Raw genomic sequence first — 121,896 nt, 5'->3', positions numbered from 1 at the left:
TCAGTGTAGCTTTCACGAGCCTGGCTGTGAGGTGCCCTGGGGCCTTCCATCCAACTCCTGACCACCTGGCGCACACAGTTCTCCGACTGGTCACTTAGAGTTGAGTGTGGTGGTGAGGCAGACGAATCACATGCAGAACTGGCATGGGGTACATTCTAGGTTCAAGACCGGCGTGGTTCAATCATGAGCTGTGGGCTATCCACAACTACAAAACAGGACCCTGTCCCAGGAAACCCAAAAGGGAGGCTCTTTATGAACATCTCAGATCCTATCAGGGATACTGCTGACTGACCAGCTTTGGGACCGGTGTGGTCCACGGCTGTTGCACATGAGAGTTAGGAATGGCCGCTAGAAATCTTCTTTGCCTGGACGAGGTACATTTGAAAGCTAATGGCAGAAGTTTAACTGACCTGCTCTCAATCCCAGCAAAGAAGTTGTCTCCCCCACCCTTCTCTGAGAGTGGTCTGGCCCCATTCCTAGGGGACTAAAAGCGTGGTGTCAAGCTGAAGCAGTCCTTGGAATGTCTTGCATGGTTAACTGTGCCAGAGAAAACCGGTGCTGAGTTTGCCAATCAAGCCCAGAAAACACGAGTGAATGGTAGACAGGCTTACCACAGGCATTTAACAAAATTGCTTTCTGTTATCACAAAGGGAAATAATAACTTTCAAGGCTCATTGGTAGAGCATGCTGGGGTATGAACAGAGCTGTGCTCCTTCATGTGGTGTATATACACTGACACAGTAGCTACAGAAAGTGTGGTGGAGCTGAGATTCTCCTGAGCTATTCTCCACCTGGTCCTCCATCAGCCAGGCCTTACAGATTCCCCAGTCACCAGGAGTGCCCCAGGCACTTGTCTGTGTCCCTTTGTCTGGCATGCTATTCTGTCCTTGACCAGTGGGCAAACCCACTCATTGTCACCTCCTCTACAAAGCTTCCCTCCCCACTCCTGGAACACATTCTCTCTCTCTCTCTCTCTCTCTCTCTCTCTCTCTCTCCCTCTCTCTCTCTCTCTCTCTCTCTCTCTCTCTCTCTCTCTCTCCTTCCCCTTCTCCCTCTGACAGCAGACCTATCTATCCCAGCCATCTAAATGCCAGAAAAGGTCATCAGGTCATCTCTTCAAGGAATTTAACCAAGAAATGCACAAATGCAAAACTGGAAAAGGACTAGGAAGGGAGCAGGTACATAGGACCCTCGAGCCAGGCAGAAATGGAGGAAAACCAGGACAACTGTGGAGGTTACTTAACATGGTTCCTAAAAACTAGGCATGGAAAACAGACATGTAATCCCAGCACTTAGAGGCTAAGGCAGGAGGATCTCAAGGTAACGTAAACTTGGGCTACATATGGACACTTTAAAAAAAAATTAGAAGACCTCCTCCCCTCCAAAAAACACACCTTGGAGCCTAAGAGATGAGTACAAGTTATTCATACATGACAGAAAGCACATGTGTGAATTTGCAAACAGAGTCAAATGGAGGCTGTACCACCCAGTCTCAAGGGCCTAGCAAGGCAGTATGAAGCAGGGGGCAGACCTCAAAGGTACCAAGCATGCAAAATCAAAGCCCTGTGTTTTACACACACACACACACACACACACACACACACACACACACACCACCTGCTCAGAAGAGTCAAAATACAACTTTCTTCCTCTCCCTGTATCTAAGCAATAGGACCTCCCCAGTGCACAGGTATACACCAGGTATAGACGAACTGTATGGTTCCCAGAGACCTCTGCCCCTGCACATGCCCACCCTTCCAGCAAGTCCCCAGTTGGTTTGCCTAACTGAAGCACCCAGGGACCGGTTAACCACAAACCCAGTGATTAAAAACCAAGGCTGCAATGACAGCAGCTGCAAGAGCTACAGTTACATCCTTGACAAATGTCACCAACAACTCCACTGGCAGATATGACCACATGGTTCTTAGATACCAAATTCTCAGAGAAAACGTCAATCAAATGGCAACCGTAGTCTGAAAGGGCCTGCCAAAATCACAGGCCCCAAGACTAAATCATCAGTGTGAAGTGCAAAGTCTCCATGATTTAGTATTTTCTCAATTTTTTAAAACAATACCAAAGATGAAAATACAGTTAAATGGAGCTGGGCAGCAGTAGCACACACCTTTAATCTCAGCCCATGGGAGGAAGACGCAGGTGGACCTGTGTGCATTCAAGGCCAGTCCAGTCAACAGAGTTCCAGGACATCCAAGGCTGTCAGACAGAGAAACCCTGTCTCAAAAGGCCAAAAGAAGAGGAAGTGGAGGGGGGCAGATTAAGATGGAGATGAAAAAGGAGAAGAAAGACAACTAAATTGGCAGGAATATCCAAGTCACTTGGGTGCCCTGTTCTGGATCTATTTTCTTTTTGATAGTCCCTGGACAACCCAGAGGTCTAAAACATTTTAACAACACAAGATTCAAATCACCCTTTACTTGATTTCTTGTTAATGGAGTCTGACTATTCTCCACTGCTACTTACTAAACCAAGGAAGGCTTTGTGTTTTCGTTATGGAACAGGATGGGAGTAAAAACATACGACACATAATTTGAGCCTATTTTATGAAGATAAATGGCCCAAGTCACATAAGTCACTGTCTCAGTGCTGTGTGAATTTTGTATTTACTTAGGCCAATAGGCGTTTCACCTGCATGTATGTCTGTGTGCCTGGTGCCCATGGACGCCACAAGAGGGCATCAGATCCCCCAGAACTGGAGTTAGGAGTTCTGAGTCACCATTTGCCTGGTGGGAATCAGACTCAGGTCCTCTGAAAGAGAGACAGTGTTCTCAGTTGTTGAGCATCTCCCCAGCTGATGTGTGAATTTCTCCCTGGTATTTTAGATATCCTAGGCTACATCACTTTGTACAGAAGTTCTGCACACTTTGCTGCAGGGAGGGGTTGGGGACAGCAGGAGTGCACACAAGCCTCAGCACTGTCCTCTACCACAAAGTCTTCACAAGTGCTGTTCCCACCTTGTCACAAACTTTCCTTCTGTGGTCCAGCTCACTTCTCTTCTCTCGGCCTCACAGTCAGTGCAGTTTCTTCAAAGGCCCTTTAGTTACTAACCCTGGTCTCCTTACCATGCTACTTCATGTAATTTATGAAAACTCTATCTATATACTTTGGGTTTTATTGTTTTTGAGACAGGATCTCTCTAATGTAACCTTCGCTGGCCTAGAACTTGCTATGTAGACCAACCTGGCCTTGAACTCAGAAATCCACCTGCTTTTGCCCCTTGAGTAGTGGGATTAAATCCTATACTTCTATGTTTTTGGTTAATGCTTCCCCTTTTGAAGTGCATGCACGATCCCTTTTCCATGTGCTACATCTCAGTCTGGCTACACTAGTATTTGAATGGCTTAGTACACAGTAGTTACTTGATAATTGCTAAATGGTTAGCTGCTTTTCTAGAGTCTGCTAAAAACAGCTTCTGAGCCTTTTGTCTAATACCACATGCAAAGCTAGAATGCTCAGTTCTGACTACTGGTTTCATGTGACACAGAGTGTTCAGCAAATCTTCAGCACACAGCCTAAGCTAGCAATGGTCACCGTAGACTGTTGCTCCAGGGCACACACTGTGCAGGTTGCTTTCATTATATTGCTAGTCACCTGAAGAGCCCCAAAGGTTCTTCTTACCCCACCCGACAGGGAAGGGCTCCAAAAGCTACAGAAGTAAATTAAGTTCCGTATATTCAAAGAGGTAGAGAGCAACGTCAATGGTAGAACTCAAACCTAGCTCAGAGTCCAATGTTTCTGGTAGTTTAAATGCGAGCCATCCCCTTTGGTGCATGAATTTAAAACTCAGGCCCCAGTTGGCAGCTCTTTAGGGAGGCTGTGGAACTCTGAGGAGGCTGAAAGAAGTAAGACACTGAGGGTGGGTGCTCAATTCAATTCTTCCTGCGCTGCCTGTGTGGCTGAGACATGATCTTGCTGCTTGCTGCCATGCCTCCCTGCCATGAGGGACTCTAGCCCTCTGAAACTGTGTGCCAAAATAAACGCTTTCTTCTATGAGCTGCATTTGGCCACTGGACTTTATCACAGCATCAGAGTAGAACTAACATACGCTTCTTCCTGCTGCTCCCATTTCTCTGAGGAGGTGCATGGCCTGCCGAGGTTCACCCAGCACGCCTGGGAATGCAAGGCTTTACAAGGCCTGACGCCCATTTCTAATATTTCGGTTTCCTGTAAATAAATTTTCCTGTTAATAAATTTTGTTTTTTTTTTAAAGATATGGGTATATTTTAAAGTAAATTGCATAATATATAGTACCTTTAAGAGAACTTTAAAAAGCAAAATACAAAGTTGAAAATTTGCACGCCTCTTGCCCAGGCCCAAGTACCTCAGGTCAGGAACTACTACAAAAACATGACACACAGTTTCTGTCTGTCCTTCCTTCCTTTTGGTGATGATGCCTTGCACACGTTAGGAGAAGTTCTACCTCTAAGCCACACCTGGGCCCTGCCCCATGTCACTTTCCGAGTTGTATTTTTATATGTCCATATTATAATTCAATGCTGATGGTCTCCTATTCTGTAATTAGAACAGTTTAAACATTAAAAGGAAATCACAGCCATCGGCAAATCATTTTATAAGGTAATCATTTACAAGGACACCTTTTTGTACATACAATAAATCTGATTGATTTTATTACACATTTTAGTTTAGAATCACTTTTACATCGCTAGACAAAGAGATAATACAAATAAATATCAATTGTAAAACTTAAGTCCCAAGTACTGGCATAGCCTTTATCTAAAGACAGCCGAAGAGGTCAAGATCAATAGTAACTCCAAAGAGCCATCGCGCCCCCCTCCTGCTATCACGCCCCCCTCCTGCCTGCCCACATCACTCCTTCCATAAGAACCTCAGAAGTGTTTCATTCACGAGATGGGCAGAGGAAGGTGCTAGAGTCTGAGCATACCAGGCCAAGACTTTCACGGTAACTGTCGGGCACACTGCTCTGACCTAGTTCCCGCTGAGATTTTCATTATGGCAATTTCATTGGAGTGCCTTGGTGGCCCCATTTCATTCACAGATGGTGTCTGGATGGTCTACGATGACCATAGTACCCCCCAAACTCAAGAGGCAAAGTGAGGCAGAACTGATAGTCTGTGTTAGCAGGGGACTGGCGCTTCTCAGAAACTTGGCAGTCTACATTCGGTGAAGGAGGACTTAGCGAGAGCTGGGGAGAGCAGACGAGCGGCCCGTGCCTGAGCTGCACTGCACCCTGGCACCCTTGGTCATGGAGATGTAGGTGGACAATTCAAGCAGCATGCAGGCATCAGACAGGGAGCAATTCAACGTAGGTCAGTCTTAAGAAAGTGCTTCATGCCTATGGTTTGGGGACTCTGACTCTGACTGTAAGGATCTGGAAATTGTGTCATCTGACACAATGTCAGATACATTCTACCGAGCAGAGGAAAAGAGTCCAAAGAGGATTGTATGTGCAGCCTCAAACTCCTCCCAGATGGTCTTCTTAGATCCTTTTAAAGACTTGCTTCTAAACTACAATGGCTACTGTAGGCTGTGGCCTTCCAGCATCCCAGACAGATGACAGCATAAAGCTCTGGTCCCTCAGTGAGCTTCATGCATCCTCTATAGTCTTGGCTCAACTCAGAACTCAAAGCAGCAGCATTCTGGGAGCAGCAAGACATTTTTACCATCTGCTCTCTTCAGTATCGGATCCGTATTGAGAAAAGAGAAGCACCAGAGGCTGCCCGGGAAGGGACAGCTTCATCACCACATGGGTGGCCTTCTACTTGGTGTCCACAGACCACCGTAAGAACCCAGCTGAGGACAGGGCAAGCTTGCTTTAATAATCATGTCTTCCAGATTTTTTTTCCTTTGTCTTCTTGGAAAAGTTCTATGTGTCACTTAACCCCCGCTACTATCACATTAACCACTTCAAGACACCAGTATTAAGGTATGATATTACCTGAAGTTTGCAATCCTTTGTTTTGGTACACAAATGTCGTCAGCCTACAGAATTTAGACTAGCTGTGAGGAAATGTAAGAGAGACAAGTATCACCAGCAAACAGCCATCTTAGAGCACATATCTCCTTATTTGGATCCTAGTCAAACAAGCAAGTTCTTAGGACATAAGGAAGAAGCAGGGTTTGAGACCAAGAAAAGATGAGACAGGTTCCATTCCATCCTAGGAACTGCTCAATAGGGCTCTGGACTCAGAAAGGAAGCTGACAAGAAGATCCACGGATCTCCATGATACAGAATGTCAAGACATTATACTCCACTCCTCCTTCCCACGGGCTCTGATCCAGAAATATCCCCGGAGACCAAGCAGCTGAGTGAAAAGATGTCTCGGGGCCCACCTGAGCTGCCATCTTCCTGAGGCACCATGCCAGCAAGGTACCCCAGTGTGGCAGACTTGAGGACTCACTGTCCCCTCAGGGTTGGATCATGGACTCAAGACACTTCGTGGGGCGTGCTTCCAGCCTGGATTAGTCATTCTGTGGGCCTTTAATGCAAACAAAGGCAAACACTGCACGCTGGAGTATTTCTAAAGCTGGGCAGGTTTTCAGTGTCTCTTAGAGACACACCCAGAGCACAGAGACTACTGTGCACACACAGCCCCACACACTCATGCATTTCTCTTGGGGAAAATGAGTAACTGTCACCTAATGACGAACTTAAAGCAAAGCTCGAGGCGCCATAACATGAAGAACTAAAACTTATAAACCAAACTAGTCTATGTAAACAGGAAGTGTGGACTCCGCTCCGAGCCTGCTCACTCAGAGCTTCTTCTTGCCAGCACCTAGGGCTCCTCCCTCCCCAGGGGAGCCACACTTGTCAGTGGGTTTCTGCTCCAGGCAGACACAATTCCTTTGCTTCCATTTCTATCTCCCCTCCCCCCTGCTCTGAGTCTCCTGCCCCTAGTCTGCATCTGCCTATTCACTCTTCTGCTCCCAGGATGGTAAGGACCCAAATGGGGAATTCAGAAGTGCCTGTTCCTAATGCCTTCCCAACTCTACTCCCATCAGAGAAGGCAGAGCCAGCTTCCCTTCTCCCACCTCAAAGCACACTGTATAGGCGTGCTCTGCTGGTGGGTCTTCACGCGCCCACTCACACAGCATGTGTACTTGGGGAAGACCGTGACAAATGAAGAGTAAAGTGACATGGGAGATGAACATGGCACTGGTTTATAGACTTAGATCTTTAACAGGATGGTCGTGGTTTTGAGATTTTAAAAAAAGCTATTTCCCCAAACTCTCCCAGGAGGCAGAGAAAATGTCTCTTCTATTGCTTCCAACACGAAGTCCTTCTGGAGCAGAAACTGGAAGTCACCCTCCCACCCCCATTCAATGGATTCCAGGCAGATCTACTCCTACTGAGGGCCCAGAAGCTGGATCGCTCGCCCATGGTGCCATCCTGGGCTTGGTTCCAAGTGAGATCTCTCATTTCACCTGACAGAAGCAGGTACCTATTCAAGTTCATTTGTCAGCCCTAATATCACTTTAGGCCGAGGCTCCACACACAGTCCTAAGGAGGCCTCGACTCCTACTGTTTAACAAGGAGGGAGGCTGGTGTGTAGAGGGGGCTAGAGAATAGGAAAGGGAGGGAAGTGGGGAGGGGAGAAAGAAGGAAAGCAAGGTCGTGGTCATTCTTGCTGTCCACTTGGACTTTGCATTTTACCTTACCCATGCATTCTGAGATGCTAATTAAAGGACACTTCCCAGAGGAACTGAGTGCCAGATCAGGACCAGCATGTTCGGGAAGATTAAGTTGGCTAATCTGCAAAGAGGCCATCACTCCTCCTCAGGGGAATGGTTCTGTGTTTAGGCTCAAGTCATCTCTGCAGTATTGTGCTCGCTCTTCTCTCAGAAGACAATGCTGTTCCCACCCTGGGAGGGGTGCTGGGTTACTTGGGAACCAGCCCCCGAGACTGTGGGTAAAACTGAGATGCAGGGTTTCCTGAGGAGGAAGAGGAGGCTCCTGATTTCCTGCCACTCTTAGGCCTGCAAAAGTCAAACACATGTGGACATTACCAACTAACATGCAACATTCCAAGGTGGTCTTTCCTCAATGGCCTGAAAACCAGGTTTCTTTGAACTATACTAAACCACTAAACTAACATGGCCCTCGGGCCTGGCCAACCCACCTATCAGGAGAAGTATGAAACCTGGAAGGAGGGACTTGGGGTGCTCAGCAAGTGCAAGCCAAAATAAACAGGGAATAGGACCATGCCCTCCTGGGTGCTAGGATTAAAGTATTCACTATTATACCTAGCTCAAATGTCCTTCCAAACACAGGTCACTAGAAGCTACTCACCTGGCCTTGGCTTTTCTATTTGCAGTACTTTCAAAGGAAGAGGCATCCACCTGTATCTCATCTTCATCTTGCAGAGCTGCATCCAGTGCAGCCTGAACCTTGGGAGAAATGGCTGGGCCCTCATAGTCTCTGGTTGTCCGGCTGGGCATATCTAACTCCAAGAGCATGATGTTCTCTGCCTGCGGAAGCATAGTAGTCATCAGCAGGTGCAAGAGAGCCAGACATCCTCTGAAACAGAATTGCAAGCTATTTGCCATTAAGAGCCTCCCAGAAGAGATGGCAAGATGGCTCACAGTTAAAGGTAGATAAGGCCTACTACCAAGCCTTATCGCCTGAGTTCAGTCCTTGGAGCCCACAGAGTAGAGAGAGAAACTTGACTCCCACAGGTATTTTTTCTTTTTTCTTTTCTTTTCTTTTTTTTTTTAAAGATTTATTCATTTATTATATATAAGTACACTGTAGCTGTCTTCAGATACACCAGAAGAGGGTATCAGATCTCTCTACAGATGGTTGTGAGCCACCATGTGGTTGCTGGGAATTGAACTCAGGACCTCTGGAAGAGCAGTCGGGTGCTCTTAACCACTGAGCCATCTCTCCAGCCCCACAGGTATTTTTTTTGATCTGCACACACATGTCATGACACACATGCACCCAAAATCACACAAATAAATATAATAGAAAAAATGTTTAAAAAGAGCCTGTCTAGAATGACAGAGTTGTGTGTATATACATTTGTGTTTGTACACATGTGTATGGAAGCCAAATATCAGGTGACTTCTAATGTTCATTTTTTTTTTTTACTTACTTAATTAATGTGTATTGAATGTGTCCTGCCTGCATGTATAACTGTGTGAGGGTGTCAGATCCCCTGGAATTGGACTTACAAGCAGGTATGAACTGCCCCATGAGTGCTGGGAATTGAACCCAGATCTTCTAGAAGAGCATCATTGCTCTTAATCACTGAACTATCTCTTCAGCCCTTGTTTTGTTTTGGTTTTTTTTTTTCACACAGGGTCTCACTATAGAGCACCAGCTGTGCTGAAACTCATGTAGACCAGGCTGACCTCAAACTCACTTCAACTCCCTGTGCCCCCCAGAAGCTGGGGTCAGAGGAATGCATCAGCACATCCTTATTTTTTGAGACAGGATATCTATGTGAACCTGAAGTTACCAAGTAAGCTAGACTGGCTGGCCAGCAAGCCCTGAAGATCCTCTTGCCTAACTCAGCACCAGGACTGCAGCTCCCAGCTTCTTGTATGGGTAAGTCCTTGAACTTAAGCCCTCATAGCTGTATGGATAGCACTTTACCAACTGAACCATCTTTGTAAACCCAGAAAATATATGTCTTATAACTTTTTTCCTGGTAGGACTAAAGTGATTTGTTTTTTATTTTGGGTATTTTGTTTTGTTTTGTTTTGTTTCATGGTTTCTCTGTGTAGACCTGGCTGTCCTGAAACTCACTTTGTAGACAAGGCTAGCTACCCTCAAACTCAGAGCTCTCACTTCATGAGTCACCTTATTGCAATCCAAGTCAATGCTTCATTCATTCCCTTTGTTATGGCCATAAAAGTTACTGCATAAACATCCCAAGTCATGTACATCACCAGGTGACAGACATTTGATTGCTTCTGACTTTAAATAATGAACAAAAAACTGCACTGATAATACATCATATCCAAGTTTTTGTGTGAACATATGTCATGGTTTCTTTTCTATTATTTTGACAAATGCCATAACTAAAAAATAACCTGGATGGGAGGGGGCAGGATTTATGTAAAATTCTTTAGTAGTATTTAGTATTATAATGAATTTTAGGCCACCTTTTATACATAGGATAGAAGGAGATTACACACACACACACACACACACACACACACACACACACACACACACACACACAGAGAGAGACAGAGACAGAGACCCACAGTGGGACAGAGACAAAGAGGAGAGACATATTACACTTCAAGATCATAGCCCATCACTGAAGGAAGTCAGGGCAGAAAGTTGATGCAGGAACCTGAATTCAGGCCTGCTTGCTCTTCCACGATTTACTAATCAGGGGGCACAGCATTTGAAGACAGTGGGAACCATGGAGAAATGCTGCTGGCCAGCTACTCACTCACTGGGTCCTACTTGTATAGCTTTCTTGTATAGCCTAGAAATACTGACCTAGGGATCATGGCAACCACAGTGGGCTGGGCCCTCCCTATCAACTGATAATCAAGGAACTCCTGATAGACATGCCCACAGGCCAATCTGATCTAGATAGCTTTTCAATCTAAACTCTTCTCTCAGATGGCTCTAAGCTTTGTCAGGTTGACAATTAAAGCTGAATAGGACAACATGTGCACTGAATTCTTTGGTGTAAACACAACATCTGGTGTGTACTTAAGATAATTCATGTTTTGAATTACTTGGGGAGTGAAGAAGTCAAGTGTTTTACAGATTGTTAGGTTTAATTTGCCTTTAATATTGTTGAAATCTCCTGTTTCCTTGTTACTGTTCTATCCATTACTGAAAATGTAGCAGTGAAGTTGCCAACAATTATAACTAACCTGTCCATTTCTCCCTTCAGTTCATCCAGCCTGGCTTCATGTTTCTGGGCTTTGCAGCTTGTAAGTAAGTACTAGTATCTTCTTGGATTATATAATGCTCATCTTAGTCACCAAACAATTTTGCCTTGTTTCTATGCTATTTATAGATTATTCTAGGTGTCTTTCTGTCTCTCTCCGTGTGTGTGTGTGTGTGTGTGTGTGTGTGTGTGTGTGTGTGTGCGTGATCTCTTTCTATCCTATGTATACGAGGTGGCCGTCCTCCTGCCTCATCCTTCCAGTCGTGATTCATCATACTTAAGTTAGATGGTTTTAATTTTCTACCCTGATTTTCTGCTTTTGTTTTTTGCAATAAATATGTCTCATACAAGATGTGAAAAGGTGCGAAGAAGAAAATAGTCATCACTAATAGCTTACACAGATGTTCCAGCTGTTTGTAGGCACAGCATCTGTGTGTCCCTGGAAGTGGGTGCAGGGCAAGACAGGGGCTTGAGCTTGAAGGACTAGTTTTGGGCTCTGCTTCATAATCAGTTTGTGAATTGCCTCCACCACAGAGCAGCATTTGGTGGATGCGCTCTGTCTAACTCTTGAGGACAACTCAGTACAGAGAGCAGCTGCTGCCGACTGCCTCCAGGAAGTTAGCCCTGGGGCTCCAGAGAGGCAGGGGGCCTTCATCAGCTTTTACCATCCAGGCAGAGCACAGAATTTCTCCAATGACGCAAGCTGATTACTAGCATCAGTTACTGCTTTCAACCCCACTTTTGGTCATGCCTGTCCCCTGGAAAGACACACATTTCTCTTGTACACTTTAAAAACATTTTCTTGACTCACTTACCAAAACTGGCACATTTTGCATCATCTGAAATAGCTAGAAACATGCTTCTGAGGCTTCTGCCTGACCCTGCCCTTCTTCCTCCCTATAAAATCCCACACAATAAGCAGTTTTTGCTTTTCTTTCTCTATTTTAAATGACTAAGCACCAGGAGGAACAGCACCCAGTTCATCTGGTTCTGGTTTGAAAGGAGAGAACTTCTGTTTTTGTTTTTGTTTTTGTTTGTTTGGTTTGGTTTTTTTTTTCCTTTTAAAGTGAAGCCAGTTATGATGGCTCACACCGTAATCTCTGTGCTTGGGAGACTCAAGCAGGAGGACTGCCTAGTTTGACGTTATTCTGAGCTACATAGAGGTTCTAGGCTAGGTTAAGCTACAGAATGTGATCCTGTAAAAATCTTCATTACAAAAATAATACAGGTTGCAAAATACAATTAAGTAAAATGAAGGAACTTTAAATTGACTGCACTTTCAACAATCACAGGCAAGCAGTTCACATGCTCATGTATTTCACACACCAGACTTTTACCATTCAAATTTTTTTCTTAGCGCTGTTGTTGAGATAAGGTTTTTATAAGTAAACTTGGATGGCCTGGATCATGTTATACAAACCAGGCTGGCCTTCAAATACTTTCTGAATGCTGGATTGCATATGTGTGCCACCATGAAGAGTAACACTGTTTATAACTTAGTCAGGCACAGTGCTCCCAGGCCATCACTTACCACCTACCTTCCAAACAACAGGGCTGGCTACACAGAGTTCAATCAGAGAGGGCAATCAGACATCAGGTATAGGACCAGCACATAGAAAGTATTTGCAAATAGAAAATCTGAAGCATTTTATTGTAATGTATTTTGGGGTTGTTAAACAGTGCTCAATTATGTCACTTTAAGTGACTATGCAAGTGACACACACGTTAAATGAAAGTAGCAGTTTCCTAGCAAAGGCCCACGGCCCACCACTAAACGTCTATCTTTCTAAGTTCCACACACTTGCCTGCAGATCCCTCACTGTTCATCTCTCCTTGCCTCTGAGGACAGGGTACCTGTTCCCCACTCCTCCTTTGTCCTGAGGTTCTAACTCTCACTCGGCCTCACCTCTTGTTTTAACTGTGTGTGAAAATGCAGATGCAGGGATATGCACATGCCTGTGGAGGCCAGAGAACCGCCTCAGGCCTCACCCTCAGGAAAGCGCTTACCTCCTTTAAGACATGGTCTCTCAGTGCCTGGCACTCACCAATTATGCTAAATTGGCTGGCTAGTAAGACCCAGGGATGCCCTTGTCTCTACTTCCCCAGTATTGGAGTTACAAAGACATACCACCAGAGCTGGCAAGATGGCTTGTAAGGAAAAGTGTGTGCTGCCAAGTCTTTCAATGTACTAGTTTAGTGCACACACACCCACCCCCACACACCCCACCCCACCCCCACACACACCACTAAAATGCAATGAGAATGTGTCTATCACCACACCTGGCATTTTTATGTGGATTCTGGGGCTTGAACCCAGGTCTTCCTGCTCGAAAGACAAGCACTTTATGGAGTAAACCCCAAACCCCTGCCATTCCCATTAGTTTGCTGCCAAGCCTGGCAACCTGAGTTTGAACTTTGGGACCCACATGGTGAAAAAAAGAAGATTAATGGCCACAAGTTGTCTTCTGACACCTGCTGTGGCATGTGCATGTGTGTCACCCTGCCCCCCAAAACATACATGCACACGTTAAAATAATGAATGTAATTGCACTAGTTTTTAAAATCCACGAGCAGTCTCCTCACCCTGTACCGTGGCTCTGGCCGAATCATCATGGACATCCGTGCATGCTGGCTCAGTGGTCTCTTGTATCCTACGGCAGAGACTGGCCTCTTCATCATCTGCTGGTTCCTGAAAACAGATGACAATGTTAAGCTAAGGCCCTGCTGGAATATGCCCCACAGCCCAAGATGAGGCCAATGGGATACGTACTCAGTGAGTACTCTGGTAAGTACTCCAAGCCAGAGCAAGAACTCAAAGCAGGAACTCCTGAGACCAAGGCTTGACAGAAGCCTGATAACTGCTTAGCTTTTTGCTTGAGGCGCCATCTGATTCAGATGTGGGCTTCATGTTTCTTTCTAACTGGAAGGGACCCCAGTCACTGTCTTGTTCGTAGACAGCAGAAAAGTATAGCTACCAATACTACTACTCCTGCTTCGTGACAGAGAGCTGGGCCCCAGAAGAGCCCAGGTGTAGGCTAACATACAAAATAATGCCTCTGTCCTGTGGCTTAGCACACTTGGTTTGACAGGGGAAAGGAAAATTTGAGATAATGGGAAACGCTATACCTAACTAGTTCATGGGTGACAAAGCCTCCCAGTTTCTAATACAATTAGTACCAGCTTGTACCTCCTGGGCCCGTGGTTGCCACAACATCAGCAGGCAGGCTCCAAGTTTCAGTGCACACTCCCCACATCCTAGCACCCCAGTCCACCTTGCAACATTCTTTGTTTTCCCACAGGCAAGCCTACTTCAGGTCAACAGTGACTTACTCCAGTCTTGTTATAGGATGTAATTTCCAATGGTCTTCTTCATCATCAAAAAAGGATCTATTCATAATTTTATTCTTCTCTTCCAAGGGAATAAAGTTTTCTATAATAAGATGCCTGTAAGAATACACATAGGTGAATGCAGAAGAAGACTGCACGTAGAGCCAGGAAATGCACACACCTATATAGTCTCAGCTACCTGGGAAGCTGAGGTAGGAGGTTCCTTTGAGTCTCTGATGCCATACTAGACTACAGTGAAAGTCTTTCTCCAGAAACAACAACAAAATAAATCACAGTGTTCGCTATCTGTGCACATGAATATATGGAGCAATGAGGTACGAGTCAAGTCACTCAGCAAACATCTACTGAGCAAGTACTACAGGCCAATATCATACGCAGAGCTGAAATCCAAACATGGAAGACACCCGGTCCTCACCTGATGCGAGAGATAGCAGTACAGAAGTGACAGGTGCTAAGAGTGGCCGGTCCAGGAATATGGAAAGGTCATCCTAGCCAGGCACAAACAGAGTAAGGATGTGAGTGGACAAAGAGAGTATGTGTGTGTGTATTTGGGGGAGGGGGGTGACATAGAAGCCATCCTAGGGCAAACATTTGCTTCCCAAAGCAGATGGGCTTCCACAGTGCTGAATGCAGGTTAGGGATGAAAGCTCTCCCACCCCTGTGACTGGCTGTTCAAGCTGGAACACTGTCCATTCTAATTCTAATCATCCAAGGTAGTAAGAATTGAATGCAAAAAATAAAGATGATTCCTGAGAAAAGCCTCTACCTGACCAGTGACCAGGAAAGCCTCAAACAACCTGGCAGGGAGATATACACTGCAGTCCTTGCAATTGGAGGCTGAAGCAGGAAGATGATGAATTCAAGATCACCCTGGGCTACAAGGTGAGTTATAGGCCAACCTAGGCTACTAAGCAAGAATAATAAAAAAAATATTGAACAGGAAATAGGAACCTACGAGGTTATCTCTATGGTTGTGATTGGCCTATATTTGCCTCCATTATTTCAAAACCTCAGAACAAACAATGCCAAGGGTGATACTATATGACAGACACAGGATAAGTGCCTCAGCATCACAGGGTGCTAAGGAACAGACTATTTAAGATGTTTAAAAAGAGATTATAACAGAGAAAATGGTTTCCTCAAACAGTTTGAGGATGTGACATTTTCTCTTTCTGTTGTTTGGTGTTTTTTGTTTTGTTTTGTTTTGGTTTTGGTTTTTTCCTTTTCTTTTTATCGGAGCTGGGGACCGAACCCAGGGATGTTTGGTGTTTTAAAACTTATTTTTCACAATATGATTACAAAGGTTCTATTTATGTATTAGAAAATATAATTTTTCATAATTCCAGTATCCAGTGATGACTAGTACTAGTATTTTGACAGTTCTTATTCTGATCGTTTGTTTTGAGAAGTACATGCTTACAAAGAGAACTGCTAGAGCGAAATTTATATTGTTTATTATTGTGTGCCTGTGTGTGTGTGTGTCTGTGTGTGTGTGTGTGTGTCTGTGTGTGTGTGTGTGTGTGTCTGTGTGTGTGTGTGTGTGTAAGCATGTGTGGAGGTCAGAGGACAACTCTGTGAGATAAACTCTCCTTCCACCTTGATGTGCACCCTGAGGATCAAGCACAGTCGCTCGGGCTGCACTGAGCACCTTTACCTGCCGAGCTATCTCTCAGCCCCATGCACACTGAGATTTTTCATTTTATGTGCATGAGGTTTGTTTGTTTGTTTGTGTGTTTGTGTGTTTGTTTTGCCTGTATACATGCCTGGGCACCACTGTGTTGCCCACAGAAACCAGAAGAGGGTGTCAGATTTCCTGGAACTGAAGTTACAGATGGTTGTAAACAACTACGTGTATGCTGGGAATGGAACCAAGGTCTGGTTGTTTATTTTTAAGATAAGATCTCCCTGTGTAGTCTGGGCTGAGCTTGTGATCCTCCTGCCTCAACCTTGCAAGCGCTCAATGACAGACATGCTATGACACTCTATCCGCTATAGAGCATTAAAACACATTGCTCAGGGGTCTGGGCTCACAGCTCCATAGGAGCACTTGCATGGGGCCTTGGGTTTGATTTCCAGCACTAGGGTGATGGTACATAGCATCCAGAGTTCAAGGCCAGCCTTGGCTACAGAGCAAATCTGAGACCACACTGAGCTACATAAAACCCTGTCTAAAAAGCCCAGATTTCGGGATTGGGGATTTAGCTCAGTGGTAGAGCGCTTGCCTAGGAAGCGCAAGGTCCTGGGTTCAGTCCCCAGCTCGAAAAAAAAAAAAAAGAACCAAAAAAAAAAAAAAAAAAGCCCAGATTTCATGAGAACAATGAATGGTCTTAAAGTACTCTGGTTGAAGAATACTCTGGTGTCCATTAGCTCAATTAAATAAATAAATAAATAAATAAATAAATAAATAAATTTTACAATAAAGGGGCAAGAAAATAACAGAGAAGAAATGGGGAGATTGTATGGTGACCTGGAAGAAATAGGCTGAAATGAAGTGACCTTGTCAGGACCAAGCAGGTGACAGTGAACTGGTGAGAGGGTGAACAGAGGGTGAACTGGCAAGCAGGTAGGCTGTCCTCTGGACAGTCATTCCCAGACCCAGTCATTGCAGGAACCTGCCAGGTACTTACTTGAGCTTTAGCTCTCTGGTGAGCTCATTCTGCGTCTGCTCCAGCTCCTGGCGCTCTTTGATGTGTTCTTCTTGGAGGTCATGGATCTCAGCCTTCACAGCCTGAAGCTTGGAAAATAGCTATAGAGCCGGGGGAGACACAGATGAGGAAAGGCTGTTCAAAGATGGTGTAGCCCTTCCCCCAGGGCTCCCAGCACCCCTGTCTCCTACCTTTTTGAGTTTTTTGGTCTTGATGTCTACCTCTTGCTGCAATGAGGTATACGTCTCTTTCAGTTCCAAGGTCTCCTCATCTCGACTCTCCATCTGCTGCTGGATTTCTCTTTCTCGACGTTTCTGAGCAATATCACAAAATCCATCAGCTTGCCCTAGTGACCATGTCTAGACAATGCGGGCTGGATGCTCCTAGTCAGTCTCTGGCTAGCATGGGCTGACAGCTTAGCTCCTGTCCGTTCCCTCTGGAGCTGATCTCATCCCACAGGCTCTGTGGCCTGATGTCAGTGCATGCCTTCCTCCCCATACAAGAACGCAAGGTTACCTGCTCTGCGATCTCCTGGCGCTTCTGTTCCAAGATCTTCTGCTGCTCGTTTGTATGATCTACTATATTTTTTCCTCCAACAAGCAGCTTACTCTCCATGGCCTGAGTGAGGAACAAAGGAAAATCCACCCTGTGGTCTCTCCCAGAACATAGCCCCTCACAGGACAGACAGGCTCATGACTGGCTAAGCATAATGGTCCATGCCTGTGGTCCCAACCTTCATAAGACTAAGGCTAGGGGATTTTAAGTTACAGGCCAGCCTGAGGTACATATTGAGACCCTGTCCAAAAACAAAACAAAACAAAACAAAACAAAACAAAACAAAACAATAACAACAACAAAAACAACTCCCCCAAAACAAGCAAGCAAAAAGCCAGTCTGGGGAATATCAATGCGCCCTGCCCATAGCTGGATAACACTGAAGGTCCAGTTGCTTGAAACATTTGTGTTTTTCAGGGTTTGAGGATTTTTTATTTTTTAACCAAGTCGTTTATTGGGTTATTTATCCACAGCACTGACCCACTCTACACATATCTGGTGTACTACAGACCAGAGGCTCAGAGTTCACCTAGGGACATAGACAAGTAAACCAGATGTATGGGATGCTATCAGGAAGAAAGTTTGAGTAATTAATGGGAGAGGCACACTGGAGGGAGAGGAGTCAAGCTTTCAGAGGAAGTTGGGGACAGTTTCCTGTCTGAAGGGACAGCTACACAAAAAGCTGAAGTAAAAATAAAGATCTACTAAGAAAAAAGTCCTACCCCCATTTTTAGCACAGGAGTAGGATAAGGAAGTTGATGCAGCCAATGGAGGTTGGAGCAAAAGCCGCAGATCCCTGTTAGGAAGCCAGGCTTGGTCCTGAGAGCCTCAGGGAGCACGGACAGGCATGCCCAGCAAGAGTGCGCAGCCAGACTGCTTAAGACCACACCCCCGAAACAGGAGGAGGAAGAGGGCAGCTATGGAGCCCTGGCAGGAGGCTGCTGAGCGGGGGGCATGGGCGAGGGAGCCTGATGAGGCAAGAGCAAGAGGCCCTGGGACCAAGGAGACCAAAAGAGAGGGAAGAAGAGCGAGCAGGGACAACTGAGGTAAGGAAGGTGGACACCAGTGCTGATGGCTGTGGGAGATGAAAAGCTACGAAGACAGCTCTGGGCAGGCTACACAGACTGAGAGCCTTCAATATGTAGATGGTGTCGAGGCCAGGGGAACACAAGTCCAGAGACCAAAAGGTCCACAGCCTTGCTCTTAAGAAACTTCAACTGGGACCTTTAATCACAGTACTCAGGGCAGAGGCAAGCAGATTTCTATGAGTTCAAGGGCAGCCTGATCCACATAACTCCATGACAACCACAGCTACACGGCAAGACCACATCTCAAGGTGGGAGGGGGGAGAAAATGTGGCTATATTTTAGGAAAGAAATTAAGGTTTCTTTAAATTCAGTAAGAATCCAATACTTCAGAGGAATTCCGGATTGAGCTCATTTGGTGGCCATCTCAGCCCTCTGGAACCACCTTTGTAGTCTCCCTGGCCGTTAGAGCCCACTGATAGCCCAAAGCTGGACACCCAAGGGAACAGAACACTGCGCTAGATGGAAAACACAAAGCTAAGGGGTCTTCACACTCAAGATAATCACCCAGCCTCTAAGGAAAAGCAAGCAGATGTCAGGAGCCTCTCCACACATTGGGTTCAGAGGCCCCTGTAACAGAACAGCACAGAGAAATGGTGGTAGGGCGCGGATTGGGGGTTGAGTTTCAACTTTTTGGTAGAACTAACCGGAAGTACTGTACAGTATAACCTGAGTATACAGCCAGGGTACTGGGCTAAAATCTCACAGGCACTGCTTTACGGCCACAAATGTATCAAAGTTAGTCAGACAATCACCACTGTTAGGAGGAGGAGGAGTAAAGCAGGTGGGTGCTTCAAAAGATTCACTCTAGGGCTGGAGAGACGGCTCAGTGGTTAAGAGCACTGACTGCTCTTCCAGAGGTCCTGAGTTCAATTCCCAGCAACCACATGGTGGCTCACAACCATCTGTAGTGGGATCCGATGCACTAAGTGTGTGTCTGAAGACAGCTGCAGTGTACTCGCATAAAATAAATCTTGTTTTAAAAAATGAATCACTGCAGTATATAAGAGTGGTTTCAAACATGGAAATGGCCCACATTAAGAGGAAAGTGGAGCACCACAGAATATTTGGAACAGTGACAGTGCTGGACACAACCACACCACCACAGGTGTCAGTGCAGGTTCTTAGGGACAGAGCGCTGGCAAGTAAAAGCGAACCGTGCTAGCACCTAAGCAGCAGCCCATGTGAACTGGACAGATGAGCTAAAACAAAGACAAGCCAGAGAAGAACAAACGCTGGCTTCCAGACGACAACCCTGGGGGAGAGCATCTAAGGAGATGGCAGCTGAGGCTGTGGCTCAGTGGGCAGTGTTTGTGCCACAGGCACTCAAGGCTGTGATTCCCAGCACCACATGAAGCATGCACGGTGCACATGCCTGTGCTCGTTCTGGCTACTATCAAGTTCAAGGCTATCCTGGGCTATACGTATGACACCCTGCCTTAGAAAAAAATGCTGGGCATAGCACTCTATTATTGAGTAAGCTGAAGCAGGAGGATTGCTGTGACTCAGGGCCAGACTGGACTACATAGAAAAACCCTGATTCAAAAATATAAACAGAAATATTAAATAATTTAAAAATACACGTTCTTTAAGGGGAGGAGAAGAGGAGGAGACGTGGTGGGAGGAGAGATGTCCTATTCCGTACTAGAAGCAGCAATGTCTGGGTACTGGTTTTATTGCTGGTCCTCATAAAGTGCACACACTTGATCATTATTATTCATGTAACATGATTTCAACTATTATTGGGGGAAGAGGGTCTCACTCTGTAGCTGGCCATCCTGAACTTACTATACAGGCCTCACAAGAGATCCACCTGCCTCTGCCTCCTGGGTGTAGGGATTAAAGGCATTTGTCACCATGCCAAGGCCCTAACTGAATAAATTTTTTGACCTAAGAAAAGGAGCTGAAAGGGAAAGGGACAGTACAGCACGGAAGCGTACGTTACCTTGATTTTGGCACCCAGCATCTCAGCAGCATCCTTCTCCCGCCGCAGGTCCTCCATCTTTTTCTCCTTCTCCTTCAGCAGCCTCATCTTCTCCTCTGCAACCAAGCTGTGGTCCTCTACAATGGCCCGCTTCTCAATCTCCAGTTTTTCTTGCTGTTCCCGCCAGTAATCATCCTTATCATCCCCTTCCTCCTCACCCTCTTCTCCCTCCTCCTCCTCCTCTTCCCCACCCCCACCACTGCCACCACCTTCCCTCCGCTTCTCTCGCCTCTTCCTCCTGCCAATGGAACGTTTTTCCAGCTGGGCCTTGAGCCGAGCAATTTCTTCTTGGAATTCACGAAGCAGAGCATCCTTTGGGTCCTCATTGACCCTTGGCTTGTTCTTAATGTTTTTGGCACGGTTGGCATATCTCAGAGTGGTCAGGGTCTCTTCTACATTGTAAGAGGCAGGCCCCACATTGGCTACCATCACAGTTTTGGCATTGCCACCAAGGGAATCCTGGAGAAGCCTGGTCAGTTTTGAGTCTCTATATGGAATATGGGTGCTTTTGCCATCTACAAGGGCAGAGATAACATTACCCAAGGCTGAAAGGGACAGGTTGATCTTGGTCGCTTCCTTCAGTCTTTCCCCTTGAGCTCCAGTCTTGGCTTGCCGCTCACTGCCAGCAAGATCTACAAGGTTCAGTTTTCCTACTCGGATGTGGTTTTCACCGTCCAGGCCCACCTCACTGCATTCAATCGTGATGACAAAGATTGCATGCGACCGCGAGCTATGCTCGTTCATGTTGGTGGCACCAACTGACCGGTTCTGGTTTCCCACATTCATCACATGCTCTATCTCCTTCACACTCTTGGTGACAAAAGATGACAAATCCTTCACGTACACTCCTGTATCTGGTCTCTCTTTGAGCTCCAGCCTTTTGGTCTGATCCTTTGAAAGCAAGTCTCGGATCTCTTCCTGATAGATCTCTAAGTAAGATGCCCTGACCAGATACTGTTGATTCTGCGATCGAGAGATGTGGGTGAAGATGTGATCAAAGGAGTTGGGGATGACCCCTCTTTTTTCAGGGTCACCACGGACTCCTTCCATGGTATAGGTTTTCCCAGTTCCTGTTTGTCCATAGGCAAAAATTGTGCCATTGAAACCCTGCAGGACAGAGTCCACAAGTGGTCGGAATGTCTCATCATAGAGTTCAAACTGCTTGGCGTTCCAATCATACACAGCATCAAAGGTGAAGGTCTTGGGCATCTCATGGGATGTGCCTTTGGGGTTCTTCACAGATACCTGCCCCAGCTTCACATCCACATCTACCACCTTGTCATAAGCAGCAGCCTTTTCCTTGCCATTCATAGGCCGACAGCGAACTACCACCCGGACTGACTCTGAGCTTTTTAACTTGGACATGATGAACTCTGACCAGCTTATCCTTGAGGGCTACAAATCCAAAATGGCTCGGGATGCTAAGGTTCTAGAAAAAAGACAAAAGTAGTAAGCATGGTACTGTTGTCACCAGGGCCTACCTGACAGCAGTAGGCACACAGTTTTTACCTGCTGACCTTCTGACAGCCATATTTAGCTACTTTACTGCACCAGGTATTTCTCCTGGGACCTTAGCCAGCTTCAGTAGTAAAAAGACTGCAGTCCACTAAGATTAATTTGTATTCACCCTCAATCAATATTTCATTTTACACTACAGAATGCATTTTATCTTCTTTTCTTTTTAGAGAAAAAAACTACATGTGGTAGGATTATAAGCATGAAGTATCACACCTTTATTTGTATTGCTATTATTGGTTTGTTTTTTGGTTTTTTTTTTTTATTTTTTTAATGTGTTTTTTGGTTTTTGTTTTTTTTTTTTTTTACTTTTGTGTGTGTTTCTGTGTGGAAAGGTGTACAAGTGCAGACACCAACGGAGGCCAGGGGAGGCTGTACGATCCCTGAAGCTGTGCTACAGATTGCTCTGAGCCATCTGACAGGGGCACTGGAAACTGAACTTTGCTTTGTTGGAAGAGCATCAAGCATTCTTATCTCTCTACCCTTATTGGAAGTCTTTTAAAAGCCTGGTGACCTTCTATTCTATGAATTACTAAACCCCTAAGGACAACAACTTGAAACTATTTTAAATGTGCAAAGGCCAGCAAGAGAGCTCACCAAGGAACCCACCACCAAACCTCAGGATCTGAGTTCAGTCCCCAAGACCCACGTGGTAGAAGTTCAATAAGGTGTTCTTTGACCTTGATATATTCCACAACTGTGCACATAGGTATACAAACAGATAAATAGAATATAATAAAAACTGTTTTCAATTTTTCAATATACAGCCCTTCTGACCAAACAATTCTAAGATTCTATCCTATGTCTTATATAGAGACATATCTCTCCTAGGAAATTAGCTATGACACTGTGATAGCCAGAGAGTGGGGACAACTCCAGTTTCCATCAAGAGGGGGTGATTAAATACGTACGAGGAATGTGGCATAGTTTTTATTGTTAAGCTAAGCAAATTCATGTCAAGATATATTAATTAAATAAGGGAAGCACAGAGTGTAGTTTACACAGTATGAGCTTAAACAGGGAACCTAAGAGTGAACCCTAATGGAAAATCCTGGCTGAGGTCTAGTTTAACAATAGAGTACATGTTAGCAAACAAAGGCTAACTCAAACCTAGCACCAAAATAAATACATGAAAAGCACACAAGAAAATGAACAGGTAAAGAACTAAACATTGTATAGATCGTTGCAGCGTATTTCGCCTCTATGCTATAGGCACACTTAGGCTGCTGGATGTGGTGGTGCATACCTGTAATCCCTGCACTTACCCAGCCACGGCAGGAAGATTATGCAGGCCAGGTTGGGCTACATAGTAAGATCCGTCTCAAACAGAAAAACAGACACACTTTACCTGTCCTTGAGAGTCCATCCTGAGAACCTAGGGCATATAATCATTCCACATACAGACAAACATATAGAAATAAATTCCTAGAAATTGAATTGCTGAGTAAAGAACGTATGTATTTGTAACTGTAGCACACAGAATAGTTGGAGTTATCCTAAAAGGATGACAATGCTCCTCCCAGAAGCCATAGTTGACAAATCAAAAAAGTCCAGTGCCACATGTGGGATGCCTCTCCTCAACTGGTTGGTCAGGGGTGTCCCAGAGACCCACAAATAATAAAGACCACTGTGAGTGCTCCTGGCTACCCACCAGAACTTAATGGTGAGAGCCTCCTGCTGAAGTCACCACACCCTTGGTCACAGAGGGTGAAGGAATCAGCTGGAGCTGATCAGGGCGCATCTTGCAGGCTGCTTTCATAGATGAAGATCAAGCCAGTCAACATTCTACAGCTCTCCCTAAGGAACTACTGACTGTTGAGGGCTCCTGGGGAGAGTGGTCGACTTTGAGTGTTGGCCCCTGTAGGTCTTCACCCTCTAGTGGATAGGCATATCCAGGAGTATATGAACAGAATTAGCTGGACTGGGTGGATTATTAAAAGACAAAAAGTAAGAGAAAAGAACCAGAACGTGAAAGGGGCCATGGAAGGGAGATGTGGGGAAAATAAAAGTTAGGGCACATATGACCAAGGTACACTGTGTGTCATTCTCAAAGAATTGGTAAAAAGTATTACACAAAAAGCAAAAATAAAAATTAGAATGAAGGGGCCGGAGAGATGGCTCAGCAGTTAAGAGCACTGGCTACTCTTCCAGAGGTCATGAGTTCAAATCCCAGCACCCACATGGTGGCTCAGAAACATCTGTAATGGGATCTGATGCTTTCTTCTGGTAAGCATGAAGACAGAGCATTCAGATACATTAAAAACATGAATAAATAAATCCTTTTTAAAAATTAGAATGAAGGGGGTTGGAGATTTAGCTCAGTGGTAGAGCGCTTGCCTAGCAAGCGCAAGGCCCTGGGTTCGGTCCCCAGCTCCGAAAAGAAAGAAAAAAAATTAGAATGAAGAACCTGAGTAGCTCTTACTCTCTGAATGTGTCTTCTGAAAGTTCTGCAAACACAGGTCCTTCGCCTTTCTTTAGGGTGACCAGCAAACCTTAAGGCACTGGCAAAGGTGCTTACAACGTCTCTACCGTGCCCATATGCTTCTATGACAATGGATCAAAATTACTATTACAGGGTTTGGGGGTGGAGGTGGAGCTAATGCCTAGAATATGGGATGCCACAGCTTCAATTCTCCGAATTTAAAAGAAAAAAGACAAAGAGAAAATCCTTCTAAAACTGTCATAAATGGTCACTGCAGAGACTACATGGCTAAACCTTAATTTTGGCTAAACAACAATTTGGCTAAACAACAATTTTCTACTAATTAGTTTGTAGTTTCCCACTTTTAAAAGATGAGATCGAATACTCACTGGCACCCAATAAGAACTAAACCCCTCGGGCTGGAGAGGTGGCTCAGTGGTTAAGAGCACTGACTGCTCTTCCAGAGGTCCTGAGTTCAAATCCCAGTAACCACATGGTGGCTCACCACCATCTGTAATGGGATGTCACACCCTCTCCTGGTCTCTCTGGGCATCAGGCATACATGTGAGCAAAACACTCATACACAGAAATAAAATAAAATATTTTACAAAGTTTAAAAAAATAAAATCAGATAGGAATGTTGTCAGGTGGGAAGAAAGAACCAGATGCTAAAGCCAGGCACAGTGGTCACACCTTTAATCCCAGCCTGGATCGCCCTGGTCCACACAGAGAGTTCCAGGTCAGCCAGGTTTACATACTGAGATCCTGTGTCAAACAAGCTGATGAATTAATTTAAAAGGTGTGAAAACAGGGAGAGCAAGCGTTGGAATGGCTCTTCCTTCTGTGGCTGTCCCAGTCACCTCTCGTTAGTTGGTTTTCATCAACTACGTCCATCTGAGGAACCGCAGCCAAGAAAAGGCCCCTCAGAGCTGCCTGAAGGCAAACCTAGGGGGCACTCACAGGACTCAGGTCTGACCTGCAAGACCACAGTGGCTGGTGCCATCACCGGCCAGGTGGCCCTGGGTTGTGTAAGAAAGCAGGCTGAGCCAGGAGGAGAAGTCAGTAAGCAGTGCTCCTCCGTAGCCTTGCATGCGGGTTCCTGCTTTGAGTTCCTGATTGGGTTTCCTTCATGATGGACTGTGACCTGCAAGCCAAACAATCCCCCTGCCTTCCCAAGTTGTGTAGGCCATGGAGTCTTACCATAGCAACACAAAGCAAACTAGGACATGCCACATCTCTCCCAATTCCAGCCGAAGCCTAGCGAGCTGGTGTGGGTACAAAGGGAAACACTGGCCTCAGAGCCTCCCTGGGGAAGGCATCAGATGCAGCACCTGGCAGCTGGACAGGGAGGGAGTCTGCCGAGTCTAAGGGGGCTGGACTGTGAGCAGACAGCATCCTGTGCATGGCGTCCTCCTGAGGCGGCAGTCTGCCTGTCCCACTCACACCTGTGAAGACATGTGGCCTGAGTCTGCTGCATAAAAATCCTATGCAAAGACGACCCGAGGGCCTGCTGACTTCATTACAGCTCCGTACATTTTTAGAGCTGTGATGTATGATGGGAAACAAGGAAGTGTTTAATGATCCACATTCATCTTCAAAACTCCTAACAAAGGAAGGAACTCCTCAAAATGAGTCCTCTCATTCAATCTCCTCAACTCTCAACACATTTCTTTTCTGAGCTCACACGGCGAGGCTGGTCGCCATGTATTATTGATGTTTTACTTCAGGAAGACTAATTCTATTTCAATTCAACTTCCTGCCCCCGGGGCTTCAAATCTTAGTCTGGGTCCTCCTCAGCACAGAGGGCAATCTTGGGATGATGCTGGACTCTCTCATTACCTTCTTTCTGCTCTCCTGCAGGTCTAATCACAGAGTGTTAAATCTTGAGAGAAATCCAGCAGTTCGGTTAGCAACCTGTCCCCTGCTTCCTGAGAACCTTTTCTGTCAGACCCTTCGTCCCTGATAAACACCCACTGGCTGACTGGCTGTGCCATGCTGTGTTCTTCAACCTTGTGGTTTGTGCTTGCTGAGAAGATCAGTTACCTGCTTCTCAGGGGACCACAGTCTTCCACACTCTTCCCTAAGTACTTCATTTTGAATTCATGTTGCCCTTGCTGGTTGTCATGGAGACTCATCTCAAAGTCTAGAATTTGGTGTGGACTACATTCTGAGCGACTATGTGCTACTAGGACAGAGGGTCACAAATGGACATTAAATGATTTTGGTTTGAGACCATAACTTTGTATATGCTACACAAGCACTATACCATGGAACCACGCTCCCAGCCCCCAGTGCACATTTTTTTGTCCAGTATGGTGTTTAAAAATAAAAAAAAACCCACAAGGGCAGCGGCCGGCACAGTGATGCACATCTTCGCACTCAGGAGATGGAGGCAGGTGGATATCTGTGAGTTTGAGGCCAGATCTACATGGTAAGTTCCAGATCAGTCAGAGCTACAGTTAGACCCTGTGTCAACCAACCAATCAGTCAGGGAGGGCCAGTGAAATGGCTCATTGGGTAGATGCTTGCTGCCAAGTCTGACAACTTTTGTCTCTGGAACCCACCTGACAGAATGAGAATGGACTCCCAAAGGTTGACTTGACTTCCACACACACAAAATGACAGGCACATGCATGCACACATTCTCACACACACACAGTCACAAACACATCCATACAAAATAAATACATCTAACTAAAAAACCAAAACAAAAACCAAAACCAAAAAAAAAAAAAAAAAAAAACCAGCCCAGCACTCAGGAGGCTGAGGTAGGCAGAGCTCTATGAGTTCAAGGGGAACCTGGTCTATATAGTGGAGGACTTGCATAAACTAGACATGGCGGTGCATGCCTGTGATCCTACCAATTGGTAGGATCTAGGCCAGCTATGGCTGGCTACATGGTGAGACCCTGACTCAAAGAAAAAAAAAAAATAGAAGGACAAGCTGCAGCTCCGTGGTACAGCTGTCCTTAAGCCATGGGAATTCCAGGCTCAGCTTGTAGCATCAAAGCCCTCAGCAACTAGAATTTCTGCGCATATTCATGTCCTGATGGAACCTTGCATGTGTGCAGAAACAGAAAGGATGCTTCTTTTTTGCTTTTGAGACAGGGTCTTATGTAGCCCAGGCTGGCCTCAAACTCACCATTTAACTAAGGCCAGCATGAACTTCTGACTCTCCTGCCTCTATCTCCCCAGTGGTAGCATCCCAGGCATGTGCCACCATGTCTAGTTTATGCGAACACTTCACCGACTGAGCTACCACTGTAGCTCAGCAGTGCTACATCAGAAAACAAAGTGGACCTCTCCAGATCCATTTACAGAAAAGTCAGAAACTAAAGTATAGTACACCCACACTGCAGCTAGTCCAATACAGCAGTCAGCAAAAGTAGTAAGTAAGAGGGCTGGAGATTGAAAACAACAAAACAAAACAAGGGGCTGGAGAGATGGCTCAGTGGTTAAGAGCACTGTCTGCTCTTCCAGAGGTCCTGAGTTCAATTAACAGCAACCACATGGTGGCTCAAAGGCATCTGTAATGAGATCTGGTGCCCTCTTCTGGTGTGTCTGAAGATGGCGACAGTGTACTCACATATAGTAAATAAATATATATATTTTTAAAAGCAATACATAAGAGGTCTGCAGAGCACAGCCCAAATCAGGTCCATGCCCATCTCTGTAACACGCGTCGCTGACACACAGCCATGACCCTGCTCTGCATGCGCCTAGCGCTACAGTGACTACAAACCAGTACAGCGCAGTGGCTTCAGCAGAGAAAATAAGCTCTCTGCTCCCACACCCACAGTATCTCCCATCTAGACTTTTACAGAAAAAGTTAGCTAATCCTTGAGTTGACAAGTTTTAGTCCAGACTGACACTGACCAAATGGGACCCGGTTCCCAAAAATACCAACCAACCCATATCAAGTTATAGAGAGTGGTTTGCACCAGATGACGGTTGTCCGCTGTCCAAACTGGACAATGGAGGAAACACATTAGAAAATGTAACCAGAGAGAGAGACAGATTCAACTTCACTTGCAACGTTTCATCATTTCTCTTTTAAAACTAAAGAGAGCAAACAAGACACCAGCTAAACATTTAACCCTAGCGCTGGAGAGGGAGTCACTGTGAGTTCCAGGCCAGGCTGATCTGCAAAGCAAGTTTCATGACAGACAGGGCTACATGGTAAAACCCATCTCAAAAAGAAAAGGGGAAGAAAAGCTCACTACACTCCCATCCTTAAAAGACACTTGGTATTGGCTGACCCCAGATGCCGACCAAGCCAGAGGCCACTTGAGCCTGACTTTAAGATCAGTCTGGGGAATACAGTGAGAGTTTATCTCCTCCTCACAAGTACCCAGTTTTACAAAAAAAAAAAAAAAAAAAGGCTCTAAAATGACTAGAAAATGGTGATAAATGAAAAAGCCATTTATAAAATTGCATGGCTTCAAGACTGAACCCCCAGTGAACGTGATTGTTGGGGGGAGGGCGGTAATGGGGGGAGGAGGGGGGAGGGGAACACCCATAGAGAAGGGGAGGGGAAGGGGTTAGGGGGATGTTGGCCCAGAAACCGGGAAAGGGAATAACAATCGAAATGTAAATAAGAAATACCCAAGTTAATAAAGATGAAAAAAATTGCATGGCTTCATGTCATCCTGACTATATAAAAATAAACATTCAACAAAGCATTAGCGGTGATGGGAATACAGATTTCCCTGTTCCTCCAACATATCTGTATCTTCCAAATCCTCCTCTCATGGTGTGCAGCCTCTCCAAATGCGGATAGAAAATGTCTGGCAGTTCTATGGGGACAGCTCTGCAAGAACAGTCGCAGACACAGAGCACACACTAGCACAGCTCTAATCAGCACACTGTAACTCAGGTCCTCTAAGAGCCCAGGAAACACCTGCCAACTAACTGGCCCGGTTCAAGGACCGAGTGTTTGAAATGCAGCACTGGATCATGTGCTCAGACAGAAAAGCACTACAGGGAGAGAAAAGCAACGCTGTCAGCCAGCCTAAGCCACCTCCACGGCCGACTTAGTTGTCGGTATCAGGACTCTGAAATCCTCCACCGCCAGCTTCGCCTAGAGGAGCGTTAGTCTCTGTATCAGGACTCTGAAATTCTGGGGCCCACCAGCTGGCAAGTACATTCTGCACCCTAGTTCCTAGAATGGCATTATCACAACAGGAATTACAATGTGTCTAGATGGGCAGTGACTCACACCTGCAACTCCAGCACAGGGAGGCTGGGCTGGGAGGATCACCAGGACCCAGGGATTTATGGCCAGTATAAGGTAATAAGACTTTGTTCACACACACACACACACACACACACACACACATGAATTTGTTCATCTCTAGTTATAAAAGATACAAAACATACCTTGCAGACTATTTAAAAGAACATAAAACTTGCATTGAGGACTAGTTTTGCATTCTCATTCTTTCTATCTATCTATCTATCTATCTATCTATCTATCTATCTATCTATCTATCTATCTACCTACCTACCTACCTACCTTCCTACCTCTGAGTTAGGGGTCCGCGTGTCTTGTGTGTGTTAGGCCAGCTTCCAGTCCTGTGTAGCTGAGGATGACTTTGAATGCTTGCCCAATCCTTGCCTCCCCCAGCCCCTGCTGCTGAGGTTGTAGCTGTGCAATACTGGCTGTCTTGGAACTTGCTCTGTAGACAAGGCTGGCCTTGAACCCACAGAGATGGCCTGCTTCTGCCTCTCAGTAGTAGGGTTAAAGGTGTGCCCCACCATCACCTGGCTAGTTCTGCATTTTCTCATAAGTGAATAAAATAAGGAAGCCAGGTGTAGTGTCACACTGTAGTCGAAGCAGTGGTGACTTGAATGCCAGTCTGAGCCACACTTGGTCATCTTGTCTCAAAATAACAACAAAATCCAACCTCTACTTGCAGGAGGGAGAACTGAGAGCCAGACAGCAGTAACGGTTGTCAGGTCAGGCTGGTTTACCTTAAATGAGCCAGGGTGCTGAGGGCCAGGGCAGGAAAAGAACTTCATTGTTTGCACTTTCATACCCACTGGATTTTGAATCATGGGGAGATGCTATCCAGTCAATCTTTTAAAATCATGGGCTAAGGATGCAGCTAGGTTGGTAGAGGCTTGCTGAGCATAAAACAAACCCTGGGTTTGATTGCCAGCACCAAATAAACCCGGACATGATGGTACACAGCTACAACCCCAGCCCCGGGAGATGGTGACAAGGAGGGCAAGCATTCAAAGTCATCGTCAGCTACACAGGGTTGGAAGCTGGCCTAAGACACACAAAACACATGAGCCCCATCTCAGAAACAAAAACATTTGTGAATAATGCTAATGGATTACCTAGTTAAAACAAATTAGGGGGCTGAGGAGAGGGTTCAGTGGTTAAGGGCACTGCTTATCTTACAGAGGACACAGGTTCAGTTCCCAGAACCCACACAGCATCTTACGATGGTCAATAACAGCAGCTTCAGGGACCTACCTCCCTCTTGTGGCCTCTTTATGCAACTAAACATACATGCCACATACTCATAAGCACACATAAATAAAAATAATACATTTTTTTTTTTTTGAGGAGACGGCTCAGCAGTTAGAGGACTCGCTTTTGCAGATAACCTGAGTTCAGTTCCCAGCCATCGGCAAACCCCATGCCAGGGGCACAAAGCCTCTGCAGGTACCAGGCATGCACACAGGATGTGGATACACATGCAGGCAAAACAAACACATAAAAATACATCTAAAAAATTGCTTAGTGTAATAAAAAAATTAGAGTTTGATAGGTGTAAAACTGAGCACGTGCTCTGGCCTCTGCCCTCGCTAGCTCTGTCTTAAGAAGCTTATGTAAAGGGCTAGGCATGGTCGCACACACCTTTAATCCCAGTAGAGGCAGAGACAGGTGAATCTCTGTGAATTTGAGGCCAGCCTGGTCTACAGAGCAAGTGACCACCCGGCCAGTCCTGCCTCTTTAAGACCCTCTCTAAAAACCAAAAGTTCTATGTCATTGTTTCTTCTGTTGGTAAGATGCCTGCCCTCAAGAATGGCGGGTGCCCATACCCATGGGTGAGGCAACAGGACTGGAAGTCATGCTGCTCTCTGGTTAGTGAGCTTGCAAGTCTTCTTTTGTCTGTCTGTCTGTCTGTCTGTCTCTTCAGACTTTCTGGTGGGTTTGTATATATAACTGAGGAGAGAGGAAGCAATAAAGCCATTTATTCCCTGCTTGAGGAAACAAGGCTAGCACCTTGATTTTGGTTTGAGCATCTGAAGACAGACACATTGTCAGAGAGTGACCTGAAAGAGCAGCCCAGTAAGATCAGCAGTGCCCGATCTTACTAATCATTCCCTCAGTGTTGCAAGTGCCATGTTCCTTTAAATAGTCTGCCCTGAATCCAAAGAGGTGCCACACACCTCTGTCACAGAAAGCATTTACCTGGGAGTAGGGCAGAAGCCCCCTCTTGTATTTAATAGTGAAACACTCATAAATTTCCTACAAGGATTCAGTCACCTTCCCTTCCCTTCTCCTTTAAGGTAAGGAAGGTCTCATATAGCCTAGGCTAGCTATCATGAGCTACGTTCCTGAGGATGGCTTTGAACTCCTGACCTTCCTGCATTCTCTTCTCAAGTGCTGAGATTCCACACGTGCACCACCACACCTGGCTTGTTCTCTACTTCGTGTGCAGTGTGTGTGTGTGTGTGTGTGTGTGTGTGTGCGGTGTGTGTGTGTGTGAGGGGGTGTGCAGGGTGGTGGGGAGTGGTGGTGCATAGGTATGGAGGTGGATATCAGAGAGCGACTCAGTCACTTCCATTTTAGGTGGCTCACAACCACCTGTAACTCCAGTTCCAGGAGATCTGACATCTGGCCTCCACAGGCACCTATATGCATGTTCTGCACATATATACATGCAGGCACACACACATACACAGAAAATAAAAAAGAATAAGTTTAACTTTTTATGATAGATACAAGAATTTTCAGGTAAAGTCATGCATCTATAATTTGTTTCAAAATAATCATGGTGCAGTAGATGAGGTTAAAATTAAAACAGTGTTCCCAACCTTCCTAATGCCATGACCCTTTAATACAGTTCCTCATCATGTGAGGACCCCAACCATGAAGTCATTTTCATTGCTGCTGTTATGAATTTGTAAATGTCTGGTTTGTGACTCCTGCGAGAGCATGAAAGGACCAGTCCACCCCGAAGGGGTCAGCCCCACGGGTGGAGAATCTTGGGCTAAGGTGAAGGAGATGACCTAACGCTCGTGTAGGCTGGGGGTGTGGGTCATGGTGCTTGGGGTTCCAAAATGGGAGGGAGGAAAAAACATTCTCTGGCTTTTCACTGAATAATTTCTTTTAATTATGGTTGAAAGTATAAATACCTACCTCCAACCATACTAGAACACACTCAGTTCCGGGGAGGCTTAGGCAAGCACACAGGAGAGTCAAGGCCAGCTTGAGTTCAAGAGTAACTCAGTGGGACCCTGTCTCACAACAAAAGTAACAAGTGGCTGGGGACGCAGATCAGGGTCCAGTACGCAAGGCACTATTTTTAGTCTCTAACACCATAACAACAATCGAACAACAAACACTCAGAAATGTGGACCACGGGCGATGTGCACGAGGACGGCACCCGGTCCTCTCCGTGGCATTGCAATCCCTCACCCTGGAAACAGCCTCACTGGCAGCAGGCAGGGCCTGCACATCTCCAAGGGAAAACACACTTCATGGCATTAGCACGCTAATGGATCATTTCTGAACCTTACTTTGATCTTCTCATGATTCCTTGATTTTTCCTGATTAGAAAGAATTCTTCTAAAAAAAAAAAAAGAAAGAAAGAAAGAATTCTTTTCTTTTTCCCCCTCCCAAGACAGATTTTCTTTGTCTAGCCTTGGCTGTCCTGGAACTCGCTCTATAGACCAAGCTGGCCTCTAACTCAGAGACCTGCCTTCCTCTGTCTCCCAAGTGCTGGAATTAAAGGTGTGTACCACCACCTCCTGAAAATTTTACTTTCTTAAAACAGGACAATTTCGGGGTTGGGGATTTAGCTCAGTGGTAGAGCGCTTGCCTAGGAAGCACAAGGCCCTGGGTTTGGTCCCCAGCTCCGAAAAAAAGAACCAAAAAAAAACAAAAAACAAAAAAAAACAGGACAATTTCCCCTTTAAAAAAGGCTGCCTGGCCAGTGAGCACCAGCAAGGGAGACACTGCCTGTCAGCTCTCCGCTCCCTTACTTCATCCTGCAAAACCAAAGACTGCCTGCTCATAGTCCTCTCAGTTACCTTGGATGACACTGTACAGTCCACAGTTTACCAACGAGCTTTGTGCTCTGAGTGATGACTGTCACCACCCCTGGGCTGCTAGAGACTGTGCTCTGAGCTCCTATTCTGCCCATCTTGTCTCCTACACAGAAGCCTACACAGCCCCTCTGAAACCAGGGCTGAAGATGCTATGACGGACCCCAGCGTGGGTAACAGTTCATTAATGTCCCAAACCTCAGCCATCTTTCTACTTCACCTGGACCACAGCCACATCTCTACTGTGCTCTAGTGTAAGGAAATCAATGTGCTGTAACACACGCCCAAACTTTAAAAGCAAATCAACCCCATTCCATTATCACTGGTGGGAGAAAGATCTCTAATGCAAATTATGATGTAACTACATCTGTACACTAAAGATAGATCTGCTGGCTGGCAGTGAGCTCAGTGTCTGCAATCAGGTGACAGAGTGAAGAGACACAATGTGTCATCAGGATTAACTGATCCTTAAACACTCCCACCTCAAGATGAAATGCAGACCCACGGTACCAACAGGAGGGCTCACTGGATGCCTGCAGAAACGCCGAGTGCCCCACCCACAAGGTCTGGGAGAAAGCCCAGCATAGAGGCACCAAGGGAGAAGATGTCCTCCTCAAGGCCCAGTCAGTCATGTTTTTGTGTATGCAGCTATAGACATACTTAAACATACAAAGAGAGAGACAGACACTTTAGTCCAGGCAGATTGACTTATTTCCCCACGTCACAATACAAGTGACAGAATTTTCTGTGATATCATAGGCTTGGCCAATAATCTTTTAAAATATTTTTTAATTTGAGAGATGAGTTTGAGATAAAATCTTACCATTTAGCCTGAATGCCCTAAAGCTTACTATGTAGACCAGGATGATTTTGAACTCACAGAGATCCACCTGCCTCAGCCTCCTGAGTGCTGGGTTAAAGGTATGAGCCACAGCCTTTTTTAAAAATATTGTTTTAATCTATTTGGTGTGTGCAGCCATGGGTGAATCACAGTGCACGTGTGGAGGACAATTTGCAGGACCTGATTCTCTCTGTCCACTGTGTGTGTCTCTGGCCTTGAACACAGGCCGTTGGGCACATTTATCAGCTAAGCCATCTTACCAGCCCTGAACCAGGAAGCTTTTCTAAAGGTACTGAATGAAGGGTTTCTGGGTCCCGCCTCCCCCCATGTACATGTAACAGGCAACTAAGTGAGCTGAGGGTTAAGCGACTCAGAAAAGAAGCTCAAGGCTCCAGCTTCAGCCAAGTGAGGCCTGCAGCTAGACTATTTCAAATAAGGCTGGCCTAATTGGCCCAAAGCTGGGTCTGTCTGTGGCCTCATCCATCAAATACTGAGAAGATTTGTCATTACTTTAAAACAGCCCAAGGGGTTTCCCATCTCCTCAAACATGCTTTGAAGTCACTCTTTGGTTGGTCTGTTTGTTGAGATGGGGTCTCTTATAATGCCTGCTAACCTCAAAGGAACTGTGTAACCCCCAAAGTCCTGCCCCTTCTGCCTCTTCCTCCTGAGTGCTAGGATTATAACCAAGGGCCACTGCACTTGGTTGCTATTAGCATTTCCAACTAGTTACCCAGAAGACAAAGTCCCTACAAATGGATGCTGTGGTCACTGCTCATCTCAAAAGCAGATGGGGTGGAGGATGTCCCTAGGTGGTGGAGCATGTGCTCAGCACACAAGAGGCTCCGGGTTCTATGGGAAGGAGGGAGGGACGGAGGGAAGGAGGGAGGGAGGGAGGGAGCAAGCAGTAGAAGGCCAGCTCAATGGTTCAGTGGATGAGGGAGTTGGACCCCTGAAACCCATATAAAGATAGGAGAGAACTGACTCTACGAAAGTCCTCTGACCTTCACAGGTGCACCGTGGCACACACGTGCACATATACACACACTATGCATAATAATAAATAAAGTTCTTAGAGGGAAGCAAATAGTAGGCAAAGCAGTGGACTTGGGATCAGCATCTTCGGGGAAGTATTCGACTCGTATGGGCTCTACTTCCCTCTTCCGGGAACTGGGAGGAACAGTTAGTTCCTGTGCAAGACTGCTGAGGACCAAATGAAAGCAGGGCCTGCAAGCTTGGTTCAGCAGACGTTAGCTTAGCTAGCTCCACGCTATCAGCTGACTGGTATTGCCAAGTCCTGGCGCGTCTTGTTTTGTTCTGAGCCAGCTTCGTGTTTTACAGTTGGGGTGACCTTAGACCTTGACTGTGTCCTCCATGCTTGTGTGCAGGCACAGCCACTCCTGCAGCTGCTACATGGTCTCCAGCTCTGTGCATAGTGAAGGGGGTGAGGGGTGTGCATATGTCTTGTCTTCTAGGCCCTGAGGTGTGGGGCTTCTTGCCCTTGCATAACCCTTGCCTTCTAGGGTCTTAGGTCAGGGCTTGTACTTCTTTTGCCTTTGTAGGGTTTTCTCTCTGAAGGTTAAGAAAGGTGACCCCAAAAGATGGATTTGACAACTCAGATCTTGGATACCCAGATGATGGTGACAACAGTTACTTGAGGGACTGTTTGTGCCACTCAAGAGAAGTGGTGGGTACCCTGCTCCATTGTGCACGGGTGAGTGTCCCCCTGAGCTAGGCAGGACCCTCCAGAGAGACAGAGTTAGTGAGTGAGTGAGTGACTGAGTGAGCGAGAGAGCGAGTGAGGGTACTGGTGCGTGAGCAATCTGTGCTGGTCAGCTTGGAGGATCGAGACTGTCACCAGGCGACGACACAGCTCCTCCAGATCATCCAGCTATGTGAACAACTCCACCCTAAATTCCCCCGCTGTTTGTGGCCCCACCCTCAGATCTTCCACATCTCCTCTTTCTTGGCCATCGCTGCACTGGGTTCAGCTTCTGTGGCCTGACTGGAGAGAAGCAGAAGCAAACCATAGTTTTGCCTCTGATCTTGATGAACGGATCATAGTGAAATCCAGACCCTGACTTCTCCAATCTAGGCCTAGACTATGCATTTTCAAGAAGTACCTCTGCCATGCGCAGCACCCTTGGACCAGCAGAAATCTACCTACCTCAACCCTTAGCAGGAACTTTAATATACTAGCACAAAGGGCTGACTTCTAGGGATCTCAGTGTCCTTACCTGAAGCCTAGGACAACCCACCCTCCCTGTGGCCACTACTGAGGATCAGCTGATGAGACCCAAGAAGGAGCAACAAAACCCACCAGAGCTCCTTGGAGCAGCCAGTGCAGTTGTGAGTCCCACAATGGTGAATGGGCCTCACTGACTGCCAAATGTACGAAGGCCTTTCCTAGTACACGTAAAAGGAGGCCTGGAGCCCTTTCTTGGACAAGCTACTACTTTCAAGAGTCCTCTAGGAATTTTGGCAGAATACAGCAGCTTTACAAAGCCTTCCCCTGTCTAAAAAGCTCTGAACCTTTAGACCTACTGTTCAGCAGCCAGGAAAGAGGCATTTTGGCAGGGAGAGCATGACCATCTGAGGTGTGGGGAGTAAGCTGTGCTAGTGAGTCTATGCTGTCCCCCAGAGCTGGCTAGGCACCTTCCAACCTCCATCAGCAAAGCTCCTCAGGTCAGGACAGAGACTAAAACAGCCAGAGATAGGTAAACAGGACCCCAGCAGAGCACCCACTTACTGCTCCACAGCTGGGCATGGAGCCAGCCTGGGAAAAGCAGGTCTGGGTGCCAAAGGTGCAATACTGTCAGGGCCTCCAGGCTGCCTTCCTTCAGCAGGAGCTGAGGGTTCCTTCTCAAGGAGCTAAGGTACTGTTAGCAACTTGGGCCTCTTGCAATAATTCAGTTGTTCCCTCAGGGCGCCTCACCAGAGACGCTAATCGTTTTAGAGGTGGATGGCACCTCTAACATCTAAACTTAATTGCTTGGGCCAAAAACCTAGGAGTCACCCTTAATCCTTCCACCTTACTGGCCAACTCCAAAATATAGCCATCTCCTGCCACCACCCTAAGGCCACCACCATCTTACTAACCTCCTACCTAGTCTTCTGGCTGGCACTTAAAGCTCTCTCAAACTCAGCATCCACAGAGGCCAGATGATTTCACTTTTTTTTGTGTTTCCTTTAGTGACACTGGTGCTGGAACGGAGGGCAAAAGCACACCTCAAGAACACTCTACCCTGAACCTCACCGTTAGCCCTCCAAGTGATTTAAAAACAAAACAGAAAACCAGGGGCCAGGGATGTGGCTCAGTAAGTAGAGACCTTATCCAGCATACACAGCTTCTGAGTTCGGTCCCTAGGCCCACGTGATCTGGTGTAGTAGCAAACACCTATAACCCCAGGACACAGGAGATAGGTAAAAGAATCAGAATTCGATTGAGGGATTGGGGATTTAGTTCAGTGGTAGAGCGCTTGCCTAGCAAGTGCAAGGCCCTGGGTTTGGTCCCTAGCTCCAAAAAAAGAACCAAAAAAAAAAAAAAAAAGTTCGATTGATCCATCCTTCATGGACTACATATAGAACTTAAGGTTAATCTAGGCTACGAGAGACCCTGTCTTAAAAATTATTTAAAACATCAACTAAGGTCTATAGAGATGACTCAGTAAGTGTTCTTCCAAAAGTCCCAGAACACACAGTGGCTCACAACCCTCTGTAATTCCAGTTTGAGGAGGTCCAACACTCCCTCTGGCCTTTGTAGGCACATGGCATTCACGCACGCAAAACACCCATACACATTAAAAAACTGACACCAACAAGAACACCTAGATCATGACACATTCTCAGAAGCCTTCAGTGGTCCCATGGCTTTTAGATGCCTCTAGTCCAAGTCTATAGTAGACCCCCCCACGCCCCGCTCTCCTAGCCACCTCTCCACTCACCCCATCACAGCTACTTTCTGCAGTTTGTGGAATCAGCAAGCTCATGTCCACTTTGGAGTCTTTTTCCTTCTGGTAAACCTTCAAACAGTAAACCCTTCCGGAGAGTAAACCTCAACAGAATGTCACCACCTCCCCCAATTAAAGCAGCAGTGTTCCTCCCCATCCCTGGAGAAGTGACTTTCTAGCCCACTACTATGCCACTGTCTCCATTGTACTTCTCCAGTTCAAATCCCCTTGTCTCTACTTTTTGGTTTTGGGGTTATACCTGCTGAATGTAACTGTGAGAACAAGGACCTTAGCCATCTCTTCGCTGTCATATCCTTGCGCTGTACAGGGCTGCCACCTACCAATTGCTCAGTCAGTGTCCCACAAATGAAGCCATATAAACACTGCAAGCAGAGCACTGTGCCTGGAGTCTGAAGACGTGGACACCAGTGTGAGGTGGGCTACTTCCCAGCAGCAATGGCTTCTCTTCCTAGGAGTTCCCCCATTGTCCACTGCAGAGTTTAATCTGCACCTCACCTTCCTCAAAGGGGACCAGTGAGACCAAATAAAGACCCATTTCGGAACTCGGAAGCACCAAGATCCATACAGACAGCAGTGTGTCAACTATCACAAGACAAGGTTCTTCCTCAGCGACCTGAAAATCCATAGGTGAAATGTGTATGAACCTGGCATGCAGGAGAGCTAGTTCAAGGCCAACCCAGGCTACATAACAGGACCGCAGAAAGACAAGAAGACACTGAAAGGGCTGGAGAGATGGCTCAGTAGTTACGAGCACTGGCTGCTCTTCCAGAGGACCTGGGTTCAATTCCCAGCACCCACATGGCAGCTCACACCGCCATGGCCCCTCACACAAACATACATGCAGGCAAACCAATGCACAGAAAATAATAAATCTTTAAAAAAAAATAGAAAAAGAAGAGAAAGGAAAAGGAGTGGGAAGGGAAAGATAACAAGGAAGGAAAAAGATGTAGGAGCAATCTATGCACAGAAAATAAAAAGAAATCTAAAAAAAAAAAAAAAAAAAAAAAGAACTAGGGGCTGGAGGGATGGCTCAGCGGTTCAGAGCACTGACTGCTCTTCCAGAGGTCCCGAGTTCAATTCCCAGCACCCACATGGTGTCTCACAACCATCTGTAATGGGATCTGATGCCCTCTTCTGGTGTCTGAAGGGATCAACAGTGTACTCACATACATTAAATAAATAAATCTTTTTTAAAAAAAGAACTAGAAAAAGAGGAGAAGGGGTTGGGGATTTAGCTCAGTGGTAGAGCGCTTGCCTAGGAAGTGCAAGGCCCTGGGTTCGGGCCCCAACTCCGAAAAAAAAAACCCAAAAAAAAAAAAAAAAAAAAAAAAAAGAGGAGAAAGGAAAAGGAGGGGGAAGGGAACGATAACAAGGAAGGAAAAAGATGTAGGAGCAATCTGAGGTTCCCTACTCCCCCCACCACTTCCTCCCCACTACTAGTTCCCACCCTGGGTGCCTAGCAGACATCTCAGGACGCAGCAGAAGACAGCAGGGCTTTACTTTACGGCCAACACAAACACAACCCATGAATCCATTGACAAGTCAAGGCAGGTGTGTTAACATACGCCTACAGTTTCATGTGCTCAGGAAGCTAAGGTGACAAGATCACTTGAGCCCGGGAATTAGAGGCTAGCCAGGGCAACCTTAAACAAAAACCAAGAGGCCAGAGATGGGGCTGGTTAGTGGAATGCTTGTACAAGGCCCCAGCAAACCTGACACCTGAAGGGTAGGAGATCAAATACTGTCAAATGACGATTATTTGCAAATTAAGCTCTGGGTTCCTTCCAGGCCATGGAGATACAACATCCTGTCCATCCCTGGGATAGAAAAATGTAATAAACATTTACTGAATTTGGTCCCAAGCAACAAAACCTCCAATTAACCAGTTTCCTCATTAAAACAAACATAAATAGGGCCTCGTGTGGCTCAGACTGACCCCACACTTTGATATATAGGCAGGGTGGCCTTGAACTTCTGATCGTCCTTCAGCACCCGAGTTCTGGGATCACAGACATGAGCCACCATGCCAGTGTCTATGTGGCACTAGAGGAGACATCCAGGGTTCATGTATGATAGGCAAGCATTTTACCAACTGAGCTACATCCCGCTGCACCAGATTTCTCCTTTCTTTGCAGTCCATCCTGGTAAGGAGGTCCTGGTTCCTGGAGAAAGCCTGCAATAATACCGACATCCACTAATGCCACGATGACAACTGCTTCATGCTTCTGAGGATCTCTGACAGACCTGAGATTATAACCACACTATGCTCACTCACCAACCACTAACAGAATATGAAGTACAGTACACGTGCTAGGTTAAGCCCCAACAATGACAGCTAACATTTACCAAATGTACCAAGCAGTTCACAGCCACAAATTATTACAGGCAAATGTTAGTGTCGGGGTGGGCTACCTCACCATGAACTGCTGGAGAATGGTGCTCTATTGGTCTGGGTTTGCTAAAGGAACAGAACGGAGGATGACAGTGTTTATTAAAAGGGGATTTATTACTAAAAGGAGATGCAGTAGTCTAGCCTTGGCTGTCACTTACTGTACAGGCCAAGAAACAGGCAGCTGTTCAATTAAGCCTGGATGTCTCAGTGGTCCCATTCACATCACCAGAGATGCCCTTGAGGTACCCAAAACAGGCTAACGCCACTGCTGCTAGTTGCCCAACATTATGAGATGTAAGACCTTGTTGCTAAAGACACTACAAGCTTTGATTTCCTGACAAAGAGAAACCAAGCCGAAACGAGCTGGATGCTTCCCTGCTGCTGGCTGTGGCTCACAGGGTTGACGATGCTATGCAGCCTGCTAGGAAAGAACTCACGTCAACAGTGTCACTCAGTTGTGGGTACTTCACGCTACAATAATGAGCTGCCCAGCAATAGTGCCACGGCAGTTACAGGGTAACCAACAGCTTACACTGCGGCCTTCTCCACAGATGGCAATTCCCATCTAGTCCGAGAGCCTGGTCAAAGCCCAGGTCTGGAGAGGACATAGGCTCTAGTGGCCGAGTCACTGCTGTTGTGCTGCTAAATGGATGTGCTGTGTCTGCCAAACCGCTTTCTAAAGATTTAGGTTCGTGCCTATAGATTAGTAGGGGGTCAGCTTTGCTCACAGATGCTTATTTTGCAGTGGGTCATGGTTACTGAGGCTCATAAATGGCCAAGGTGCTGGAGGTAAGGGACTCTTGAGTACTCAGCCTCAATGGGAGCATTTAACACCCCCACCCAAGGTTCAGAGACCATCACAGCAGAGGGGGCGGAAGAAGGGGAGTGGCGTGTGGGGAACGCTGTCTTTGGGTAGGACATGGCTGTGGCCCTGGGAGCTCCCAGCAGCTGTGCCTGTGTGTGCAGAAGGCCATCAATGTCTAGTCACAGAAGGGTTAGGGCTTCATAAGGCCCCACTCCACTAGGCATTTACAGGCAGTCGATGTTTGCTGAGAAAGAGGCACTTCTTCAGGCATGGAAACACTAGTAAGTTGCTTGTGCTCTTATAATAACCCCTCACCTATGTTTCTATAAGCGATCCTAACTAGACTGGCTGGGTCATCAGGGAAGTGGGGAGATATGAAAGGGGGACAATGTGGGAAGAGGGGGGATCAGCAGGAGTAGGAAGGTAATGGGGATGAGTATGATCAAAACATATTATAACATAGATTTAAGAGTCGCAACGGGTCAGGGGAGATGGCTCAGCAGGGAAAGCACTTGCCACACAGGCCTGACTACCCTGAGTCCATGGAGTTTGATCCCCAGGGCCCACATAAAGGTGGAAGGAATCGACTCCACAAAGCCGACTTCTTACCTCCACACACCATAGCATATGCTGGTACTCATACACAAACTACAGTAACAGTATTTTTAAAAGTCTGTCAAATTTATTAGGGGAAAATGAATATATGCTAGGAACAAACTAAAACAAGCAAAGCCTTTTGTTCTGAGAGCTTGTTTCCATGCCATTGGGAGAACAACTTCTAGCCAAAGCAATTAGAAGCAACCCAAAATACCCTTGTGGCCTTCTAGCAGTTACTGTTGAGAAACCAGAGGCATCGGGGAGTAGGGAGTAAAAGGCCCCTCCAGCTCCATCACACCGTAAGCCTCCGAGCCTTAGGCAAGCCATTTCCTTTTCTCAGGCACAGGTTCCTCATCGACAATACCGGGTGACATCACCAGCTGCCTGACACAGTCTGTGATGATTAAATGAGATAATACGCCTCAAAGAACTTCTTAATCATCGAGTTCCAAATGATCGCTACTGCTCTAAGCACTTCTCAGAAGAGAGAAATACTCCTATTCTCGTTATAAATATGTCGGGTGACAGACATGGCACAATTATTGAACGAAACCATAACCGCCCCCCCCACCTACCCCACCCCCGCCTTCTACAAAACCTTATCTCTGGGTTTCTTCTCACCAGTGCCCTTTAAGAGGTCAACAACTTCCATCCTCTGTGGGTGGGGAATGGCCAGGGTGTCTGGAATACCCGTATGCGCAAGCTACACACCTAAGTCCTTCTGGTTCCAAGTCATCCTCCCCTTCTTGGAAGGCTCCATCCCATTAGTGTCATAAGTACTAACCACGTGTTTTGTGGAGGGGGAGGGGCTCACAAGGACCCGCCCCTACTCCAGGATTTATGGGCAGTTAACGGTTGCTAGGGGGAGGGGCTCGCAACACCCCGCCCATTCCTGAGGTGTTGTGTCCCCACCACCACACCCCCACACCTGACACCTCACATGAGTTATTGGTGATTGAGGGGGTAGGAGGCATTTCCTTCTGTAGTGTCGCCACGGGTAAAACACCCATGCTCCTGAAGAGAACCCCTCACCAAGTTCTTGTAAGCTGCGCTAGGGCATGGAATTAGAAGAGACTAGAAAGTGAAGGGAAAGGGTCAGTGGGAAGGGGACACGAATAAAATAATTATACACACGAATGAAACGACATCATGAAACCCGCTATATGCAATTAACATGTTGATTTTTTTTTAAAACAAGCATCATTCCCAAGCTACTCCAGACGCCCTGCTTCCCACGGAAGGGCATTATCCCATGATCTGATTTACAGATGAGCAGAAGACAACGCCATCCTTTGCAGCCTCAAACTCAAGCACTCAGACTTCAAACAGGACTCTTGGTCCCCACGCAGAGTACCCTGGCCGTTCACCCACTTCCTACTTGGAGCCCTTTCATGTACACGTCTCCCCAGCAAGTGTCAAGACCCCAATGGACAGACAGGTCTGCTGCTGCCAGAGAGGGCAAGGGGTTTGTCCAAGGTCACACAGCGAGCCAGGCACCGCCCTGAGGCTCGGACCTCAGGTACTTGCTTCCTGAGAGGCCTTTTCAGGCAGAGCCTGGGATTACGGCCCCGGACCGGCCGTGAGGAGCGGGCAGGGGAGGCCGATACTGGGGGGTCGTGCCGGCCGCGCCCGAGAAGAAGCCGGGTGGTCAGAGATATCACTGAGGCTGGGCAAAGGATGCTGCGGCTCGCAGAGCAACGACACCGGGATTACGCTGGGCGCCCCACCGGGACCCGGCATCCCGAACTCACCTGCGGCCGCAGCCGAGAGCGGGCGGCGGCGGCGAACCCCGGGCTCAGCCATTCCCCGCTGCCCCGGATGGGGAGAGACCGCGGCCGCTCACTTCCTTAGCAACCCGGCTCGGCGACCCACTTCCTTAGCAACCGCGTCAATTTCAATAACTTTATTGGGCCTCTGAAATGAGCAGTCCGCCGATGGGGCGGAACCGAGTGTGCCAGGGCGCTTTCCAGGTTCCCAGCGTGCGCCAACCCTCTGACCCTTCTAAGGTCCCAGACTCCGTGCGTGCCTCATTTTCTTCGTTTGTGAAACTGAGCACAGTACCTTGGTCTCACACTACGCGCTTTCATCCTCCCCTTCCGAAAACTCTTTCAGGTCAGTTGTCTGATCTGGGTCTCAGATTAGTATTGAGTGGCTCCCAATTAGGGCCAACTAGGGATGAAGACAAATCCTTAAGAAAATCCCTAATGCCCTACCTGTCACTACCATTCGGCCACCGCGTCCTACAGTCTGATTTTCATATACCTGTATTTCTCCACTGTCAGGGACAGCACCACAAGCAAGGCCAGGCCACATCACCTGCATCTTTGGACTAGACTGAAATTCCTATTCTCTGTTAATATACTTTATGGCCCGAACAATAATTTAAAACCTTAAGCACGTCCCTGCATGGCGTCCTTGGAGTTTCACTACTCTTACCATCAAATCAAAAAACTTTGGTTGCACATGATGGCTTGTGCCTGTAGTCCTGCACTTCGGAAATGGAGGCCAGAGGATGAGCATCCCTTGGGTACAGAGCCAAAATAACACATAGATGTAGGAAAATGATGCTACGCTCTGATGGCTCGAAGGTAAAGGCGCTTGACAACAGTAGATTCCAGGACCCACTGGGCAAAAAAGAAACAACTTAGGTTGTCCTCTGACCTCAACACATGTATAGTGTACACACTCACAGAGAGAGAGAGAGAGAGAGAGAGAGAGAGAGAGAGAGAGAGAGAGAGAGAGAGAGAGAGAGAATGTAATAAGAAAAAGATACCTAACTAGCTGGGCTGGGGGCACATCATGGTGGGCATCTCAACTAGATGGTCTGAATAATAATTTGAAAACCTGAGGGCTGGAGAGATGGCTCAGCAGTTAAGAACACTGACTGCTCTTCCTGAGTTCAATTCCCAGCAACCACATGGTGGCTCACAACCATCTATAATGGGAACGGATGCCCTTATCTGGTCTGAAGACCGTTTCAGTGTACTCACATAAATAAAAAATAAATAACTCTTAAAAAAAAAAGAAAGAAAGAAAGAAAACCGGAAAACACATCAAGTCACCCTCACTGCATAGCATCTTTGGAGTCTGGTTATCCTTCCATCAAAGCAAAAAGGATCCCTGAGGGAGAAGTGGGTAGATCCCTGAGTTGGAGGCCAGCATGGTCTACAGAGCAAGGTCTAGGAGAGCTGGGGTGACACAGAGAAACCCTATCTAAGGAAAAAAAAGAAAGATACCTACCAAACTGACTCAAAGCTCACCAGTATTAGTTATAAGCACATTATGTGTTATTTACAAGCATGTGAAGCAATATATATGTTATGTTTGTCTCTTCTGTATCTTTTGGTATTTTCTAAGGCTAATAATTGCCTTTTTTCCCTCCTATTGGTTCTTTTAATTACTATTCCCACCCTCTCCCATTCTGGGCTGTCCCTAAATTCACTATGAAAACAAAAATAATCTGGAACTTCTGATTCATTCATGAGGTGCTGGGGATGGAACCCAGGGCCTTCCAGACCGTTTTTGGTTTGTTTGTTTGTTTGTTTGTTTGTTTTGTTGTTGTTGTTGTTAGTAGTGATGGTTTCGTTTTCTTGCTCGCTTGCTTTTCCCTGAGACAGTGTTTCTCACCGGTGTAGCCCTGGGTGTCCTGGAACTCACTCTGTAGCCCAGGCTGGCCTTGAACTCAGAGATCTGCCTGCCTCTGCCTCTTTGTATAAGTTGTTTTTCAATTGCTCTGGCAAAAACCTCATGACCAATGCAATTTATAAAAGAAAGCATTTTATTGGGATTCCGCACTCCCAACACTGGGATTACAAGTGCATGCTACCACGTGGCTTTTGGATTGTTTTTCGACTTCTTTACTGTGTTATGTATAGGAGTGTTTGCCTGCACGTATGCATGTGCAGCATCTAAGTGACTGGTTCCTGAGGCGGGAAGAAGGCATCATATTCACTGGAACTGGAGTTGCACACATCCAGTTGTGAACTGCCACTTGGGTGCTGGGAATTGAACCTTGGTCCTCTGCGAAAGCAATCACCCACTGAGCCAACTCTCTAGCCCCCAATGTGGCCTTTTAATCTGGGTGCCGGGGAGGGACCTCAGGTCCTCATGCTTGAGTAACAAACTCACTGAGCTATTATTACCCTAGACCACGATGGCTGGCTTTACTATGATTTTTGGAGACAGGGTCTCACTCTGCATGGAACTTACTATGTACACCTGGTTGTCCTCAAATTCACATAGATCAACCTGATCTATAGATCTCCTGAGTGCTGAGATTAAAGGCATGTGCCAAGGCGTCTGGCCTTGATGATGATCCTGCCTACAGGAAGGAACTTCTAATGAACTTCCTACAGGGTTGGCCGATAGCATGGCCTGGTTCCCCATGGCATGGCAAAAGCATCAAGTTTCCCTTCTTCTCCGACATTCTAGAACAGTGCTGTCTGGCAGAACTGTGGCTGTGGTAGAAATACCCTATATTGGCACCATTCAATATGGTAGCCACTGGCTACATGTGGCTGCTCTGTTTCCAAAATGATACCAGAGCTCCTGAGGAACTAAGTCGTGTTTACTGATTATGTTTGAGTTGTCACCTGTGACTATCACAGGGCACAGGACAGTTCCAGACTATCCAACAAAGACTTAAGATACAGACAATTTGGGGCCTGACTTCTAATTCCTTCCTTTATCTAGCAGGTGACCCAATGCAAGCCACTCTTTAGAACTCAATTTATCTACCTGTAAAATATATATTTGACACTTTCCAGGTTTGTCATAAAGATGAAATTAAAAAAAAAGGGGTTGGGGATTTAGCTCAGTGGTAGAGCGCTTGCCTAGGAAGCATAAAGGCCCTGGGTTGGTCCCCAGCTCGAAAAAAAAAAAAAAAAAAAAAAAAAAAAACAGAGTCAGATATGATGTAGTGTTTCTCTCATCTCAGCACTTGGGAGGTGGCAGAAGCAGAGAGATTAAAAGTTCAAGTCTAGCTTCAACTACAAAGTGAGAGTGTTGCACTTGCTAAGCATACACAGGGTCCTGGTTTCCAATCCCGAACTCACCGAAGGAAAACACCCAACTCCTACACAGGCCTGTGGTGTCCTAAGGAAGCAACAATTGTCAGTGTGGGGAGCCCTGCCAGTAAGAGGGCTTGGTGTTCTTTGAAATTTGATGCTATTTGGGGAAGAGGGCTGGAAGGGGGCTGTATAAAAAGACTAAAGGAATAGAAATTATTTATTGGATGGTAAAGAGGTGGTATTCCTGAGCCCCTTTCAAGAGGAAATAAGACGCTGAGCTTGGATGGAGGCCAAGTACATGAGACAGGCTTAATGGTTGTCACTTGGCGAGGTGCCCAGGTTCAGCATGGATGAGCCTGTGTGACCTGAGAGAGGCCCAGAAGACTGGGGATGGAGCTAATGGCTTCTAAACTCATATCTTTGATGTTTCTGAAGCAAGCCAGGCAAGGGTCGGACAGTAATTGCTTCCTCCTCAGGCACTTAACGGATATGTGACCTTGATCATGTTAGTCCACCTTTCTGGATCTCATTCCTCTCCCTCCCACCCCAACCTCCACCCCTAGTGGTGGGATGTAACCCACGGTCTTGAGCTTCTCAGGGAAGCTCTACACTGAGCTAAATCTCCAACCCCTGGACTGAAGGGTTCCTGTGAGGATTCGCTGAAAGGATTATATGCATGAAACCTAAGCGTAGGGCCCAGTAAATGACAGGGGACGGTGAGAGTAATGGTGTCAACATCACAGCCAGAGTCACAGAACCAAACCAGGACTTAAGTGTAGTTCCCATGCACGGACACTGTACATATGTCTTCTGTAGCACAGTGGCTAGCCCATAGCAGAGCATAAAGACACCTATTAAAAACATACATTAGGTTCGACCGTGGCAGCCATCTTCCAGTAACTCACCAAAATGATGAACACAAAAGGAAAGAGGAGAGGCACTCGGTTTATGTTCCCTAGGCCTTTTAGGAAACATGGAGTTGTGCCTTTGGCCACACACATGCGAATCTACAAGAAGGGTGATATTGTAGACTTCAAGGGAATGGACACTGTTCAAAAAGGAATGCCCCCTAAGTGTTACCATGGCAAAACCGGAAGTCTACAATGTCACCCAGCATGCGGTGGGCATCATTATAAACAAGCAAGTTAAAGGCAAGATTCTGGCCAAGAGGATCAATGTGTGGACTGAGCACATCAAGCATTCGAAGAGCAGAGACTGCTTCCTGAAGCGGGTGAAGGAAAACGATCAGAAGAAAAAGGAAGCCAAAGAGAAGGGCACCTAGGTTCAGCTGAAGTGCCAGCCTACGCCACCCAGAGAGGCACACTATGAGGACTTAACGGGAAGGGGCCTGAGCTGCTGGAGCCCATTCCATACAGATTCGTGGCCTAGTGTACAGAAGGAAATAAAGAACCCGGACTACAAAAAAAAAAAAAAAAAAAAAAAATTAGAAGATTTGATGCCAGCACTCAAGAGGCAGAGGCAGGTGGATCTCTATGAGGTCAAGGCTAGCCAACACTACAAAATAAGACCCTCTGTCAAAAAGAAAACAAGAAAAAGCATACATTAGGGCCAACATGGTGGGTTTGTCAGGTAAGGATGCTTACCACCAAGACTGAGAACCTGAGTTCAGTCCAGAACCTATATAGTGGAAGACAGAACCCCAAAAGTTCTCTTTCCCATTCATTCATGACATAGCACATGTGTATGCTATGCATAATAAATATATGTTAAAAACGTAAACTATGTGTCCTGGAAAGACTGCTCAGTGGTTAGTTAAGAGTGTTTACTGTGCAAACCATGATGACTTTGAATTTGGATCCCAGTACCCAGGTACCAACCAACCCAGAAAGGGTTTTGGGATAGCCTATAACCACAGTGCTGTGGGGAGCAGAAACAGGAGGATTACTTCAAAGGAATGGGACAGAGAGCCATATAGGATACCTTAATATCCTCCTCCAATTTCCCCATATGGTCGTGCACAGGCATGTGCACCCCAACACATAAATGTGCACATATACCCCATATCCTCTCGCTGCCTACCCTCATAGACAATTAAAAAAGCAGTTTCTAAAAATCAACACAAAAAGGTACACTATAGAAGGTGTGTGGGTGGCACACCCCTGCATCTCGCTCCCAGAATCCTGAGACAGGTAATTTGCAAGTTCAGGGTCTATATGCTGGTTAATTTTCCTTGTCAACCGGACTGTCTTAGAATCGTCATAGAAGTCGACCTCTGGGTATGACTATCAGGGTGCTTCCAGAAAGATTTGACTGAGCCAGGGAGACTTGGGGTTCAGGAGTGCATTAAACAGGAGAAAGCTGGGGTTGGGGATTTAGCTCAGTGGTAGAGCACTTGCCTAGCAAGCGCAAGGCCCTGGGTTTGGTCCCCAGCTCTGAAAAAAGGAAAAGAGAAAAAAAACAAAAACAAAAAACAGGAGAAAGTTAGGGGAGTGGAGTGGCAGCGTCTGTTTCTGCAGACAAGCCACCTCCTGCTGCTGCTATCACACCTGCCTACCAGGATACATTGTATCCCTTTAAACAATGAACCAGGATACTAGCAACAGTTTGGGCTACACAGCAAATCTTCAGGGAAAAGAAGAAACATTATCATTTCTTTCTCATCAACAGCTTTTTTTAAAAGCCTAATATTAGCAATGGAATGGAAGAGAGTGGAACGCTTCCATCCTCCCCCAACCTCCCCACCCACTCACCCTCTCTACCCCCACCCACTCACCCTCTACCCCCACCTCTCTACCCCCACCCACTCACCCTCCCACTCCTCTACCCCACCCACTCATACCCTCACCCCTCTACCCCCCACCCATTCACCCCCCCAACCCCCCACTCCTATACAGTAGCAGTGAGAGATTGGCACAGACAATAGGAAAATTCAGTTGTGAGAAGCCATTTGACTTGGACCATTTTACTTTTAGATACTATTTTGAGAAGTTAAGATGAAGTCCCAAATATCTAGACACAACCATGTCCATCCCAGTCCCTCCTTTCTCCCCGACTCCTTCCTTCCTTCTTCCAACTTTTCCTTTCTTTCTACCTCTCTTATCTAGCCCAGGCTAGTTGAGAACTCTGTGTATAGCCAAAGACGACGACCTTGAATTCTCGATCCTCCTACTGTCACCTCCCAAACACTAGGGTAAACATCATATACCACCATGCCTGGCTTTAACACGGTGACAAAGACCAAGGCTGCATGTGCAGTAGGTAAGCATTCTACCAACTGAGCTACATCCCGATGTCAGTTTTCAGCAAGGAAACACATTCACTGTTAGGGGATAGAGAGATGAACGGAGATGTCAGTAAAGGATTTGACATTGAGCAGAGTGGCCTTCCCCGTGTAACTCCAGCATGTAAGAGGAAAGGCAGAACTGGGAGTTCAAGGCCAACCTGGCCTATGTAGTGAGGTCCTGTCTCAAAATAACAACAACAAATTTGGGATGACTTTAATCCCAGCACTCAGGAGGTAGAGGCAGGTGGATCTCTGTGAGTTCAAGTCCAGCCTGTTCTACAAAGGAGTTCCAGGACAGCCAGGGTTCCATAATAGAGAAACTCTGTTTCAAGACAGACAACAAATGATATCCTGGACTAGAAAGAGAGCCTCCTTGTTAACAGTATTGGCTACTCTTCCAGAGGCCCCAGGTTAGGTATCCAGCACCCACGTAGCAATTCACAGCCCTCTGTAACTTCAGTTCCTTGGGATCCAATATCCTCTTCATTGGTCTCGTCTGTCTTTTGCAGGCACCAGTTGTGTGCAGACATATGTGCAGGCAAGACAGCCATACATATAAAACAATGAATGGGATGAAAGACACAGCTCAGAGGTTAGGAGCACTTGATGAAACCCAGTGGATCTGGGTTGGGTTCTCGGCCCCTACATGGGGACTAACGACCATCCATAACTAGTTTCAGAGGATCTGGAGCTTTCTTCTGACTTCTGAGGGCACCAGGCACATATGGTGCATGGATATATGTACAGGCAAAAACTGATATAATTAAAGTGTTTCTAAAAATACCGAAAATCCAAACCCACAGGATGGAGGCATAGCTCAGCAGTTAAGAACACATATAACAGCGCAAGGCCTTGGATTTGGTCCTCAGCTCCAGAAAGAAAAAAAAAGACAACTCCAGAGAACATCTCCATCAGACAGGTCACAACTGCCTAACTCCAGCTCCAGGGGGCCTGATGCCTTCTTCTGACCACCATGGGCGCCTTGTATCCATGTGCACATACTAACATGCATGCACACATGCGCCCCACATACATACATACATACATACACACACACACACACACACACACACACACACACACACACACACACACACACACTTAACATAAAAACACTAAATCTGGGGTTGGGGATTTAGCTCAGTGGTAGAGCGCTTGCCCTAGCAAACCATGAAGGCCCCTGGGTTCGGTCCCCAGCTCCGAAAAAAAAAAAAAGAAGAAGAAAAAAAAAACCACATAATCCCTAAACCTGGCCACATTGGCCCCAGGTCCTCTCCTGACAAGTATCTGGAAGGAATCACCACTAAGCAGATGTGTTCTTTCCTTTGATGGTTTCCCACTCAATCTGCCCCCTTTGTTCTCAGCACCTGCCTGTCTCTTAGTAGCATTTGACTTTGCCATTTTGGGATCCCTTTTAAGTAGTCGGAATTACCTGGTCCTGCTTCCCAGTCACTGACCTTGTATAAGCTCAGGATTATGGGTTACTTGCAAGAAGTGTTAGGGAGGAATTTCAAAAGCTAGTTCGTAAAACCTAGGGAGAGGGAGCTGGAGACATAGCTCAGTCAGTAGCGTTTCTGGCCGAGCTCGCTCAAAGCCCTAGCACTGGAGGCACAGGCCCCTAATTCTAGCTCTCAGGAGGTGGGGTTAAGCAATATCAGAGGTTCTAGATCATCTTCTCAGCTACCTGGTAAACTTGATCCCAGCCTGGGATGCATGAGACACTGTCTCAAAAACAACAACAACAGCAAACAAACAACAGAACAGCAACGACAAAACAGATGCAGTTAGAGAACCAGCTCAAACACATGTTAATTTCTTCCGGGGTGAAAACAGCAAATACTTATTTAACACTTTTCAGAGTACTTTTAAGGGATGAGGATTAAACACCACTGGTTTAAAGAGAGAAAGGAAGAGGTTTAAATTGGGAAGGGGGGCCTGGAGAGATGGCTCAGTGGTTAAGAACACTGACTGCTCTTCCAGAGGTCCTGAGTTCAAATCCCAGCAACCACATGGTGGCTCACAACCATCTGTAATGAGATTGGATGCCCTCTTCTGGTGTGTCTGAAGACAGCTACAGAGTGTATATATATATGTGTGTGTGTGTGTGTGTGTGTGTGTGTGTGTGTGTGTGTGTGTGTAATATTTTTTTTTAAAAAAGCTGGGGTTGGGGATTTAGCTCAGCGGTAAAGCCCTTGCCTAGGGAGCGCAAGGCCCCAGCTCCGAAAAAAAAAAAAAAAAAAAAAAAAAAAAGCTCTCTCTCCCTCTTTCTTCTAAAAAAAAAGTTGGGAAGGGGATGGAAAGAAGGGGCAGAGGAGGGAGTGAGGAAGGATGAACACTAACACTCCTTTTCAGAAGCTTCCTAAATTATATGTGTGTATATGTATGTAGACATACATATTAAAAAGAGTATGGGGGAACACCCATAAGGAAGGGGAGGGGGAGGGGGATAAAAACAAAAAAACAAACAAACAAAAAAAAAAAGAGTTTGGATGAAGTTACCCTACTCTAGGGGGTGGGCATAATGCTCCCAGATGCCAAAGGCCATCAAACGAAAGGGACCAGTGTGAGACGAGGATTACTTCTCTTTGAGTTGCTGACCAGGGAGGTTCCACCGGCAAACATCCCGCCCCACTCCATCCCATCTGAAAGCATTGCAAGCTGTTGCCAGTGCTCTTGGTTATCATTCAGAGCTGGACTGTAAGACGCTATTGCTAAAGGCACCGCATACTTGTGCCACAGGATGTGGAGAAATCAAGCTGGTAATAGCCTGGAGGTTTCGTTCCTACTGGCTAGCTTTCTCGGTGCCTAACGGTGCTGGGGAGAAGCTGTGCGCCGGTGAGCCACAACAACCAACTCAGAGAGACGTCTTCGTTGTTCCCGTAGTGGCATGGACGCTAAGGGAGTAATCAACCACTCTCAGACTGGATTTATTGCCAGCAAAGGACACCAAGAGGGTTGGGGATTTAGCTCAGTGGTAGAGCACTTGCCAGCAAGCTTAAAAGGCCCTGGGTTCGGTCCCCAGCACCGAAAAAAAGAAAAGGGAAAAAAAAAAAAAAAGTAAAAAAGGACACCAAGGTCAGATGTGGTGATGATTTTTTTTTTTTTTTTTTTTGGAAAATGTTTGCATTTAATTAACCTGATTAGTGGCTTTAAGCCACCAGAACACAGGCACCTCCGATACCCTTAATCTTCTCTTCAGCTCTTCTGCTGAAGAATTTGGCCTTCACGATGACAGGTTGCTTAGGGAGCTTCCCCTTCCTCAGAACTTTGTAGTAGCCTGATCGAACAATATCAGTGATGGGAGCTGTTCCAGTCTTGTTTTTTGCTGCATTGACCCGTGTCTGCTCGCTGACCAACGCCTATAATTTATCCAGGTTGACAGTTGGGCAGAAGCTCTGGTTCCTCTTCAAGTGGTAATGCCTCATGCCAACTTTGCCGAAGTAACCTAGATGATATTTGTCAAAGTTGATCCTGTGGAGATGCTCGCCTCCAGCATTCCCGCGGCCTCCTGGGAGCTTGAGGTACTTACCGATGCGACCATGGCTGTGGCTCACATGGCCCGGGAGTTTCCGGGTCTTCCTCAGTCTGGATGGCATGGCGGTAGCAGAAGAGAAAGAGCATGGTATATGTTTTTAATCCTAGCACTTGAGAGGCCAAGGCACATGGATCTCTGTGACTTCAAGGCCAGCCTGGTCTGCACAGTGAGTTCCAGAGGGTACATACTGAGTCTCTCTCTCTCTCTCTCTCTCTCTCTCTCTCTCTCTCTCTCTCTCTCACACACACACACACACACACACACACACACACACACACACACACACACACACACACACAGAGAGAGAGAGAGAGAGAGAGAGAGAGAGAGAGAGAGAGAGGATAGAAAATACAAGAAACTCATGAATATCACTATCAAGAGCTCATGGGTGGCTAAGTCACAGGCACTAGGGGAGAATCTACTGTATTGTTTTGATAAATGGACAAAAGACCACATTATTTTTATGACCACAGATTAGTGCAGCTCTCAACCCTCATCAGAGAAGCTTCTTTTTGTAGCAGAGACTCACAATTAGCCAGAACTCAGCGAATGAGAGACTGGACTCCTCAGCCCTAAACGAGAGATCAGCCTCACACCCTTTCCTCTCAAAGCTCAGGGATCATTGAGGAACTAGGGGGAGAAAGAATTTTAAGAGCCACAGGCTGCAGAGGAACCTTGAAAAAACAAGATTTCCCAGATAAGAGAGAGGGACATTTCACGTCATAACTCACCAGGGCTATAACTGCACAAGACCTTCACAAGATCAAGCCGGCCTAAGTTCTAGCACGAATAGAAGGGAGGCCCACAAACTCCCACCCATAGCTGGGGAGCTACTGGCAGTGAGGGCTATGGGGGGAGGGGAGAGTGAGCTTCCTTCCAGAACGCAGCTGCTGGTACTGTTCCCCAGGCTCCAGTGGATGTCCCTACACCCACAAACATCCTGGCAGCTCTAAGTGGACTCAGTGGATTAGGACAATTCCATGAAATTTGGAGGGAGGAGGAGGAAGAGGCAAAAGAGGATGTAGAAGGGGGGGAGTATATCTGGGCAAACCACGTTGTACATATGTATTAAATTCTCAAACAATAACAAAATAAATTTTCGACAAGCCAGTTAGGGAAGCAACCTCGATCCACATAATCCCATCCAGACGTGCATTGGCAAATACTTACCAAGGCTTGGCTGAAGGTTTTCAATAACTAACTTCCCCTTTGGTCTCAACTTACTAGCGCAGCCACCCCTCCTCTCTTGATCTTTCCTTCTTGATCTGTTTGTAGAGTTTACTGTATGGATTCTTACAAACTTCCTCGAGTCCTTCTGGGGACTAGGCATGGGAAACAAACAAACCTCTATTTAAATACTTGTGGTTCCAGGCGCTGAAAAGGAATAAAAGACAATTCTCACTGCCTCAGTTTCCCTGTGAAATTTGAGCTCCAGGAGAACCGGTGAAGAGCTCAGTCTGGGGCTTAGCCAGGGGTGGCCGTGTGTGCCTGGGCAGCCCCTGCTGTGTCTCACAGGTGGGGCTTTATCCACCTGACCCTTTCAACCAGTGGTTCTCAATTTTCCCAGTGCCCAGACTCTTTAATACAGTTCCTCATGGTGTGGTGACCCCCAACCATTAAGTTATTTCTTTGCTACTTAATAACTCTAAATTAGCTACAGTTGTGAATTGTAATGTAAATGTCTGTGTTTTCTGATGATTTTAAGTCGACCTCTGTTAAAAAGGTTGTTCAACTCCCAGGGGGTCAAGACCCACACAGGTTGAGAACCACTACTTTAAATGGCTTCTGCTTTGGTTTTTGTTTTGTTTTGAGATAGGCTTGCTCTACTGAGCCCAGGCTATTCTACAACTTGAGGTATAGATCAGGCTGGCCTTGAACTCAGAAAGATCCGCCTGCCTCTGCTAAAATTAAAGGTGTACACCACCACACCTGGACTTTAAAATGGATTTTTGAGTCTGGATCTGTGGCAGGTTTCTTGGTTTTGTTTTTAATCCCAGAGATGACTTAGTTGGTGAAGTGCTTGTTACAAACACCTAAAGACTTGAGTTCAAATCCTCAGTGTCTGTGTAAGAAGTCGGGCACAGCAGTGTCTGTCTGTAATCCCAGACCCGAGGTGGTGGCCAAAGGATTCCTGGGGCTTGCTCGCCAGCTGATCTCGTCTAACCAGTAAGCGTCAGGTTCAGTGAGAAACAATCTCAAGAATTAAGGCGGAAGAGTACCGAGGAGGCTCAGTGAGTAAAGCACTTGCTGTCTTTGGATCCCAGCACTTACACAAGAGCTGTCAGCCATGACAGTAAGTCTATAATCTCAGTGCAGGGAGGGTGGGGCTGAGAACCCAGAGGAAGCAGGCCAGGGGGACCAGCGTAGTAGTGAGCTCCGAGTGAGCAAGAGACCTGTCGATACATAAGGTGTGAAGTGACGAGGAAGACACATCTGCACACTCACGACTACCTACGCACGAACGTGCACACACGCCCACATCATACACGCAGAAAAAAAGCTAACTTGTCATTTTCTTTCCTCTGAATGTCTCAGGGATCTTTTTTTTTTTTTTTTTTTTTTCTTTTTTTCAGAGCTGGGGACCGAACCCAGGACCTTGCACTTGCTAGGCAAGCGCTCTACCACTGAGCTAAATCCCCAACCCCTACCCCCTCAGGGATCTTTTTAAATTTACAAAATAACTCGAAGTTGGTAACACATAAACATGCGATAGCCAGATTCCATAATGGTACTCGGTGATCTCTATCTTATATTAAGTAAACCCTCGCGCAGTACTTTCTGACACTGAACCTGCATGATCTGTGTACCTAATAGAATACGGCGGAAATGTAGGACTCAATGACGAAAGATATTTTAGCTTCCATGCTAGTGTCTTGTCTCGCAGGGCCTCTGACACCGGAAGGGATAACTGCCAGGTTGGGAACTCTCCCTGTGGGGAAGCTCATACAAAGAACAACTGAGGCTGACCTGTTTAGAATGGAGACTTCCAGCCAATAGCCATCCAAGTACACATCCTGCAAGGAGCTCTCCCAGGCCCAGTCCAGTCTTTTAGCTGATATAGCCCTGGCCAACATTTTGATTACAAACTGACAAAAACAGACAAAGAAACAAACAAATGGGAAAACATCCCGCTTTAAAAATATGGAGCTAGCAGCACCCAGCAAGGTTGATTCCAGATCCCTTACCCTCCGGAAATCGATTGTTAGATGCCTTCACTACTGCGATGGGGCCGATTTATTTGTATTAATATACAAAACACATGGTCCCGAACGGGAATGTAGTTGGGGCTCTTGGTCACATCTACATGGGAACCCATGACCCATCCTCTCCTGTGTGATCTGGGAACCAGAGCGCACCGGTTGCACTTGGGCCACTCTCACAGCTCCCCTGGCCCAGGAGAAGCAGGGTGGCTGTGAAAGCCAGTCCCTCCTTCCTCACAGACTTCACCTCTCCCTGCCAAGCCCCCACCAGTCCCTTGCATCCCCACATCCTGTCTCACATCTGGGGGTGGGGGCTTCCCCTCTTCACACACTTGTGGAAAATATCACTCATCCTTTTACTTTTTACGAGTGAGTGCGTGCCTTTGTGCATGCATGTGTGTACATGTGTGTACATGTGTGTGCATGTGTGTGCATGTGTGTGCATGTGTGTACATGTGTGTGCATGTGTGTGCATGTGTGTGCATGTGTGCATGTGTGTGCATGTGGAGACCCAAGAGAGACATCAGGTATCTGTCCTCAATGGCTCAAATTTTTCTTGGGGGGGGGGAGTGGGGAACAAAATCTCTCACTGATCTGAAGTTCATCAGTTGGTTAGACTGTGCTGTAGGGGACCCATTTATCCCCTTCCCCCTCAGCCCCCATCACTCCTGCACCAGCCAAGGCCGAGGTCACAGGCATGTCTAGTTTTTTAACTTTTAAAAATCATATTTACTTATTTTGTCTGTGTATGTATGTGGGGGGAGATGCGTGCACGCCGTGGTGTCTGTGGAGGTCAGAGAGCAGCTTGCTGGAGTCAGTTCTCACCTTCTACCACGTGGCTCCTGGGGATCCAACCCAGGCGGTCGGTCTTGTTGGCAGGCGCCTTTATCTGCTGACAACCCCCATCTTCTTCGTGGGTCTTGAGGATCTGAACTCAGGTCGTGCTTGTGTAGAATGCCCTTTACCAACTAAGCCATCTCCTCTTTCTCTGACTTATAGAAATCAGAACCCAGCATCTGCCTTCCTCCCTCGACCCCAGCCACTGGCTCCCATGGCTGTCTTGCTGGCTTTCGCGCTGGCCCAGCATCCGTCACTTCAGACTCGCTAAAGTGTATCGGGCAGCATTTCATTGCTGTAACTGGTATGTGACATAAATCAGTTTACAGAGGCAAACCATTTGCTTTGGCTCATAGTTTAGAAGTCCCAGCCTGTAACTGGCTGGATCTATTGCTTTTAGAATCTGTGCTGAGGGAACGCACCATGGCAGGGTCTCATGGGAGAGTAGACTTGCGGATATGGCAGGAAGTGAGCCTGAGAAGGAGAAAGGGACTTGGAACCAATGCCAATCGTCCCCTTCAAGATTCTCTTCAATGACCTCCTAACTTATATGTTGATATTGACATTTCCTCCAGAGCTCAGTCGGTAGAGTGTTTACCTGGCAGACACTAAACCTTAAATTTATCCCCAGCATCATAGAAACTGGATATGGTAGTTCACAGCTATAATCCTAACACTATGATGCCAAGGCACGGGGATCAGAAGTTCAAGGTTATCCATTGCAACAAAATTAATTAAGGCCAACCTGGCATATATGATTATATCTATATCTATATCTATATCTATATATCTCCAAAAAGAGGAAGAGAAAGAGAATTGTTGAGATGGCTCAGCACATGATGCCAAACCTGAAAACCTGAGTTCTGTCCCCAGGACCCATGGGGTAAAAGGAGAGAATGAACTCCTGCATAACCCTAGTATAAAATTATATTAAAATATAATTTAAGGGCTGGAGAGATAGCTCAGTGGTTAAGAGCACTGACTGCTCTTCCAGAGGTCCTGAGCTCAATTCCCAGCAATCACATGGTGGCTCACAACCATCTGTAATGAGATCCAATGCCCTCTTCTGGTGTGTCTGAAGACAGCGACAGTGTACTCATATATAATAAATAAATCTTTAAAAAAAGGGAATGACCTGCTTGATGTGTCGGTACATGACATTAATCTTACCACTTAGGAGGCAGAGGCATAGGGATGTCTTGTGGGTTCAAGGCTAGCCAGATCTACATAGTGAGATCCTGCCAAAAAAGAGGGTGGAGGGAATGAACTATCCGCATTCTCCATAGCGTTGATGAATCTCAAAGGCTTTGGGAGTGCAGTGATGGCTCAGCAGTTTAGAGCATTTGTAATTCTTGGAGAGGACCGGGGTTTGGTTCTCAGCATCCACATCGTGACTTAAAACTGTCTGTAGCTCCAGTTCCAGGAGGGTCTGATGCCCTCTTCTGGCCTTGAAGGGCATAGCACACAACTCACGGCTTAACAGATGCAAATTTTTTAAAAGTACATTTCAAAGGGTTACTACTATAGGATGTGCTTCTGTGAAAAGTGAAACCATAGTGACGAGTCTGTGTTTGCCCAGGTTAGGGCGGGAGGACTGTGTCACAAAGGGAAATTCGAAGTTTTTTTTTTTCAGGCGACAGAACTGCTCTATATCCTGTTTGTGGTGTAGGTTATGCAAACCTGCATATGTGAAAATTCATAGAATTATCTGTACACAGAGTGGAAAAAGAACAGCATGAAATCTACTCTTTGACAAGACAAACAGATTGCGTGTAGGACCCAGCTTCTAACCTGACCCATACGATCCTTGCCTCCTTACACTTGTAACCTGGTGTCTCCCTGTCCTGGTGACTGAGGAGTGACTTCCTGTGACTTCTGAAGCTGGTCACAAACAAACAAACAAACAAACAAACGTGTCACTTGTGTTCCGACATCTCCAGCCAAGCACTTTCTGGAAGGAAGTTGGACCCCTGTTGCAAAGACTCCAGAGCGGCCCTATAGGAAGGCACCATGGTCTCTGTCAGTCACCAGCCTCACCTCACCAGCAGGAGTCCTTGGAGATGGAGCCTGTGGCATTGGCAAAGCCTTTTGTAATTGCAGCCCAGCCACCATCTAACTGGACCACAGTCTCTCCACAGCCCCTGAGCCAAGATCTCAGTCACAATGCTCTGGAATTCCTGGCCCTGTAAACTGAGAGACAATGACTGGTTTGTTTGTTTCTGTTTTCTTTCTTTCTTTCTTTCTTTCTTTCTTTCTTTTTTAGTATTTATTTATTTTTATTTATATGAGTACACTGTAGCTGTCTTCAGACACATCAGAAGAGGACATCAGATCCCATTACAGATGGTTGTGAGCCACCATGTGGTTGCTGGGATTTGAACTCAGGACCTCTGGAAGAGCAGCCAGTCCTATTAACCGCTGAGCCATCTCTCCAGCCCTGTTTCTGTTTTCTTTTCTTTCTCTGAGTCTCACAATGTAGTTCAGTCTGTCCTGAAACTTATAATCTTCCAAACTCTTTCTTACCCTTTAAAAATGGGAGCAGGAAACCCGGCATGGTGGTGCAAGCCTTTAATCGCAGACCTCAGGAGGCAGGGGTAGGTGGATCTATGTGAGTTCAAAGCCAGTCTGGTCTAGAAAGCAAGTTCTAGGACATCTAGAGATGTTACACAGAGAAATCCTGTCTCAAATACTAAAACCAAACCAACCGACCAACCAACCAAAAAACAAAGAACAAGAAGAAGAAAAAGAAGAAGGAGGAGGGGAGGGAGAGGGAGGGGGCACAGATTTAATTCATATTGATTCCAGTGTGTGTGTGTATATATGTAAGCATGTATATGAATGTGTATAGGCGTGTGTGCCTATCATATGTGTCTGTTCAAATGACTGTGCGCATTTGATATAAGTGTGCTCGTGTGTGTGTGTGTGTGTGTGTGTGTGTGTGCGCGCGCGTGCGCATGTGAGCATGAGTGTAAGCTCTCAACTTGTATGTGGGCAGTCTATTACTTTTTCATTCCCTGTCTAACTTTCTGTTGTTGCCGTTTAGAGGCAGAGTCTCACTTGGTAACTCTGTGTAGCCCAGAACTCAACTCTATTCTGGAGTACAGATGTGTGCCAGCGACCCCAGCAGACACTTATAATTCTTGAGACTAGGGCTCCCTACCCCCACCCCCCAGAGCTCACTGTTTGGCTAGACTGGATAGTCAGCAGGGGAATCACCGTCTTCACGGGTCCAGCATCCATCGGGGTTGTTACAGGCAACCCTGCCACACCGACCGTTCCGTATGGGAGCTGGGATCCCAGCAGTCCTCATGCTTACACAGGGGGACTTCACCATGGAGCCAGCTCCTTGGGCCCATACTTCGTATTCTCGTTGAACAGATGAGAACACCAAGTCAGTCCTAATCAGTTACACTCTGGTGGGTGGCAAAGCTGGGTACAAGCCCTCAGATTCCAAGCCTGGTGTCCTTCCCAAAGGATCATCCAGGCTCAAACTCTCAGTTCCACAGTAGAAGAGGAGACTGTGGCTCTCACAGTTGAAGAAACGGCTTCAGAAAGGGCGAGCGGCCCCGTGGACTGGCATGCGCTGTTCTCACCAAGCATCCTCGGTGTGTTGGCTCCAAATGCAATTTCAGTTCTGGTGATGACCCGGCAGGGCAGAGTGGAGTGATGTCACATGCAGGCTTAACAGGTTGGGGCAGTGTTAATAAGGACAATTAAAAAAATATTACCGTGTGTGTGTGTGATGTGGGTGGCCAGCATGTACACAGGCCCCAGAACTATTTTGTGGAGTCAGTTTTCTTTGGCCTTTACATGGGTTACAGGGATTAAAGTCAGGTTTCAGGCTTGGAGGCAAGTCCCTTTCCTTACCTGCTGAGCCATCTTACTGTCCCCACGTATCCTTTTTACGTTCCATTACAATTCATTTCTTCTGGCTGGAGAAATGGGTCAGTAGGTGAAATGCTTGCTATGCAATTATAAGGACCTAAGTCTCCCCACGCCCCGCCCCCAGAACCCAAGAAAAAAAGCTGGGAAGACTGGAGAGATGGCCTAGCACTTACGAGCACTAAACCTGCTATTCCGTAGAAGACTTGGGTTCAGTTCCCAGGATCCACACGGCAGCTCACAGCTATCTGTAACTCTAGTTCCAGAGGATCCAAAGCCCTCTCCCGTCTTCCATGGCCCTAGGTTCACGTGTGGTACACAGTCTTATATGCAGGCAAACACTTGTTCAATACGCTATATGATGATGGTGATGGTGGTGGTGGTGATGGTGGTGGTGGTGGTGGTGGTGGTGGTGGTGATGATGGTGGTGGTGTTGATGGGGGTGGTGATGTTGTTGGTGGTGATGGTGGTGGTGGTGGATGGTGGTGGTGGTGGTGGTGGTGGTGGTGGTGGTGGTGGTGGTGGTGATGGTGGTGGTGGTGGTGGTGGTGGTGGTAGTGATGGTGGTGGTGGTGGTGATAAAGCCTGGAGGGATAGTGCACATCTGTAATCCCAGCACCGTGCAGGGGAGGCAGAGACAGGAAGGGCCCTCGGCTCACTTGTCAGGCAACCTAGTTTAATTGGTAAGAGGCTCAGTGAGAGAACCTATCTCAGCAAGGTTGGGGTTGGGGAGATACCTCTGTGAGTAAGTTTGCTTGCAAGGCAAGTCTGATGACCTGATTTGGAACCCCCAAAGCACACCTGAAAGCTAGACACAACAGCACTTGTTTGTGACTCCATTATGCCCTCTAAGGAATGGAAGGGGTCAACAAGAGAACTGCTCTTAGACTAGCCTGGCGTATGCAGGCATGGACAAAAGGAGAGACCCTGCCTTAAACAAGGCTTGAGTTTATCCTCTGACATGCTAACACATATACTTAGACACATCACAAACACATTATACATACATAACACACTTTATACACACACACATATATATATACACAACACATATACATAAAACACACACATATATACAGTACACACACTAATTGTACCTACATAGCACATATACAACCCACATACATTATACACATGCAGATACGCACACAAATCAGGAAGAGATTAAGGAAGATTCCCAACATTGACCTCTGCCTCACACACATATACACACCACTCACGCACATAACCATGTGTACTATAAAAATTGTACTTTAAAACAGGGAGTAGTTAATTCACTGGGAAGCAGAGGTACTTGAATCTTTGTTGGAGGCCAGCCTGATTTATATAGCAGGTTCCAGGCTCACCAGAGCTATATAATGAGAACTGTCTCAAAATTTTAAAAATAAAAAGAAGCAGTGAACGCAGAGGCACTGCGGCTCTTGGGGAGGCCTCCCAGCAGTGAGCCCAGGCTGCAGGGGACCTCCCTGAGCAGTGAGGATAATAGAAGTCCTCCTAGCCTAGGCCTTCAAAGACACCTCAGCGAGGTGCTTGGCAAAGGTCCAGTGTCATTTGTCTTTTTTCTTGTACTGCAGGGCAAGTGGGTAGAGCGGAATGTGCAGCCAGAAGAGAAAACCTCTCCTTGCTTTAGGATGAACCCAAATTCCTGAGCAGACAAAAGGAATTCTTTGTTGTTGCTGCCATTTTTTTATTTTTGTTTTTGTTTTTGTTTTTGTTTTTTTTTCTTTCAGAGCTGGGGACCGAACCCAGGGCTTTGCGCTTGCTAGGCAAACGCTCTACCACTGAGCTAAATCCCCAACCCGTTGCTGCCATTTTTAATGTTATATGTATGGGTGTTTTTGCCTGCATGTATGTCTGCACATCACATGCATGCCTACTGCCCACAAAGACAAGAAGAGGTTGTTCTCTCCCCTAAGACCAAGTTACAGGAGGATGTTAGCCACCATGTGGATGCTGGGAATCAAAGCAGGTCCTCTGAAAGAAAAGCCTGTGGTACATTTAAGTGCTGAGCCATCTCTCCAGCCCCAGAGAAGCACAGTGGTGGAGGGACAGAAAAAAAGGAAGGGAGAAGGGACTGAGGGAGAGTTGAGTCTTAGTCTCACTTTGTGTGACCCTGATAGCAGCAGTGAGCCAGTAGCCACCTGCCTCAAAGCTGCCTTCCCCCCTCCTCCTTCCCCTCCTCCCTCCCCCTTCCTCCTCCCCTCTTCCCTCCTCCTTCCTCCCTCTCCCTCCTCCTTCCCCCTCCCCCTCCTCCCTCTTCCCTCCCCCTCCTTCCTTCCTTCCTCCCCCCCTTCTTCTCTTCCCTCCCTGTCCCCCCTCCCCCTTCCTCCCCTCTCCCCTCCTCCCTCCTCCCTCTTCCCTCTCCCTCCTCTCTCTCCTCTCTCCTCATGGGAGCTGGGGGACGATGATGGGGGAATGCTTGGGGTTAGGTGGACCCCAACAGGGCATGACTGTGAACAGGTAACAAATTCTATGTTCTCAGATTTAATTAAAGTCTCTGCTTGGAACTGGTTTGTCGAGGATCGGAACACCTTGGATGCAGCAGCAGACAAGAATGACAGGTTTCTAGATCCAGGCAATACAGATCAGCAGTTCTGGATGACAAGCATCACCAGGTAAGCAGGGCGGAGAGCAGCAACAAAAGCCTTTTCCCAGAAGCAGAAGACAGGACCCTGTCTAGGGGTGGTGACCTGGGGACAGCAGCCCAGAATTTCTGAAACTCCAGATCTGGTGAAACAGGCCACGCTGGGCCATTTGATGCCCTGACTTTAGCGCTGTTTTTGCTTCTCTGGGTGTTCACAGACTGTGGAAAGAAGACACTGGACCTAGGTGTGAATGTGTTGGTTTCCATTCCAAAGCCATATAGACTTGACTAATGTAGCCCAGGAGACTTCAAATAAACCCCCGTCCAGTCACTGGCTAATGTACAGCTCAAACAGGTCACAGCCTGTCACGATATCCAGCTTTGTGCCTGTAAGAAAAGGATGTCCTGCTGGAGAGATGGCTCAGAGGTTAAGCACACTGTCTGCTCTTCCAAAGGTCCTGAGTTCAATTCCCAGCAACCACATAGTGGCTCACAACCATCTGTATTGAGATCTGATGCCCTCATCTGGCCTGCAGGCATACATGCAGGCAGAAAGCTGTATGATGTATACTAAATAAATAAATAAATAAATAAATAAATAAATAAATAAGAAAAGGATGTCGTTGGCAGACTCTGGTATTCCCTTAAAATCAAGTCCAAATGTATTAGGATGAAATTCATCCTGTCTGTCCCGATTTTCTTGTTTTGGTTTTTAGTTTTTTGAGTCAGGGTCTCATTTTGTAGCCCAGCCTGACCTGGAAATCTCTCTGCAGACCAGACAGGCCTGACTTGCAGCAGTCTGCTTGACTCTGCCTCCTCTTGTACTGCCACAGCCAGCTTGTTCTTGTCTAGTGTGTATGGTCCAGCGTGCTTTGAGTATGTCTGTGTGAGCATATCCGGAGGCTAGAGAAGGGCATCCCACAGATTTCTCTGTCACTCTCTGCCTCAGCAAAACTGAAACTCTCTGATGCTAGCCATGAGCTCTCGGCATCCACCTGTCTCTCCCAGTGCTGGGGTTAAAGGCATGCACAGCTGTGTCTGACTTTCTTGGCAGGTGGGGATTTGAACTCAGGTCATCATGTTTGCACAGTGCTTTTTAAACTGAGCCATCTTCCCAGGCTCTTGGCTTATTGTTTTAACTTTAGTTTTATCTTCCTTTTTCTTTTTGAGAAAAGGTCCCACTGTATAACCCCAGCTGGCCTGGAACTCAGAGATCTGTCTGCTTTCAGGGTACCGGGATTAAAGGTATATGCCACAGCACTCTGCGGATTGAATTTATTTTTAACAAAAACTATCCATATTAATGCCGCCCCAACCTGTTAAGCCTGCATGTGACCTCACTTCACTCTGCCCTGCCGGGTCATCACCAGAACTGAAATTGCATTTGGAGCCAACACGCCGAGGATGCTTGGTGAGAACAGCGCACGCCAGTCCATAGGGCCGCTCGCCCTTTCTGAAGCCGTTTCTTCAACTGTGAGCAGTGGGCAAAGCAGCCAGACAAGTAAAGGACGGTGTGAAACGCCTGGGGAGACGGAGGGCCTTCGTAGGGGTTGAAGCAGTCCTAGGGGTGGGTCAGTCTTGCTGGGCACTGCCTTCCAGAAGTTTGTGCTTTCCCAGTGTTTGCTCAGGGTGAGACCATCTCTCCCAGCTGTTGCCAGAAAGCCAACAGGAACCTGAGAGCTTAGTCTAGTTGGGAGGAAGGCCCTCCTGCCTCCAGAGGATTAGGCTTCTGGGAGTAAAGCTCAGAGGGTGGAGGGGACAGTGAGAGACAAAGAACTTGTTGGTTGACAAAGCCCTGGCCCACTCAGAACACTGTGTAGGCATATTTTTTCTTCAAATCTACTTTTAATAAGGGTTCAATTTCTCTTCTAGCCCACCACCTAGCAGAGGTAGTGGAAAAGTTATTAGGATATGGGGGAAGTGGACCCGTTCAGCAATAGTTCTTTAGGGGCGAGCTCGATCTTCTTTCTCAGTAGTTCAGTCCAGTTGCAAACACCAAATACAATTCAGCAGCTGCAGCCCGGTCCTCTCAGCAAGCAGACACTGGGCAGCTGTAGTTCAACCCGGAAGAAATGACCAGGTTCACCAACTGGCCTGAGGCAAGGCTCCGGAAAGGGTAAGCTGCCACGGGAACCTCAGGAACAGTTCTTGGGTGAGTTTCTCTCTCGAAGGCAGCATTACCACAAGTTGAGCTCCACAACATTGTGTAAGGTGAACCAATACATGCGTGTCTTTAGTGAAGAATAGCAAGGTGGAGCAAACCAAACCAAGGCTCAGTGCTGGTCTCCCACTGTGAGGCCACACTTACACTCCTTCATTAAACATCCTTTCCCCTGTGTCTGCTTCAGGAAAACATTCTTTTATGAGTTTGCTTTAGTAAAACATCCTTTCACCTGGGTGCCCTAGCAAAACATCATTTGACATAACTGACTTTCCAAAGAACTAGAAGTTTCCACTTTACCACTGTCTCCTCTTCAGCTGTGAAACTCAGGGGTTGAGAATGGATGATCCTGGGGAAGCACACCAGGCTTGGAATCTGTTTGCTTTCTGCTGCTGTGATAAATACCACGACCAAAGCAATGTGGGGGAGAAAGGCTTTATTTCACTTTACAGTTTGTGTAGTCCATTATGAAGGGAGGCCAAGCCAGGTACTCAGATCAGGAACTGAAGCGGACTGTGGAGGAACACTGCTTACTGGTGTGCTCCAGACCATTTAGAGACCTGGCTGGCCTTGAACTCAGAGATCGTCCAGCCTCTGCCTGTCTCTGCCTGCCCAGTTCTGGGATTAAAGGTGACACCCCACCCAGCTTTACTAATTACCAATCAAGAAAATACCCCTCAGACTTGCCTACAGGACAATCTGATAGGGGCATTTTCTCCACTGAGGCTCTCTCTTCTCAGATGAGTCGTTTGTGTCAAGTTGACAAAAACCAGCCAAAACAGAATGCAAGCTAGTGCACAAGACCCTGCTCTGTTGCCAGGCCAGTGTGGCCAAGATACTGCATCCTGTGTAACTGGATGGATTCTTTCCCCTGTACTCCTGAGGGCTGTTGTAGTGAGCAAACATTCCGCTAACTGAATCATACTTCTCCTTTTTCAAGCCTTATTATTTTGAGACAGTCTCACCTAAGTTGCCAGGTAGGCTTAGAATGTGAGTCTCCTGTTTTAACCTCCAAAGTAGCTGAGATTACAGGCTAGGTCTAAAAGGCTCAACTGGGATTTTGCATTTAGGGTGGCTCCCCTGGGTGACCACACCGCAGGCCTTGGGCCTTTTACAGGAGCTTGTAAAGATGCACGTTCCTGGGGGCTTTTGGCTCCAGCTACTTGGATTGCTCAGCTGTGATTGGCTTTCTGTGCCTTGTGCTGCAGGACACCACAGAGAAGATATCCACTGCCTCAGCACCTAGAATTTGGAGGAGAAAACAGGCCTGCCTGAGCTCAACCTCCCTCCTTCCTCACTACAGCAGCTTCTGTTGCCTCTTTCCTGGGCACCCATGCGATTCATTCAAAGACTCAGGAGGAACCGATGGTCACAACTGTAATCACAGCCTTGTAAGGCTGAGACAGGAGGACTAGGATTTCATGATAAGCCTGGGCTACGTCAAAAGTTCCAGGCCAGACTGGCCGAGAGGAGACCCTACCACAAAGTACAAAATGAAACAAACAACACAAGTCTCCAGACAGACTAGGAGTAGGGAATAAATGAAACTAGCTGGTAAAATGAATTGTTAACACTGTGAGCTCAGTTTTTTAAATCCACAATTTTTGAGCATAGTTGAATTTTCTTATCATATACATTCTTGTATTGAACAAATTCACTTCTGGGAATTTATCATAATTTGTATCTTAAATTTAAAAAAGTCTTTGTAGGCAGTAGTTTTCAAATCACAACAGCAACTGGGCAACGGTGGCGCTCGTGTAATGCCAGCACTCAGGGGACAGAGGCAGGCGACCTCTGTGAACTAGAGGCCAGCCTGGTCTACAGAATATTCTAAGACAGCACAGGCTGCACAGAGAAACCCTGTCTTGGAAAAAATCCCAACAGGAACAGCTGGGCAATGACCTCATAGAAGGTGGGTCACGAACTGTGAAACCCTCAGTGGAAGATTACATGATTAAAGGCATCCATTCAGCTACTTTCATACAGGGAAAATATGGTATGTGGTTATGTAAAAAACCCACAACATTAAATGGTCTATGTTACACGGTTATGCAGATTGGTATCTTTAAAAAGAGACTGAATTACAAAAATAACTTGATATACTCAAATGTGATCTCTTTTCCCACCTCCAGCCCACCGGCAGCACAGGCCTCTGCTCTACTCCCCCTCTCCTACTTCTCTAAGCACGAGACAGGGTTCTCATAAACAGGCCACACTCTCTTTGGTCCCAAACAAAGTGAATCCATGGGATGTCACCTTTCTGCTCATCTACTGATGTTCCCTTGCTGCCCCCACTCCTGCCTCAGGGCCTTGGCATGTGCCATGCTTGCTGCTGGAAATGTGCGGCCTCCTTAGCAGAGTGCGTTCTCTCTACTCCTTAATATGATTCCTCTAAAATAGCCTCCCTGTGCCAGTACCCTTGGCTTTTCTTCAGAGCACTTCCCTTCCACAGCATAGACACTTTGTTTTCCTCTGATTGCAAACCTGATCCTTTGAGGCTTTCTCTGTTGCAACCCTCCTTCCTAGCACGCAGTAGGTGATCAGTAAACATTTCCTGAATAAAATCTATAAAACTGTAACTATAGCCACCCAAGGCTTCCTCTTCTTTATGTCGCTTCCTACTAGCACTGGCAGCAGACGCCAACAGCAGTCAGGGTGGCTCCTCACTCCCCGAGTGCCTTCCGTGCACACTGTGTCCTGGGAGGCAGGCAGCACAGAGCCCAGTGGGTCTGGCTTACCCTCCACAGCTGTGCAGCCCTGCCGGGGAGAACACTTCTCTGAACGTTCACTTTTGTCAGAAAGAAAAGGATAATACCAGGGGAAGGTAAGGAAGAGGATGCCTGTAAGGCCCAGCACAGTGCCTGATCTGGGAGCACAAGGAATAAACACACTTAAGCCCCAGATGGCCGCAGAGGGGCCTTGTTCTAGTGCAGGTTTAGAACGGTTTCTAGCTGACGGGAGGCTTATAACCCACCCAACAGCACTTACAGGGGAGAGACTGGCCCAAAGAATGCAGGCTTGGCACAGACAAGAGTCCCAGCACCTACTCTTCAGAAATACTATGAATGACATGGCATTAAAATAAATTTGGATTTGCTCACAAAAAAAAAAAAGAAATACTATGCCTGTTAGGATGGGGCTCCAGCCTCTCAATGTCCCTGTGCATGGCAGAACCTAGAACCACCCGCTCAGTCACCTAGAATGCACTTGTTACGAATGAGAGGAGCATCAGAAGGACCTCACCACACGAGCTGGCGGTGCACTCGCTGGAGGGGCAAAGACTGCTTCAGGCTGGGGCTTCACATGGCCTCTGTGCACACATCAGAGGCCTGGTGAGCAGTACTGGGGAATAGCTGCTGTGAGGGCTGCGACCACAGAGCAGAGGCTGGGAGGGTCTTGGACACAGCAGCCTTCAGAGCACCCTGCCAGCCTCACTGGACAGTGATGCTGCTGAGGCCCGAACACGGCCACCTGCTGTGTTACCTGTCCCTGGAGCACTGGAAAACAGGGCTGCTAACTGCTGCCTGTTGTGTTCACAACAGAGGAGCCCAGGCCTGGCAGTGGGGAAGTCTGATGGCCCTTTAGGGGATCCCAGAAAAGTAGCCAATGGGCCCACCTGCTCCCTGGCTCTGTCTGCATTTATAAGGTCACTTTAGGTATCTGTGCCAATGGACTCCACTGAATTTTAAAAACAAAGGGGAATTTTCAGGTAGTCATGGCTTTGCATCAAAACTACAGAGATCAGCTGAATGTCGTGGTAGACATCAGTAATCTCAGCACTTAGGAGGTAGAGGCAGGAAGACTGGAGTTCAAGGCCAGCCTGGGCTATAAGAGATCATCTTAACCTTACCCCTTTGTTCCTCCCCCAACCTCCCATCCAAGAAACCCTATTAAAAAAAATCTTCCTTTTTATAAAGTAACTGCTCAAGAGCGAGTTGAGCACTCCAGGCCACTCGGAGCAGGGAAAGCCCCAGGCTAGAGGTGGGCTGTTTTGTGTGCATGTTCTCTAGAAGCACATGCAGCCCAAGGCAGCTCTGGCTATGGAGCATGGGAACCAAGGCCTGGGATGGAATGCCTTCTCTTCTAGGGAGCCCTTGGTACTTTCTCCATCTCTGACAGGAGAGGAAAGGAGCTTGCAGTCCCAGGAGCACCCTTAGCAGCCAAGTCTGGTTGGGGGGACTCCAGATGGGATCAAAATTCATCCCGAAGCTGGGAGGGTCTGTCCATGCCAAAGAAGGATGACGGCCTCCCATGGAGGTCCCGCTCCCGCTTCACGAAGGCAGTGAATGAGGAGACACAGTTTCCAATGAAGTGGTCAGCCTGACCGAGGATGTACAGGTCGATCTGGGCCACCTCGGGTTTCAGGCTCACAACCTTCACCTGTAGGAGAAGGAGAAGAGCATCATCAGCAGGTCCCTCAGGCCAAGGCCAGCTGAGCCAAGACCAATAGGCCACACCCCCACATCCCTCTCCTGACTGACGTTTCAGACCAAGAGAAGAGTGGAGAGGATGAAGATTTGGGGCAGTGTTTTTGGAGTGTGACCACCTGAGTCCTATCTCCCAGGCCAGCTCCCTCAGCACCACTCCTGCTGCTGTCCTTCCTCTGCCTACCTACAGTGCCCTCGCAAGTCATCAAAAGGCTGCCCAGGCTTGGAGGTGTGCTCATGTGTACAGTATGAGCTCACAAGGCACACGGCCCTCAGCATCAAACAGTCCTCCCAAGAAGCCCTTCAAGCTGGCTGTCTCCCTGGCTTCCCTCAGCTGGACATGGGAGCAGGAGGATGCAGCCATCTTATCTAGCTACCCGATGCCCTCCTCTTTCCAGCAGCTCTCCCAGGCCCCATGTCAGTCTACCCACCCCTGAGACCTCTGTCACTTCCTGCGAGGGCCTACTGCACCCTGGGCCTGACCAACTTCAGTGGCCTCTTTTGCTGTCCTCACAGTCTCTCCTGTCTGGTCACTACACAACAGCCAAAAGAAACTTCTTAGATCCCATGTCCCCACCCTCCTGCTCGCTCTCCGGCTGCAGACCCTTTACAGGTGCCCTACTGCTTTCCGATAAGGATGGCAGATCTGCAGTGCACCTGATGAGGCCAGCTCAGTGGCTCTCTCATCACCCAGTCCTTAGAGCTCCAGCTCCAGTCTGCCAAGCTCTCTTCCTCCCACTTTCCCTCAGTCTCTTTCCATATACTATTCCTTTATGGAGTATCCTGGCTAGTTTTATATCAACTTGACACAAGCTAGACTCATCAAAGCAGAAGGAGCCTCAGTTGAGAAAATATTTCCAAAATGTCTCCTTGGGGCTGTAGGCAAGAACGCAGACCTCTTTTCTTTTAAGATTTATTTATTTTGGGGTTGGGGATTTAGCTCAGTGGTAGAGCACTTGCCTAGCAAATGCAAAGCCCTAGGTTCTGTCCCCAGCTCCGAAAAAAAAAGAAAAAGAAAAAGAAAAGATTTATTTATTTTATATATGTGAGTACACTGTTGCTGTCTTCAGACACACCAGAAGAGGGCATCAGATCCCATCGCAGATGGTTGTGAGCCACCATGTGGTTGCTAGGAATTGGACTCAGGACCTCTGGAAGAGCAGTCAGTGCTCCTAACCGCAGAGCCATCTCTCTAGTCCTAGACCATTTTCTTAATTAGGGACTGATGTGTGGAGGACCAGCCCATTGTGGCTGGGCTGGTGGTCCTGGGTTCTAATAAAAAAGCAGGCTGAGCAACCCATGAGGAACAAGCCAGTAAGCAGGACCCTTCTATGGCCTCTGCATCTGCTCCTGCCTCCAGGTTCCTACTCTGTTTTGATTTTTTGTTCTGATGTCCTTCAATGATGAACAGAGATTTGGAACCCTAACCCTTTCCTCCCCACGTTTACTTTTAGCCACAGTGTTTTATCATGGCACTAGTAACCCTAACTAAGACATGGGGGTGAACCTCTCTTTACACACTTTGGGGAAGCCCTCCTTACTGCCTACTAGGTCAGTGCCCTTGCTCACCCCGTCTTTCCCAGTTCTGGGTCCTGTGACCCTGAAGGTAGGACCACATCTCATTCACTGAGGTCCTAGCTTAATGGTGTGAGGCTTTGCTCTGAACAAAGATGGGGGGTGGGCCGGCCTGGTGAAGCGTTCTGTCAGAAAGATGCTTTGCAAGCAAAAAGACCTAAGTTTGATCCCCAGCACTTAGGAAGCAGAGGGAGGCTGATCTTAAGTTCAAAGCCAGCCACAGCTACACAGTGAGACTTTTTTTGTTTTTTTAAAGTACGCTAGATTAGTGGTGTGTATGTTCAAAATTCCAGCATTGGAAAAGGAGAGAGGCAGTTCCTGGGGCTTGCTGGATAGACAGCCTGGCCGCTTGGTAAATTTCAGGCCAGAAGGAGATCTTGTTCAAAACAAAAGGTAAACAGTACCTGAAGTAGCCCTCTTGCCCCACCCCCCACATTTGCATACGTGTGTGGCCATAACACACACGCATGTCACACAACAAGAAGAGGAGGAGAGTCTTTGTGAGCCCACGGGAAATGGGGCTGAGGAGTGGGGATGGAGCAATGGGCCACAGAGAGTGGGGCTGAGGGGTGGAGGTGGAGTGGGGGTAGGGCAGGAACACTGGCACAGGAACAGGAAGTAAGCGACAGCAAGAGGCTGAAGGCCTAACTAATAAGTGCGTCAGCCTAAAGCTCATGAAAACCCCCTGGGACTCTCCGCAGGCCTCAGCTCCTGCAGGTGAGGGTGGGCAGAGCTGCCTGCATGTGCGCGGCTGTTCCACCAAGCTTCCTGACATCAGGAGCCTGGCTTCTGAACTGCTAAAGACGCTATCTTTTCATCTCCGCCAAAAGCCCCCAAATAGTCCCACCCACTCCCTGGATTTACCAGCTCTGTCATTCCAGCCGCTGGCTGCGGGCTCTGGGACCTCTCAGTTAATTCTGCCCCTCATCTACCGCATGCAGGGCTAGATAGAGTGAGAAGTCGCTCAGCTGATTTTCTATCTAGGAAATGGGCAGGGCAGACCAGCAGGCACTGACCCCACACTTGCTGGTTGGGGCATCTCTCATGTTTTAGGGGTGGAGCAAGAGAGAACAGAAAGATGCTCCATCACATAAGGTCAGTGGATCCCAATGTCTGCCTCCCCCCTTGATTTTAAATATTCAAATTAATAAAATACATATTCTCTCTTATTTATTTCCTTAGTCAAACTTTAAATCACTTTTACATAATTCCTTAACAGCCTTAAGAGTCCTTCCTCTTAGGACTGCTGGCGTCTGAGGTCCTTGGTAACCTGGTCTCCTGAATGCTCACTAGACACTCAGCCACCACAGAGGCTCATTCACTCTTCACCTGCTGTCCCTCGACCTTAAACATGCGCCAAGGAAATTCTGTTGCTGAGCAGTACCTGCCTAAAACAGTCACGAAGCACAAAAGAGCTTCCCCTTCATTCTTTCTGGTACTAGCAAGAGCTAAATTACTGAGCATTATTTTATAGTGGGAAATGTCACCATTTCTTTACAAAAACAGATCATTACAAATGTTGTTGGAGACAGGTGCTATTCAGTTCTACTCTACTGATGAGGAATTAGCACACAGGGGTCAGGTAACTTTTTGCAAGGCTGTTGAATGAATAGAATTCAAGTTTCAAGTCTACTTCTCGAGACAGGTGTAAGCCTGGAACCTGGCACTTTGATGAAGCAAGAAAGAAGTCAGGAGTTCAAGGTCACTCTCAGCTATGGATTGCATTTTTTAGCCAGTCTGGGCTACATGACACCCACCCTGTCTCAAAAATACAGCCAAACCAAAACAGAGTATGCTCTTATGCTCTCAGCTATTGTGTACTCCATTTCAGAGTCCACTATGTCCTTACTCAACAAAACATGAGCACTGTGTGTCAGGCACTGTCCTAGACAGCGTGATGAGAGACAGGCGACAGCCCCAGAGGTCCACGCACCAGGATAAACCTCAGAGAACACAAGAGGAGGTCTACACTAGTCTTGGGTGATCTAGAAAGTGCCTCAAGCAAAGAAAGGACCTCAGGATGTTCCAGCAGGGATACATGAGCTCCTGGAGTGGAATGAAGACTAGAGAGAACTCAGAGATGTTTGAGCTGTGGATAGAGGGTGTGTTAGGAATCAGAGAGGCAAGAAGCAGAGTAGCCCAAAGCAGGTATAGGAGCAGGGCTTAGCAGACTCTAGTTTCTGTTCCCTCTAGGCCAGGCGCACCTTCTCTTTGAAGAGCTGCTGGATCTCTGACACATAGCTCTCAGAGTCTGTGGCGATGTAGACCGACCTGGCATCCAGTGCTCTCACCCAAAGCTTCACAGCCCGTTGGATTTCCTTCAGGTCGGGGAGGCACATGGTAGTGGTGAGGGGAGTCGCTGTGCTGCGGCTGTAGCCCACACACTGAGGGGAAGCCATGAAGTGTGACCCTGCAGTCCCATCCTTCAACATGGCACAGGCATTCTTCTGCAGGGAGCGGGGGAGGGTACAGAGTTAGAGAAGCAGCTGTCTTGGACCTCAACACAGTTATGGGTAAATGGAAAAGTGCTACAGAGAAGCCTAGTGTTCCAGTGTGTGTTTGGGTGCTCTCTCTCTCTCTCTCTCTCTCTCTCTCTCGCTCTCTCTCTCTCTGGTGTGTGTGTGTGTGTGTGTGTGTGTGTGTGTGTGTATGTACTGAACCCAGGACTTAGGGCATGTTAGGTAAATGTCCTCCCACTGAGTTACATTCCCATCCACTACTATATATGTATTAATAGCACTAGGGGGAAACCTAGGAGTGGCGAGGCTGACCTGTAATCTTAGCACTTGGGAGGTAGAGAAGGCAAGATCATGAGGCTTTAAAGAAAGCTTTGGCTACGGTGAGTTTGAGGCCAACCTGGGCTACAAAGAAGCCTGGGGGTGGACTCACAGTAAAACAGCAGCCCTGGCTATTTCTGAGTGGGGTTGAAAAGCATTTTTCTGCTCTCGCTGTTATCTGGGACTTCAGTAGAGCTCAGCACTGCTGATAAGGGAGGCTTATCTGATTCCCGATGGAGTGGGACTTCTGATCACTCCCCTGAGGCACATGTTTGCTATGGGTTCCAGAGAGATAGGCTTTATCTGGCTGAGGTGGGTCAGGCTATTTCTGGCTAGTTCGGGAGTTTTTCTCATGTACTTGACTCTTTTATCGAGCTCTTTCTTACCTACCGTCTAGTGAGATGACTATGTGTTTTTCTTCTTGGGGTATTCTACACAAATTCTGGGAGGACAAAAACACCTGCACTTCTGAGGAGCCCCGCCTGGTTGACACAGTTTCTCCCCCACCCCTCTCTCTCCAGCCCAAGGCAGGGTTTCTGTGTGTACTCCTGGCTGTCCCAAAACTTGCTCTGTAGACCAGGCTGGCCTCAAACTCACAGAAATCCACCTGCTTCTGCATCCCACTGTGCCGGGATTAAAGGTGTGGGCCACTCGGACTCCACAGTTCCCTTTTAGTAGCGATCTGCAGGTCAGCCACTGAACCGAGGCAGAGCACTCCTAGTTTGGGATCTGACTCGATGCCTAGTTTACCCATATGCAGACACAAGGGTACAATGGCGGCTGTTAAATGCTAGCTCTCCAGCTGGAGCTCCACATACAGACTTCTGACCTGTGCTGCAGCAGCAAGATCATGAGATAAAATCCAGACTTGGTGGAGTTAGCTATCTCTGCTCCAAGCTAAGACTCCCCACCAATCACTACAGGCCTGGGCTCTGCTTAGGCAAATGCCAGCTAGAGAGAGGAAGAGGAAGTTACCCAGTCAGAGCCAATGCGCAGATGAATGCCCACATAGGGCCGGACGAGGTGGGTACTGATCTGGGCCTCTCCTGTCCTCACCATCTCATCTGACCATACCATGTACTTCTGGAGTTCCCTGTGCTCCTCCAGGACGGGGAATTGGGCTGGGGCCCCCGGTAGTGCAAGCACTGGATGCTCCTTTGGAGGAAATCTAGGCATAAGATAGAACAAGGGGAAGTCAGATAGGATGCAAAAAGAGCCCTGCTGCCACCCCCACGGGAAAAAGGATGGCATTGCACCATGCCCCAGAGACCCTGTGGAGAGGCCCCTATAACAAGCAAGAGACGAAAGGTTGTGAAATCTCAACTGGCTGATAAGAAACCTTGGTGGAGGCAGCAGGTACAATATGCAATACTGTTCCAGCCACACGGAATTTACAACCTTCTTTGCTTGTTTAACAATTAAAAATTTACAGTAGAACATTCCAACATTTAATGTATCATGCTGGCTTCCAATCTGTGGTGTGGTAATTCATTCCAGGGTGGAGTGTCTGGACCCTGCCTTGCCCTTTTACCCACACAGCAGGACTGAGACATGAAGCTGCTTACACACACAATGCTGGTCCCACTCAATACAGTCACTCAATAAAGAGCAAATACTTACTGTTTATGTCAGGACCAGCATGGTCCCTACCCTCATGTGATATACCAAAGGTCTTCAGATAACCCCAGCACACTCTCTCAAGACTCTCTACCACACAGAATCCTCTCTGCAACCTTCCCACAAATATCTTCTCTTCTGTTAGACTAGGCTCCAGTAGCCGGTGCCTTCTGTCTGCCTTACCCAGTGCTTGGCGCACGTGAGGGCTCAGTAAGCAAAGAGTAGTAAACCCATGATCCTCTTCAGCTCAACCCAGACTTTTGTCCAGCGACATAAAGCACTTTGCTGCCTATGATCTCAGAATACATTTCTGATTCCAGACTTCTGCTTCCAAATATCTGCCCTACCCGCTGAAATCCCTTCGAGGTATTACAAACTAGGTGCGGCCACTCTGGAAAAGTTTGCAGTTAGCTAATCAGACATGCACTTATAATATGACCCAGTGAAATAGTGTGAGCACCCCGCCAGGGAAATAAAAGCCGGCATTCGCACACAAACATGTACACTGCTGTTCATAGCAGCTTACTCCAGCTGCCCTAAACTGGAAACAGATCAAATAGCAACATTAACATATCCACACCATGAACTGCCACTGCCAAAAAAGCACGGGCTACCAAACAAGCCGTGGCTCTTAACAGAATTACCCTAAGTGAGAAAAGCTGATGCCCACAGAGCACAAGCCATGTGGATCCATTACAAACTTTTGATGGGCAAAATGGAAAAGAGGCTAATGGCTGCTAGAGATGGTGTGTGTTTAGCAAGGCAGGGATAGTAATACGCTTGCAATATAAAGATATGTACATCAAAAGAAACACTCAGTATCTTAACTGTGAACCTACGAAATCACACAGAACATACACATACACACAGCTGTGTATAAGAAAAAAGGGATAATTTAAACAAGATAGGAGGATTGCATCACTGTCAAGATCCTGGCTAGGATACCGAGTCAAGAGCACACGACAAGATCTCTTTAAACTGTCACAGTGCATGTGGATCTATGACCACATAAAAAAATAGTCCAAATAAAAATTATAAAAGGGCTGGCACAATCCCATGGGATAAAGATGTGTACCAACCAAGCCACGTGACCTGAGTTCAATCCCCAGGACCCACATGGTAGGGCTGAACTGACTGATTGACTCCAGTGAGCTGTCCTCTGTGTGCTGCCCTTCTAAAGAAATGCACACAGTGAAAGTAAAACAAAAATGTAAGAAAACGCCATGGAATATTGTAAACCCTAAAACAAATGTGGAAAATAACTTACATGCCCACAGCCTACATTAGCAGATGCTAATGCTGTACTGTGCTTCGGAGTTTAAGAATATGCATATCTAGGAATGGTGAGGCAGCTTAGAGGGTAAAGCACTAAAGCACTTGCACAGAACATGAGGATCTCACTTGGTTATCTGAAATCCACATGAAGGCAGGAAAGAACCAACCTACAGTCAGTTTCACACACACACACACACACACACACACACACACACACACACACACACACACACACACACACACACACACACGGCTTAGTTTCCTTGTCTGTAAGAGCTGAAAACAGTCTTACCACACAAGGCTATTAAAAAGCACAACTATGTATTTGAGGGTTACAAGGTGATGTTTTGTATGCAATGATCAGCGCAGTCAAGCTACTTAATATATCCATTTATAGGCTATTGAAAAGATTAATGTAAGTAAAGCCCTTAGAGTAGCGCTTGGCGTACAGAAAGGTCTGACATGATGCCGAGCAGCTTCATCACACTGCATGTAGCCTAGTTCACCTTTTAAAAGGTTTAACTTGATGCTGGTGCGGTGATGCAGGCCTTTAACCCCAGCACCAGGGAGGCAGAGGCTGGTGGATCTCTGAGTTCCAGGACAGTCAGAGCTACACAGAGAAACACTGTCTCAAAAAACCAAACCAAACCAAACCAACCAACCAACCAACCAAACACCAAATCACGAAGAAACTATGTTTGGTGACTGGACCATATTGCTCCCAGAGATCACAGGATCATGATGACTGACATCTTTTGACATTTTCCAGGTTGAATGAATAAACTCTCCACTCACACCACGAAGCTGCAACTCACCTGCCACACACACACACACCCCACCCCGGCACAAACACATTATTCAGCAAATGCCTTCCATGCCTCCATGTGGGTCACCACTCGCAGGCTCGGCTCCTTCTCCTGCGTGCTGACAAGCTATCATCTTTGTTGCCCTAGCAGTCCCTTTACCGTGATTTTCCCACACATTGGTCAGAGGCCTGTGCCATGGACAGCAAGCTAGCGTTCCTCTATAGCCTGGCTCTGTGGGATGCTTGGCTGGCTGGACTCTCAAATGTTCTGTTTATATGTGCATACATGGCAACAGTGTACTGACTGTATTATGTGAAAAGCAACTGCTTTATTTGCATATTAACTCATTTAATTCCCACAAGAGCCTTTTAAGGGAAGTGTGCCTACCATTATCTTACTGATAAAGAAACATGGAGGCTGCATACCATGCACAGTCACAGGCTGGGAACTGGTGGAGCAGGGTGTGCACTCAGGCAGTGTGCCTCACTCTTTTTTTAAGTTTTAAAAATGTGTATGTGTCCAAGTGTATGTATCTGCACCGTGCGTGTGCTGTGCCTACGGAAGACAGAAGGTGCTGAGTCTCCTGAAACTAGATTAGACAGGCAGTTGCAAATTGCCTGATACGGGAGCTGGGAACTGAACCTACGTCCCCTGCAAGAGCAGCAGGTGCTTTCCCCTCCTCCCTTTTGAGCCTCACTCTGGCTGTCCTGGAACTCACTATGTAGACCAGGCTGGCTTTGAACTCAGTGATCTATCTACCTGTCTCTGCCTCCTAAGTGCTGGGAGCCACCATTTCTAGCTCAGCCAGTGCTCTTAACCAGTCCTTCTAGCTGTGTTCTTGACGCCTAAATCTTCCCCTCTCATTTTCCTGTCCAGTTAAGGAGCAGCTCCTCATACAGAAATATGAAGCTTTTCTGAGCCACAGCCCCTAGCACTGGCAGCAGGTGCTGTGAATATTTTTAGAATTGAATGTGAGGGATCAGGGGCCCTATAAAAATCCCAGGGCATGATGATGGCAGTGGAAGGAGGAAGAACTAACATTACTTGATCACCTTACTGTGGGCCAGGCCTGAAGCTAAGCTCATTTTAGACATCACTTCAGGGGCCTCTCACAGGAAAAGGTTTTCTGACCTGATGGGTGGTGAATTACTAGGATAAATCAGGATTTAGCCCTTCCTGTCCTCTTGGAAAGAGCCTGGAACTGACCCTTGGTGAGTTCAGCTTTGGAATGTTTATCCCTGTGCCTTGGACGTGGGCCAGCACAAAGCTGTCCCAGTAGGACTACATCAGCTGTGACTCAACATGCAACAGACAAGAGGTCAGGACTCCATTGCTCACTCCCTTCAGTGATGTCTGAGAATTGGAAGAGGGCTTCAGTTGCAAGAAAACCTGACCACCAATGCTACCAGCCAACCTGATTAGTGAATGAATCTGTTCCAGTCAGTTCTGGGGATTGCTATGTTGGGACAAGACTTCAACATGTGAGCCTCTGCAAGGGGTTTCATATTTAAACCATAATATACTGCTGGTCATCCTCCCAGATTTTAGCCTCTCTGCAAACACAGAGAGATCATATGTGATTGGCAAGGCCTATAGGGCTAAGTCTATGAAACCCTGAAGGCCAACCCAGAGCTCCCATGCAAAGAGCAGGAGGGAAAGTGTCTATCATGGCAGAGGCTTTAAGAGCAGGTCTCGGCCTTGTTTGTGTCTCTGTGTCCTCTGTACTTATCTACTGACCCTATAAATGTGTGGTGAGCCTAGAGGACCTCAGTAGCCACAGTGTGGCACTGATATACTCCTGAGGTTCACTGAGCCCAGCAGCAGATTTTCAACCTTGGAAACAGATTCATTCACTGATGGATTGATTCACAGTTGAATGGACTTCTAGGAGGTGTGGCTAAGTTGGAGAAAGCAGGACACTGAGGGAATGCCCTTAAGGGTACTGTTTTGTTGCTGGAACTTCTCCCTGGCTCTTTCTGCTTCACCCTGTGAGCTGACTTAATCCAATTGCTCCCTACCATAATATTGTGCCCTATTACAAGCTTGGAAGTAGCAGAACCACATTAGAATGGGCCAAAGCCTTTGAGACCCTGAGCTAAGACAACCTGTTCCTTCTTTAGGTTTGTTCTCTCAGGTGTTTTGTCAGTTGACAGGAAGCACAGCGCATACTAAGACATCTACTCTTTATACATAAGGATAATTTCAACACAACGGTCCACATTCTTCCAAAAGTAAATAAACATACACCTTTATCTGTTGAACTCAAGTTTGTAGACTGAGAACTAGCAGAGCTGGAAGGATCCTCTAAACCCATGTGGTGGGAGACAAAACAGATAAGTGGCTAATTAAACTGTGCCGTTTGGCCTTCAAGGGGGTGAGACTCAAACACATACTTTGAAGACGGTATGCTGAGTGAACACGTTGGACATAAACAGGCAAGTACTACATGAGGGTTCATCCATCACCTGAGGTCCCTAGAATGGAAGAATTCATACGAAAGCAGAATCCCTTACACCAGGGCAAGGGAAGTGGGTGCAGAAATTAGCTCTTACCAAGCAGATCTCTAGTTGAGAAGAGGAAAGAGGTTCTGGAGAGAGAGGGTTGCAGTGGTTACCTACTGCGACGTGTTAATGTGAGTGAGCTGTACACTTACTGTGGTTTTCAAAAAGCTCACCGAGATGGGTGTGACATTGTACACCAGCAGAGGCAGAGGCAGGAAGAGCATTGGAAGTTAGTGGCCTGTCTGGTCTACATAGTAAGTTGCAGGCCAGAATTTGTCTTAAAAACACAAAAACAAAGAAAACTCCAACATAAATATACATCATATAATTCTAGTCACTCTTTTGAACTCTCATATTTTCATGTTTGAAATTGACTTCATTAGCATGACTGTTTACAAGGTCAATACCAGCTTGAGCAACATAGTAAGTTTGGTTAAAGGGTGTGTGTGTGTGTGTGTGTGTGTGTAGGAGGGAAGTCAGGAGGAGGTGGCACACACTTTAATCTACTGCTTGGGAGGCAGAGTAAGGTGGATCTCTGTGAGCTTGAGGCCAGCCCGCTCTACAGAGCCAGTTCTAGGACAGCGAATACCACATAGAGAAACCGTGTCTAGAGAAAAAAAAATGCAGGACAGGCAAATACATTTACCGAAGGGCTAATGGTGCTCTTTACAGCAGTGGAATTATAAACAAATTTCTTTTTGCTGTTTTGCTTTTAGACAGGGTCTCATGTAGCCTAACGTGGCCTTAAACTTTCTATGTAGCCCAGACTGGCCTTGATCTCCCAGTCCTCCCGTTTTAGCATTCTGAGCCTAGGAATAATAGGTGTAAATTACCATGCTTAGACATTTATTTGTTTATTTAAAAAAAATCCCAAAACAAAAATACCCTCCCCAAAACTCCCTAACTATCTAGTCTGTGGTGGATATTCTAGACCACTAATTCCAAGAAATTAAATGTTAACCTGGATTTGAATTTTGTATAGTTGAGACTCTATAAAGAAAATGGAAAATAAGAAAAATTAAAACAAAACAACCAAACCAAACCACCACCATCAACAACAACAAAAACCCAGGCCAAAAGAACTATCCAGTTAAGCACGGGACTAGTCCCATGGATGGCCACAGGACACTGCAGTGACCACTGCACCGCTATTAGGCCAGAGCACTTTGCTATGGTTCACCATGCAGTCAGTTACTACCCACCTTCTCCTTAGTTTACAGCAACCACATGCTCTTCTGCCCCTGCCCGGACCGTGCTTGTGGGCCTCCATGACATCTTACCAAGAGTCACCTTCCCTCTATTCTACCGAGGAAATTTACTTCTAGATCTCAGTAGGGCTGGTTCCTTCTCATCCTTGCAGTCTGTCCCACTGCTTGCAGTCAAACATCGTGTCCTTACGTCCTTCACACCCTTACCATTCTGCAATTGCTCTCTGTAAGTTGACTTGGTCCTTCCCCCAGTAGATGCTGAGCTCCATCGAAGCAGAAGCCTGATCTGCCTACTGTATCTCTAGGATCTACAACAATGTTTGCGAATCAGCAACTGCTCCTAGAGAGCTCTGCCTCCTTCACACTACCTCTTTATATCTTCAACTTTCCCCCAAACTGGACCATCAGGCACAAGTTTAAGTTCTCACAAGATTTATTTATGTTTATGAATGCTCTGTTTGTATGTATGACAGCAAGACAGAATGGAGCATCAGAAGGAAGGGGCATAGATGGTGGTGACCTACCATGTAGTAGCTGGGAATTGAACTTAGGACCTCTAGACCAGTGCCCTTAACCAATGGGCCATCTCTCCAGCCCATCAATGGTCTTACAACATGGTAGGTTCATACACCATGACTGAACAATCCATGTGCCTGTGATTCTCCCCAGCTGATGTGTGGTGCATGAGCACTGCCCCAGCTCTGTCCCTTAGGATCAGATACAGTACAGTGGTTCTTTGTGATTTACTTCGGTTGTCGCTTTTAGTGTTGGTGACATATTTTTGTCTTGGCACTTTCTCAGTGGGGACAAATCTTATACTTGTACACCTTAGCCAAAAGGCTGAGGAGAGCTTTTAGGGACAAATCTTTATCCCATCCACCTTCCAGTGATGCAATGCTACTTGTCATTTAGATGTGAAGGGGGCACCCATCAAGTGATGAAATGGGAGAATGCTATCTGAGATCAGCAATGAAGGAAATTAGACTCTCAACTGAGTAGCCTAAGTGGCTCCTGTACTAGCTGGGGAAAAAGGCCACACAGCAGCTAATACTGCACCGTGTTAGCCCAGAGCAGCGGCTCTACTTTTCTGGTACACCCGTCCTGGGAAGGTGGAAACAGGAGGATCAGAAGCTCAAGGGCATTCCTGGCTGCGTGGTGATTTTGAAGTAAGCCTGGTCTACCGAGCAAAAGCCCTGTCTTAAAAAAGCAATGGTGGTGTTTTCTGTTTGTTTTGCTTTGTTTTGTTTTGTTTTTTGGTGTCAGACTTGTACAGATCCGCTACTCCAAGCTTCTTGACCTTGGACAATTTCACTGTTTTATGTGTACGTCTTAGATGACAATTCCATCTCAAAAACTCATTAATCCTGAGTTTAAACCTGCCAAGACTTAGGAATAGTGTGGCATACCGCAGGCATGAAATATGTGCTAGCTCTTACTATTTCAAAGATTCACACGCAGATCCAAGCTGTCCGTGCAACAGCTCTACCACCTTGGGTCCGTCATTAACCAACCCATGTGTGAGGAGGCTTCCTACCGTAAAACTGAGGATTGAAGGAGTGGGTAGTTAGTGGCAGAGGGCTTACCAACATGTGTCAGGTCCTGAGATTAACCCAACATTATCAAGATGAAATTAATAATAGCTATTTGTGAAATTTATTATAGATATAATTAAAATAAAGCATGTGAATGACACTGAACTGGTTGCTTACTATGCACCATGTACTTTCTATGACAGGAAACAAATACAAAGTATTTCATTGAACCCAGGTGGAAGCTGGAACCAAAGACCCAGAATGGTTTCTGTCTCCCAAGAAAGAAGCAAGGCTGGTCTGAACTCCAGCCAGTGTTCACTCCTGTCTTATTGAAGTCTACCGCTGGCCTATAAATGTCAAGTACCATAACCACCTTCAATTCCCACGCTTCTCTAACCCCTTCATCATCATCATCACCACCACCACCACCACCACCACCACCACCACCACCACCACCACCACCACCACCACCACCATCATCTTTTCTTATTTCTTCTTCTTCCTCCTCCTTTTTGCCCCTCCCAAGATAAGGATTTCTCGGTGTAGCCCTGGCTGTTCTATAACACTCTCTGTAGACCAAGCTGGCTTCGAACTCAGAGATCTGCCTGCCTCTGCCTCCCTAGAACTGTGATTAAAGGTGAGCATCACCATACTTGGCTTTTAATCTGACTTCTTTTGTGGTAGTGGACCCAGGACCTCATGTATGCTAGGCAAGGTCTATAGCACCCATTACTCTGCGTCTAAGCCCAGGCTCTTTCCTGCCATGCTAGAACATCGACCACAGGTTCCCTCACAAGTGTATCAATCTGACTAGACTGTGGTTCTCCACAGGTCCTTTGGTCTGGCCTGTCCTCCTTTTCCTATACCTTTGGCCTCTGAATACTGTGTTTCACACATGACAGACGCTCCATAAATATTTCACAGCTTATGCCTGTGTCCTGCTAACCTATTTTTTAAATAGGGCCTATGGCACACAATTAATAAAGCCTAGCTAGTCATTATGAGGGTGACATCACTTGCCAGTCTGCACCTGAGCTGTTCTCTAGGCTTCCAGTCTCAGCTTGCCAAGAGGGAGACAAAGGGGAGCGATTCTCACGCCTGGAGAAGGAAATCGACATGCATGTGACCGAATAATGTTCTTTTTATGACATCCCTTATCAGCCGAGAAACTCTTGCTCAACCTTGGGGCAGGCGATGAGATGGAAACAGGTCGCACAGGGTCCTAAGTTCAACAGACAGAACACAGTACTTGTACCTTTGGTCTCTTACAAGAGGGTGGGGTAGAAGGAGAAAGGGCTTGGAAGGAGCTGGATGCCCTGAGCCCCAGGCCTTCTTAAACCCAGTACTGCTATCCCCGCCAAGTACCTCTGGATCCACTGTTCTTTGTAGGAGGCGCTGAAGGAAATGCCTGTGAACAACTCTGACTTATTGAAACTCACATGAAACTGGTCCCAGAATGGCCCAAAAGGATTTCCTTCCTGTAGAGAGAGGGGTGGAGAGCTTACTCAACCTGGAGAGAGAAAAGCTTGGAAGATGGATGGTGTGACACCTGGCAAAGCATTCTTACAGGATGGTCTCTTGGCTAGGGCCTGAGGAAAGGGCTCCAGCTTCTCTTTTGGCTTCCAGCAGTGTTTGAAGGAATCTCTCCAGGAAGTATGAACTAGAGCAGTGGTTCTCAACTTTCCTAATGCTGAAACACTTTAATGCAGTTCTTCATTTTGGGGTGACCCACACCATAAAGCTGTTTTCATTGCTACTTCATTAATTGTAATTTTGCTATTGCTACGAATAATAATGTAAATATCTGTGTTTTGTGATGGTTTTAGGTGACTCCTGTGAAAGGGTCATTGAGCAACCTGTGGGTTGCTCAAAGGCAACCCACAGGTTGAGAACCACTGAACTAGAGCTTTAAGAGGCTAACACAGCATACCACTTTACAAGATGGAATTAGACTCATAGAAGGTAGATATGTGCCCAAGGTCAGACAGCTGGGAAGTGCCATACAGGGGGATACAAGCTAGGTCTTTTCTATCACTTGTCCCAGAAGATAATCGGAGTGCATCATATTCACAAAGTAGCAGAAATGCACAAATTTCTACTAAGTATCCAGGGCAATGCCTCATCTACCTGCTTAGAAGGGGGAAAACATTCAAGTTAAGGGAGTGGACAGCAAGTCAGCAAGCCATGTAACACCCGTGACTTCTCTATACTTTAAGGACGTCATCAGCACCTCCTTCATGGTCTGAGGAGTAAAGGAGTAAATATGTACCCAGCTGCACATGGGACTGTTCTGTGAGCACCAGGTACTATTTCTGACAGCACCTCGGCTCCCAGGTGCTATTACATACAGCCTACTCTCTCTGAGCCAGCTAGAAACAAATCTCAGAGAAGCACAGTAGACACCGCTAACAAGTGCCAGAAACGGACAAACCCTCATCCTCCCCACATATCGCCACCATGGAATCTCAAGGGCCTAGAGGACACAGAAGAGGGTCTACCTTCATGGGACATGTCTTCTTATCAGGACTTCGCTGGGCTGCCACCTCAAAGCAGTATGCCACCCGCTTCTCAGGGGGCCAGTGAAAGGGTGCCAGCTTTTCCATGAAGTCCTCCAGGCTGATAACCCGATGGTAGGCTTGGAGAGGCTCCAGTTTGAAGTACTTTTGGTAAGACACGTGGAGCTAAAGGAGAAGAAGGAAGGGTACAGGTCTCCACTGTATTCTTGTTACTAGAAACAGTAAACTCCAAGACCCAGACTATGTGATATGAGAGACCTGTAGTGGGCTTTGGATAGAGCTCAGAGGCAGATGAGGTGTTAGGCTCCATCCCCATTACAGCAGGCACAAGCAGACACCAACGCTGGGGCAAAGACAAACGGAAAGAGACTATCTTCCAGCTCAAAAACAAACAGCAGAATCTCTGGTGTTCAAAATGCCCAATGATGTACTGATCGTTGGAACAAATGTGGAAACTGAGCCCTCTGTACATGGCTACTAGTGAAGTGGCAGCTTCGGAGCAGCTTCTTGGGGCCCACCCTTACCCACGGGATGATGTGCTCTTTCTGTGGGGCCTCAGGAACTTTCTACAGGAGATGTGGACAGCAACATTCAGTGACAATGGAAGTGCAGGAAAGAAGCAGGGGTCATGTCATACAGTCCACGAGGGTAGTTGCTTCCAAGGAGAGACCATGGTTAGCACACTTCTCGATGACCTTACCTACGCCACTCTCTTTTCCTAACAGAAAAGTAACAAGAAAGGCATGCACAGTGATGCATGCGAGTAATCCAATCACTTGGAGATGGTGGTGAAAGAGCAGGAGTTTGAGGCCAACCTGGGCTTTATATACTTCTATCTCAGAAAATAAAATTAAGAAAAGAAAGTGAAAATAGAGATGATGAAGCAGTAGTAAGGAGAATATGTTCATGAGGACGGCTTCTAGCCAGACAGGCTCATGGATCACGGTCAGATCCATCATCACACGTGTGGTGCATACCTGTAATCCTGGCATTTTGGAGATAGAGGCAGAGGGATCAGGAATTCAAAGTCATTCACACCTGTAGCAAGTCTGAAGTCACCCTAGGCTATATGAGACTGTCTCAGAAAAAAAAAAATTGGCTGGGCAGTGGTGGCATACACCTTTAATTCCAGTACTTGGGAGGCACAGGAAGGTGGACCTCTGAGTTCTAGGCAAGTTTGGTTTATAGAGACAGTTCCAGGATACCCAGGGCTACACAGAGAAACCCTGTCTCGAAAAAAAATACCAAACCAAACCAAAAAATACTACCACCATTAGTAACAACAACAACAACAACAACAACAACAACAAAAAAACCCTCACACACCAGAAAACACACAAAAGCAAAACCAAACCAAACCAACCAAACCAAACCAAAAAAACCCAACCCACCAAACAAAAAGAAAATTAATTTAGACATATTCTTAGAACACGGTGGAGCAGTCTCTGGAGTCCACCGTTGGGTCGGAGTTTCCCAAGCTCACCCTCACAGTTCAGGTGCAGTACAAAGGCTGCAGAACCGCAGAGGCTCGGCACGTGTGTTCTAAGCTGGCTTCTTTGCTCAGCAGGACTTCTCAAGGCCTCTGCTGTGCTGCGGTTTACTCTCAAGCCAAAAGCTTGGAGTATGGGAGTGGAGAAGAGCATTTCTGAAACTAAACAGGAACTTTTCAAGAGACGTGGTCTCACTAGACAGCCCTAGCGGACCTGGTACTTGTCTGTAGTTTCAACTGGCCTCACCCTCCAAGTGCTAGACTCAGAGGCCTTCATCACCACGTGGCGAGGTTTGCCCCTTTTTTGAAGACTTTATGCTGACGGGAGAGAGAATGCACTGATTGGTTACGGTTAGAAGAAGGAAGGGAATCACGGAGCTACTGTAGTGATCCTTGAATCCATTCATGAATGCACTATTCACTCACATAGGCTTATTTTCAAAAATTTCTGGAGATATTCCCATGTAGCCCAAGTTGGACTTAAGCTCAAAGCAATCTTTCCACTTCAGCCTCCCAAGTCCCAGAACTACAGGCATAAGCCACCACACCCAGCCTATTAAGTGTTAATATGTACCACTCACATATCTAAGTGAGGAGTGAAATAGTCTAGACAGGTACCAGATGCCAAAGGAGGTGAAGCTGGGGCTTTGAGAGCTGAGTGTATTCAGGAGGAGCACTCAGGATGGAATCTAGGGTCCCAGCTTGGTACCAAGGTGAATGGAGATGGGATATACTGGAACTGTAGATGGTGACACAGGCTTGTGGGCAAAGATAGTCAGCGTTCTGAACTGGAGATATCTGTGACAACTAAGCAGACTTGAGTGTCTAGAAGTACGAAGTAGGAGTGTGTGGTCAGAGGAGTCTGTACCAGAGGTGTACTGGAGGTGTAATGAGAACAGGGAAAGCTATGCCAGTCAACAGGAGCCCACAGAGAGGCAAGGTAAAGGTGACAACGGCAGCTACTAGTCGCTGAGTGCTGGTGTAGTGCCGGGCGCTGTGCGCTCAGCCTTTACAAGGATAGGCTCAGCTGACTCACCTGAGCCACAGAGGAAGGACGTGCACCAGCAGAACTGCGGATGAAGAGAGAAGCCCCGAGCAAGGCAAAAATGTGTCCTTGCCCAGATCAGAACTGCAACAGGAATAAGCTATGGCACGGAAGCCAGGGGAGAAGGGAAGTTTAGGAAGAGGAGAGGCGCATAGGACCAGGAGCCATTGGGTGGTCAGATGAGACACAGCTTGAGAAATGAACCTTGATTTGGCAATTCTGAAGTCCAGGGTAACCTCAGTGAGAATGGTCACTTTACTTTAGGAAAGGGAGCTCACTTGGGATGGGCTGAGACACCCACAGGAAGCAAAGAAGTGGAGACTCAATATGACGACTGGCCAAGAGGGCAAGGATACAGCAAGCCAGCAAGCCAGACAGACAGCACTACCTAAATCTATCAGTGAAGCCATACAAGTCAGATCCAAGGATCCCGGAAGCCGAGGGACTAGCACTAGGGGTAGGGGAGTAGGGGCGGGGGGAGCCTCTCCAAAAAGATGTATACATGCAAAGGAGAAATTAAACTTATGCAAGAAAGGTGTTGGAGTGAAATACAATGTTTTGTTCATGCTAAGTACAATTTTGCTAACTACTTAAAGTCAATTCATTAAATATTCATTTCCTACATCCAGGTCTCTGGGAACACAGAACAAATAGAACACAGGGCTATTGGAAGACACAAATAAGCTAAGGGAGCCCCTTGATGGGAGGAGGCAGCACAGGGGCTACACTGTTATCCGGGTCATTGGCCTCTGATACACTATTAACTAGCCCAGGCCTCAGGCTCTCTTTTAAAATTGATACTAGCACTTGTTACCTGCTCCTGACCAATAGGATATCATAAGGTAGGGTGAAATGGAGGCTTTAGTTTCAAGACGCAGTCTCTTAAAGTAGACAGCCTTGGGGTTGAGTTCAAGTTCTACTACCCACAGGCTGTACAATCTTTGGCCAAGTTACCTCCCCCCTCTAAACCTTGGTTTCCTCGAGGATTAGCTTTAGAGAAGATGAGCTGACCCTCGTCTAGTGTTCAGACAATGCCGGGACATGACAGGTGATCAGCAAAAAACAGCTACTTATTGCTGTTTCAAGGAAGACAAGTTCAAGTAGAGAAGAGGGCAAGCTCAGAGTGGAAGAAAAACCCAGAGGCCTTGGAGTCAAGCAAGTCTGCAAGCTTGGGGAAGGGTGGACGGGGCCAAGGTCAACAGAAGTACTCACGTTGGTGAAGGGAGGCTTGTGATGTTGGTACTCAATCCATGGAGGTACAGCCAAGGTGCGGTTCAGCAGCTTTGCAAATGCCAGAGAGCCCAAGAAGTGATCGGCCTGGTTCCCAAAGCGCCCTGGAAATGGTACAGTGTGGGTAGAGCGGCCTGGGGCACTAATGGCAGGCCTGGTGTATGACAGGCTCAGCAAAGGTGTGCATCCAAGACTGGGGAAGGCCAAGTAACCAAAGTGAGCTAGTAACACTGGCGAAGACAAAGTCTAGACTTCTGGGTTTGCCATTCTAGGCCCTGTAGGTCCTGGTCCTTTCTGTAACATGCTGTATAATCCCTTATACCTGCCATCTTTGCCAGGAGTGTCCTTTGACCTGTCTCCACTTACTTGCACATGAAGGGGGTGACCCTGATGCTTCATTTGCTAAGATCTCCCCGCCACTACAACTGTGAATCAGATTATGTATTTATATTATGTACTGTGGATTTAACCTAGGATCTTAGACATGCTGGGTAAATGCTTTTACCACTGAGCTATAACCCTAACTTCAGTTACGTACATGTCTGTTTTCATTTTCTGGCTTTTGGCATTGGCTGTTTACTCAGGCCATGAGTGCTTCATATACAAAGGTCCATCTGGCTTTTTGTTTGTTCTGTTTTGTTTTGCCAGAGTCTCACAATGTAGCCCTGGCCACTCTGGAATTCTCTATGTAGATCAGGCTAGCCTTAAACTCACAGAAATTCACCTGCCTCTGGCTTCTAGTGCTGGGACTGAAGTTGTGCACAGTCACATTTGGCTAGCATCAATATGGCATCCATTCCACAAATATCGCAAGGCAGCAATGTGCCAGGCACTATGCTAGATGTTACAATATAAAATCAGAAGAATAAGAGTTTCTGCCCTCAAGGCATTCCGCTCCAGTTTGGGTTAGGAGACACTAAACATGAAAACAAATGCATTAGGATAGATTTTGATGATTGCAAGAAAAAAAAGTAAAAAGGTTTGGTGACATCGAGACCAAGGAAACGACGAGTAGAGGTCAGTGGAGTCCTCTTTGGTGACACTTAGGTTGAGACTTCAAGGATGAGAAAGAGTTAGCAGGAATTAGAGGAAGGTGTTCCAAGAAGAATAGTTCATAGAGCTTTATGTTTGTGAGGAACAGAAAGCAGGTTACTGTGGCTGTAGACAGAGGGCCACAGGAGAAGGGGTGTGGAGAAGACCAGAGTGGGGCCAAATCTTACAAGGTCAGGCCACCAGATGATGGCCATGGTCAGGTATGAAAGTCACTGAAGGAGTGAGAGAAGGGATGGATTTTATAGTGATGGTTCACTACTGCATTTAAATTGCAACCCTCTGGTGGTTCTTAAGAGTCCTTTGTTATCTTTTATTACCCCAGTTTTAATCATCTTGTACAAATTCTGTACGCACTTAAAAAAAACTTTTTATTGTCTGTCTTCCTAAAATAAATAAAGGTTTGTATGAGATTTATCTGTTTCATTCACCACCAGCACAGAGAACAGCGCCTGGGACACACACACCCCCCAAAGAGGGGGGTGCCATATAAATTATTTGCTGAATGAATGCTAGAATTGCCACGAGACAGTGTGGGCAAGTCTTGCCCTACAAGCTCCATTTACTGATCTAAGTCTGATTAGACTTCGAGTGAGTCACTTAACTTCTCCCATCTGTCGAATGGCAAGTTGAACACCAATGGGTCCTCTGTACCCAGGCAAATAGGGCAGGGAAGAGCACGCCCTGCCTCTCTCTCTGGCGGTCTCTCCGGGACCTGAGAAATCTCTGGGCACCTCAGAGAAGTGGCTCCGCCTCCTCGGCCTCAGTTTCTCTGTTTAAGCAGAGGGTTCAGGAGGCCTTACCCATGCAGGGACAGTAGAGCAGGTAACCGGCCAGATCCCAGGAGCCCCCCGCCCGCCCGCGGAGCGGCAGCGGCAGCAACAGCAGCAGAAGCAGAAAAGACGCCCGCAGCAGCAGGTGTGACGGTGCCCACGCGGCGGCGCCCATGTCGACGGCCGAGCCCCAGAGCGCCGCGGCGGGGAGGCGGGGAGGGGAAAGAAGAGGCGCGAGTGGCCGCCCCGCTCCCAGCGCTCCCCGCGCGCCGCCCGCGCGCCGGCTGGGCCTCTCTAGCCCGCGGGCGGGCGGGACCATAGAGAGCCCGCGGCACCGCCCCCTCCACGACCCGAGCGCCCGCTCGCGCGGCTCCCACAATGCACCGCACAATGGCCCGACCGCCGCCACTACCGGGGCCTGAGCGGGCCTGGCGGAGCCCGAGCGCGGCCCGGCCCGCAGCGCGGGGTCCCGAGCGCAGTGAGTGCCGGCGAGGGTCCTGGGGGATGGTGGGGAGCGGGGCGGGAGGCCGTCGCGCTGCTCCCACACGCCCGGCACTCGGACCGGCGGCACCCCTCACTCTGGGCCGCCCAGCGCGGTCGCCCACACCCCTGACTGGGGGGCCCCTCTGCGCTAGCCGGGCCCCGGATAGGCCCCGTGGTGACGAAAACGTTCCCCGGACCTCAGACCTGTGCCCAGGGGACCGGAACAAGCCTTTCAGGCTCCCTCCATTCCTAGACCTGGAAACTCAGCCTGAGGGTCCCCTAGTCTGGACCACCACCCCCCAAGACTCCCTGGAGACCCAGATAACACGCAGCTAACCTTCCTCGGGATCGCGGTCTGGGGGGCACCGATAAGCTGCACCTGCTCCCACCCTCGGACACGCCTACCCCGACCCACATAACCTTCCTTTTCCTGCTCCAAATAGTCCGCTCTAAGCTCTTTCGTTTTCCAGACTTTCATAAACCTGCTTTCGGGCTTTTCTGCAGTACCTCGGGCTGAAGAACCCCAAATAAAGCCCTACCTGAAGTTCCCTTCCCAGTGATCACTGTGGAAACTTTAGGCATTTTCCTTCGGGAGGGTCATATTTCTACACCCTTTTGAAATTCAGAGAACTCGTTGTGGAGCCCTCTTTCGACCTTTAGAATCTCCTTACTTCTTTCCCGTGGTGGTCTCTTAGAGACCCAAATAACGTGCTTATAATTCTTTACCGTGCATGCTTGCTCTTCCCGTCCCAGATCCTATTAGACTTACTATTGAATTCCCGTCTCTCCTCTCCACTCTCCATTCCACCTTCCAATCGTGGGGAGAATTTAACATTTCACACCACAAAATAGGGTGGTCTATCCCCTGGCCCAAGGGCCAGACTGTTTTCCTACAACTTCAGCCCCATGCTTCGGTCCAGCTTGGGACAGATGGGGGTCCCGGGCGGGGTGGGGGAGTCAGTGTTCCTGGCTGCTGTTGGAAGTTGGTGCTTTCACCTGCAAGCATACCGACTCCTGGCTTGTGTGTTTTTCCACCTGTCAGCCTGGGGCTGTGATAAGTCTGGCCTTTGGTTTCTAACCCTCTCCTCCTGGGGGAAAGGCTGCTAAGTTGGGGAGGGGTGGTAGGTGAGAATGAGGCTGGAGTGAGTTGCAGCCATTTGCTCAAGGCCTCCCCAGGGGTGGGAGGCAGCGGGAATCTGAGGAAATAGGGAATCAAAGGGACTCCAAAGAGGCCCATCTACACTGACAGAAGAACTACCAGCCCGAGAGTAAATCCTACCCCTGTTAATCCTGTTTGATGTTTCTTGGAATGATGCAAGTCATTGAGACTCTCCGGCCTCCCTGTAATTTAATTCTCCCACCATTCCCGAGCGTTGTGTGTGCGCTGGCCTTGGGAAGTGGGCAGCTCGTCCCATTCCTCCTTTCCTTCTCGCTGATTTCCAGCCAACCAGTACGCCTTTGGATTTGTTTCTGTTGCCCAGGTCAAGGCCTATTATGTTTTCTTTTCCCCTTTAATGCTATTTATAATTTCCCAGTTGCTATTTTAAGTTCTTTTGAGGATAGATTCCACCTCCAAGAACCTTTCTGGGTGTGTTTCCTCCTAGGCAGGTGTTGAATTGAGTTCTTCAGATCCCCAAGTAGCTCTTGGGCAGGAGGGATAAAAGCTATTTTAGGGTAGTCACTGAAGTGGAGCTGTTAATCCTCTGTGGGTCTCTTTAGTTAAGAACACTCAGAGATTAACCCTTTCCTTGCTGCAGAGTGGGCCGGCTAGCTTAACAGTATTTGATGGGGAGAGTTGGGAAAATTGGCCTGTGGCAGCAGAAGGTGTGAACATGCAACTCAGTGCAGAGACCTAGATGATAGCTTTCTTATGCTGCCAACTTAGAGCAGGCCAAACCCATTGCTGAGCTTTTTGCATACCTGACTAAAATAATCCTTACAACCAGACTGTGAGGTAAGTATTTTTAGCTTTACAGATGAGGAAACAGGCTAATAATGGAGAAAGAACGCAGTTTCTATAGAGATGATGTAACACCATAAAAACTATAGTTTCATCAGAGGGCAGCCTACATCACAGCCCTACAGACGACAGAAAGGAGCTTCCAAAGGCCATACGATGTATTGAGCAAGCACTTTTACTTTGGGTATGGAGCTATAATAGAAGAGGGTGTAATAAAGTGGCCATCCTGACAAAAGAAAACTCTGGGCCAGGAGGTAAAGGCCTTGTGTTTGTACTGAGGGTTAGCAGTGAGGGAAAAGAGGAAGGCTGAGTTCTGAGATGTTGGGAAGGGAAGGAAACTGACTTTGAGGCATGAGAAGTAACACTAAGAGGGAGAAAGAAGTTATACTTAGCACTCTGTAGAGTGGAAGCAGAGCTGTGGCCCTCATGAGTTCTGTGTGTTCGCATTTTATGTCACTCTCAGTGGTACCTTTTCACCTCGTCCTCTAGAAAACATTTACACATTAAGAGAATGAATCTCGTTTAGAAGTTGAGAAGAGTGAGGTTCAGAGAACTGAAGTAACCTGCCTGTGGTTTCACAGCCAGTGAGTGAGTGGTGGCTCTTCTGATAGCAAGTCCAAGGTTCTTTCCGTGCTGCCTCCCCCTTCAGATCAGACGCCAGAAGACTCTTGGGCTGAAAATACACTGAGTTATACCAGTAACTGGGAGGGATTGTGTTTGTTTTATGGAAACAGGTTTTGTCAGCTTCTCCATAGCTATGGTTAGAGTGTGAGACCAGAAGAACAGCTTTGAAAGAGAAGCAAAATTCTTTCACAGTTTTGACAAGAAGTCTGAAGGAATAGGTCAGATTGTATGAGTCAAATCCAGGAGTTTTTCTGGATCAAAGAAGTATTCAGACAAAGAACACAAAGTGAGACTGGATCCCCAAAAGGTTCCTAGGTAACACCAGCAACTGTGTCTGCCCAGCAGCCTGCTGGCCACTGTAGGTAAGCTTCTCGCGGTGCTTTTTCAGAGGCCAAGGGGAGTAGGATGACGGTGACTCTTTTCTTTTAAAGCCATAACCTCATTAATGTTGATCAAGAGCACATGGTGCCCACCTTCCTCCTCTGGTTCTATCTGTGCATCCTCATGACCTCCTCTTAGCCACTAGCAGCTTGTTTCCTAGAAGCCCATTACTCACTCTTTCAGTAGCAGCATGCTAAACTGCTGTGTCTTGTTTGTGCATGTTCAACAGAACAGATGAGGTGGACGTGTGGGAGGTGGGGATGTACCATTCTCTTTCTGAGTTTGTGCGGAATTTCCAGAGTTAGGCTCCCCTCTTGCGTCAACCAGAGTTATGTGACTTGATTTCCTCTAGCTGCTATTCCCAACTTCCAGAGGCTGAGATATGAAATTGGAGCAGAATTTGGCTTTTTGAAGGTAGAGAAATTCTCTCTAAACTAGACGTGCATACTCAGAGCTCACTCTACCCAGTTCCAAGGTACATAGTAATCGCTGTTATTATAAACAGGTAATTCCACCCTTGCATAGGATGGGGGAATTTGAACAATGAAAGCCAACCATCAGAGGCCTTTGAGGTGTATAGTGAGCAGGCAGATAGACCAGCATAACTAAAAGGCTCAAGCGAGTCTAGTTTTCAGTGATTTCTTGCCCTTCCTAGTACTTGATTTGTGGAGATCTTTCTAGGCAAATCCCCACTTGTGATGGGGAAATGTTTGTCATATTACATTGCAATGTTTCTTCAACAAAAGGAATGGTTCCTGAACAGGATGTAGCTCATGTTATGATGAGCAAAGCTCTCTGGGGCATGAACCCGCTGATACTATCATCTCGTTCATGGCCAGTCTGTTGGATGAATGGTCTCTGTGAGCAGCAGGTGCTAATTAGCTGAGCAAGCATTCCATGGCCTACAGCTAGTTTGTGCATTGAAGCTCTCCTCAGATCCTTATAGCCAATTTCCAGATACACCATCATTGCTCTCTTCACATGAAAAAGCCTCATATTTGAGCTACTGTTAGGAAGGAGTGGTGTCACTGTTGCTCTCTTTCCTTACCACACCACTTTTACCAACAAGAGGAAGGGTCAGATTTCATGTTTTGGCTCCTTTCTCTGGACAGTGATGAACCCAGTTGAAACTAGAACTTCTGGGTATATAAGTTAAACTCCCAAGAATCAACCTAAGTTTAATGAGTAGTTTACTCATCTAAAAGAAAGTTGAGATTCCTTCTCTAGATGTGAGGTTATGGAAATGAAATAAGTGCGGTACAATCCCTTAGAGAATAATCATCAGGTGGAAAAGCCTTAAATTCAAATCCAAGATTCTGTCTCTGGTAGAAAAAGCGCCTGTGTGCCCTCAGTCTGTAGGATGACCACTCAGCACTTTGAGTTTTTGTGGTTTAAAACAAAACAAAACAAACAACTGTGCCTTTGGTTAAGCTGGGCCTGGAGAACAAAGGATCCAGAAAAGTGGTAGAGGTCAGGGTGGGACCAGCACTAGTTTAGGGAAAATTCTGGGAGGCCACTGTCGCTTCCCTAGAAAGATCCTTCCTATGTCAGTGTTCTGCTAAGAAACACATGTGGAACAGGGCTTGGCTCTTGGGTCTGAATTTCCTATTGAAGGGCTCTCACTCTGTTGCCTTTTGGATGTTATTGTTCCTTTAGCGCCTCTGGTAAAGGGAATAGTAGAAGGCAAATAAAGGGGATATGGTAAGGAGGAGGAAGAAAGCTACCTGAGCTTTGTGGAAAGGATGTAAAAGTGAGGAGAAAGTATAGTGTTTTGAGCTTTAGTTCCTCAGATTACCTTGTCTCTTCTAGCCTAGAGTTACTAGTAATAACACTCGCTGAGCCCTGGTAAGCACCAAGCACGCTTGGCAGCTTTATTGCATGGCTGCATTGACCTCCAGATATCATTACTTTTAGAAGTAGTGTTTGTTTTGTAAGTAAGGAAGCAGGTCAGGGAAGCAAGTGCTTGTTGGAAAATCACACCACTTGTAAGTGGGAGGAGAGGGCTGGGTGGAAGCTTGGGAGTTGTTTGGTAGCAGAGCCTGTGTTCTCTTGGCCCAGGGCTTCCTAACACCAGCTGCTCTGATGTTTCAGGTGAAGAGACTGTTTTCTGAAGGCTGCGTTGGAGGCTGTGACCGAGCAGAGAGTCCATGTGAACTGATGGGGAGGCTTTCTGAATAACATGGCCTTTTGCCATTAGCCTTGCCATGACCACATTTTTCACCAGCGTCCCTCCCTGGATTCAAGATGCAAAGCAGGAGGAGGAAGTGGGCTGGAAACTAGTTCCCAGGCCTCGGGGCCGGGAGGCAGAGAGTCAAGTGAAGTGCCAATGTGAAATCTCGGGGACACCATTCTCAAATGGGGAGAAGCTAAGGCCTCACAGCCTCCCCCATCCGGAGCAGAGACCATACAGCTGTCCTCAGCTGCACTGTGGCAAGGCTTTTGCCTCCAAGTACAAGCTGTATAGGTAGGTGACACTCCCATTCCTCTTTCAGTCCCCAGGCTCCCAGAACTCACAGCCAGACTCCACTGAGAGTGAATGGTAAAGTTGTCCTGTAAGTATACTATGAACTCTAACCATTTGAAGTCACTCACTGAGTAGTAATAATAGTGGTTAGCTGGATATGGAGGCTCATGCCTGTAATCCTATACAAGGCCGAGGCAGAAGAGTCATGTGAATTTAAAGCTAGCTTGGGTTACAGAGTGAGACTTTGTTTAAAAAACAAAACCAGAAACACCCAGGCCCTAATGAGCTGACTTAGAGGATAGGGGTGCTTGCTGCCAAGCCTGGCAATCTGAGGTGAGTTCCTGACGTCTTCGTAGTCGAAGGAGAGAACTGACTTCTGCAAGTTGCCCTCTGGCCTTAAACACATGTATATACTTTTTTTAAAAAACATCAAGCAAACAAAAATAGTGTCTGTTTTGAAACAGGAGTTCCTTGTGTAGCCCAAGTTAGCCTAGAATTCTAAAAGCTTCTGCCTCATTCCCTCAAATAATGGTTATATTTTTATTGAGACACCAGAATCTGATGAGTATAATATAAAGCTATGAACAAATTAGACTCAACATTTTTCAGTATAGCATTTTCCAGTCCTCTCGGGCAGGTTATCAGAGTCTTAGCCAGAAGTGAGAAAAGGAGATCCTTTGGTCCGGTCTGTCCATTTTAAAGCTGGGGCTCAACTGCCTTAGCCAGGATTGCAGAGTTTGTTGGCCCCACAGTGCTACTTCTGTTGACTCAGCCTGCTAATCAGATGGTTGCTTCTGTCTCTGTAGAGTCCCTGCTGTTCTGTGGGGCAGCTCCTTTCCTGAAATGTGTAAGCCCAAGAAACCTTACTTAGAGTGAAAGAGAATGTGAAAGCCCTTGCTAGGCAGATAGGAGCAGCTTTGCTAGGGAAGGGACCTGACCCCCTGCCTTTCCTGAACCGGAACCCACTGGCCCTGATCATATGAGGTAGACTGCCCCATGCGTCTAGCCATTCATCTCTCTATTGTTTATTAATCTCCTGCTATGTCCCAGGCACAGTGCTCATTGCTAGGGACAGAAGAGTGAGCAAGAAGGATGTGAGTGCTATTGTTTGTTTTTACACACAGTAAAAACTTTTGAGTGTACTTTCTCAATAGTGGAGACAGACAGTAAACATGTAAATAAAATTCGATGACCACAGAAAGAGCCCCAGTTCCTCATCTGGAAAACAGTTGATAGGAAGAAACCAAGATAGGCATCGGGTTATATAGAGGCCAGGATTGCCCTTGGGACAGTTGTGTGGACTTGGGAATGTGTTATTTCTGTATGCTTCTTTGTCTTAGGGGACCCTAGTCAGGGTTAGTGGTGGTCTGGGTACCAGTGGGAAGCTGCCAGAAAATTCCTGGTCCAAGAGGCAAGAGCCCTGATCTTTGTTGAGTTTCTGAACTTATTTGGGCCTTATTTCCTTTACCTGCAAAATGAAGAAAACAAGATGGAGTCCTTTAGCATCACCTTTTACATGGCATCCTGTTGGCATGTCACAGGAGGTTGAAAATTACCTTCATAAACACACATAACACAGGATGATTCTGTGTATAGAAAAGGTCATGGGGTACTAAACAGCTATGATGTACTGTCTCAAGAGGGTCGGTGTTTAAATACCTCTGCCATTAACTGATGGGTAGGACTACCTGATGCTTTCTACCCTTAGCTAGAGAACAAGGTTAACAACATCTCACCCACAGCTTGGCAAGTAGTGGGCCTTAAAGTCTTGGTGAGTTGCTTCTGAATGTATATGGAGCTAGGAAGCCAGTTCCTGGGCTCTGAGCTGCTTGCCAACCAAACAGGAGCTTGTGAACAGTCGGGCAGGCAGCTGAAATCAGACAAATGGGCCTACAGTGAATGATGAGCTGTCCTCACACTAAACACTGCTGTTCCTCTCCATTTCTTATGGATCCTGTAGACATTCAAATGTGTATTCTTTTGGTTCTCAAAGGGGATTGTATTACATGCACTGTTGAACTTCCTTTTTGACTGGGCCTTGTATGTCTTGGGAACTTGTTCCAGATCAGGAAGTTTACATACATTTCGTATTTCACTTTTCCCTTTATTGTATCATTTAAAAAAAAATTAAATGTAAACTTTTGAAGAGGAAGTCGTGCACAAAATGACTCAGAATTCAAAAGGTATTAAAAGGCTATAATGTAAGGTTTCCACCAAGTCCATCAAAGCTGTCCAGTTCTCCCCTACCCCTCAGGTTTCCAGTGATGTCAGGTTCTTATTTGTAAACACTCAAAAGCAAGCATTTTTATGTAGGGAATACCATTTATTGTGTACTATTCCTTTTTCTTTATGTCTCTAAGAAGCTTATTCTTTGAAGGTACATGTAAAGCTCACCTTTTAAATATTGGAGTCATATTACAGACCTAGCAATTATGTAACCATTTCTGTTAGTAAATTTAGATGGTTCATAATTTTTTTGCTACTAAGACCAGTGCTGCCAAGAATAACAGTACACATATGATTTTAAAGGGATATTGGTAGAATATTGTTACTACAGGATTCTGTTGCATTGCTTTATTGAAGATTTCATATGTAGTTTCCCGTTAATAGACATCTGCTGTCTGGTTAGCTCTTTTGAACTCCCCTCTTTGAGCTTTCTCTCCATCTTAACATTCCTATCCACAGGCACATGGCCACCCACTCAGCCCAGAAACCCCACCAGTGCATGTACTGTGACAAGATGTTTCACCGAAAGGACCATCTGCGCAACCACTTGCAGACCCATGACCCCAACAAGGAGGCCCTCCACTGCTCTGAATGTGGTAAGAATTATAATACAAAGCTGGGGTACCGTCGCCACCTGGCCATGCATGCTGCCAGCAGTGGTGATCTCAGCTGCAAGGTGTGCCTGCAGACCTTCGAGAGTACCCAGGCCCTACTGGAGCACCTGAAGGCTCACTCACGCCGGGTAGCAGGAGGTGCTAAGGAGAAGAAGCACCCCTGTGACCACTGTGACCGGCGGTTTTATACTCGGAAGGATGTTCGACGGCACCTAGTGGTGCACACAGGTCGTAAGGACTTCCTGTGTCAGTACTGTGCCCAGAGGTTTGGCCGCAAGGATCATCTGACACGCCATGTCAAGAAGAGCCACTCACAGGAACTGCTCAAGATCAAGACAGAGCCAGTGGACATGTTAGGCTTACTTAGCTGCGGCTCTGCAGTCAGCGTAAAGGAAGAGCTGAGCCCTGTGCTTTGCATGGCCTCTCGGGACGTGATGGGGGCTAAGGCCTTTCCTGGCATGTTGCCCATGGGTATGTATGGTGCCCACATCCCTACCATGCCCAGTGCGGGCATGCCACACTCCCTGGTGCACAACACACTGCCCATGGGTATGAGTTACCCTCTGGAATCTTCTCCTATCTCCTCCTCAGCTCAGCTCCCTCCAAAATACCAGCTTGGATCTACCTCATACTTGCCCGACAAACTGCCCAAAGTGGAGGTGGATAGTTTTCTGGCAGAGCTTCCTGGAAGCCTGTCTCTCTCATCGGCTGAACCTCAGCCCGCCTCACCTCAGCCGGCGGCAGCTGCAGCCCTCCTAGATGAAGCACTGCTCACCAAGAGTCCCGCCAACCTCTCTGAGGCCCTCTGCGCTGCTAACGTGGACTTCTCCCACTTACTGGGCTTTCTTCCGCTCAACCTACCCCCATGTAACCCACCAGGGGCCACAGGAGGCTTGGTCATGGGCTACTCCCAAGCTGAGGCACAGCCTTTGCTCACCACTTTGCAGGCTCAGCCTCAAGATTCCGCTGGAGCTGGGGGACCCCTGAACTTTGGGCCTCTGCACTCCTTGCCTCCTGTCTTCACCTCTGGCCTGAGTACCACCACCCTGCCTCGTTTCCACCAAGCATTCCAGTAGCCCCCATGAAGATCCCCCAACTCAGTTCTTTGCTTCTGCCAGGGAGCCTAAGTACCCACCCCGTCCACTTCCCCCATGAAGGCAGCTGAGCTTTCAGAGCTGGGTTCAAAAAGAGAATTCTAGTATCTATATGGAGCACTTGGTTTGGGGGTTCAGGCTCCAGGATCAGTCTAGAGGGATCCTTGAACCCAGCCCCATGAACAATCTATCATAGGACTTTCAGGTATTTTTACTTTTATTTTTTGATCTGAACTGGGAGCTATATTTAGCCCTCTGCCTCTCCAAAGCGTCAGAACCACCTTCAGTCTGGAGAAGGGGAAGCCTCTTGGAGACAGAGGGTTTCACCTTATATGACCTCAAGAGAAATAGCCTAAGAACCTGCCTTCCGGTCCCAACCTGCAGACACTCCAGCAGTTGACTGTTGAGTCCCTGCTGCGGAAGGTCTCTTGACTATCACCTGCTTCCAGCTACCAGGCAAGAAAGAGGGCCTCTAGTCTCAGCCATCCCACCCCATCTACCAACAGCTCCACTTCAGTCAGTGTTGTTCAGCAACGGTACCGTTTACACAGTCACCTCCGACACACCATTTCACCTCCCTCGCCACACTGTTAGCCTTAGAGTGATTGCAGTGAACACTGTTTACACACCGTGAATCCATTCCCACCAGTCCATTTCAGTTGCCACCAGTCTGAACCACTCGGTACCTGGTGTTAACTGGAGCCCTGTTTACAAGGCGGAGTCGGGTCTTGCTGACTTCTCTTCACTTGAGGTCACATTTTTTCCCCCGTGGGGAAATAAACTGACTTTGGACTGCTTCAGTTTCTGCCATCTTCCATGACTGCTTCTATTCCTGCCTTCCACGGCAGTGCCCACAGGAGATAGGCAAGAAGATTGGAGCAGCTTTCTCACAGGTCTGTAATTGGGTTTTCTCCAAGTACATCATGACACCTTCGTCCTCCTGAACTGGAGAGGGGAAGAAATGAAAGGCATCCCATATGCACCATTTCCTCAGTCCCTAACCCACCCTGGACATCATGAGCTGTTATTTGTCTTGGAAGGAGGGGTTCTGGGCTTTGGGCTGGATAGCAGAGGAGAGGGGTGAGCCCTTCGTTTGTTTCCCTTCTGCTTGTCCTTTTCCAGGACATAATGGAACTGTCGGAAGAAGAGTTTCTAGAAAGTTAGGATTGGGCAGATAGTTGAGTCCTAATCTATCAAATCATTGTTGCCTCTCATACCAAAATGTTCTTACCCAGTGTCCCTTCCCCTTCTCTGCTTTGCAGTACCCATGGACTCTGGGCATGGTACATTGTTGTCTTTGCTCTCCACTCAGCATGGTCCCCTCAGTTGCCCCTAGTATCTAGCAATGTTTCTTGCAAGAAATTACTAGTTCTTCTGCTGACTTGGAGCTTTCTGTCATTGACAGTACAGCCCTTGCCCAGAACCAGCTGAACAATTCCTAATCCATTTCATCTCGGTTCTGTATGGGTTTTTCCCATGCATGGAAGGGAGGCAGCTCAGGGACCACCACTGTGGGACCTTTTGAGACACCTCTCTGATTCAGAAACACACTTCTACCTCTTTACTGTTAACTCCTACAGATGTAGCCAGCAACCTGGGCACTTGTGTTAGTGGTGCCTTTTGCTGGCTTCTCCACTAGGATTTCAGGACAGACTACCTAGGAACTGCCTCAATCTCCCACCAGTTCTTCCCTGCCCCTCCCTTCTGTCTAGATTCACTTCAGTTTATTGTTGGGAACTGTGCAGGTCCAAGACCTGGACTCCTGCTTCAGCCCAGGCCAGTACTCCTTGTTTGAGGTGAAAGCCTTCAGTTTAGCTCCCTGGCCCTTATATGGAAGCAATGTGGAGTGAATGAGCATGTTTTGATTTAAGCAAGGTAGCTTGGAATACCTTTTTAAGACAACTGGATATAAATATGTCTGACAGGATTGGAATCAGACTATGTGATTTGCTTCTAAAGATTAGTTTCAATGAGTCCCAGGGACTAATTAAGGTTTATTTTTAAAAGCGTCTACCTTGGTACGCAACCATCTCCTGCATGCTATGCATGTTGTTGGGACTCGTATTACAGGAAATGGCGTGTGAGAATCCAAGTGGGACTCACTGCTGCCATTCTCCTTGTGTTTGGTCTTCACTAGACCCAGGCCCCTCTCTACCCTTCCTACCACCTCCCTATAGCCTCAGTCTCAGAAGCCAGTAGCCTCAAGCCACAGGACATAGTGTTCTGGGCTGTCTGAGGAGGACCCGTCCTCCTGAGCTTGACCTTCTCTTGGTGCTCATAGGACAGCAGAGCATCGACTGTAGATCTGGTAATGGGGCCTTGTTCCCACCTCTGGTCTTTCCTCCTTGTCTTTTCCTATCTATCCTTCCTGTTTCTCTACATTTCTCAGTCTTCACTCTAAGGACTTTTCCTGTCACTGTGAACTTTGCTGGTTATCTGCCTTCAATTTTTGGACCACAAACCACCCTGCAGCTTCTTAAATCTTTCTCCAACCTACCACCCAAAAGAGCCTTTTTGGCCAGTTTTTTAAAAGATAGGAATAATTTTATCCTGTACTTGGTGCCCAGACTCATTGAAGTACCCCTTATGAGGCCAAGAGAGCCAGAGGGGCATATGCCCAGGACAGGAGCCATGGCATGTGGCATAGACCAATCAGGGACCAGAAAAGAGTGATGTCCCTTTCCTTGCCATGTCCTTGAGCCTGTCAGCAGTGAACTGACTGCAAGGGGACAGCACCTCTTCACCTGCACAGCAGCTTGTCAGAGTTGAGAACTGTCCTGGGGCCAGGGACTAACATGCCCAGGGGTCGGCTCAGAGGATCCTAGCACCATCTTGAACAGGTGGGAGGCAGGGCAGGGTGCACCAGCGTGTCTTTCCCCGACTTCACATGTTGTTTTGTTAATGCAAATCCGGGAAGCAGGTGTGATTGCTTTTTGCTCATAGATATTGTCCTAAGTTGAAATCCCCTAAACCTCCCTTAGTAGCCTTTAAGTTTCCCCTTCCCTTTTTGGTAGCTGTTTTCTCTACCCCTTCTCCATGATAAAAAAAAAAAAAAACAAAAAAGAAAAAAAAAAAAAAAAAAAAAAAAAAAACAGGTTGTATTATACAGGATCAATATTTTGCTTTTTAACAAGGATATTTATGTAATAAGAAACTTTGCCTTAGGCAGGTGTTGGCCAGAAAAGTCCAGATTTCTCTGTGACCTCACCCTGGCCTCTCCTGGAGCTCTGAACCTGCTGTGGAAGGAAGTGGCTGCAACCACTGGAGAGTGGGGTCTGTGGTGTGGAAAGGGTGTTCACTGTGTGACCCTGGACTGTGTGGAGCTGTTCCTGTCACCTCGCTTCAGATGTTAACTTGGCGTCCTCCACCAGTTCTCCCATGCATGTCTGGCACTAGAATTCCTGAACACTACTTCACACCCTCCCTCACTCCCAGTTTGTTGAAGCTCTAGAGCCACTCCTGAATGCCAGATTATTTAAAGAAAGAAAAATACAAGACAAAAACCTTCTAGCACTTTGTAAACACAGTAAATAACCTCTTGGAGTATTTTTGGCTTTATATAAAACAAGGTTTTTAATTGTAAAATATAAGCCATTAGAAAATGCACAGGGCGTATCTTTGTTAAAGTAGATTTTTCAATGTTTTACAGAATTAATTTTCAAAAAAAAGTTTTTATAATGAAGTTGTTTATTAAAAACTTCTGAATGATGTGCTTTGCAGTTTTGAGTCTGTTTATTTGGGAAGGGTTGGGTTGAGCCAGAAAATTGTGAAGAATGGGAATCTTAAGCATCCGAAGTGTTCCGGTGAAGGTGGGGAAGGCAGAGGATCCTAACTGAATGTCTTTGAGGTAAGTGGCTTCGTTATGCCAATTAATATTGGATGTGAGTGAGGGTAAGGAAACCCAGATCAAACAAGCTTTAAACACTGGAGTGTATGTAGCTGAAAATGGCAGAGGTCGTTCAGTCCACACTTGTTTTGATGCGGAGGCTCGAATGTGCTGAGTCTCAGCGTTTCCAGTTTCTTTGCCCTCTTGTCCAGTCGTGACTGTTCTCAGCCCTACAAAGGCTCTCCCTTAGTGTCTCGGGGTGGGTGGTGATTCTAGATGTCTTCTTCATGCTGTTCTGACAGGAAGAGACCTTTGTCAGGCTCCCCAAGCTGCTCAGGTTTTGATAGCCAGGACCCAGCTTTACAAATCTGCTCAGACACAGAGTGCTTCTGGGCTGATGTACGCTTGCCTGACACTATTGCTTTGCCTGTCTCTGAACAAATTGTCATCAACCCAGGCCCCACCCTCTGCACTGAGATTTTCCCATCTAGGAGATTGGAGCGGATGTCAAAGCCAAGTGGTTACTTAGGAGTCTAGCCCTAGAGACTATGTGCAGGTGTTTGGTGTACAAAGGCAGAGGGCTGATCTTTGATCTCAGCCTCCCCTTGACGAGTGTTCACTGACCACCGCAGTGGGTCAGAACCCCAGCTAAGGTTTTCTACTTCATCCTCTAGATGGTGTGTGTCCTAGGAGAGGTCTAGGGGGTTCAGATGAGGGAGCTGTGGTGTCTTTTGGTGAGAAAGAGGCAGAAGGCTTTGTGGAGGAACATTTAGGCAGAGAGAGGCATTCCAGTACTGACCTACACAAGTTGGGGGGCTGAGGCCGCAGGAACGCAGCCACACTTGGATTGTAGAGTGCAGGGACAGTTCCATCCATGCTAGGCCATCCCTCACACAGGCCCTGACCAGAGTACCTTTTTTTTTTTAAGTGTCCGGGGCCTAGTTTGCTTTGTTAAAATAGTGGCCAAAACCAGCTTGGGAAGGAGAGGGTTTCTTTCATCCTACAGGTTACAATTTATCACTGAGGACTGGGTCCTGGAAATGGTAAGGGAATGAGAATGAGGAAAGGACAGATAACGGGTGTGAAAATCTGGGATTAGGGTGGCGTTCCCTCTGCTGAAGCCAAGCCAACTGCAGCAATTGGAACCGCCATACATTTTATTGTGTACAGCACGAGAGGGAAGGGCAAGGTAGTGTTGGTAGGAGGTCTCTCTGGACAAGCAGTCTCAAGTAGAAAACTAAATACCTGGGAGGTACAAGCTGCAATTAATACTTTCTGCACACTTACCCGAATTCCTACACAGGACCAGAGGGAGGTTGAGCAGTTCCTATAGGTTTGAGGCATCGATCCTTACCAGTAATAAACATTCCATCAAGGCCTCCTCTGCTCCTCACAGCGTTTGGATACCTTTCCTTACACAGCCCAGGCCCCCCTGACCAGGGATGGTACTACCCACAATGGGTCCTGTGCCACCCCATATCAATTAGCAATCATGAAAGCGCCCCGTAGTTGCCCACGGGCCAATATGATGGAGACAATTCCTCAATTGGGTTCTTTTTTTTTTCCCTAGGTGTGTCAAGTTGATGAGCAGTGTGGCCCCGAACTCGAAAAGATATATGTCATCACCTCACCCTACCTCCATCCCCCTCTCTCTTTTTTTTTTTTTTTTTTTTTGGTTCTTTTTTTTTTTTCGGAGCTGGGGACCCAACCCAGGGCCTTGGCGCTTCCCTAGGCAAGCGCTCTACCACTGAGCTAAATCCCCAGCCCCATCCCCTTCTCTTGAGTGCCATGTCACCTTGTTTGGGAACTTTTTTGTTTAGGTTGAGTCAGGACCTCCCTTCGTATGTAGCAGTTTGGGTTTTTTTGAGATTTCATTTCTCTGTAGCCTTGGCTGTCTTGGAACTCAGCGGTCTCTGCCCCGGCATGCTGGGATTCTTTAATCCCACCAGCCAACATGTATGTAGCCTTTAACATCCCTATTTATGAGATGGCTGGCGCTGACCCTTGCTTGAGTCTGGCCATGTGAAGCAAGGTCCCCCAGGTTTCAATCGGCACTAGTCCAGGAGACTGCTGCTCCTGTAGGACCCAGGTTGTTGACCAGCAATTTTAGATCTTTCTTGGCCTCCGATCCTTCTAGTGGCTTTCCAGCAGCTTCGTTGCCTGACAGTTAGGCTTATCTTTAGTTTCCAGTTTGAATCTGGTAAGCCCCTCTGCCTGTGCCAAAATAATACATCCTGTGCAAGACTGCAAGTGTCCCATCTGCCAGCCCTAAAGCTGCAAAGAGCCAGGAAAGGAAAACAGTCTTTTCTGTTGTGCTGGCTGTGATGCAAGGTTACGACCATGTCTGCTAATTGAGCCTGACTCCTAATGCCTGCCCTTTTCCTGGTCTATACCAGCCCCTGTGTTTTTTCATCACCTGCTCTAATAACCTGGAACCAGTTCTGTTTGACACGGGTGGTCTCATCTTACCCGTCCCCTGCAGTGGAGGGACCCTAACAAGTCACATCCGGCAGGGGGGTGCAAGGGGCGGAGCTCGCCCCAGAGAGGAGACCCTGCGGCAAGCTCGCAGCTCACTACTGCGACATACCACAATCCTGAGGGTGATCTCCTGGCTGCTCGAGCCAGAGACTCAGCAGGTGATGGCGGGCGAGGGGATCGGGGCTCTGGAGCTGGCCATGTGCTTGCCACCCATACAAGAGCGAGATGCACTCCTGGCCCGGAACAGTGTCCCTGGAGCTGGGACGCTTAGGCCCTGCGACCCCGCAGCCAGCCCGGGAACCGCACCGCTTTCCCCAGAAAACACTGGAGAGAACCCCGCCTCCAGCGTTCTGAAGCTGGGTGGCTGCGAGAAGGGCTCTGGTACTGGGGTGGGGACCAAAGGGAAGGCTGAGGAAGTGACGACTAAGGAAGACTGCGTAGCCGCGGAGGAGCCTGCACAGGTGGGGGAGAAGCTGGAGTGGGTCGCGGAGGCCCAGGCGAGCCTGAGGCCTCTGGACCTAGGGGCTCTCATCGTGGACCCTCTAGAGGCCATCCAGTGGGAGTTCGAGGTCATGAGTGCCCAGTCTGACGGGGCCCACCTCCAGCTGGTGCGCAGGTTTGAGAGGATGCGTCGGTTGCACCTGGCCCGTAGGAGCTTCATCATCCAAAACATTCCTGGCTTTTGGGTCACTGCCTTCCTGAACCACCCACAGCTATCAGCTATGATCAGCCCTAGGGACGAAGACATGCTTGGCTACCTGATGAATTTGGAGGTGAGGGAGCTCAGGCACACCAGAACAGGTTGCAAGTTCAAGTTCCTATTTGGGAGCAACCCTTACTTCCGAAACGAGGTGATAGTGAAGGAATATGAGTGCAGATCCTCAGGCCGCGTGGTAGCCATTGCTACTCGAATCCGCTGGCACCGAGGCCAAGAACCTCCGGCCTTAGTACATAGGAACCGGGACACCATGCGAAGCTTCTTCAGCTGGTTTTCTCAGCATAGCCTCCTAGAAGCTGACAGGGTGGCCCAGATCCTTAAAGATGACCTGTGGCCCAACCCTTTGCAATACTACTTGCTGGGGCAAAGGCCCTACAGAGCTAGACCAAACCTTGCAAGGTGTCCAGCAGAGGCTCCGCCAAGGCCCTATGGGTTCCAGTCTGGCTAAGTCCTGCTCAGAAACTTGGTGCTTACACAGGACTCCTGCTCTCTGCCTGTCAACCTACCTATGTCTAGGCCAGTGCTCTGCTGTCTGCTTTCTCTTCTGTGAATTCTGACTCCTCAGCATGTTTGGTGGACTCGGGGCTAAGGCTGTAACCTTCATGCTGGTCTGTGTCAACATCATGTGATTCTCATGCTCCACTGTACTTATAGCAGGCATCCAATGCTGTGGATCTGTCCTGTCACCATGGGCGTGGCCTGGACCTGCAAGTAAAACATGGCCTTTCATTCACTGGACACCATTATCCACAGGGCTTCACCAGGACCAGTTCCAGTTAGAGGCCTAGCACGTCAAAGCTAGGCCTCAAATATGCTGCACTTGAGAAGGGCTGACTGTCCCAAACCAAGGTGTGTCATTTGGTCCTGGTGGTCAGTCAGACTTGGATATCCCATGGCTCCAGAACCACAGACAGAGCAGCTCCTACCAACTGGATTATTGAGTGTCTGCAATGTGGACAGCCAGACGATCAGATATGGGTGAGGTGTAGGGCCTGAAGCAGTGGGTAGTACACTATTCCTGATCATACTGCTCTTCTCGTCCTGTGGTGTACCTTACCCACACCTGGCCATTGCCTTTTTGAGGAGTTTTACCTTGTCTGCCAGCATCCCTGTTGCCTGCTTTCAGGTCTGTAAGGGTCACCTGCCAGTGTAGTGAGCGCTCCTAATACCAGAGATTATATGAGAGGCTAGCTTCAAGGGAAGGAGCAAGGTTGGGAGTGCTTTAGGAAGCCTCATTCTAGGGCTGGAGAGATGGCTTAGTGGTTAGAAGCACTGACTGCTCTTCCAGAGGTCCTGAGTTCAATTCCCAGCAACCACATGGTGGCTCACAACCATCTGTAATGGGATCTGATGCCCTCTTTTGGTGTGTCTGAAGACAGCAACATTGTACTCTTATGTAAAATAAGTTAATCTAATTAAGATTAATTAATTAAATAAATTAACCTACACAGAACCCAGACTTCTTGTTAGCTTCTCCTACACCTATCTGCTTTTAAGCTGCCAGGTTTGTGGGGCCTGGAGAAGGGCGGCTTCTGGCCATGGGGCCTGTTTCCACTGGCATGGCTCTCACACGGACAACAAATAACTGGAGATTGCTATTTTTATTCAAACAGCCATGGAGACCCTTTCTTGAATGGACCTGTCTCCAGTGCGGGAGACTGAACTATGAACTGCCAGTACTCTCTGTCCCCTCGCTCTGATTTCTCTAGCAAGGCTTAGAATATCCAGAGTGTACAGGGTAGGGCCAGGGCAGGGACAGTTAACCACTTCATTTTACACTCTGTTCTTTTAAAGAAACTCTAGTCTCCTCTCCTCCTCTGCCCCCCTACCCCTTATGGGTTCCTGTAGATAAGACGGCCCAACCGCCCTGCCCCTCCGAGTCCCCTCCGAGTCCCCTCCAGGTTGTCAATCTCATGAAAGGCCTGGCTTTCTGCTCCCTAGGACATGGAGGCACAAATGGCGGAAGTGGAGAAGCCTCCGTCTTTGCCAGTTCCATTTCTTCTGATTCACCAATATATTCTGTAAATTAGAAGACAAACACAATATTGCCACGTCTTGGCTCTTTTCTGGTCCAGTAATGAGAGTGGATGGGCAGGAAGTTGGTGTGTTTTCCATTTCGTGCTTGTTGAGTAAGACCCATGCATCATGCATCTCTCCTTTTACTGAAACACTGAGCTGAGCGCGCAGGCCGGCTTGTGCTCAGCTGACGACATTGATAAGGCGGCTTCGCACCTTACAACAGCTCTGTCCCCCCTGGACATCTGTGACTAGTTACTGTGGTTATTAAGCTGTGGTCTGGCACTATAATTTTATCTTAAGTACAGAGTTTGAATCCTGTGATTTGGCAGGCATTAAGGCGGGGCATCGTTACTGTGAGAGTGACCCCCAGAGGGGCCCTGACACGGTGGTCTTGGTGCTGCTGGGCCTCCTGAGCCGTATGACACCTGACCTGTTTCCAAATGGAGAAATGCTCCCGGGTGGCCTTGTGCAGTCAGAAGAGGGTTTATCTCCTACATTTATGATAAAGAAGAAAATGCCTTCTGATCTGGCAGAAAAATAATTTAGGTCCTATTATTTCCTCTTCCAAAAGCCTGTTCACTGAACAGGCAAGCAAAGGAACCTCCCAACTCTTATCACAAGTACCCAAGCCCTGCCTTTGCTGGTCCTCTTGACCTCCCCACACCTTCTCTCAGCTCAGTGGTTCCTTCCCCTCCCCTGACACACACACACACACACACACACACACACACACACACACACACACACACACACTCTGCCCTTTGTCATCCTGAGATGCATCAGACAGGTTCCAGCTTCTGGAGTTTTGCACTTGCTTTTCCTCCTCTTTCTGGAATTTTCTTTCAGATACAAGTCTGGGTCCTTCCGTTTAGTCAAGTCTTAACTATGAATTTTTTTGAAAGCCTTCCCTGCCCCAACCTCGGGAATTTTCTCTTTATAACACTTAAGTCTGCAATGATGTCCTCCTGTCTTCTTTCTTCCCTGGCTCCCCATGACTCAGGAGAACAGGGACCCATGCACCTACTGTTTTGCTCCCATGGTTCACTGCTCAACATCTCCCAATTATCAGCATGGAGGAGTGACCTCATCCGAGGGGGCTGGAGCGCTGCGTGAGGTTCTGACAAGATAAAGAACGGGGCATGGTTCTTGCCCAAAGGACTGCAGTTGGGTGGAGAGGGGTGGGGCGATGAGGGGTGACTATACAATTTGTCACATATGCAAGTGAAAAGTCAATCCTAGAAATCACCAGGACAAGAGTCCACCCCGCCCCCGATGCTCACTTCAGAAAGAGGCCATAATTCTGTCCGGCATGGCTAGCAGCTCACCCGGCTGGTGCTGACAGGAAATGGAAGACATCTCTGGTACAGAATTCTGAGGATGGCCTGTTTGAGTTTTCGAGACAGTGTCTCATTATGTAGCCGTGGCTTGTGCCTGGGACTGGTTAATATTGACCAGGCTGGCCTCAAACTCACAGAGATCTGCCTGCCTCTGCCTCCCAAGTGCTGAGATTATAGATAGGTGTGCCCCACCATGGCTGGCCTCGAGATGACCTTTGAGTTGGCAAAAGTTTAACAAGCAGTGTCTGGCAGGGGGCTGTAGCTCAATGAGAGTAATTAGTAATCTAGCTTGTGTGAGGCCCTGGTTCCACCCCGGCGATGCAAATAAATAAAAAGAAAACGTGAGTCTGGGGAAGGGAGTTTCTGGCAGGGCGAACTGCAAATACAGACATGGACGTATGAAAATGCAGTGTGTTGTCCGCCTGCTGGAGATGCACGGGGCTGGGTGGGTAAGTCGAGAATAGCTGGGCTGCCAGACCAAAGTGTTATTCTGAGCATGGCAAGCAGAAGTGTCAGATACGGCTCACAGGAAAGACTGACAGGGCAGCCAGCAAGGAGAGGACAGTGCTACTCCAGATCCCCAGTATCTTGGCCATATCCAGCACTGCAGTCTGTAGCTCTTCCCAGAAGCCTCCAGGATTCCCACAGCCATTCTCCTACCTCCCAAGTACACATGAACTTTGGCACCAGCGTCTGGCTTTGCCTCTACCATCTGGTCTTCCCCCTAACCCACTCTGGTTTTTGAAAACAGGGTTTCTTTACATAACCCTGGTTATCCTAGAACTTTCTCTGTAGACCAAGCTGGCCTTGAACTCAAGGGCTCTGTCTGCTTCTGCCTAGGAGCAAAGGCATGCGCTGCCACCGCCTGGCTGGGTTGCTCTCTGTAGGGGAATCAGTGTAAAGCATTGTGGGACCAGCCCCCGACAGGATTTTCCTAGTTGGGCTACTCTGGCTCCTGCCTCAGTTTGGGTGGAACAGCATTGTGCCCTCGGCTCCTGGTGGTGGCACTTACATGAAACAGTGCTTTACCTCTTGCCCAGTCCGTGTTGGAGGTCTCTACCGGCCCAGCATGCGCCCTGCCTTGTGCAGCTCAGCCTTGCCCACAGAAGGAACTAGTGCTCCTGGAATGTCTGCTTACCACACATCTTAATACCCTCTCTGTTCAGGTCCCTTCCTCAGCTCAATAGCCACCTGCCCTTGGAGAATACCTACTGTGTGTTGGGAGTTTACATGGCTACAGCAGCTACAATGGTTCTCTAAGCCCATGTCCTTAAGAACTGACCTTGACTCTCCCTCCTTCTGGTAGCCTTCCAGCCATGCCAGTCTTAAACCTGGGGTTTGAGTCCTGCTTCCTGTTCCCTCTGCTTGGAACCTTCTCCAGACATGAGCGCATTTGAAAAAGCATTTCACGTCTTCAGTGAAACCTTTCTGGAAGTTACCATATAACATTCCCTTTCTCCTGGCCTCTTGGAAGCTTACGCTGCCTCTGCTGCATATAACTTTCGTTTGTTGGCTTGCTAGTCTGTGGTTGTTGGTTGGTTGTTTTTAGTTTTTTGAGACAGGGTTTCTCTGTGTAGCCTTGGCTGTCCTGGATGGAACTTCCTTGGTAGACTCAAAGTCAAAAAGGTCACCTGCCTTGGCCTCCTGAGCGCGGGGATTTAAAGGTGTGCACCACCACCTCCAGGCTTCAACAGCACATGGCTAAACAGCTGCTCCCTGGGCTCTGGGGACTTCTCCACTAGCCTCTCCTCATCTGGAATCAGGCTTGGTAATGCTGGGAACTCAGGCATTCTACATAGATGGACCTCCAGATGGGCCTAGGGCAAACCGGTCACCTTGGCCAGGGGGCTTAGACAAAGACATGGAGTCACAGAAAGCACTTCAGGGCTTGAATCTCTTCAGGGATAGGAACTCCCCAGGCAGCCTAGGAAGTGGAGTGATAAAGGCCCACTCCCAACCCCTCCAGGAGAGATGGCTGAGATGTGAAGGAGGCCGGAGTGAGCAGGGGCTTCTGCTCACTGGAGCTCGCCCCAGCATAGCCGTGAGCCTGGGTTTTATCGCCTCATCACAGTTATCTGCCCTGTACTTTTGGCCTAGAAATAAAACTTGGGACAAGTTACTTTCAATCTGAGAAAATTCTGCGCCTAAACTATGGCAATTGCTCATAATCAGCAACTGCCTTGATTATAGCTCAGGGGACTTTGATATTTTCCTTCAGGGACACTATTTCAGCACAAAAAATTCAAGGAAGTGCCAGGTAAGCTTGCCCCTTGCTCCACAGCAAACTATTGATTGCAGCCTGGATCTGAATTCCCCACCTGTGGCCCCAGCAGAGCTGACTCAGGTGTGGGGTGATGGTGCAGAAGCATGGGGGAATGGTGGGGAGCCGCGGGGTGCTACTGGGAAGCTGTGGGTGGGGTATAGGAGGGAGCCTTGGGAGGTGGTGGTGAGCTGTGGTTAAATGGGCTCCAGCTGGGAGGCCATTCCTGTCACACCATTCCCTACTAAGTGACCTTGGATGTCTTTTTGTAGCCCTCAGTCAATTTCCTGCCCCAAGGGAGAAACTTGGAATTCTTTACAGGGAGACAGAGTCCTTTTAGAGTAGCAGTCCTCAACCTGTGGGGTCAACCCCTGGGGTCACCTGAGATCATTAGAAAATACAGATATTTACGCTGTGATTCCTAACAGTAGCAAAGTCACAGTCATGAAGTAGCAATGTAAATAACTTTATGGTTGGGGGTCGCCATAGCATGAAGAACCGTATTAAAGGGTCACAAGCATTAGGGAGGTCCTAATGCTTTAGGGAGGTCCCTTCCCCATATGCACCTCCAGCCTTTCCAAGAGACAGATTCAGTGAGCACGCTTCTGGAGGCAGACAACAGGTCTAACTGACACACACAGACTGCTCAGGTGAGACAAGCTTAGACTGTTTGGTTTATTAGCTCACTGATGTCTTCAAGGACTGGGACCTTGTCCTGTCTGCCATCCCTCATGCTGGTTTCGATCTCCGATCAGAGCCTAGGTCACACTGGGACACGCTGGCAACTCTCCTCATTGTGCTCCACAGGGAGACAGCCCTTTCCAGAGCCACTGTGCTTTCCCGTGACTTACTGGCTAGAACTGGGTCCCATTCTGGATTTTGTTACTGACAGAGGGCAGAGGGGAGAGGGGAGAGGGCAGAGGGGGGGGGAGGGGAGGGGGAGAGGGGACAGGGAGAGGGCACAGAGGGGCACAGGGGGAGGAGAGGGAGGGGGGGGAGGGGCACAGGGGAGAGGGCACGGGGGGAGAGGGCAGAGGGCAGAGGGGAGAGGGGAGGGAGAGGGGAGGAGGGAGGGAGGGCACAGGGGAGAGGGCACAGGGGAGAGGGCACAGGGGAAAGGGGGGAGGGAGTGGGCACATCAAGTTGTTCAAAGCATGCATGGGGGCTATTTGCAGTGGCTACAATCTAGTCCTTCCTGGGAGCCTTGAGAGAGCACATGTAACTGGCTCCTAGAATACTCCTTTAGTCAAGTCACTAGTCACTACCAAACTAAGGAGGCAGGTAGAGCACTTTAAAAAAAAAAAAATGTGGGGCTGGAGAGATGGCTCAGTGGTTAAGAGCACTGACTGCTCTTCCAGAGGTCTTGAGTTCAATTCCCAGCAACCACATGGTGGCTCACAACCATCTGTAATGGGATCCGACGCCCTCTTCTGGTGTGTCTGAAGACGGCAATGGTGTACTCACATACATAAACTAAACACATCTTTAAAAAAGGGTGTGTGCCACCGCCATCTGGCTACACTCCAGTTAAAAAAGAGAGATTTTAAATGTGTGAGTGTCTTGCTTATGTGCACCATGTGCATTCTTGGTGCACACAGAGATCGAAAGGGGGGTTGGTTCCCTGGAATAAGAGTCGCAGAGAGTTGTGAGCCACCATGCGGGTGCTGGGAACAGACCCCAGGGCCCTCGGCAAGAGCAGCTAGGAAGAAAGAACTGGTTGTCTGCTGTGTAAGGGACTCTCAGTTCACCACACAGTCCTGAGTCCCTGTGCTCTTCCGCAGAAAAGGCAACTTTAGTCAAGACAGAAACAGGTTATTGGGCTACCTGAAGCTACTAGGAAAGAACAAAATAGGAGCTGGCTCAGTGGTGCAGTGGGCAGCCAACCGCACTTCCCACCAAGCCTTATTGACCTGAGTTCAACCCACAGAATCCACATCCGGGTGGAAGTAAAGTACTGACTCTTGCAAATTATTCCCCGACTTCCACATGAATACCATAGACACCTGTGTGCCTGCTCGAGCACACCTGCACACACACACACACACACACACACACACACACACACACACCAGGCTTGGTAAGGCAGGAAGATCAAGAGTTCAAGGTTATCCCCAACTACAAACGACCTTGGAGGTAACCTAGGCTACATAAAACCCTGAAACAAAAAGTGAAAACATAACCACAATTTTTGACATCTTCTCCAATCATCAAGCCTACAGTTGCAGTCAGAGATTCCAGAACATTCAATCTGAACAGTACCAGTGCGGCCTGACCTAATGGCTGTCAGGACCTCTTTACCCAAGAACATAGAAGACCCCTCATCCCAGCATTCATGAACTTTTACCAAGACATGTGTGGCCAGAGAATAAGTCTCCATAAAGTCCAAAGGTTTGAGCCATGTGCAGCTTTGACCCACAACAGAATTAAACGACAAATCAGCAGCAAATGGGGGCTAGAGAGGCTCGAAAGTGAAGATCACTTACTGCTCTTGCAGAGGACCTGGGTTTGATTCCCAGATCCACACGGTGGCTCACAATAGCTATAACTTCAGCTCTAGGAGACGTGATGGCCTGCCCTAGCCTCTGCAGATGTACATAGATCATGTAGGCAGAATACTCCCTCAAATAACATGTAAACATTTAAAAAAAATCAGCAACAAAAAGATGCCCCAAAATGATTGTTCACAGGGAGACGCGACATGGCTGAGATAGCAATTCTTTCGGGAATGACCTGAATTTAAGACAAACTGAAGTACCAGCTTTTTGTAGAAAAGGACAGTTTAAAAATCCATACGGATGAGCTGGAGAGATGGCTCAGCGGTTGAGAGCACTGACTGCTCTTCCAGAGGACCTGAGTTCAGTTCCCAGCAACCACATGGTGGCTCACAACCATCTGTAATGGGATCTGATGCCCTCTTCTGGTGTGTCTGAAGACAGCTACAGTGTACTCATATACAATAAATAAATAAATAAATAAATAAATAAATAAATAAATCTAACAAAAAATTCATAGCAATATGCAAAAGTCAATTTTTAAGGGTTACTTAAAAAGCAGGACATAGGGCGTCTTACCTGGCATGGGCAGAGCACAAGGTGGGGTCCCAGAGACTGCTCAGTGGGGGAACGGCTGTGTAAGTCTGACAACCCAGGTCCAACTGCAGAATCCATGTTAGAAAGCAAGAAAAGCCAGGCAGTGACGGCATGCACCTTTAATCCCGGCACTGGGGAGGCAGAGGCAGGTGGATCTCTGAGTTTGAGTCCAGCTTGGTCTACAGAGCGCGTGTCAGGACCGCCGGGGCTACACAGAGAAACCCTGTCTCAAAAACCCAACCAACCGGGGTTGGGGATTTAGCTCAGTGGTAGGCGTGCCCAGCAAACGCAAGGCCCTGTTGGTCCCAGCTCTGAAAAAAAAAAAAAAAAAAAAGAAAAGAAAGAAAAAAAAACCAAAAAAAAACCCCCCAACCAACCAACCAAATTAAACCCAGCTAACAACAAAAACCAAAGCAAGATTTGTGGCACACACCTGTAATCCTGCCCCGAAGGTCAGTAGCAGGGTGAGGCAGGGGAATCACATGGGAGCTTTAAGGACTGGCTAGTCTGGAATATGCAGCGCAGGCACTGAAAACGAGAGACCCTGCCTCAACAGGGCAGGAGGCTAGGACGACTCCGGAAAGCTGTTTGAGTTCCACATGTGTCATGGTGGTTTTCTTTCTTTTTTTTCCTCCTTCCATCCCCTGCCCCTTTGTAAATACATATATTTTAACAACTCCAATGGCAGTGCAGGAGTCTTAGTGGCCTCAGAGGCAGTGGGCATGGGGGGGCTCTCCAGTGTCTCTGTTGGCTGTGGTCTGTGGCGCCATATTGAGCAGTGGGGAAGCTGACTCGGCATTCAGTGCGTGAGCTGTCCCTAGCTAACCATCACCCTGCACACAGTGCCTGGCACCTCCAAGATTGGGCTCAACAGTCCAATCCGGCACTGGTGTGCACAAGGTGGGAACCGCCGTCTACAGGATGGTGTCAATCTAACAGGAAGGGAAGGTTTGAAAAGCCTTCCCATTGAAGAATGCCCTAGAGGCCCGTGATGGTTTTGATTGTCAATGTGATAGGATCGAGTCTCAGCATGAGACAAGCTTCCAGATACGTGTGTGAGGGATTATCTAGATTTAGGTTAGCCTCTGGGCATGTCTGTGAGGGATTATCTAGATTAGGTTAATTGAAGCTGGAAGACCCACCTAATTGTGGGCCGCACTGTTTCATGGACTGTGTGGTCCTGCAGCAAACTAAAAAGGAGAAAGGAAGTACTAGAGAAAGTGAGTACTAGTACTCAGACCGCTCCGCTTCGCGACTATGGATGTCATGTGACCAGCCACCTCACGCTCCTGCTATGACTTGGTCCTGATTGAATGTGTCTCCTCCGACTGTAATGCAGAATAAACCCTTCCTCCCTTAAACTGCTCTGTCATAGCAACAGGAAGAGTAAGTAGACTAGGCCTTAACAGACCACTTCCTGGCTTCCCTCTGCTCAAGCTGCACTCGGCGACACGGAGGACACGATGCACATGATGCACACGAGCCACAAACACAGCAACGCGGCCGTGTGTACTGTACTAACTGAACACAGGAGGCAGATGGGTGACTTCAGCAAGGCCGAGGTGGTTAACCCCATGCCAGCAGAACAGCATTAGTCTCATGGCTACCAAACAGGTGCACTGCACGGGTCTGCCTAGTAAAACAGGAAACACTGCCTGCGAAACCAGAGGTCTTCCAGGAGAGCAGAAGAGTCATTGAGCAACAATCAGCAACTTGGTTAGACACCCAGGGACTGGAAACTTCACATATAAACCTTGTAGGCTCTTTGGAAGACTCCCGTGTCTCTACTGCCAAAGCGCAGCGCTGCTGTTCCTCACGACACCCTCAGAAGTCCTAGCTGTATTTCTGCCATTTTCCTTCATATTCTTCCTGGAGCCAATGGCCAACTCTCTGGCCCAGCCGGTGAGGTTTGATGCGCATCGGGGCTTTGCGGTGGATGCCGTGCACTCAACACTCTAGTCAGTAGGGCTGGATCCTTGGCCTGGAGTCAGAGGCTTGGTTCTGGAAATGATTATCCTGCTGTTGAATCATTAGTGTAGGTGTCCAGTGCCAGCACTGTAGTCACCACATCTTGGTAAAGTTCTGTGTAACTTTAAAGCAACTACAGAACATGTTAAAAGAACAGCATTTGCTGAGGCATGTGCAGAGGCCAAAGGACGATGTCAGCTCTGTCACTCTCAGCTGTACTCCCTTGGGGAAGGGTCTGGAGCCAGACTGTCAGCCAGCAATCCTGTCTCTACTTCCTACAGCACAGGCTGCAGTTCCTCCCGTGTGCGCTGGGGTTTCTGAAACCAGCCCCTCAGGCTTGTACACTAAGCACTTATTCACTGAGCCATGGTCCCAGCCCCAGAAAGTCTTTCCCTGTCAGACTTAACATGGAACAAGATGGAGTCTCCTCCGTTCAGCTGAGGAAACCCAGTGTTGGGTTCACTGAGGGAAGCACTTTTCTCGATTTGCCAATGTAGAACAGGGGCATCTGGGATGAGACTGACTGTGGAGTTAGTGTTGCAGCTGCCTGGGTTCCTAGCCTGCTCTTGTCTTTTGGACTTGTGAATGTGAAATTTGTATATGTGTGTTTTTACAAAGTGAAAAAAAAAAGCTGTAACAAAGTACAGTGCTAGCATAAAAACAAACAGAGCTGCAAAACAGGACAGAAATCCAGAAAGAAGCCCACTCAGGGAGAAACAACTGACTTCTGTTAACGGCTCAAAGGCAAAGAACAACAAATGGTAACAGGCCAACTACGCGGACATCAGGTGTAAACCTCGGGGCTCAGAGTGCAGTAGGTCTGGATGTGGCTTCCAATGTCTGTGCTAATAGATCTGAATGGCAGCCTGAGGCTGCTATGGCATTTTTTTAAAAATATTTTATTTATTTATTATATATGAGTACATTGTAGCTGTCTTCAGACACACCAGAAGAGGGCATCAGATTTCATTACAGATGGTTGTGAGCCACCATGTGGTTGCTGGGATTTGAACTCAGGACCTCGGGAAGAACAGTCAATGCTCTTAACCTCTGAGCCATCTCTCCAGCCCTGCTACGGCATTCTTAAGCACTGTGGAGACTGGATTCTCCTGCCTGGGCACACAGACCCCTGTCCTGCTGGACCAGGCTGGGCCTGGGCCAGGGCCTGAGGATGAGCCTGCTGTGCTGCTGGCTGCCGTACAGTGTTGAGAAAGATGAAGCTAAGTCATGGCAGGAGAGTGTTTCGGGTTACTCTGGCAAGGGCCAGTAATCAAGGTGGGATGTGGTGCTCACAGAATGGGTTTAGTTTGTTCCCTCTACAAGCTGGCCTGGACTCAGAGGCACGCCTGCTCACAGACCGAGGTGTGGCTGAAGTCTGAGTCTGAGGGGAGCGTTCACAGAGGGTGCTGGAGCCCTGCCGAGGGAGCCTTCTGTGCTCTGTGAGTGGACCCTTGAGAAGGGGCAGGCCCTCTGGTGCTCCTTCTCCTGTCTTCATGGATCTGCACCAGACTGTTAACTTGTGGGGAGAAGTTGACTTATTTAAAAACTACAAAAAGCGGGGTTGGGGATTTAGCTCAGCGGTAGAGCGCTTGCCCTATGGCCCAAGGCCCTGAGGTTCGGTCCTAGCTCCAAAAAAAAAAAAAAAAAAAAAAAAAAAAGAAAAAAGAAAAAAGAAAAAAAAAACCAGAAAAAAAAAAAAAAATTACAAAAAGCAAGGAGTTGTCCTAGAACTTTGAACACTAAACGGTCAAAAATCACTTAGCAAACGAAAGTCTTTTCAGT

The 121,896-nt window shown here is 47.5% G+C and overlaps 4 protein-coding genes and 1 pseudogene across 5 annotated transcripts; 2 read left to right on the top strand and 3 right to left on the bottom strand.

The window, feature by feature from the left end:
- Positions 1 to 4,570: 4,570 nt before the first annotated feature.
- Positions 4,571 to 44,146, bottom strand: Kif3b (kinesin family member 3B). Its single transcript, XM_032904471.1, has 9 exons — positions 44,052 to 44,146; positions 20,435 to 21,902; positions 17,366 to 17,467; positions 17,041 to 17,163; positions 16,832 to 16,950; positions 14,187 to 14,300; positions 13,440 to 13,545; positions 8,285 to 8,463; positions 4,571 to 7,971 (listed from the first exon to the last, which is right to left on the bottom strand). The coding sequence occupies exons 2-9, from the start codon at positions 21,836 to 21,838 to the stop codon at positions 7,875 to 7,877; spliced, it is 2,244 nt and encodes a 747-aa protein (XP_032760362.1). The 5' UTR covers positions 21,839 to 21,902; positions 44,052 to 44,146; the 3' UTR covers positions 4,571 to 7,874.
- A 9,556-nt stretch (positions 44,147 to 53,702) lies between these two features.
- LOC116900709 lies at positions 53,703 to 54,149 on the bottom strand (annotated as a pseudogene).
- A 12,278-nt stretch (positions 54,150 to 66,427) lies between these two features.
- Pofut1 (protein O-fucosyltransferase 1) lies at positions 66,428 to 92,823 on the bottom strand. 2 transcript variants are annotated; one of them, XM_032904469.1, is made up of 7 exons: positions 92,604 to 92,823; positions 90,733 to 90,854; positions 86,969 to 87,151; positions 85,836 to 85,948; positions 76,507 to 76,699; positions 74,959 to 75,201; positions 66,428 to 66,654 (listed from the first exon to the last, which is right to left on the bottom strand). In XM_032904469.1, the coding sequence occupies exons 1-7, from the start codon at positions 92,746 to 92,748 to the stop codon at positions 66,598 to 66,600; spliced, it is 1,056 nt and encodes a 351-aa protein (XP_032760360.1). In that variant the 5' UTR covers positions 92,749 to 92,823; the 3' UTR covers positions 66,428 to 66,597. The 2 variants fall into 2 exon arrangements, with proteins under 2 accessions (XP_032760360.1, XP_032760359.1); XM_032904468.1 differs by lacking the exon at positions 66,428 to 66,654 and adding an exon at positions 70,931 to 71,132.
- Positions 92,824 to 92,928: 105 nt separating this feature from the next.
- Positions 92,929 to 106,138, top strand: Plagl2 (PLAG1 like zinc finger 2). The gene is made up of 3 exons (XM_032904467.1): positions 92,929 to 93,051; positions 98,113 to 98,485; positions 101,171 to 106,138. The coding sequence occupies exons 2-3, from the start codon at positions 98,226 to 98,228 to the stop codon at positions 102,399 to 102,401; spliced, it is 1,491 nt and encodes a 496-aa protein (XP_032760358.1). The 5' UTR covers positions 92,929 to 93,051; positions 98,113 to 98,225; the 3' UTR covers positions 102,402 to 106,138.
- A 2,625-nt stretch (positions 106,139 to 108,763) lies between these two features.
- LOC116902138 (putative testis-specific Y-encoded-like protein 3) lies at positions 108,764 to 111,492 on the top strand. The gene has a single exon (XM_032904466.1). It carries the CDS (start codon positions 108,885 to 108,887, stop codon positions 109,887 to 109,889), a length of 1,005 nt encoding a protein of 334 aa, XP_032760357.1. The 5' UTR covers positions 108,764 to 108,884; the 3' UTR covers positions 109,890 to 111,492.
- The last annotated feature ends 10,404 nt before the right edge of the window (positions 111,493 to 121,896 follow it).

Source organism: Rattus rattus, chromosome 5, assembly GCF_011064425.1.
Source record: "Rattus rattus isolate New Zealand chromosome 5, Rrattus_CSIRO_v1, whole genome shotgun sequence".
Lineage (NCBI taxonomy): Eukaryota > Metazoa > Chordata > Mammalia > Rodentia > Muridae > Rattus > Rattus rattus.
This window is presented reverse-complemented; position numbering and strand designations above follow the sequence as displayed.

What these genes read in the sequence shown, in the direction of transcription:
- Kif3b (XM_032904471.1), bottom strand. Translation starts at nt 21,838, where the DNA reads ATGTCCAAGTTAAAAAGCTCAGAGTCAGTCCGGGTGGTAGTTCGCTGT. An exon ending in AGACCAAAAAACTCAAAAAG is followed by an intron (nt 16,951 to 17,040) that starts GTAGGAGACAGG and finishes CCGGCTCTATAG; the next exon opens with CTATTTTCCAAGCTTCAGGC. An exon ending in ACCAGAGAGCTAAAGCTCAA is followed by an intron (nt 14,301 to 16,831) that starts GTAAGTACCTGG and finishes GTATTCTTACAG; the next exon opens with GCATCTTATTATAGAAAACT.
- Pofut1 (XM_032904468.1), bottom strand. Translation starts at nt 92,748, where the DNA reads ATGGGCGCCGCCGCGTGGGCACCGTCACACCTGCTGCTGCGGGCGTCT. An exon ending in AGAAGACATGTCCCATGAAG is followed by an intron (nt 85,949 to 86,968) that starts GTAGACCCTCTT and finishes CTCTCTCTACAG; the next exon opens with GAAGGAAATCCTTTTGGGCC. An exon ending in AAAGAACAGTGGATCCAGAG is followed by an intron (nt 76,700 to 85,835) that starts GTACTTGGCGGG and finishes TCTTATGCCTAG; the next exon opens with ATTTCCTCCAAAGGAGCATC.
- Plagl2 (XM_032904467.1), top strand. Translation starts at nt 98,226, where the DNA reads ATGACCACATTTTTCACCAGCGTCCCTCCCTGGATTCAAGATGCAAAG. An exon ending in TCCAAGTACAAGCTGTATAG is followed by an intron (nt 98,486 to 101,170) that starts GTAGGTGACACT and finishes TCCTATCCACAG; the next exon opens with GCACATGGCCACCCACTCAG.
- LOC116902138 (XM_032904466.1), top strand. Translation starts at nt 108,885, where the DNA reads ATGGCGGGCGAGGGGATCGGGGCTCTGGAGCTGGCCATGTGCTTGCCA.